The following is a 144,179-nucleotide window of genomic DNA, read 5'->3' on the forward strand; positions in this document are numbered from 1 at the left end:
AGGTTTTTATTTGTATAATTCAAATGAAATCTACAGTAGAGGTCAGTTGTCACGTAAAGTATATATCCAGAGTTCAGATAGGCTACTTGCATTGATGATTTCTTAGTAATAATATTACACTGGATGCAAATAATGGTATATAATTTCAGCAATACCACAAACGTTCCGTAAGGTTACAAATGGTTAAAACAAGTGAGTAAATATCATTCATAACCACAAGTATAGAAAAGTTTTCATAACTACAAACATTGAATTATTTAGGTAGTACAATACTGACCTATTAACATGCCATCTGGTGTATTGGGTCTGTGAAACGATTAAACACAGCAGATTGTATCAAAATGTATCATCACAGGAGCCAGGGAAATTTGCACATACGTTCCAGATGTTAAAGGATGCATCACAAATCACCTGAACATTAGTGAATGTTGGAACCCTTCAGGTTCACATACACATGGTGATGCAGTATTTTGAGTCCAATGTGAGTGCAATCGATGGCTCCTATTACTCTGGGAAATTCAGCAATGCCATAAAACCCTTTTAATATTCTGTAGCTGCTCCTGATTAAGTGATATACTGATATAATTGTTATCCCTCTTTATCACATCATCTGTGACCCTTTGAAATGACCCAGAGACATAGAAGAACAATGCTGCCAAGCCAACACTTTCATATGCATGGTACGGCACTGACACTTTTCGTAAGCAATTCAAAGTCCTTGACAATTGACAATTAGCTGCCCTATCAAGATGCAGTCGAGTTTTTAGATCGTCAGCTGGTAAATCTAAGAAATGAGCCTTGGTCCTGAACACCCTCTCTCTGTATTGTCAGCGTCACAGCCGGGGTCTGTCAATCAGGCTTGTACTCAAGCTGCTACTTTTGCTGCTACTGCTGCCATTCCCAGCAAAGCCATACTGTAGTTTGTTTATTCTATTTTTCTTTTAACATCAAAGAAAATTACATTAAATATTGTTTTAAGGTGAATTATATACTTTTTTCGTCAATTCAAACCCTCCTTTTCCAAGTCCAAATTAACTCCTGATAAATTATGACAATCAACACAGATTTCCTTTTAAATTCCCACACAAACAAAACAAATAGTCTCAAGGAACACTGCTCGTTAAGATATTAATGTTGTTTCATAAATCAACATCATTTCGGAAGTCAGATTAGCATGATTATTTAATAATGAAATAGGCATAACGACCACATGAAAATGCCAAAATCAATGTACACATATATTCATTTCTCATTGGTCAGTTTCCTTAATTGCTCTTGAACTGCATTGTTTAAATGACCTCAAAAGAAATGAAATCTTTGTTTTGTAAAACAAACAAAAAAGAATATTGCATTTACACTGATAAAGAATTTATCGATAAACAATATTAATCAGCTGTCTACAAATGTTTGTTTAGCCTTAATAGCCTATGTAAAGGCTAGCTATGTTTTAAGTTCTACAGTTATTTACTTATTTGGACACAAATTACATGAAATCATAACAAATGTTTAAATTTTTTTTTTCTGCACCATTAAATGTGAACTGCAATGTTGGTGACCATGCCATGACTGTGATATTTTCCAGAGTAGCATTTGGTCCAGTCTATTACTATATAGTAATTCAAAATTGTGTCAATATAAAGTATTAACCCCAGAAGCTGGCAGTGAAGACATTTTGCCATCCAAGGAAGAAATTTGCCACCTTGTGGTGACTCCTTGGTTTCTGGGACAGAGAACAAATGATTGTTGGTGTTTGATCTCACTCCTGACCTGCGAGGCAATTGTGAAAAGTGAACAGAGTACCCTGTACTGGATGGCCAGACAGTTCATTCCCAGGGTTAGGTGGAATTCAGCCATCTAGAAAGGGGACGGAGCTACGGTACACTAAATCAATGACCCAGACGTGATATGACGTGGCATCTGCGGATTGGAGGAACGGATGCGTTCGTTAACCAAGGGGACGTAGTGATATGATCTGTTCCTTTGTGAATGGTTAAAACTGATAATTAAAAGGAGAACTGTGCTGTGATAATTGTGAGTGTTTTGTTTTGTTGTTATTAAATACTGTTTGTTGTTATTTAGATGGTTAACATGATCCGAAGCTGTTGCCAAGGCCAGTACTAAACCCAGATCAACAACACTGCACTTTGTTTGCACTAAAGATCTGTATTCACTAGAAGCACTAGAGCACTCACTGTGGACTGGTGTTTGTGTTTGTGTATGTGTTACATGTGGGTGAACCGAAATGGGACTGTTATTATTTCGGGGCCAACCCGCAGATTACAAATAAGCAATACACGCCACTGTATTGCTTCATTACCATTGTTAATAATTACTGCTGTTTAGCATCAGGCCATTGGATTTAAAAACAATAAAACATTGCACATGGATTATCGTTGTCTGTCTATTTATTAGTCACTGCTGCATTACCTTCACCTGCACACAGTTAACCACTTTGCCACATTTCCAAGAAAAGCATTAGAAATTGTACTTTAGTATGTCTTCATTTGAATGCAACTGGCTTTACACAAACTGATATTGAGGACTAAAATATGTTAGTTTATATCATCCTCCCTTGTTATTTAAACTTGAGATGTGAGTAAAAGTTTATTTCATGCTTTTAGTTTGTATAAATGAAATATTTTGACAATATAGAAATGCCATCATGTCTGTCTTTGTGGACCTTTGATGCACAGGAATACAATTAAATACTCAATGCACTGTGTGTGTGTGTGTGTGTGTGTGTGTGTGTGTGTGTGTGTGTGTGTGTGTGTGTGTGTGTGTGGGGGGGGGGGTGGTGGTGTTGCATGCATGATTGTCTCCATATGCTGGTCTCTTGCATCAATCAATCAGTGTTGATTTCCAGATGCTCAAAGGTGGTTACTGGATTGGCAACCTCTCATGAAAGGTTGTGCCATTACAGGTCTTATTCATTAATGTATTAATATATAATTCCTCTTACACCAACTGCAGAGGTACTAATTTTGATTACATGAGAGTAGCTGTTATTTCTTGTTAATTTTGCATTCGGCTTTCATCAAGATAATAGTGATGGGGACCAACAAAGACATAGCTTGTACATATGAGCCTTCAGCACTTTTCCTGCAAGTAATGTGGATTTCCTATTGACCCGGTGTTGATAAATGAAGTGTAATGCTAGCTCCAGGGATCAACCTATTTGCAGTCTCCCTGGCGCATCAGCACACACAACAGTGGCTCTGCTGGCTGCCTCACAATGGCAACTCTCTGGAATGGGCTGGGTGGAGCATTTCGCAGGGGTCATCTTCAGTGTTTAGTCAACTAGTCCGTGACACCTCAGGGAGGTTCAAAAGTGACAATGGCAACCCAGCACCGCTCCCCTCCATACCCCACCCAACCCAGCCCATTTTACTGATCATAGCCACCTGCTCCTTTTCATTCATCTTCTAATTTGTGTAATGTACATTTTCATTGATGTATTAACTTCTGTAATGTACATTTTCAATACGACTGATTGATGGATTAACTTCTCTAATGTACATTTTCAATACGACTGATTGCATTCCACAACACTGAGTTCTGACTAGCCCTCCATTTCAATAACATCAGAGAATTATTTAAGAATGTCTGTGTGACTGGGATAGCTGAGTGGTGATGTCAGGACAGAAGCAGGAACAAAAGACAGGCAAGGTATTGCAATGCAAAAAGGTGGTATCGTTTATTCAAACAAAAATAAATAAAGTATTTAAACAAAACACACTGCTCACAGAGCGAAAATAAAAGTTTAAACAAAACAAAATCACAAATACACACACTGAACACACAGGTCAGCCTGGGCAGATCGCTTTCACTGATCCTATGTATTTTTTTAGTTTTCGTTTTTAAACCAGTCTCGCTCTGGTTCCTCCTCCTAACACCCACCCAGAGTGCAGAGAGCTGCAGGCTTTTATTTACTATGGCCAAGGAGTTAACTATTAATTATCTCATTATCCCTCGGCCACAATCGGCACAAGTTTTTTAATTAGCAACTGGCAAAGGATGGGCTGCCAACCTCTTCTTTGCCAGAACACATTTAAAACAAATAAAAAATGTACGGCTTTTGTCGTCATATGTAAATACAATTTTAAATACAAATAAACAATAACCACGACTTTCACTGTCATTTAAATGCATAACAAATCATAATACTTATAACAACAACAATAATAATAATAATAATAATAATAATAATAATAATAATAATAATAATAATAATAATAATAATAAAAACAAATACACTTTATAGGAGCAGGGCTTTGCCCTGCCCCCTTCTCCTGTACAGGGCTCCTAGCCCTGTTAAAGTCTGTGTTGATTAATTTAATTTTATTTTTATCTTTGAATTGTAAATGATTCATACAGTAGTTTTATTTAACAAATAATGGTTTTGAATACTTACATCCAATATTCCAACTCTGCTAACAACCACAATTAAAGCACCTCCTCATCTAAAATCCACAGCTCTTCTCGAAATTTGCCCAATACATTTCTTTAGCAATAACAAATCTTCAGTTCATAATATCAGTAAAAGCCATTCCAGTTCACCTCTTATCATGAATTTACTGCAGTGGTTAAAATGTATTTCAGTAGAAATAATTTTCTAATCCAAGATCGTCATCTATCAGGCATTTATAATAATTCCAGTCTGGTCTATACAGCTCTGCCAACTACAGAAGTGAGAGCCCAGTTCAACCAGTTAATTTTCAGATGAACCCAACTATCAGCAGATTGCTCAATACAGCACAAGCATACATGGTTGCAGCACTCTCTCCTTCCATCAAGTCTTACTCCACTGGCTGGACCACCTATTTTACATTCTACTCTCAAAGCAGGATTAATCTGATCCCATTCAACCAGGACTGGATAATGGCTTTTATAGTACAGACTACAATCAGGAATTTTATCTGTCAGGAATACAATATCAATTTCGCTTGATGCCAATTACCTCCCCAACTCTCCTATTAATACCAGCTGTCCGTCTCTAAGAGCTCTCTGACTGCTTCTCCTTCTTGTCTGCCTATCTCTATCTCAGATTCCCACTTTATCCTGCCCACTTCCTGCACATTTTCAAAATGGATCAGATCCAGCAAGGTCAATTCATTCAGCTATCAAAAAGGTACTCTCCTCTATGCCCGTATGTTTCCATGCAGAAATATATCGCAGAACGCAAGCCTATTTTAAATTCTGACCCACTGTTCATCGATTCAAGCCGGACTGTTATATTCAGACATTGGTTCACATCTTGTTTGTCCACATTGGTTTCCAGAGCAGAAGTCCCCCTACAATGCTATACTCCTCATTCATTCAGAATGGGGGCAGCCACATCAGCAGCAAGTGCAAAGATTAACCAGCATCTAATTCAAAATATGGGGTGCTGGTCCTCATCAGCAGTCGAATCATATGTACGTTCTTCCCCATCTGGGATATCTTTTGCACAACAGTCTATTGCTAGTATGTCCAGAGTGGGGACTACCCTTCCGCCGGGACCACCAAAGGTTTTCCCCTTAAAAAGAACATTTTCTTTACTTTTTTCCACTGAGCGGAGGGTCTTCACATAGTAGGGAGCCAGTTACCAACCTTCTTGGTTTTGTTAATGTTTTCTTTTGTTTCTTTTAGTTTTTATATGCAGTTGGTGGTTCTTTTGTTTGTCTGCACTTTTAGGAATCTTTAGCGAGGAGCCGGGGGTCCATCCTTTTAGGGGGTTAGAGAGTCGCACTTCCCTGACGTTTGTGCAACCTAAGCTTCCTTTACCTACCGAGGGAGGTTCTCTCAGTGAGTCAGAGGGGAGCCCCCACCAAACCCAGCCTTTAGCATCTCATGCACTATCGCTCCCCTTGCAAGCCAAGGATTGAATATTATTCTAGCTAACCTCGCAGAAGGCACTCTCCCCTTACAACTCAAAGCAATATTCTTGTTTCAGGCTCTCTGGGTGTGCATCTCCGCCCCAGCTTTGGAAGTATATAATGCAACTCATCGAGGGCACCTCTCAACAATCCAGTGTTCACTTTCTTTCTTCCTTTCAGGTTCTCAAGCCTTTATTTATGTGCATGGGATCTCCTCTGTGTGTCTGTTCCCCCAAGAGTTGGAGACCCCCCTTTTATTTAAGGCCTTAGCAAACAGCAGGCCCTATCTTATATGTGTTCAGTTTTTACTAACTATATATCCCTGAGGTGTGCCGAGCACCCAGCCCTTGGAATTAGCAGCATCACGACGCAGTCCTCTCATAATCTGCAGTGGTGACCTCACCCCGACTTGGACCTCGTCCTGCTGAGAGTTCCGAGAAGTCAGGCGACATCTCAACAGGTTGCCTGGCTCCCACTGTATGTACTGTATAAAGCTACAAGAACTAAGGCTGTACCACGAATAATAACAGTGCATGTTACATAACATTTAATGGCTTAACACTTTTTGCTCATGTTGAAATCCAGCTATCCCAATGAAGGGATGTCTGAGAAAGTGGAGGAATCATGTACATTTATAGCCACAGCGGGGATTTTTATACTAAGTAACCTCCTTTTACTATGGGACAGATTTCCGTTAGATAATTTCTACCTTTAAGTAAAAGGAAAGGAATGCCTTATGGAGGTACTAAAATGCAGGGGTAGCAATTTACATGACCTAGAATCAACAAATTATGGCCATTGCATGGTTCATTAATGGAGGGATTCAATGTGTGTGCTTTTCTCTGTAATCACTGTTAATATAGCTAGATTTAGGGCAATAGAATGAAATACCTTGTAACAGGGGAGATCTGTGCTTACTGTCTGGTGCATGCGTGGTACTGCAGGACGAGGGCAGCAGCCTCGTAAGATCCGTCTGTCAGTCACGGCAATGACACGGAGAGGTGGGGGAAGAGGGTGTGTGGGCTTTCCCTTTCTGAGTGGCTGAGAGGCGGGCCTTGGAGGATTGCTCGGCCCATAAGTACTGCTCTTGGTTGTGCATTTGGGTGGCTGTGACCGGGAATACACAGAGACTCTGGCCGAGAAGGCTGGTGTAAACATAGACCAGACAGGAACGTCAGTGTTGGAGTGAGCGACCAAAATAGGCAAGCATGGCTGAGGAAGACAGCTGGCCAAGAGAAAGAAGGCCATAGAAAATAAAGTATTACGTACCCGAGGGGACGTGTGTAGATATGGGGAACTCTGGCCACCCCAGTGTATAAAGAGTAGTCAAGCGTAGGACGAAGACACAAGCTGACAGGCATAATGGCAGTGGGGGCACTGTATAAGCAGAACTTTTGTTTTGTAGCTTTAATGATGTTTTATTTTCCCCTTTTCTTTCACCTTTTGTTTTCATTATTCTTTTGAGCACATGTGAATGCGCCAGCACTGAACTGTCTACCAGAATTGGTATTCCTGTGGACCTGTCTACCATCACTGGTATTCAGGCCACACACAATAGTGCAGGCTAAAATAAATCACTGCAAAAGAAAAATAAATAAATGGAACTGGGCACCTGTGAGGTGTTTGCAAATACACTTTTCTGTCTCCCAAGTCAGTGAATACCCACACTCTTCCTCATACCCGTATACACAATTACTGTCTTTTATTACATTGATAAATTCTACTTCTTGATGCCCTTTTAATATTAAACAGTACATATGATTTTATCCATTGCTTACTGAATCTGTGTGGTTGTTTAGTGCTTACATCAAGGCATCAGTACTATAACACAGAAAGCAATTGCTGAGTGAGCAACGTAAGGCATCCTTTTGTTTTCATTTTTTTTTCACTTAGAGCAGCCATAAGTTGCAGTGTTTAACAATCTCCTTGTCACAAACTAACAATGTCAATCTTACAGTCACACACATATTCATCAGCACATTGCATTGTCGTGTGGGGCATGTCTTTAGTTATGTAGGTGTGTGACAGACCCAGAAGCAAAATGGTAAGTTTAAAGTGGTATTTTATTTATATATCACAAAAACAAAAAAACACATTACTCACAACAGTCTCCAACACACTCTCCTCAAGCAGTGCACCTTCCTCCCTTAAATATTAGTAACGTGACAATTAATCAATAAACACCCCCACATTCCACACATGAACATTAACACACACAAACACACACACACACACACACACACACACACACACACACACAACAAATGTCAGTAAGTAATATAATATATATATATATATATATATATATATATATATATATATATATATATATATATATAGTGCCTTGCAAAAGTATTCAGACCCCTGACCAATTCTCTCATATTACTGAATTACAAATGGTACATTGAAATTTCGTTCTGTTCGATATTTTATTTTAAAACACTTAAACTCAAAATCAATTATTGTAAGGTGACATTGGTTTTATGTTGGGAAATATTTTTAAGAAAAATAAAAAACTGAAATATCTTGCTTTCATAAGTATTCAACCCCCACACATTAATATTTGGTAGAGCCACCTTTCGCTGCAATAACAGCTTTAAGCCTTTTGCGGTAAGTATGTACCAGCTTTGAACACAGTGTCGGAGTGATTTTAGCCCATTCTTCTTGGCAGATTTGCTCCAGATTATTCAAGTTGGTTGGACGACTCTTGTGTACCGCAATTTTCAAATAGTGCTACAGATTCTCAATGGAATTGAGATCAGGACTTTGACTGGGCCACTGTAGGACTTTCACCTTTTTGTTCTTGAGCCATTCCAATTTTGCTTTGGCCTTGTGCTTGGGATCATTGTCCTGCTGAAAGGTGAATTTCCTCCCAAGCTTCAGTTTTTTAGCGAACTGAAGCAGATTCTCTTGCAGTATTTTCCTGTATTTTGCTCCATCAATTCTTCCTTCAATTGTAACAAGATACCCAGTCCCTGCTGATGAGAAGCATCTCCACAGCATGATGCTGCCACCACCGTACAACACCATACCGTACACCGACAGGCTAAAAGAATTGAATCTGTTCAGTCTTGAACAAAGAAGACTACGTGGCGAACAAATTCAAGCATTAAAAATTCTAAAAGGTATTGACAGTGTCGACCCAAGGGACTTTTTCAGCCTGAAAAAAGAAACAAGGCCCATGGGTCACAAATGGAGTTTAGACAAAGGGGCATTCAGAACAGAAAATAGGAGGCACTTTTTTACACAGAGACTTGTGAGGGTCTGGAATCAACTCCCCAGTAAGCTTGTTGAAGCTGACACCCTGGGATCCTTCAAGAAGCTGCTTGATGAGATTCTGGGATCAATAAGCTACTAACAACCAAACGAGCAAGATGGGACGAATGGCCTCCTCTCGTTTGTAAACTTTCTTATGTTCTTATTTCACTGTAGGGATGGTGTGTCTTGAGGCGTGGGCAGTGTTAGGTTTGCGCCACACATAGCGCTTTGAGTTTTGGCCAAAAAGCTCTATCTGGTCTCATCTGACCACAAAACCTTTTCCCACATCGCAGCTGGGTCACTCTCATGCTTTCTGGCAAACTCCAGACGTGCTTTCAGATGATACTTTTTGAGTAACAGCTTCTTTCTTGCCACCCTCCCATACAGGCCAGTGTTATGCAGAGCTCTTGATATGGTTGACTGGTGCACCATTACTCCACTCCCAGCCACTGAACTCTGTAGCTCCTTCAAAGTGATTGTTGGCCTCTCTGTGGCTTCTCTCACAAGTCTCCTTCTTGTTTGAGCGCTGAGTTTTGAGGGACGGCCTTTTCTTCGCAGTGCCTGGGTTGTGTGATGCAGCTTCCACTTCCTGATTATTGATCCAACTGTGCTCACTGGGATATCTAAACACTTGGATATTATTTTGTACCCTTTCCCTAATCTATGCATTTGTATTACTTTATCTCTAACTTCTGTAGAATGCTCTTTGGTCTTCATTTTCCTTCAGATTCACAGCCTTACCAATGATCCTTCTACAGTGGGGTTTTTATCCAGAAAATGTGACAGCAACTTTAATGATTCACAACTGGAGGCCAATGGTAAGGTAATTGTGTCCTCGTTAGGGCAATTTCTTTCATCGGTGCAAACTGGGAGCTTCCACAGCACAGGGGTTGAATACTTATGCAAACAAGATATTTCAGTTTTTTATTTTTCTTAAAAATATTTCCCAACATGAAACCAATATCACCTTACAATAATTGATTCTGAGTTTCAGTGTTTAAAAATAAAATATCAAACAGAACGGAATTTTGTAATATGAGAGAATTGATCAGGGGTCTGAATACTTTTGCAAGCCACTGTGTGTGTGTGTGTGTGTGTATATATATATATTGTCACCTTTTTGCTCGCCACACAGGCTCTCACGGGTTCTTCTCCCTTCTGAATCACGACCCAACACACAGGATTCTACTGAAACAGCGCTCACGCGCACTTTTAATAAACACCAAATGAAATAAACACAAAACAAACACCTAGCTCCTATTTGGAGCACTCACTAAACATAAACAGGAACCTAACTATCACGCAGGATGGCTAAACCGTTTACCTGCCACAAACATTCAAAAACACCCTTACACAATACCTCAATACGACTGCTCACTCGCACAGTCAGGCTATTCTCTCAGCAGCAGCCTGGAACAGACTGGCTGCCTCTCTTAAATACCCTGCACCTGGCTCTAATTTACAATTACCACCAGGTGCAGGGGATTACTAAACAATAAAACAATTACCCAATTAAACCCCATAACACCCAAATGTGCATTCTCACAAGGTTTTTAGCAGGGAAGGATCTTAACCCTTCAAGATGTCAAGAATCTTAGTTCTTCAAGATGTCTGGGCCAACCTACCTTCCGAGTTCCTTCAAAAACTGTGTGCAAGTGTACCTAGAAGAATTGATGCTGTTTTCTAAGGCAAAGGGTGGTCACACCAAATATTGATTTGATGTAGATTTTTCTTCTGTTCACTCACTTTGCTAATTTTGTTAATTGATAAATATAATCTATTAACATGCCTATTTTTGAAAGCATTCTTACTTTACAGCATTTTTTCACACCTGCCTAAAACTTTTGCACAGTACTTTATATGGACGTTGGAAGAACACATGGTGCACTCGTTAAGTAAGGTGCTCACACCGGTATATCATCACCATGAAGCTTCACCAGGGCAAGTTGTGGACGTAGAAATTACACATGAACCAACACAACTAGTTTCAATTTTTACTTTGTTTCATGCATACTATCTGAATAACATGTATACAGAATTAATTTATTATATAAATAAAACTTGAATTTACTTTGAGAATTTTATTTTCACATTTTTAAACTGGGTAGATATATGTGGTGTATGTAGTATGAATATGCTAATACTCTACATGTTAGTAAGATCTTCAAACTACGAAAGCTTTGCTTATACAGAGTTGTGAAAATGTTGTTATGTACTGTATATAACAGCTTCTGGCACTTATTGGGTCATACAATTATTTGGAATGTACATAATATTTTAATCACTGCTCATAGTACATACAGTTAAATTGCATGAGTGATATATTACAGTACTGTTTATATCACTGGAAGTTAGTCCAGGTATGACAATGTGATTAAAACAGCTTTGGAAAACAATTTCCCAGGAGTATTTTCACCTTTGAAAGGACCATAAAAACAAGGCTTGTTGTTTTGTTTCAGCAAATTCCATATTAGTTATGTAACTACGAAGGTTTACACTGTGGTGCTCCAGATTGTTGAAATGTTTTCTTTTACTGGGATACTGTTAGTATTAGGGAATACAATTGTTGTCAGTTTACAGGAGTATACATTACCAGGGATTTCGCATGCAGAGCTTGGGTCAAACTCAGTCTTGACATTACTGCAAATATACAATAAATACAGTCTATACACAAAGAACTGTTCAAAAGTTTAGGATGGGAAGCATTAAAAAAAGGTTAGTCGAACTCCCTATAATGAAGAGTATTGTAAAGATGGCAAAATAATTTACAAAAAACATTTCTGCTGTGGTGTAAATGAACATCTTGACTGGGAGTTATTTGCAAAAATCACATTTTGTGCACACAACAGAACAAAATTCAGATCTGTTTCTTTTTTGAGACAGCTTACCTTTACATTTACCTTGCTTATCTATACAGTTGTAGTCAAAAGTTTACATACCCCAGTGGAAATTTATAATTTCTAGAAATTACTCAAAAACAAAGAATTATAGGAAAAATCTTTTGTAGCAAAAGTTTTGCTATTGTAGATGAGGAAAGAAAGTTACAAGAAATAGATGTTTAAGCAATGTATTTGCAAAACTCCAAAAATGCTAATTCAAAAGCATTCATACCCTTTGATGCTATGATAGTATTGTCTACAAGGTGGTAGAAATTTCAATATGAAAATGCAAAACCTAATTCTAGAAAAGTCTAGAAAATGCTAGATTGTAAGTGAACATTCTTAGAGTATAAAAAGTGTTAGGCATAGGATGATTGCTGTCATTATCAATAAGTCAATATGGGAAAAAGTGAAGAGCTATCTGAAGACCTTAGGCAGAACATTATTTGTTGTCCTAAAGCTGGAGAAGTATACAATAAGATTTCTAAGCATTTGAGCATCCCAATTTCAACTATTGTTTCTATTATCAAGAAATCCAAGACTCAGTACTGTCACAATGCTCCATTGGTCTGGAAGAAAGAAGGTTCTTTTACCAAGAACAAGTAGAAGAATTGTGTGGAAGGTTAATAACAATCCAAGATTGACTGCCAAAGATATTCAAAGTGCATTGGCTGCAAGTGAGACTGGGGTTTCCATTTCAACCAGAGGTCGGGTATTGCATGGTGAAGGTCTCAATGGTTGCAGGCCAAGGAAAAAGCCTATGAAAACATCACAAGGATAATCGCTTGAAAACGAATTTGAATGATGGATATGTTCTGAGTTCTGATAAAGACAATTTGTGGAGTGATGAAACAAAAATCGAGCTATTTGGTCACACTGATAGTCACTATGTTTGAAGAAAGTCTGGTGAGGCGTACAAAGAAAAGAACACCATATCTACTGTCAAGCATGGAGGTGGTAATATCCTTCTATGGGGCTGTTTGTCCTCTAATGGCACAAGAAATTTAATTTTAAATTTAGTTCTATTACATGGTAAAATGGATTCCATAGCATAGCAAAATATATTTGCCAATCATCTGAAACCCTCCACTGCAAAACTTGATTTAAAGCATAACTGGACATTCTAACAAAACATTGATCCAAAGCACACATCAAAATCTACTTCACAATGGTTAAAAACGGTTGTGCAGAGAGCTTAATAATAATAATAATAATAATAATATAATAAATAATAATAATAATAATAATAATATAATGTGTAGAATGGCTTTCATCAGTGTTTCAAGCACTTAACAGGAGTCTTTCACAATGACTTTGATTGTATTACAAAGGCCAGGCTATTTCACAATGACTTTGATTGTATTACAAAGGCCAGGCTAAATTGTTGGCTATATTTTATTGATTTTACTATGCAGTTAACAAAGCTGCTCTGGCGTTTTAAGGAGTAAGTGCTTATTAACTTATTAACTTATTCATTTTTATCATTCTGCATCTGAAACACTGTATGGGTATTTAATTCAAATATTTAGTAACACTTAAGAACGGACATGTGCGAGAACTAGCTATTAATTTCATTTTCCTTGTCAGGGTATGAATACTTTTAAATTAGCATTTTTGGAGTTTTGCAAAAACAATATTGCTGAAATAAATAACTGTATATCTATTTCTTGTAACTTTTTGTCCTCATCCACAAAAGCAAAACTTTTGCTACAAAAGATTTTTCCTATAATTATTTGTTTTTGAGAAATGTACATTTCCATTGGGGTATGTAAACGTTTTACTACTATATATATATATATATATATATATATATATATATATATATATATATATATATATATATATATATATACAAATACAGCATATATAATCCCGGGCTATCATATGGAACTTGAAAGTTGCACTACGTGAATGAAACAAGCAACGTGATTGGTCGAGCAAGGTTCCAGCTGTCCGTTTATTGGATGGCTACAGACAGTTGGAGCCTCATCACATATTTTAAATCACATGCGCTGTTTAACAAAGTTTAAAGTATTGGACGGTAGGCATCTTGATACATGAAGTACAATTAAATGAACTGGAAGATAGCAACAACAACAACAAAAAAATAAATAAAATAAATAAATAAATAAATAAATAAAAAAAATGCTGTCTTTATGCACACTCACCCCTACTTTGTCACTTCAGATAATGTATTTCCAGCGGTTTGTAAATGCTAAAGAAAACCCAATTTATTTGACTGAAGGACATTTAATAAAAAAAACACTAATAATTTTTTGCCTTAAACAAAAACTTATCAAATCAAATCGACTGTTTTACCTGGATTATAAATGTAAAAGACCCTTTAGGGTGTCCGTATATGTGCCTCACAGTACCCCAAGATGTCTGCATATTCAAAATACACTAAATTACTAAATGGCTTTTTTTTTTTTTTTTTTTTTTTTTTTGCATTCATATTGGAATTGTTTATGGTTATTTAATGCTGTTTACATAATAAATATTTAGTTAATACATTTCACATTTCACAATTTTTTATTGTACGCTATGTGGCAACATCCAAGCAGACATTGTTCAAACATGTAAACACATATTTACAAACATTTTACTCCAAGCAAACAAAATATCACAAATAAGTTAGGCATTTACTGTATTTGCAAACATTATTTAAACATTCAATAACAAGTCTTAGTTGAAATAATATTTTGTGTGAAACTTCTATGCATGAAATCTAAGAAAATTGTAGGTCTTTGTGATAGGGTACGCCCGCCCCTATGTTTATTTGAATTTTTGTATTCTTATTGTTATTATTTAAATGTTTTTTGTATTATTGTTGGTGTGATTTTGCAGAATGTGGTTGTCTTCAAATTGATTAGTTGTTTGCCAATTTGAGGATGGCCACATGTACAGAAAGAGGAGCAGCTGAGCGCTCCAGGAGGAAAAGAAAGGAGAATGAATGAGAACAGAGAAGAAAAAACTTACATTAACAACTGCGACTCATGCTGGATTTATACCAGCACGATATTTGTTGGTTTATTGTGCTTGTTTATTTTGGCCACTGTGCTGTTTTGTTTGTGTTCGGTTTGTTTTATTTATTTAATAAAAAAAAAGCGCACATTTGCATCTCATCCCGCAGTACTGAGCCTATTTTCTGGTTCGGTGACATCCCACCCAATCATCTGTGACAGTCCTTTCCATGAACTGTGATTATTAACAAAAAAAAAACTCTCATAAAGTGTTAAAGTTGTTACTGGAAAATTGAATCTTAAATATGATGTGCTATCACGGTAGAAACAGCAGCAGAAAACATTATTAGTTACTATAACCCTGGTGAAAAGAATAACAACCATTACCAAAAGGGAAGAGCTTCTCTGACCCATCAATCACTGAGCATACATAAAAAAGCTGCCCCATCAGGGCCCTGTGAGGAGGAAGTCCCTCCCACCTCCTGCTGAAGAGGGTCATCCTCACAATAGCATATCACCATTTTTGAAATTTAAGGTAAGCTGGGGACACGACCTCGAAGGGTATTGATTGTCATTCTTTTCAGGGAACTAGGGTTATGATAATAACCTGACATTCCCTTTCAAGTGGAATGACATCCATTACTGAATGGGAAACTATACCAAAGCTGTCGTGGCTCCAGATTACTGACAGTACAGCCTCACGGCGATAGCCTCATAGCCCTCATGACGCCTAAGGGCATGTCACCTGCAACACCCTAGAGCCCAGAGAGGGCCTTTCTCGGTTTGCAATATCAAGGCGATAAAAACGTGCAAATGTCTGACTACCTGTCCATGTAGCAGCATTGCAAAGCTAATCCAAGGAGGCACCATGAAAGACAGCCCAAGAAGTCGCTTGGCCCCTGGTAGAATGGGCTATAATGTCCCCAGGCATGGGGGAGTCAGTCTGTTCATACGCCAAGTGTATGGCATCTGCCACCCAGTGTGCTAGACGTTGCTTCAACAAGGCTTGACCTCTATAGTGGGATCCATAGCAGCCAAACAGCTGTTTGGGATGTCTCCAGGATGTTGTCTTATCCAGATAACAGCACAGAGCCCGGACCGGGCAAAGCGCGTGCTGTCTACGGTCCTCCTCTGACTCATGCGGGGGAGGTCTGAAAGCTTCCAAAACCACTGGTTGGAATGAGGAAACCACCTCTGGCAAAAAGGCTGGGTTCGTTCTTAATGTTTCCCGCGAGTCAATACCAGTGAAAGCCGTACATGTGTCATCGATGGACAGTGCATGAAGCTCACTTACTCTTCTGGCAGACATAATGGATAATAAAAACACCACTTTGAGGGAAACAAGGCACAGCTCTGTTGAGGCCATAGGATCAAATGGGGGACCCGTAAGGACCCCCAGCACCAGCTCCAGATCCCACTTAGGGACCACGCTTTTCATCGGAGGACGGAGCCTCCGTGCCCCTTTAAGAAATTGCACTGCCAGGAAGTGTGCCACTTGAAAGGGAATGTCAGGTTATTTCTATAACCCTGGTTCCCTGAAAAGAATGACAACCATTATCCTTTGAGGTCATGTCCCCAGCTGACCTTCGATTTCAAAAACGGCGATATGCTACTGTGAGGACGACCTTCTTCAGCAGGAGGTAGGAAGGACTTCCTCCTCACAGCAGGGCCCTGATAGGGCAGCATTTTTATATATGCTCAGTGATTGATGGGTCAGAGAGGCTCTTCCCATTCGGGTATGGTTGTCATTCCACTTGAAAGGGAAGAGAGATAAAAGCAAACATTCAGAGTTGCATAAACTGTCATGTTGCAATCAGGTGTGCATTACTGCTGTTATGTCACAATGGAAGGAAAGGAATGCTCATTTCCAGTGAAGCATCAAGTGCATACATGTTAGAATGCAAAAGCTGAAGTATGAAAATGTTTACAAGGCAGTTTTTCTATCAAGGGAGATAATGAGAGGTATTACATGTTCTTGATATATAATCTGCCTTTCGAGGAAGAACTGCCATTCATGAAGGTTTGTAAAGCCTAATTACATTTTTTTTTTCCTGTGTGAATTGTTATAAAGAACCGACACATTAATATAAACATTCAAATTGAAGCAAGGTTATGGTGATGAAAGAAGTTACTAAGTGACATGGACAGTGGAATTTAATGAAGGTTAGAGTAAATAAACTTGAATTTTAAAATGAAAATGCATAGTCATTAGATGAGGAGGTAGTTAAATGGACATGATATAAAACAGTGAAAAATAAAATCTAAATATGAAAAAAAACAAATATTAAATATGACATAAAATAAATGTTTAATGCAATGTCCTGCTGTACATAAAATAAAATAAATTATTTTTGCAGTGCTAAACTTGTATCGCTTTCCATTGCTTTGCAGAAACCATTCTTAGTTTTCATGTGCAAGTGCAGATATTTATTTTTTTGTTCTGAATTTACGGTAGCATACTGGTAGTCATTTTAAAGTTTCCTATGCTTTTCCCACGCTTATACTACACATTTACTGTGTTTTCCCATTGATAACCACAGCTTTTACAATACATATGTTTGTTTAGCCATGCTTCCCTATGTTTTACCATGCTTTCTCTTTTATTGTTCTATACTTTACATCACTTTTACCACAGTCTACCACAGTAAACATTTAAATGGGTTGTTGCCCTTACATTTTAATAATAGTGTCGTTTAAAACTCACGAACAATTAGGCAGCAGTATATTCTAGTTTTACATTATGTATTTACATGCAGGATGTTTATCAGGTGTGGCTTACTGTGGCAGTAATAACTTTCCATGTCACCCCTCTGGTATATAGAACCTCATGATTTGTAATTCTCTACTACTGGCATGTGTTGGATTACAGTGTTTGTAGCTGAACTGACTAAAGCCCCTAGTGAACATTCAAGGACGCAGATCTAGGTGTAACATATTACACGTGTAAACAGTTGTATAATATACTATGACATTTTAGGATTTTTATTCAAACTTGCTCTAGTATTTTTAGGAATCTTTTTAAATTTTGCATATACAACTTTAAATTGCAGTGGCTTAGAAGACATCAACATACGACTGTATAAATGATTAACCAATGCAAGATTTGCATCAAACAGTACGTTTTTGGTTAAACCTTTTATATTAATTTACATTAATTTATATAAATTTACTGTTAAAACATAAAAAATGTAATGAGATGTGAGAGCACAATTCCAACATTTGATCTTTTCCATGTCTATTCTATTGATCTAAACTGTTGAGGATCTCAATACAGCCGTCATTTAATTCATTATGTATTTTTACACAGAGAAATCAGAGGTTTTAAAGGGGTGGCATGGTGAGGGTTGTGAGCCGAAGCCACAAATGAAAATTAATGTTGGCTTATTTTTAAGTAAGGACTCAAATATGAAGACAATGTAGTTCTGGCTTTCTTATCAGCTTATTCGGTGAACAGTGCAGTGTCTTTTTCACTGGAATAAAACTTGATGGTATTTATCAACATCATAATCAGTATTTTAAAATAATACTGGTGTATTTTATTGGTCAAATATTTGAAAGCACATTAGTGTGTATGTTAGGTTCCCTAGTCGAAATACAACCCCATTGTTAAATTCAGAAATTGAAATTTGTGCATCGCAACGGTTGACTAACAATACTAAGTCTCTAGGCTCACAATGGGATCCCATCAGTTTCTATTTAAAATAGTTATAATAAAACAACACCTAAATGAATAAGGCTCAATGTCATAAAGTTTTGTTTGTGGGACACAATTGCAAGTTACACCATGTTTAAATAAAACTGCAGCTATCACAAAACTAGTAAAAAGAATTTGGTTAATTTAAGAAAACTAAATTGTTTCTAATTGTTTCTTCCTAGTTCTAACATGGTTTCAATAATGCACTTTCTTTTTTATCCATCAGAAAAATCCTGTTCTACGTAACCAGAATTTGTGAACATATATTACAGAGAACACTGGCAGTTAAGCTGTAAGACACACAGTTTAGAGTGAATTGGTATAGATTATCCATTTCTTGTAAGCAGTGAAAAAGCCGTAATTAATAACTGTCTTTTTATATGCATTAGGAATTTAGAAATCATTGATACCTGTCTCCTTTGGCTTTGCATAGTTAGCTCAATGTCTTCTCTTGGATGGTTGACTTCTATTGCTGGTGTACATCCTCATGCCAAAGGATTTTATAGAGAACCCAGTAAAAAATATTAAAAAACAAGAAGGCTAATGGGAAGCCAGCACGGGATATAGTGTCAATCTTTTTTGCCCGATCAATGAACAGTTTTCTCATTTCCTCTTGGGTTTTTGCTGCTGGTATAGTGGTGGAGTTGTTGGGCACCTTTGGGATGACTCCATCTTTTCCTTGAAGACACTGACCCACTCCATAGGCTGCAAAATTGAGACGACTTTCCCTCACATCTTCCTCCTTCAGAAAAAAATATAACAAAAACAAAACACAAGTTTTGAACTTTTTTTATGATTGTTAAAACTGGGGGGTTGTATTTCTACATGTCTTTAAGGTCAAACGTATATGTATACGTATGTGTGTGTGTATGTGTGTGTGTACAACATATCGAAACGTTGGACAGCTGGGGACCATATCAAGGCTGATCCTCAGAGCCAGCATTGCATGATAATATAAATATTTTATATATATAAATATTTTATTTTTATAAACAGTATATAGTTTATATACTGTTAATTAGAATTAATGTAGATTTAAAGATATATGTAAAAGTGATGTCACATATAGAACACCATTACATCATGTAAGAATAAATCATGGATTTGAATATAAACAATAACAAGTAGTTGTGATGCCGTCAAACACCTATAAATACCTCCAATGTTTTAATTCAAACACAGGCTCCCTTGAGAAAGATATGTACAACATATTGAAACGTTGGGCAGCTGGCTCTTTGAGCTACATATATATATATATATATATATATATATATATATATATATATATATATATATATATATATATATATATATATATATATTCATTACATTTTTTTTGCAATTGTATTTAATCATTTCTAAGATGTTTTTCCTTTTTTTATTGTTCCAGCTGTTTTTAATTAACAAAACTGTTAGTTTATATACATTTTTAATTTTTTGCTGGCATTTACCAGTTCCTGTAGAAGTTCATAAACTGAATACTACAAAGAATGAAAGTGACCTCCATCCTGACTGTAAAGCAGTCTTTACAAACTGGCAGCTGCAAAACATTTCTCTCATTCAGATCGAGAGGAAGACTAGGTTGGATATTAAATATACTGTCTGCATGAAGGAAAAGCATAATAAACTGAGGATTATTTATAACTGGGTTTATTATACTGCTGGAAATGTCAAAGACCTAATTTAAATAGCTGAGGAATAGCTTTTAATAACCAAGTATTAAATTAAATCACCATATATAAACGTAGAGTAACATACATAAAAAAGTATAAGTGTAGTAAAAGCAAGATAAAACAAAGCAAGGGAATTAGCAAAGCTAAACCACAGAGAATCATAAAAGTATGTTAAAGGGAACAAAAACCTTGCTAAATCATGGCAAACTGCAAAATCAACCGATGCAATACTGTACATTCACCACGATACACTTGTATAAGGGTTATTACTAATGTGATTTCTGCCTGTGATTAATAAATGAATAGAATTATACACAATATAATCTGAATCTGTAGTATGTGACATCTTCATTAATTAAACACAGTTGTAACATATGCTATTGCCAAATGTAATTGTGAAATTTAGCATAAAACAAAACAAGTTCCAGTAGCGAATATCAAACGCTGACATTCTGGTCTCGTTGAAGATAGTACATAAAGGAGATACCAATGTCATTTTTTTAAGCTTGATAATTTCCCAATGTTAATTTATACATCAAAGAAGACAAAAAGATATTACTTAAAAATGCCAAAGAAACAATATATTTGGTATTCTGGCTTAACAACCACATAGGAAACTAAACAGAGACAACACCCAAAAAGTTAAAACTGTGCATCTACATTTTCTGTCTAAATTGAATGTATGTATCTGGCAATTTTCTTATTAAGATATTTGTAATTATTTGCATGTTTAGGCCACATTTACTTCCTTTTCAGTTGTATACAATGGCTTTTGCAATGTTGAGTGACTACCCTTAATTGTTCAATAAATATTTTGAATAGATAATGACTAGAAATGCAAAATATTTTATGAAGCAATATGTCCTACCTGTACTGTGGTAAATGTTCAAGGATGGTAATGAACTACATTCAATGTGGTACAAGTTACCATTGCAGAAACCCATTTTGGGAATTATGTAATATGAAGTATAAACTTATGTATTGTAGGTTTCCAATGGTTACAGAGGACACCACAGAACAAACCATTAAGAGGGAATAACACAGCCAAAAAGGGATGACAACAACTAAGACAAATAGCCAGGTCCTTGACGGAAAAGCACATTGTGACATAAAGGACATTAGCTACTGGTAGGTATTTTACCCTGAAATTTGAATTGTAGATTTGAGCCAAAGTTCGGTATATAGGTTCAGCACTTCTCAAACCATTGCTACGCCACAATGATTCTATGTTTTCATTAAGCACACCCTCAACATTCTTTCATCAAAAAGCAGAGGAAGACCAAAAATATTTTATTGCTGTTAGAAACTAGACCAAGAATGTATAATGTACCCAAAACTGTCCTACCCCCAGCTAAAAATGCTAATTGAAATGGGCCCAACATGTATCATAATATATTAATTATACCATTATTTCACCATACTTTAAGGATTTTGTAGATGGAGCAATCGCTAATACAACTAAGGAAACTACTGCAGAACTGAATGAAATAACAGAGGGACTTGTTTGTTAAAGACACTGTAGGCTAACGATTATGTTCTGTAAAGCTTATTCTAGGGTAATTTATCACTTTGTGCACTACACTTAAAAATGTGCACAGATTGCTTAAATTTACACAAAGACCGAGCTCTTGTTTCCTTGGGGAAAGCTAGGAAATTATGACATTTTAAGACCTGTTAAACCATTTGTGTATCTCAAACACAACTGAGAAACGTGTTCATAGTAAAATTGATTTAATTAACTTTTTTCTGTGAAACAACTAAATGGGTTTTTAAGTCTTACTTTTTCATTTCAAAGCAGAAGTGACTTTTATTAATGTAAATACAGTTATGCATAACGATTGTAATAAAATGTGTCCAGCATAAAATACTTTATTTTTCACTATAGCTTTAATAAAGATTAGTCACTTATCATTAACATTAACATTGTTTGTACGTTCTGCTTGTAAATGAAAAATGAAGGCTTGGCAAATTTAAAAGCCCATTTAGTTGTTTCACAGAAAGAAAAGAAAAAGTAAATTAAATCAATTTAATTATTAACATATTTCTCAGTTGTGATTGAGATACACTGATGGCTTAACAGACATCAATTTAATACTCAAAAACACATTAATGGTATAAGTTGCATAATATATAACTATTCAATTTGAATCTTTGGCAGTGACAGCTTGTTACTTTCACTCTGACTCCATTCCATTCCTCCAACAGTACTTACTATTTTCTGTTCATTTTAAAATATACCTTCTTAATTTATGCTTCTTTCAAATGCAAGGTAATAATACTACAACTACTACTATGACTACTACTGGAGTAGTCCTCTACATTGGACAGTCATGGGCTTTTAAATAGGACTACAACGACTACGAATACTACTACAACTGCTACTAATAGTAATAGTAATAATAATAATAATAATAATAATAATAATAATAATAATAATAATATGTCCTACTAAGTTAAATAAATAAACCCTAGCCTCTTCAGAGCAGAGATACTTCAAGATCAATGCCTGAAGTATTTTTCTTATGTTATTTTTGGTCATTATTGTTCTTCACTTCAAAATAAACTAGACTTTTCAATGAAAACATGACATTGTTACAGCGTGAATCTTATAACACTGTTAAACACCACATCATTTTGTTTTCTCTTGCTCTTTTCTTTTTTACTTATTTACTTATTTTACCTTGTTCTTCTTTCTTTTGCGGCGGAATCTGAGCAGCTCCTTATGCTGCCTGGACACAAAGTTCACGGCAGCATATTCCAACAATGCCGAAAATACAAAGAGCAAGCAAACTGCCATCCATATGTCAATAGCTTTGACATAAGATACCTGCCAAGAAAAAAAAAAAGTATGACAAAAATATATTCATCAATCAGTCCTTTAATTCAATGTTTTCCAGTTGACAGTTGGGTCAGACATAATATGGCTTATTGAACACTGCCACTCTCGAAATTGCTTTCTTAATAACCACGGCATTTGTTACATTAGACAACAGCTTTTCAATGGCTAACAAGTATTGACATTTCAAAGTTATTGCTTTTTTCTTGTTATTTATAGTTTATGTAGACAAGGCTTGCACACTATGGCTACAGCTAGGCTTAAAACGTCTGTGAGAAACACACCAGGACTTGGATGGTTGGGAGCACAAAAGTAGTAGAGCTGATTAACTGGGGTGGAAGAAAAGGACGCAGGGTTGAGACAAGACAATGTTTGATAATGTTGTGGGAAGAAACCCATAGGGCTTTGTTGGCAAATGTATAACTCTGGCATCAATCGCAGAAATTGCAGTATTCAAGTCAGGTCGTGTTTTATTTGGATACAAATTCTGAATTCAAAACTGGATTAAACACAGGTGGGTGGCAACTCCTAAAAATAATCCCAGAACAAGACTTTGAGACTCTGACACATCATTGTACCTGAAGAAACCCTCATGTTTCCACAATAATTGCCTCATGTCCTATACAAAAACAATTCCATTCGAAATAAACCAACCATCATCAAGCAGAGGAAATAGAAATGGTTTGGTACACCATCAGATAAATCTGAAAGTCAGAAATCTGGACAGGCGTTGAGATACAAAATGTACATGTAAAGTACTGTCGAGTTCTGTGAAACCAAAACAGTGTGTCTTACCATGAACTTGCTGTGTAGCTTTCCAATGGTTCCTCTTTGGTACAATCTGTGTTATATGTGCTTTGCTTTCCCGTTCATGGTTCATACATGTTAGCTATTATTAAACTGTGAGTTAAAAACACCTTCTTCAACAATCATCAGCAGCAGCCAAGACGCATGACTTCAAATGCTTTTAAAGTTAGGATAAGACTTAGAAATACACTATATGCAGGGGTTAAGTTGAATTGCCTTTTTACTGTTATTGATATTGCTAATACAAAAAAAAAAAAAAAAAAGTACATTTATGCTAGCCACATTGCCAGTTCAGAATTTTGATCATGGCTTTGAATCTGAGGTTTGTCACAATTTTGTATGGAACCCGTCAGACAGATATTTTAATCTCCAGAGACTCATTCTAGTTAAAAGCGAACCATAAAATTTCAGCAGAACCACATTCTAGCATTTAAATTAAAAACAAGTGTGTTATGTCCTACCTTTGGGAGAGATGTCCGTGACCCTGAACTCTGTGTAGTCATGGTCAGCACTGTTGTAATACCTAAAGCCACTCTAGCAGGGGCTGCATCCATGTTGATCCAAAATGACACCCAAGAAAGAATCACAATAAGGAGACTAGGGATGTACATCTGAATAAGGTAGTAACCCATCTGCCTCTCCAGATGAAATCTCACTTCTATGCATGTAAACTTTCCTGGTTGATCAAAAACAGAAATTCATAAATATCAAGGCTGCATTCATGCATATAAAGGTAAAGATGCATTACCATAAACTTATGTAGATGATCCAGTATGTACAAAGATCTGAAGAAGCTGTTTGTTAACCTCCACCTGCTAAAAAGGTTTGGTGCTTGCTACAAGTGATCTGAAGTTCACAATTTAACCATAGTTAAGACAGTACAAAACTGCTGTAACTTGTTGAAATTAACATATTGATAAATAGAACAAGTTCAAGTTTGTAATTGTTAACAACAATATTTGCTCTTCTATAAATTAATTAAAAACTTCTTGTTACAAAGATCACAAAATTACATTTGGAAACTGAAATCAGTGATATGCAGTCTAGCTAATCTCAGATGTAGCATGCTATCCCATATGTACAGTTAAAAAGACTCTTTAAGGAATCCACTTGGAAGCAAATTGATTGGACTGGAAAGACAGGTTGAAACAGATGCTCCAAAGCTAACCACATGCCTATTTGGATGATTGCCACAACATGAAACATGTGTCCTCTAGCACCTTTGTTTTTATAGTAAAGGTCATATATGCCATGAGTACACTCTACTGAAACGTGTAGCATTTGTTATGTTTGGTCGGCACAAAAATCACTTAGAAAATGTCTGGGTCTATTTTAATCATCTACACAATGCCAGGTTTGAACACTTCAGCCTTATTACCAGCTGTGTTATGGCCATCTTTTAGCATATCTGCATTTGTTTTGCAACATCTATAAGGAGGGTCAATAAATCATCCGGGAAAGCAGGTATTTAGATCTGCTAGTGTTCAGATCATTAAAATGAAAGACCTTTAATCTTAAAAACAGGGTGTGATGTCAGTTTGGCTGTGAAAAATGATTGAGGTAGTGCAAGACCATGGCACTGGAGGAACATATTATACATGTTATCATTTGGGCTCCCAGATCACAAAAGGAAACACAATAGTTAAATAAAATGGTAATGGCAATACATAATGGAATCTGTTATACTAACGATTTGCTTCTACATATAACTCATGTTGCAGGGTCTTTGTTCTCACATTTAATTCTATCAGTCCTTTGTACAACCCTATGCCATGGCCCATTTGGGTCAATAATATTTTGAGGTTCATCCATGAATGGTAGAACTATATCCTTCTGTCAGTCTCTTTTATCTGGCCTTCAAAGTTTGACAAGATTCAATATGACCAGTTTAATCAGCTGCACTGACAAGCCTAAAGCATATAATGCCCTCCTGAATTATGAGGCTACATGAAGACCTAGGCAATAAAAGAAATTGGCCCAGTATGTGAGGAGACACAGAGGGCATACGACTGGCTGGTTTGAAGCTTCTATATAACAGCAAAGAAAGCTGCAGCAAAACAAACTAACAAAAAAAAACCCATACGCATAAGAGTTTTATATTCACGACTGATAGTCCTTTATTGATTGTCCAGAGGGACAATTGTCTAGCTTTGCTTTGTAGTACAGCCTTCATACCAACAGAGCTGCTACCACAGCCAGACAGCAATGGTTGGAAGATGACTTATGATTGTTTACAACCTGTGCTGATGAGTCAGTTCTTGAATTTCTTCAACACAGCTCAAGGGTAATGCAGAATAAACTAAGGTGTGTGAATAACACATCTAACATCAGTGACAGTGCATCAAGGACCACCAGATTTAATCTGCGTCTTTACTTTTCCTAATTCCTTGAGCAAGACTAATAGTCGAAACATTTATCATTGAATTAACAAAAAAAAAAAAAACATATGTTAAAATGTTATGTATATATATATATTTTTTTCATGTCTGTTAATTTACTGTTATTGAAAGGTAAGGTGAAATGGTTCTGTCTACCATCACTCACTGAGACAACAGGCACCACATAAGCTTCTCCTAGCTCTGTGTGTCACTTTGATCAAATTGTGTGGTTGTTTTATAAGGTGAACTCCAGCTGAGAGCACCAACCACACTAATCCATGTTTGAACTCAAATCTTCAGAGGTCAGAAGGCATACAAGGCAAACGGATTAGTCTTCCTTTCCACATTGACATTGACTAATAAGATTTAGCACATTTTTTGTGGTGCTTGTATAAGAGTAGACAGCTTTTAATCACCTATGTAAGGGTACCCCACCAATAATCTGCATTTAAATATATGTCATGAGGATTCACACCCAGAGAGTAGTCCAATGTTATATATTGTCAAATGCATCTAGAACAGATCAAAAAGGAGAAAATCATTATTTTACTACTGTTAAACTACTAACCCTTAAACATGTTCCAGGACATGAAGCAATAGTCTTACCTGTATTGTAATGTTTAGTACAGTATCGTAAATCTGACTCGTCTTTCAGAATAAACTGTGGCAGCGTAAGCCCTTCGGCAACCTGAACTGGCCCGTTGTCTTGCCATTCAAAAATAAGATCATTCATTGTGTATCCAACTGTAGGGAAATAAAACAGCAAAATTATTGAACAAACAGAGGGCCACATTTGGATCACAGTTCATCTGCACAACATAAACACTAATACCAAATATAAATCATTCTCAGTAGGACCCTAAAAAGAGGTAAGTGCCAGGTCTTAGTTTGTTTGGTTAAAATGTGTTGTAGTTAAAAAGAACAGTATACCAGACTTGAAAATTTAACAAAGGATCTACTGAGCTCAACTGCATCAATGTGCAATGGGCTGTGTTGTGTGATGCACTGCCCCTATCGGTGACATGAGATGGGCTTAAAAAGCTCTATAACTATGAATGCATCATGGTTAACATTCTTGCTTGCGGTGTGTGGGGTTGCTGGTTCGCTCCTAGCCTCCACCCTGGAATGCAAATGACATACAAAAATGTAAATTGTATACTGTTAAGAGCCAGTGGTGCTGAACTCAATGAAATCTCAGTGGCTTGATATATATGAGACTCCTGATTCTCTCCCCATTGTCAAGAGAATATGACATACCACTGTACAGTACATGTATATGGTCACAAGACTTTGGCAGCAAAGATCTCATTAGTGACATAATTCAAGCACATCTCACTTATTCTTGGAAGTAAACCAAGCCAGTGAAAGGGGTTAAAAAAAATTATTTATCGTAATCTTTATATTATAAAAAATGTGAAACTGTTTTGTGTAAAGTACCTACTGTATCAAAACTATATGTATAGCATAAGCAGAATGCATAAATTCAATTGCTAGTTATTTAATATTGAAAAGGTTACTTTATTCAGCCAGCCTGTGGCAGGGCAGAAGCCCTGGGTGGAAACAGGGTGTGGATTGTATAAATAAAGATTAATGTGGCTGGGGTCTTGATTGAATAATTGATGATCAAGCCCCAGCCACATGTTATATGAAGGAATACAGATTCTTTGTTTAGTTGGAGGAGTTTGGAGAGAGTGTTTGGAGAACCTTTAGTGAAGGCCACGGCCCAGCCTCAAGGTGAATAGAGTTTGTGGTTTGTTTAATCCTTTATTTTGGTCTGTGTACCGTGTTTATTTGTTCCCGTCTTTTGGTGTTGTTTGTTAATAAGCATGTACAACAGCGCTTTAACTGCAGCTCTCTGTCTCTGAGTCTCCCTCCTGCTGATTAACAGCCTTGGCTGTGATGCTATAATGTATTGACATTATAATACTGCCATGAAGGTGGTGTCACCTAAGTAGTTTCTTCCTCGATGTATAATGTTACATTTGTATACTCCCTGAAATAAAACATTGTATTCGCCTTTGCACTTGTTTCAAAATGGGACTCACAGTTTCTGTATAACATTTCATTGGTTCATTTTTGTTAAAACCTACCCATAATGAGTTACTTGAAATAGACTATTATCTATCTTTAAAGAGCAGCAGTTTTATACTAAGTCAGACCACATGTTCTCGCCTTAATTACTGTAGAAACCAAGGTCATTTCCAACTGTAGCACATAATAAAATGACAAGAGACTGAGAAATGAAGATAAATTATCTCTTGAAGCATTAGAGTGCCAGAGAAAATATCCCCTGGGCAGTAAGTGAACTGGCAAAAGTATATGTGTGCAGCAGTATTAAGATCTGACACTAGCGATTATTACAAATTAAAGCTGATAACTATATAGGGATTAACTCTTTTATTAGTAGCCTGATTGTTCTTGCTGTACATTTGGAATATGGTACTGAAGCTGTCTGGTGTGCACTGGTGTTCCTAACATTAACTTGAGGATTGTCAGGGTTAGGCAACACAATGCATAGACTGTGACTGGTGCTCAAAAGTTAAACTGTACAAGCCCAAATCTTACCCACTGTCCAAAGTAACCAGGCTTGTTTGGGCCTGCAGTTACACACCCAAAGTATTAGACTACTGTACAGGTCACCTCCCAGCCCCCCCTTTATTTAGTTAATAAAAAACTCAAATGGTTTCTGATAAGGTAATAACACTTATAACAAAAACCACATGAGCAAAATATCAAGGTCAAAAACATTGACAACTTCAAATGCAGTCTGATAAGCATACACAAAGACAGAACAGTAAATGTCTGAAATATTGCTATTTAATATTCTTTATCAATACATTCTTTGTTATATATAATGCTATACATGGTCATTTTCTTTTCTGTTTGTTTTACAAAACAAATATTTAATTTGTTTTGAAGTAAATTAAACAGCTCACCACCCAACATTCACATAACAACCTAATTATTATTAGTCATAGTCATAGACATAGTAGTGTTGTTATTCTTGCTGCAAACTTTAAATTAGCAGCAGATTATAACCTGCTTCAATATTTGATGTAGTTGTTGTACATTTATCTGTAGAAATACTGCATTAAAATTGCTTTTTGCTTTTTAAAATGACATAGGTAGTTTTTCCATGATAGTATGTTATTGTATTATAGAGAAAATAAAGGTATGGCTATATTTTCTGTGGTAAAAGCAGACATTAACTGAACTTTATACAAGTACAAGCTTGGTCTCTTGCACTTTGTGGTAATTCTGTATTACAATGCATCAAGTAAACTATTAGTATTACATCATATGTTGATAATATCAACACCTGCAAAACCAGCTTTCTGTTAAACCCAAATATCTTTTACTTTTTTTTTTTTTTTTACAATGGGTATGCTTAAAATTTAATTCCTCCTGCAAAGCTATAATTTAATTTATATTAGCCATGCTTATTTTGTACAGAGAAAGGTGATGGGACACAAAAAGAAAGAGTAGTGTGCCACTAGCGTTATAAGTTGGTTGGCCGTGGTATATTGTCAGTGTTATAAGTGGTATCGCAATGGTAAATATCATGTTTACCATAAATTAGTTAATGTACAGTAATAGTAAAACTATTATTTTAGTTTGACTTGTTTTTTTGAAGCTAAAAAAATTCTGGCTTCAATGCCTGTGAATTTCTAGCTTACTCTAATATATACATGTGGCAAAGTGCCCGCCCCTGTGTGTATTTTGAGTTGTATGTTGTGTGTTAATCTTGGTGTGTAGTCATTGGTACATGGGATATAAATGGGTCTGTGTAGCACAAGTGTTTAAAATGTATATTTGTATTTAGGCACGAGGATTGCACAGCACTTCACGTGCAAGCAAAATGTAATAATATGTGAGCATGGGGAATTGCACTTTATTAATTCACGCGCAGTTGTACCGCAACTCCAATTGAAATATTGATCAGCAATCGAGTCTCGCTACAGCTGCATAAAAGCAGCATGTTTTCACTCCCATGGGGTAGTGTGTTCGGTGAGTGGAGAATGGGATTGGAGAAGGAGGTAATAATAATTGTAATAATAACAATAGTAGTTAAAAATATCAGCTCACCGTGTTTGTTTACTGTATAGTCCGTTTTGTTTGTCTTTTTGTTTTGGCGAATGTGCCGTGTCCTGTGTGTTTTTGTTTGTCTTGCAACCTTTTATTTTCTGTCTGTCTGTTCATTATTAAATGCTGAGCGAGACCATTCACTCAGCTTCACCAAACTCCACCTCTCTTTGTTTATTTCCTGGTTCCTGTTTCTAGTCTGTCGTCCCCCACTCCAGCCATCTTTGTGACAATACACCATTGGTATTGCCTAACATTTCCACAAAACTAAAGATGAACTTTATAGTACTGTACATCTAACAGCATATAGTATTTACCCAACATTTGATAACATAAAAACAACAACTGAGAAATGCTCTTGTATGATCTTCGCATGCTGAAATTGCACTAACCTCAATGTCATTGTGAAAAATTCACATGCATCGAAGACAAACTTTTTTTGTGCTACAAAAAAAAAAAAAATTAAATGTTGTTTAACTAAAATAGTAGTTTTTAACCGCTAGTATTACTGTATGTTATTATGGTAAACATGATACTTACCATTGCAATACCAATTATAACACTGACAGGAATATACCACGACCAACTAAGTTACTAAAGATTCAACTTGTGCTTTCTAAACCACTTCAACTTCTCCAGAAACAAACAGTCAGAGACTGTGTTGGGGTATCTGGGGGAGTGGCCACAATCATTACTTCCATTGTGTTGTGGGCTTTTTGAGTTTTTTTATTTGTATTTGTGGTTTTTTATTTTCATTTCTGTTTATCAAGTTGTATTTGTGTTTGGAACTTCAGGGCCACCATACAAAAAACAACAAAACACGTGAGGAATAACTATAAGAACATATTAGATATCCTCAATTTCCATATATTTAACAATCCAGTAGTTTTCAGGAGAACTAATATTCATACCTATACTGAGCTGTTCCTACTGAAAATGTTGTCGAGCAGTACTGTATACTGAGAACTGTAGTTGGTTGTCAGGTCTTTCATAGGAAATTACTCTTCTACTTTATATACGCTGTTCTGGCCCCAGTTCTAAACTAACCCTTTGACCCAATTGTCTCCAGGACCAATTTCCAGTTAAAAAATGTGCACTCACCAAATCAATACAATCATATAATCATATGTGCCAATGGAGGTTTCATGTATTTGAACTCACATCTACTGGCTTTTCTTCTACACTAGAAAGATGTATTAAAATTGACCACAGCAAACAATATGTTTACAGGCGCAAAAGTGTGAGGAAGCAAAATGGACACCCTTGGGAATAATTCTTGTACTACCCTTTCTCAGACCTGTAATGTGAAGCTAATCTTAAGGGTGAGAAACACATCTGGTTCTCCAAACCTATGTGTAAAAAAGAATAACCCTGTTCTCAGTTCTTCATTACTTATGAAAGTTGTAAAAGTTAAATGTCAACTTATTGTCTAAAGAAAGCCCTTGTCATATCCAATAGAAAGTCAAAGACATGTACTACCCACAATGCACCACAACCTCACAGAACAGCACTTCAAACATGTTATTGAGGAGAACTCCCAAAACATCCCTGGTTTTGTGCTGAGTATATTGGCCCACAACCTTAGCATACAATATTTAGGCGTCTGCTGTTTGAACTTGTGATGGTGTCTTATTTTGTCCTTGAGAAACCAATATATTTTTTATTACAAAAACAAGTTCAGGAAAACAACAGGAGGCAATATCTTTAAGGGCCTTTCACATTTTTATAGTGAAAATAACACCAATATTTTTTAAACAATATGTTATGATATGTATGTTATGATAATTCAGGTTGCCTTGTAGGAGGTGGCTTATTTTACATGGGAGAAAAAGCAAAATCAAACATACAGCATGCAAACTCCTTCAGGTAAGGTAAAATTGTTCATAATGAAAAGTTGGCTATACAAAACTCTGAAGGTTAAATTATGGTACTGTACTAGCTCTTTACCATTTTGCATTACACTTCATCAGACAATTCTTTAGAAGAAAATAATGATACCATTACGTTCTTTACCATAAATGACACCTGAATAAGTTCCAATCAGCCTCAGCAGTAGAAGCCATACTTCGTAATACTGTACAGAATGATTTTTAATGACACTATGGAGGAGCTTAAAATGATATTTTAAAATGTACTACTTACAACTTTCCAACTGCATTATGCAAGTCTGCACATCCATTGGGAAATTTTTAAGATTCATTGGGCAGGAAAGTGTTAATGTCAATCTAAAAAAAAAAAAAAAAAAAAAATGTTATATTGGCCTAATAAATACAGCAGTAATCAATACAAGTGAACAATACAAGAAGCTCACTGCTGCAACCCCCGAACTAACTCGGGAGAGACAAAGACGACAACTCTTGTCCACGGAAATGAGTACCATCAGCCGTCCGCTTTTTTTTCACTCTGCACCGTGCAGCCATATCCAGAACTTACAGCGCCAGAGCACCATACAGTTCTGAAATGTATAGGGGTTACTGGAGTGTGGTAAGCCAAGGACTCCCCAGCTGACCTAACCCCTACCCTGCCTGGGTGGTGGTTGTCCAATTGTACACCGCCCCCTGGGAACTCCCATCCATGGTTGGCAGTGGCTTAGCTTGGATTCCATCCAGCAATCTCCAAGCTATAGGGCGCAGTGCTTTTACCACATGCCCCACTGTACAACTATTGTTTGTTTTTTTGTAAACTTGCACTTGCACCTACCTGTGGACACCCATGCAAATCAGGGTTCTCAAATATTGTAATGAGATGTACGAAAGCTGCTGATAATTGCGACACTTACAATTGCATCAATTTTTTAAGAATTATTGAAAGCATGTTTTAAACAGTCGCAATTGTTGCTGGCATTTCCCAGTCCGCCTTTTCTCTTGCATTGACAGTTGCTTTTTTGAGGCTAACAGTCAAATGCCTATTTTTCCCTAAAATCTGGGAGCAATAGACTGCACACATGTGCTGCTAACCCCTCCAGCTCATTCTGAGCATCTGTATAGCAAGGAAACGTACCTTTTCCATTAATGTGCAGGTGGTTTGTAATTGTGAACAATTTAAAACTGCACCACTGACTAACTTAAATAAAAACAGACAGTATACATTTGGCTTATAGGCTACTCATGAAAATACGAATGAGTGGTATAATGCAAAATTTGTTGCTGGTCCCTTGAAATTCGTATTAACGAGAACTGACTGTCCTTCTGTACATATCATAACTTGTCAGTACGGCACCATGATCTATTTTGTTTTAATTGTCTAGGTTGCCTTGTTAATAATAATAATAATAATAATAATAATAATAATAATAATAATAATAATAATAAAATTATTTAGTTTCAATTTTAAATAATCTTTTATTCGCATTACACCAATGTGTGCAATGCAGATTCATGATTTATTTTGTTTTGTCATACCGGTAGCCTAGGCTAAAGTAAAATGTGTTAGGTGTTCATTTGATTTTACTACTGCACTGTTCAGAAGTACTGTTGGATAGTAAATATGGCTTTATATACTGTAAAGCCATAAATATTTGCAAGCCTTTTATTAGGAGTTTTTTGCATATGAAAAAAAAAAAACCTAAACATTTTTTGCCACAGATATCTTAGTGCTGTATTTATAAGAAAGCAATACACTAGTACCAGTGCAACAGGTTGCCAACATATCTGGAGCAAAATAACTTTCATGGGTATGATTCACCAAATATCTTGGCCACAGATATTTATGGCTTTACTGTATTTTGTTTATATATAGCTGATACAGCATAAGTAGTGTTCCGCGTTTTCGTTTTTTTTTCTTTTAAGAACAATTCCGGGAATTTTTCAGAGTTTATTTTACATGTATTAAAATAGGGATAAAATCGGCACAAAGTAGTTTTTAATTAAAACATTGGGCAAAAAATCTCAGAAAAAAAAAAACATTTACATGTGGAATAAGATGAGAAGCAGTTCTGGTTTCTGATTAGGTTTAATGTCCCTGGCATGTATGTTGAAGTAGAATCTGTGCAAGTGGAAGCCACATTTTCCCAACTTAGCTGGTACTTTGCGAATGTTTGGGCAGTCCCTGTGCTGACGGAAATAGTATCTACAGAAGGTATGAACATGACACCAGCACAAAACAAGCCAGGTTTATTCACCTTCAAATCATAAAAGAAAATTGACAACTAAAGCATCACCATTTTCTGTCAAATATTTACAATTAAGATTGTCGGTGTTAGGCTGGGTTTTACTACAGACACAAAGTTACCAATACATATCTCTCTGCAATAAACATTGGCTGTCCAGCAAACCACAGCACCCTGACAAACTCATTAACACAGTCATTCTGAGCTCTTTTTATTAAAGCGTGTGTAAAAGCAGCATGAATGGATTGCTTTTCTCTCTGTTCACTTTCTTGTTTTAGTTTAATGTGTCGCTTGCTTTTCAGTATATTCTTTTATTGTCAGCGCAAACATGTACCTCAATGCAACAGTATTTGCAGCGCTATTCATCCTCTGCCTTATCTGAACCACCTCTGCTATTTTTTGCTTTTTGCGTAGTTCAAAACATTTGTTTTCTTTTGAATATTCATAAACTGATTAACATTTTCTCTCCATTCCTCATCCATTAAATTATAATATTTTCGTGTCAGTATTTCAATTTAGTTTTTGATCAAGCTAGTAGTTACTACGCCCAGTAATTGCCACAATAATCTGACTTTAATTGGCCAACATAATCAGGTGATATCAATGTGTTTGTGAAGTGACAAAGAACTACATTTGAATGTTATTTGACAACTCTGACATCTAAACGTCTGCTGTATCCACCTAGGATGAAAACTAGGGCTGTTTATTACAATATCGGAATCAAAATAAAACAGCATTTTAATCAACATATCGTGCATTTCCTAGAAAATATTGAATAATAGATTGAATAAAATTGGGTATAAATCAGTAAAAACCGATGTTCAGTAAACTAAAAAAAATCCTGTAATTTTTCGGTAGACTTCGGAATAAACCGGAAACACGGAACACTAAGCATAAGTAAGTACATAACTAAACAACAACGTAGTATGTTTTTTAATTAGTTTTCTTTTAAGTCAGAAAATCGCTGTTCAACAGTTTTTTCATTCAGCCATTTTGTCTTCTTGTTGGAGTGGAGGTGGAGGGCGTTCCTTTGAAAAGGGCCGGGATTGACAGTGATGTGAACCAGTCACATAACAGATGGGGACTATTACCCGATGGTGTAAGGATGTTAGGGCAATAGTTCAATTTATTACCTATGATGAGGTTTTAACCAATTACAGGCCAGAACATACAACCACTGACTATATAAATACTAAGGCAAAATTTTAAATGTTTCACACTTGAATAACTTGTAAACATTTAAAAATATAAGCTACCAGTATTAACAATCATTACATCTATTGTGGTGACACACTGTACAATCCAAACTTCTAAACCCCCACCAGTAAAATCTGTATTTACAGCTACATTTATCTAACTTTTATCCACCTTTATCCTTACCTTATTGAGTAAAGAACATTTCCATTTTTAAATATTCTTAAAAGTTTGTTATCTGTGGTAACTTCATGAAAATGAGCTCCTTTCTCATTTGCAAAAAACAAATCAGGTTTCCAGATAGAATCTAACATAGAGGGATCCAAATCTAGAGAGTCATCAGGATATTCGCTATAAGCCAACCGGGGGTCATTCCACTGCTGACGAAGAAAGATGTTTACTCTGTAATCCTGTGGGAAACAAAGAGCATAAAATTCTTAAATCTCCCTTAGTAAAACACTATAGAAATCATATTATTGTACATTGTTTGCTTTGGACATGTCTGCTTCAAAGAACTGGTATTATTGACACACAAGATCAAAAGGCAACAGGAAAGAACGAGAGACCTGTGAATTGAGGTTTTTCACATATAAATAGTTGGTTCCAACCAACTTAATAAGTAAGTTGGTGTGTAAATTCATTTTATCTGGCTTTTTCCATCCAGTGTAAGCCTCACAACTGGTCCTCAGGGCTAGAGTTAATGTCAGATTGGTTAAATTTGTTGTCAGTGAAACGCAAACTGAATAGTTATTGGTGACAGGCTGTTGACATAGTGAATGCTGCACATTTTAAAGGTTTAATATAATGTGTTTTATAATCATACATTATTGGCATGGTACTTAAATATTGAAGGCTGAGATGGCAGATTAAATACACTTTTTATTACAGTGGTAAAATATGTATGTTCAGTGGTCATTGCAATTACTCAGATACTGTCTGTATTTCAATGTTTTTACCTGTGGTCAGGAGCTGCGCTTCAGGTCTATTTACCTGCCATATTTATCTGTCACTAGCCTAGATCAGCATCTTTATAGAAGTAAAAGCCAGTGTCATCTAATGATCTGCAACTTTTGATCAAGTTTCCCTTTGCTTTTCCAGAAATACACTGCTGTGCACTGGAGGGTGCTGATTCTTACAGATAAGAAGATAATACGGCTGATCTTGCATATACTGTCAATAACAGGCAACTGGAACTGAAGAGCAGCTCCTTAACTCAAATACCCTGTCTTATTCTGGTCAAGTGGCCGCTGTACTTTTATGAAATGTGGCATCTGAAACAGAAAGTTGATGACATGGTTTTTTGCACAAGATAGTCAAAAGCAGGACTGAAACGTTGAAACTATTACTAAAGAAACAGGTATTATAACTGAAAAAAAAAAAAAAACTGACAAATAAATAATAAATAAACAAATAAATCGTAAAGACATATTTAACAGGTTACACAAATAACCAAACTCCACCTCCCCCCTTCTGGAAAATTTCCCCAATAAAACTACAATTCTCATTCTACACAAAATGGCCACCACTCTACACATTATAATTACCAGACTGTCCTGTGCAAGTGCATGGCAGGTAAGATGGCCACCTTATGCACAACACACAACCTGAAAATATTTCTTTTGAGTTTATATAAAAGGTAAGTTATATATATAAGTTATATAAAAATTGCATTCCCTCATTTAGACATTTCGATTCATGGTAATGATTTTTTAACAATAAAATGTTTTAAAATGTAACTTTAAAACAAACTGTAACCATGTGTGCACCCATTCATAGAACTGCTCCAGCAGTTAAAACCTTACAAACCATTTATGACTATGCCTTAAGCCACACATAGACATTGTAATTGTCTGTGTATTTCTTTTTTAGTTCCTAACACAAAGGAGTCCCCACATGCCAACACACGTATATACATTATTTATTTATTTATTTATTTTTACACTTCTTTAGTGTAACTGCAATAATCATTCAATGATTGCCAAAATCATATAAAAACAAGGTAGCGTAAAAAACAAAAAGGTCTACAACATAAGACTGACATACTAAAGATAGCTGTGTGGTATGCTTCATTGTCTTTTAGCTGAACAAACACATGTGCCGTATCACTACAGTCACAAATTTACATTTTGTCAGTTTTTTTACTGTTCTTTGCAACTGCATTTGAGCCAAGTACAACTGGCTCATTATTTTATTACTCAAGAATTGTAAAATATATATATTGTAACAAAGGGGCTGGCGGTGGAACTGTGTTATTGTGTGCAGGACTTGGTTGCACAACCCCGCAGCTGTATTGTTTGTGTACGTGGAAACAATGTTTCGCAGTTTGACGTCCTATTTTCCACTCTGTGACTATATATGCAACTCTGTACCAGGGCTTAGAGCTCTGCTCGGGCCTAAATTTAAAACCCGATCCGAACCCGACGCGACCCGAGCAAACAAATACAAACCCAACCCGAGCCCGAGACCTTTGAAATATTTGCATACCCAACCCGACCTGACCATCTCCACAAATACCATAATTCCAAACATATACTATTGAAATACTATTGTACCTTCCGTGTAGAGTCATTCCCGATTTCTAGTTGAAACATAAAGAAAAAAAATCACTCAATTAATCATATCTAATTTACCTCTTTTCCTAATAATCCAATACTGCATGATTTAAAAGAAGACAACAACAGGCTTTTTCAAAAGTTTGCTACCATAAATAGCCACACATTAAGATGATCTTGCAAATTTGCATAATCATTTTAGACAAAATAAGTCATATACGACTGACTTGGCCCAGCTACAGGATGAATTTTCAGTGTGCCACTGCAGAGATGAATTTCCCATATTTTTGCTGTCATATTTCAGTAACATTTTGCAAGATTTGCATTGTACAAAGCCACATGATAAAGTGTGGGGTTGGTGCAGCCGGACGTCTATCAGCAAGCCACAGAGAAACTGCACATCTGCTTGATTCTATAGAATCCAGTTTCCACCATGGGACTACAATGTAGTGCTGCATCGGGACCGTCTCGTTACATACTGGGGGAGGAGCACTAACAACCTGGTGGACTAACCAATTCCTGGGACATCGGTATCGGCAGCAGCACCGCTCAGCCAGCAGCCCACTTGATCTGGACTTGGCCACAGCGTAACCAGCCCGCATCCGCAGCCAGCGGTTGGGGGAACCATAGCTACTGCCTCTCCCCACCGACCACACCACCACAGATGCCCGCCTTGCCACCTCCAGGACTATGTGACCTTCTCAAGGACAAGAAAGACTAAGGGAGGGTGGGCTGTGTAACAAAGGGGCTGGCGGCGGGACTGTGCTATTGCGTTTGCATTCTGCAGACCTATGTGCAGGACTGTGTTGCACGACCCCGCGTGCGTGCAAATGTTTCTCTGTTTGCATTCCTATTCCCCACACTGTAACTATACATACAACTCTGAACCAGCGGCCACCCTGCCAAGCACGGAACAGGCACCTCATGGATCGTTGGACAAAATAGGTTGCTGCTTTGGAAGATGCCTGTGTCAACGTTTCTTTCTTTCTTCTTCACTGAGTTATTAGAATATTTTGGCAGATTTATAACTTTTTGTAAGAGTAACGAAACCAGGAATGTGAGTAAGAAAACGCAAAAATGCATACTTCATGAGTAGCAATTTGAAAATATTAGGGTGGAGCAAAATAATATGGAATAAACCAAAATATCTGATAACAATATGATTTGCAATATGATTTGAAGAGCCGTGTTTGCATATATGTCAAGGGCTTCATAACAAAACATATATTTAAACTGAAAGTAGCCAAGTACCCTTCAGATACCAAGATGATCTTAAGTTTGTAGCCTCTGTCTAGATTAATTTGAAAATGTAATTGTGAAAGGCAGCAGCCCTTATGAATTCAGCATCCAGAATTGTTAATATGGATATTATGTATTATGCATTTGGTTTCCATTGTGTCTTGCAGGCTTTGTCAATGACTAATGCAGATTGCTTGACATACTATGCATCATTATTCTTTATTTCAACTGAGCAAAACCCTGTCTGCCTGTTAGGATGAGAAATATGGTATTTTAAACATACTACATGACTGAATATGCCCAAGGAACCAGACTTCACAGAAGGTGCCCAGCAAAGTTTGAACAAATGATTTCTTCATCTTTTAATCGCATATATGCTCCCTTAACGGTACGAATAAAGATTCACAATACATTTGTAAATAAACGACACACAGTACTAATTCTCAAGAAAGGCAGCTTGCCACAGGGAAGTTTGATCTAAAATAGTTTAAATCCAACACAGCATATTCACTTCACTTTTGATCTGTATACTATAATGAATGCTGTGTTCTCTGTAATTTCGGGATTTGGTGTGGTTATTTTGGGCCATCAATGTGAGGGTCTTTTTGTATTACAAATCTGCCTCAACAAGATTCATATGGAGATAGATCATAATTCAACCACTATCCAAGAAAGCTCATGAAGTTAAAACAAATTACTGAAGTCATAAAAACTTTTTTTTTTTTAATTAAATGCCACCAACAATATCAACTTGACATTATTGAAAAACAAAGCATCCCCAAACATTACCCCCAAGCATCCTTAAAATGTTTTTTTTTCTTCTTCTTCTTCTTCTTCTTCTTCTTCTTCTTCTTCTTCTTCTTCTTCTTCTTCTTTTCTTCTTCTTCTTCTTCTTCTTCTTCTTCTTCTTCTTCTTCTTCTTCAAAACAAAAAATAGTTTAACCAGAAACAGAGAGAATACTGTAGGAAACTATTGGTGTGTGATTGGTAAGTACACTGATATAAGTTGTCTCTCTACATAGAAATGAAAGGGATTTTATAGATACTTAGATATGCATTATTTATGTATTTCACAATCTGAAAGTATTGCACTCAAAGGCTATGAAGACAAAACCAGTACAGTGGTGTGCATTACACATCTCTCATCTGTATACACCTGTCATTTGAAGGGGAAACAAGGCTGCTGTGTTCAGCCGAGACCATCTGCCAAAAAAAGATTCAGTGCAAAATCCAAGGATTAAGGTGAACAATTGTATTTATAAATACTCATGGAAAGGAGAAACATTGCAATGGAAGCTGCACTAATAAAAACTGTTGTGGCTCTGGCAGTAAAATTTGTAAGATGAATAAATACATTTACAGAAACATAAAACAAGGAAAAATCATCTTTACTTTTTGTTCAGTGTTTTGAATGTTGTTTTTCTGATTTTTCAAGGTGTCAAAAACTAAACTACTTTCCCAGGTAAAGCCTATAGGTGCTAATGTGAAAGAATGAGACTAAAGACAATATATATATATATATATATATATTATATATATATATATATATATATATATATATATATAGTACTGTGCAAAAGTTTTAGGCAGGTGTGAAAAAATGCTGTAAAGAATGCTTTCAAAAATACACATGTTAATAGTTTATATTTATCAATTAACAAAATGCAAAGTGAGTGAACAGAAGAAAAATCTACATCAAATCCAGATTTGGTTTGACCACCCTTTGCCTTCAAAACAGCATCAATTCATTCACCATGATGTGCTTTTGAAGAACCTTATTCCGGATTTGCTTTGAATGTTCCTTCGTCTTCATGATGTAGTTTTTGTTAGGAATGTACTAACCAACAGTGGGACCTCCCAGAGACAGGTGTATTTAACCTGAAATTATGTAAAACACCTTAATTGCACACAGGTGGACTCCATTCAACTAATTATGTGACTTGTAAAGACAATTGGTTGCACCAGAGCTTATTTAGGTGTGTCATTTTATTTTCTGTTTTATATTTGTAATTATTTTAGAACAATTTGTAGATTTTATTTTTCACTTTGCATTATGGACTTTGTTTGTGTTGATCAGAGGCAAAAATTAAACCCATTCTGTTTTTATGTTGTAACACAATAAAATGTGAAAAAGTCCAAGGGGGGTGAATACTTTTGAGAGCCACTGTATATACACACACAGACAGACACACACTGATGTACAAAAGGAACGCAACACTCAGGTCTAATAGATTTACTCAAATATTTTAAACATATATATCAAACAATATCTCAGAAAATGTGAACAAAAATACAGATCAAAGAATCATGAATCAAGTTTTCAGAATGAAACATGACACACTGTGAAAACGAAAACATTACAAAAGTTAGTATTGTGTATGACCTACCCGAGCATTAACACAATCCTGGCAGCGTTGATGCATAGACCTGATCAGCCTCTGGCTAGACTGCTGTGGGATGTTTCGCCACTCTTCCTGTGCAGCTGCAGCCAGCTGGCAAAGGCTGGCTGGTCACAGTTGTCTCCTGTGGATGGCACTGGCGATTTGATCCCACAGATGTTCCATTGGACTCAGGTCAGGCTGGCCACAGCTAGACCTCGACATTGTTTTCTTGAAGTCGTGCAATAGTAATCCTAGCACTGTGTGGTCTTGCATTGTCAACACGTCCGGATTCCGGATTGGCTTGCAGGAACATAAAAACTGTTGCCTGCACCAAAGACTTTCTTGTGTTAAAAGAGATTCCTCCCCACATCATCACACTTCCACCTCCCCACCAGTTGGCTTGAACAATGCAACAGTCAGCTATATAGTACGCTACACAGTGTATGTTTTCTGTTGCTCTTCAAACGCAAATATTTTTACTTGACATGTCTAGTTTGGCCACTATGGTGTCCCAGGTGTCTTGCTTCTTTACCATGTCCTTTTAATCTGGACGGGACGTATCATACAGTACAGATAACGTCACACAACAACACTTCAGTTGATTGGTCTAGATGGAAATTTGCCTTGCAGTATTATCACAAAATTTCTCTGGTTTCTATCCTGCTTGGTTTTCTGCCATGCTGCTTTTCCGATCCACACTCAGTATAATTGCACCCATTCAAAATTCAGCTGCGGAGTACTGATTCTGTGGAAGTGGCAAGCCAACTTCCAGCAACAAATTGCAAGGGACCTACAGAAAACGCGGATAGAAGGACTCTTTTTAAGAGACAATCAACAACTGGAAGAGGTTAATTTATACCCACCTTACCTATCTGGTTGTGAGAGGCAAAAGAGGATTTGAGCTCCGCAGAGTGACTACTTATTCCCTCGGCAGGCAGGACTAAGGACGTCACTCTACAGAGGGGCCTGTTGGCAGCTTTGATATAAAATGCTCAGTGAATACTTGACCTGTGGCAAGCATATCCCAAAAGTATTGGTTGGTGGTTGTCTTCGACTTGAAAAGGAAGGGAAGCCAGATTAGAAAAAAAAAATAAATCAGCTAATACCGTTTAAACGTATGATATACATTAATTATTAAACAGAATAAACAAATAATCCATAAGATTGTTTAATTTTATTTTTGAATGGCCCAACCACAGCCTAATACATTTACTGTTAAGTTGCTGAGCTCACTGATACAGTTTGATACTTTTAAAAAAAATATTTAAATACAGTAGCAACAACTGATAAGAACATAAGAACATAAGAAAGTTTACAAACGAGAGGAGGCCATTCGGCCCATCTTGCTCGTTTGGTTGTTAGTAGCTTATTGATCCCAAAATCTCATCAAGCAGCTTCTTGAAGGATCCCAGGGTGTCAGCTTCAACAACATTACTGGGGAGTTGATTCCAGACCCTCACAATTCTCTGTGTAAAAAAGTGTCTCCTATTTTCTGTTCTGAATGCCCCTTTTTCTAAACTCCATTTGTGACCCCTGGTCCTTGTTTCTTTTTTCAGGCTGAAAAAGTCCCTTGGGTCGACACTGTCAATACCTTTTAGAATTTTGAATGCTTGAATTAGGTCGCCACGTAGTCTTCTTTGTTCAAGACTGAACAGATTCAATTCTTTTAGCCTGTCTGCATATGACATGCCTTTTAAGCCCGGAATAATTCTGGTCGCTCTTCTTTGCACTCTTTCTAGAGCAGCAATATCTTTTTTATAGCGAGGTGACCAGAACTGAACACAATATTCAAGATGAGGTCTTACTAGTGCATTGTACAGTTTTAACAATACTTCCCTTGATTTAAATTCAACACTTTTCACAATGTATCCGAGCATCTTGTTAGCCTTTTTTATAGCTTCCCCACATTGTCTAGATGAAGACATTTCTGAGTCAGTCAGTGATTTGACAATTTACCTTTTCCAACTTGGACAAAAAATGATGGCTTAAAACTAGTTTTTTTTTGTATTAAAAATGTATTCTGTACGTAATTATTACATATATATATATATAATATATATATAATATATATATATTATATAATATATATAATGCCGTGATTGACGTAATACATATAATATATAGATATTTTGACCCTTAAAATACTAACAACATTTCTCCCAAATTCCAAATAAAAATATTGTCACTTAGAGCATTTATTTGTTTATCATCACCGATCCTCCACCACATTTCACAGTATGTGTGAGACACTGTGGCTTGTAGGCCTCTCCAGGTCTCCGTCTAACCATTAGATGACCAGGTGTTGGGCAAAACTGAAAATTGGACTCATCTGGGGGTGCTTCAGCAAGGCTGGAATCGGGCAGATTTGTCTTTGTGAAGGGCGCATGAATCAAGCCAAGTACAAGGTTGTCCTGGAAGAAAACTTGTTTCCTTCTGCTCTGACAATGTTCCCCAACTCTGAGGATTGGTTTTTCCAGCAGGACAATGCTCCATGCCACACAGCCAGGTCAATCAAGGTGTGGATGGAGGACCACCAGATCAAGACCCTGTCATGGCCAGCCCAATCTCCAGACCTGAACCCCATTGAAAACCTCTGGAATGTGATCAAGAGGAAGATGGATGGTCACAAGCCATCCAACAAAGCCGAGCTGCTTGAATTTTTGCGCCAGGAGTAGCATAAAGTCACCCAACATCAATGTGAAAGACTGGTGGAGAGCATGCCAAGACGCATGAAAGCTGTGCTTGAAAATCAGGGTTATTCCACCAAATATTGATTTCTGAACTCTTCCTAAGTTAAAACATTAGTATTGTGTTGTTTAAAAATGAATCTGAACTTATTTTCTTTGCATTATTCGAGGTCTGACAGCTCTGCATCTTTTTTGTTATTTTGACCAGTTGTCATTTTCTGCAAATAAATGCTCTAAATGACAATATTTTTATTTGGAATTTGGGAGAAATGTTGTCAGTAGTTTATAGAATAAAACAAAAATGTTCATTTTACCCAAACACATACCTATAAATAGTAAAACCATAGAAACTGATAATTTTGCAGTGGTCTCTTAATTTTTATCTAGATATATATAGAGTATATATATATATATCTTATATATATATTATATCATTATATATAATATATATATATAATATATAGAGAGAGAGAGAGAGAGAGAGAGAGAGAGAGAGAGAGAGAGAGAGAGAGAGAGAGTAGCAGAATAGGTTAATGCAGGCAGGCACATCACACAGGGCAATCCATGCACAGGCAGACGGCAGGCGTGAATCCATGACCACTCACACTAGAGCATAGCGCTGATACCACCATACAGAAGAGCCGGCTCCTTTGCAAGAAGCATATATCGGGTTTATGTCCCTGCATGTAATTATGTCACCTACCACCCCTGCTGCTGCCTATCCCCCTGCATGCTACAATATGTATTAAGTATTTATTCATTGGCTCTCAGATTGCCTCAATTTAATATGCAGACTGCTGCTTGGTTATTTGCACATATAGTTGGTTTAACAAGTTCAGTCTTCAACTCTACACTGATATTCTACCCTAATATTACATTATTACAGACATTTCATATTTAATGTAATTTACCAAAAATAGTAAAAAAATAAAAATAAATAAAACATTTTTTTTTTTTTTTTTTTTTTTTTAAGGATTTGGGGTTTGGCTCCAAATATGAAAATATGTTGAAGCTCATCTATCAGAGCTCAGAACTACATTCTAACTACCTCTTGAATCAAAAGCAGATCCTAAACTTCTTGACCTTAACTCTGCATACAGTAGTTGAGTAATTGTAATAACAACTCAGAATTCTTTCAACACCCAAGGAATTGGTTTAAAAAACAAAACTGATTTTTGAATTGAATTTTGAATTTTTGTTCCTTAAATAGCTGGGGGGAGGGGGGTATAGTATATACATAAACGTTTGCTTGGTTTACATTCTAAAAGCAACCTGACTTGAAAAAGTACACCCAGAAATATAATGCCAGTATTTCTTTGCAGTTTATCAAGTCAAAGTCCATACCATAATACAACTTGCAATACTGCTGTTGTATTTATGTTTTTTTTTTTTAATACAATGTATAAGATCTTCATCTTACTACTTATCTAATTCTCATGTAATAGAATCAATAAAATAAATACATAAGACAGCTTTAAAATATGAATCAAATTTGAATATACATACCATGGTTGTTTCTGCAATTGAACCGAAGCTGTTAATAAATATGTTGCAAGTCACATTCACAGGCGGACCTGAAAAATATATCTCCAAGTTACACAGTGCTCTACCAACACAATAAAGACAATGTGAATATTTATCATCAGTATTTTTGTTTTGTCCTCATAGATTTTTAAACATAACTTTTGATTATTTCATAGAACAATGCAAGTTTGATAAGAAAGTCTAAATAAGTCTAATTTGTTTTTTAAAGAACATTTATAAGTTTACAACACATCCAGTTGGCATATGAGATATTTACTTATTCCAGGCCACTTTGAAAAGTTCGACTCACATTTCATCTGCCCTTTTCAAGCATTTCAACAAAGCTCTGCCCTTTAAAACATAATTAAAGAAACCTTTAAACTAATGCAAGTAGCCTGGTCTACCAGTAGAATATATATTAAATTGGAGATCGATCAGACTTTGATCCACTTATGAAAAAAGTCATCTAGCGTATAACATAGTTGTTTATTCATAATTAGTCCACTAAGATGCAAAAATCTCATCCAGAGGGACAACCAGATCACAGCAAAGGATTAAAAAAAAAAAAGAAAACATGAAAAAAATTGGTAAGCAAGCAAGGGAATTATGATTTAAAAGCAATCATGCACAATAATATTTTTAAATGGCCTTTCCTCACCCAAGATGGAAAATAATGTCACTGTGCCCCAGTATCTTCTGTACTTCACATTCTTTAACATTTAGACATTGTTTTAAGCTGATGTACCTTTAAAGTTTGGTCTGATTCTTGCATCATATCCTGATGTCCTTCCCATAAGCTTGTCCAGGAAATCGGATGGTGACATTGGAATGTTGCGATTCCGGGCTCCTTCGGGTTCCTTTGATGCTACCAAGCTGGAAGCAAACAAAAAAAAAAAAATGTATATCTTTACTATTCCCAGTATGTTATTATCACTGGTATGGGTGTGGGTTGTGAGTTCAGATTTATACATGTATGAATGTTAAAATTACCGCTATGGTAACAGTATCCTGGGAGACAGTCAGCATGGTTTTAGGAAAGGGAGATCATGTCTATCTAACCTGCTTGATTTTTTTGAGGATGCAACATCGACAATGGATAATTGCAAAGCATATGACATGGTTTATTTAGATTTCCAGAAAGTGTTTGACAAAGTCCCGCATAAAAGATGAATTCTCAAACTGAACACAGTAGGGATTCAAAGAAACGCATGTACATGGATTAGGGAGTGGTTAACATGTAGAAAACAAAAAGTATTGATTAGAGGAGAAACCTCAAAATGGAGCGAGGTAACCAGTGGTGTACCACAGGGATCAGTATTAGGTCATCTGCTATTCCTAATCTACATGAATGACTTAGATTCTGGTACAGTAAGCAAACTTGTTAAATTTGCAGACAACACAAAAATAGGAGGAGTGGCACACACTGTTGCAGCAGCAAAGATCATTCAAAATGATCTAGACAAGATTCAGAACTGGGCAGACACATGGCAAATGACATTTAATAAAGAAAAGTTTAAGGTACTGCATGCAGGCAATACAAATTATAATATGTATTAGAAATATCATATGGGAGATACTGAAATTGAAGAAGGAATCCCCTGCTCACTTCCAGTTTGACAAACACATACCTGAATTCACAAACAAACACAAATATGAATACTAATAGCATGGGCACGAATACAGATGCAGACACAGATTTTGTTATATATATATATATATATATATATATATATATATATATATATATATATATATAAACAAAAGGCATAATACCACAGTAGTGACATCAAAAAGTGGTAATTCCTCCAGAGGAAAATATACTTGAACTTTGACCCATTCGACTCCTCGAGACCATCACTTTCAATTCTAACACAAAATTTCAATCAAGACCCACAGTACAGAAATGTTCATTAATGATCAACAAATTAAAATACGTTAAAAAAAAAGAAAGAAAAAAATGTAAAGCTGTGTGGCCAAGTGCCCACTCCTGTGTGTATTTATATGTTCTTTGTTGCATGTGGAGTGTTAATGTTTATAGGTATTGCTGCACGGGATAAAAATGGGCTTGTGTATCACAAGTGATTTCAAATATATAGTTGTATTTAGGCACAAGGATTGCACAAACACGTCACGTGCATTTAAAGTATGTAATAGTATGTGAGCACGGGGATTGCACAAATTAGTTCACATGCTGGGATTCAAGTGAATAATTAATTAGTAATTGAATCTTGGCACAGCACGTATATAGATGCACGTGGACACTCTAAGTCTCATTCGTCAGGAAAGAAAGTCGCCAATATCTGGTGAACAGGAGTAAAGTAATAGCTACTTCGTGAAGGACGACCAGCGGGTCCTGCGACACAAACAAACCAAAACCCCAGTGTTTGTCCTTTTGTGATGGTTGTGTCATGAAACAAGGGGTATGTTCCATAATTGTCTTAAGTATTCAGGCTAATCAGAGGTTAGCAAGATTCGATTAACCCGATAATTGAAGTCAGGCTATCTCCGTTCCTCGACGGCGAATACAGGCTAAAAGTGTCTCGTTAACTCGATTCCGACTTAAGAAATCCGGGTAATTGCGCGTGCTCTTGCTACCTCAAAGGGAGAATCGCAGAGCACTGAAACAATGATCTTCACAAAAGATGACATTGAAAGAGGGAGCAACTTTTTTTCAGCCTGACTGAGCAAGAGCTTATAATGGAAAGTTTTGAGGAATATAAAAGCATTATCACAACTAAATGCAACACTGCTGCTGCTGCCAAGTCCAGAGAGGAAGCATGGAAAAAAACTGCAGATAAGCTAAATGCTTAAGTTTTTTTTTTTTTTAATTTGTGGAGCACTGCACATGCGACAATGATGTCGCAGGATCTGTCACAGATCATCTGAGAATAATTGAGGTCAAGTCATGGATGATGTACAGTATTATCCAAAGTCTGACACCTACTGTCTAGCACTGGCATTGTATAATTGCCATTAAAATGTTGGATTATTTGCATCAGTTGCTGAATTGTAGCTAATTTTTAATTTCATGTAAGTGATAACATCATAAGTACTTGTACATTAATGCTGTGAAAGGATTTCCTGTTCACAAAATCTGCCTCATTTGGTCCTGAGGGTGCCTTGATGGGGATCTGACTGCAGTCCACACCAAGACACTCTGCATAATAATGTAGCCTACTTAATAAACGATAACTGGGATTACCTATTCATTAAATTGCATATAACCTAGTAAATTACCTGCGACTGCATAGAAGCCCTCTTTGATGGCGTTTCCCCTTGTATGTCCCGGAAATGTGACGAACATATTAAGAAATCTCTTTAGGGCGAGGTAGACCCTTCAGACTGCACGGCATGCAGGGGCTTTGCCGATATAGCAAAAAAGTGCAGCCCTATGCATATAGTCTGTGTTACTGTCAACACACGGCTGCGGCGGGTGGTAATGTACGGCTCAAGTAGATTTATTAGGTAAATGATACCTTGACGACCGAATCTATAGCGCTCAAATACAAAACATCTGAATGATGCAAAGGATCTTGGCGATCTCTCAATACTCTTTCCCTACGAAAAGCTAATCTAATTAAAATTGCTCCTTGATCTATGGGATCTCTAAGGAAGGGCGTTGCCATTTTAGAGGGGTGTGTCAAGTGCTTTCATTGGGTAGAAGTACAAGTTTTTATACACAGATCCGGCTAACTTTAAGTTAGCCTGCGCTGGAGCAGGTTTAAGATTAAGGATGTGTTGCTATGGTAACTTAGTCGGCTAGACTTTAAACTTGCTTCGAGGAACGGAAAAAGCCAGACTTCTGTCAAGTTATCCTGAGAGTTATCCGGCTAACTCAGTTAGCCAGCTACGAGGAATAGGGCCCAGGACGGACCTGTGTCATATTGTATTGTGAGGGTTTTGTTTCTGCTTGCTTGTTGTCATTGTTAGACAGCTAACACAATCCGGAGCTGTAGCCAAGGGCCAGCGCAAAACATTGCACTGTGTATCACAATTAATTGTATTTGTACCACGAGCACTACAGCACGCACTATTGGACTGGTGACTGTGTTTGTACATCGTGGTGTTTTATAGCGTGTTATTTTTTGTGGGACTGTAACATTGCTGTGTACTGCCAGATCATTATTCTTTTCTGCCTGGTCATCAGACCATCTGGATTACAAATTAATAAACAAACCATTTCACCCGTACTTTGTTGTCTGTTTGTTTCAATTGGATTACTACACCTGTTATTCACCTACAGATCACTTACCAATTTCCCACACATTGTGTCAGAACCGGGACGACAGTGTCAGGCCAAGAATACTGCAGGTGAATTTTTTGTTTTTTTTCAAGAGGAGTGTTTTTTCTTGGGAAAAAAATAGGAAAGAATGGCAGAAGGCAGCAGCTGCACCAAGAGAGGAACAGCAGCCCGGGTGTTATTGCTGCACTGAGCCGGGGCATTCCAGCACGAACTGTGCCTGGTACCCTCTCTGACAGCCACCCGAGCTATGCCCCATCTGTGGAGGTGAGCAGTACATGACCCGCTGCCCTGTCCATCAGGAGAGGGAGGAGCAGGGGTCACCTCGGTCTCCACCACCAGCAGGGGAAGTTTGACTTCTGCTCTCACCACCACAACAGCAAGAGCGGCCAGTGAACCAGTTCCACTGGGGCACCAGGGACGGAAAAGAGGATTATCGCTGGAGGGACTGCGCCGAGGTGCTACCGAGCTAGTGTGGGCAATGTGAGGAAGGGGAACACGACTGGTCAGGACGCCCCTAAGCCAGTTCGATAGCGCCCAGACAGGGGGAGCACGAGCATCCAGTGCCCAGACGGGGCATGCATGAGCATCCAAAGCCCAAGGGGAGCTGATCATACCTCCACTGCAAGAGAAAGACTACCCGCTGTTCCCCCCTTCGCTGCCAGGGGAAGGCTGCTTGCCACTCCCACCTCCACCACAAAAGGGAGAGCAGCAGGAGTTACCTCTGCCTCCACTGCAAGAGAGAGAGAGCAGCAGGAGCTACCTCTGCTTCCACTGCCTCCACCACCTGGAGGAGAGCAGCAGGAGCTGCCTGCTTCCACAGCAAGAGAGAGTGAGCAGCAGGAGCTACCTCTGCTTCCACAGCCTCCACCACCAAGAAGAGAGCAGCAGAAACTGCCTCTGCCTCCACTACAAGAGGGAGACTGCCTGCAGCTTCCACCTCCACCACAAGAGAAAGGACCAGGACATGATGCTGGCATTCCTGAGCAGCCACTGCATAGGCTGCTGAGGGGAGCACAGGAGAAAACAGCCCCACTGCAGCCACTGCCAGAGTGGTCAACACCAGCACCACTTCCTGACTCAATCCACAGGGGGAGAAGTGGCGCTCCTGCTGCCGCTTCCTGGGCCAGGGGCTCCCCTCCTAAAGTCACCGCCCAGGGATGCCTTCACATTACCGCCTGGGGATGCCTGCTATGCACCGCCCAAGGATGCCTGCTCCACATCGCCTGGGGTTGCCTGCTGCTCCGCATCACCTGGGGTTACCTGATCCTCCGCATCGCCTGGGGAGACCAGCTCGCTATTGCCAGGAGATACCTACCATGTAGGTAGTTTGCTGCTGACCTCCAGGGATTTGCTGGGGTTGGAGGAGCCAGCCTTAGAGCTGCTAGCACATCTGCTGACAATCTCGCCAATGGCAGCATTGGCAGTGTGTGTATTTATTTGTTCTGTGTTGTGTGTGGAGTGTTAACGTTGGTGTATAGATATTGCTGCATGGGATATAAATGGGTCTGTGTATCACAAGTAATTTAAAATATATAGTTGTATTTAGCAACGGGGATTGCACTTCACGTGTATTTAATGTATGTCATAGTAGGTGAGCACTGGGATTATACAAATGAGTTCACATGCTGGGATTCAAGTGAATAATTAATTAGTAATTGAATCCCGGCACAACAGTATATATAGATGCACGTTTCAGTCACTCAGGGTTGGGTGTTCAGGGAGAAAGAACAGGAGAGAGAAGGAGAAAAGAAAAACAATTGCTATGTTGCTCTTTTTTTGCTCTTTAGTCAGTTACAGGAAAACTATTCTAATCTCAGGTTTCTATGACAGTTTATAAATTACTCGTTCTTTGGTCGCATAATTTATGATATCACAGAATCCTGTAACTCACTGAAGCCCATCTATTATATATATATATATATATATATATATATATATATATATATATATATATATATATATATAAAACACTGCTTAATTTCTTTTCTTTCTACACAGCTGAAGAAAGGTTTTTTGTCCAAAAAGTCCTAAAATAAAATATTTTTTAATCCTTTAAACCTTTTGTGTATTTGTGTACTTCCAATAAAAACCTTTTCATTTTTGTGCAGTGCAGTTGCAGTACACCTCCTTTTAAACCTATGTATAAATCAATGGCCTTGTTGCAACCATCTTAGATCCAACCTTGAGCTCAGTCTGGCAATTTGCAGCCACTCTTGTTTCCTACCCTTACCGGTGTTAATGAAGAGACTACCGGCTGTTTGATCAAGTCAGGTGCAAGCAGATCACTGGTGTGCTGAGTGGGACTATAGGCGGTTGCGAAGAGGCCATAAACAGGGTTCAAAATTAATCTGCGTTGAAGCATAGAACTGTACACGACGAATGATCATGCAGTATCCTCTATATATTCAGCCATGTAGTCAAAATAATATACTTTCATTTCAAGCCTGCGGTCATAGCGTTCACTTTACCCCTTTAAGTTAACTGAATTTCCAGAGTTAATTCAGCTTTTTAATAAAAAAGAAGAAAAAAATAACATGTAGCATGCATCACTAGCAATAAGGCATAAAGTCTTCAGGGTATAGTTGAGAATGACAGAAAGTATAACATGGCGAGACATGTGTCAGAGTTGCTGAAGCATTTACAGGGATACTCTGACTGAACAGCTAAGTGAGATTAACAGAAAGCAACAGCACACAGTCAAGCAGGAGCTGGCAGATGAAATCTAATAGGTTATAACAGTCCACAATCCCTAGCCTTCATCATTAAAAGATCATTAAGCTACCGCAATGAAAAAGTGCTGTAGTAACTTTGTTTTTAAATACAGAAATACTTGACACGATTTATGTAAAAAAAACCACAATTTCTTAACTTTCAAAAAAATGCTTAAAATAACACAGAAAAAATGTAAACTAAAAAAGACAGAAAGATGAAACTGGATGCACAATTTCATTTCTTTAAGCTTTTATGAAATTATCTTCAAGTATTGGCCATTGATTTTAAAACAGGCAGCAATAATGGTCTGTCTTAATAAAGTGTAGCAAATGAAAACACACATTTAAATAGAACTGTAGCAAGTCTAATATATATATTACTATATATATATAATATATATATATAATATATATATATTGATATATATATAATATAAACAACATTTTGTCGTTTTTTTAACACATTTGTGGAACCAAAACACTTATATTTAAAAGATTTACGTGGATGCTCAAGCCTGGTGCTGTCGGTAGCCCGCAACAATAATAAAGCCCCTGGCAACAAATCCCCAGCTATGCTAATTTAATACATTGGGGTAAAAACAGGACATGTCTGGTAACCCTAATGTATCCTGTGAATTTGGTCTACATGACAGTGCACCATTCTACCACCTCCTAACAACACTGTATATGAAGCTGGTTCAGTAACTTCTTGAACAGTCGCTGGTATCCATTTTTGGCCATGACCAAAGTTTTGAGTGTACACAGAATCTCTTGTTGCAAAGCTCCATGCTTTTACATGCTTATTATGGTTTTCCTTGTGTTTCAATTGTTTTTGTTGTACCCCTGAGATCCCTGGATTCAGAGGATCAAGTGTGGATCTCAGTTTCAAACCCATTAACATCTCTTCCGGGCACAATCCTGAAGTAGACTGTGGTGTCATTCTATAGCTAAATCATGCACAAGATATTTTTGTTTCCAGGGTGTCTCCTGATAGTTTATTTACGCACTCTTTGAATGTCTACACGACCAGTTCAGCTAACCCATTCGAAGATGGCTGATACGGAGCAGATGTTACATTCCATCTCATCAACTCACTGAATTCTGTAATGACAAAGGGAGTTCCAATATCAGACACTACCATCTCACCATCTGAAAGTTTTTCTATGGTAGCCCTTGAGGTCGATGTGTGCATAGGATAAACATCAATCCATTTAGAATGTGCATCCACGATGACTAAAGAAATGGTCCAACATAATCAATATGTCACCTCCAAGGCTTTTCTGGCCACTCCTAGAGCTTTTCTATGCTCTTGACATGTTACACAAGACTGTACTTTTCTTTCAATCTCCTCATCCATTTTTGGCCACATGTAGCTTCTTGCCAGCCCTTTCATTCGTGTGATACCAGGATTAGATTAGTGTAATTGTTACATTACAGATTGATGACCTTGCTTTGGTAAAACAACACAGGCTCCTCACAACACACATCCATACTGTACACTGAGCTCCTGTTTTCTTGAAAGGAACAGTGTGAATTCAGTTTCTGTAATAAAATTAGGCCACCCCCTAATAACATACTCATGGATTTGAGAACAATGGATCCTTTCCTGTCCAGGACCTAACCTGTGCAGCTGTAAGGTGTCCATGTGATCCAGCAGTAGTACTATGTCCTCTTGGGTATCCTTTATGGGTCCCTCAGGCAGTGGAAGACAACTTAAAAAGAATCAGCATTTCTGTGGTCTTTACCTGCTTTATACACTATAATATATTCATAAGCTCTGAGTGTTATTGCCCACCTCTGAATCATTGATGAGGCCATCTGTGGTACTGATTTCATTTAATTAAAGAGAGAAATCAATGGCTTGTGGTCAATACAGATGGTGAAGTGCCTTCCATGGATATAGCTGTGAAATCTCTGCACTCCAAAAATTATAGCCAGTTCCTCCTTGTTTAACTGTGAATAATTTCCCTCAGCAGCTGTAAGAGTTCTGGAAACAAATCAAATAGGTTTGTCCAATCCATCTGTCATGTGGTGTGAAAGGATAACACCTACTTCATAGGTTAAAGCATCATAAGAGAGAATGAGGTGTTTATCTCCATCATAATGAACTAAAACGTCTGATAATTGCACTGATTTTTTAGAAGCCTCAAAAGCCATCTTGCTCTGACCCTCAATGCCACTTCACATCCTTCCACAAAAGTTAATGTAAGGGCATCCAGAGGGTTGATAAGTTTATGTAAGGGCATCAAGAGGGTAAATAAGTTGGGAAGAAACTTGTTGTAGTAGTTTAACCGTCCTAAGTATGCCTTTAATTCTAACACGTTATCTGACAAGGAGTCTCATGAATTGCCTGTACCTTCTCTTTTTCCTGTAACATCTACTTTGACCCAAGAACACCACTTCTTTTCAAGGGAAAGTATACTTCTTTTCAGACAAAGTCCTGCTTTTTAAGCCTTTTCAACACTTATATCAAGCTCTGTATATGCTCCCCTTCTGCCAGGCCAGTCACCAGGATGTCATCCAGATACACTGCCACATGCGGGATCCCTTGCAGTAAACCCTTCCATTGTCCATTGAAGAAATAGCAGGTGCTGATGAGATGCTGAAAGGCAAACGGTTATATCTGAATAAACCCTTGTGGGTATTAACAGTGACTTATTTCTCGGAGTCCTCATCCAGTACAATTTGTTGGTAGGCATGGCTCATGTCCAATTTCGTGAACCTCTCTCCACCTGCAAGGACTGAAAACAAATCATCAATTCTGGGAACTGGATACTGTTCCAGACATGCCACTCAGATAACAGTTACTTTATAGTCTCCACATATTCTCACTGAGCCATCGGGCTTCAGTACAAGCACTATGGGTGCAGCGTAGTCTGAACTCTGGTTCAATGATCTCTTTCAGAAGACGGTTCAGCTCAGCCTCTACATTTGGTTTCACAGCATATGGAACTGATTTTGGCTTAAAGAACAGTGGGGTTGTGCTTCACTGCAAAGTACCCAGTTCTTCTTTGAACACTGTTTCATGTATAGCTAGCACATCCTGCAGTGTTTGATTTCATAACTGTGACATTTGATTGATTGGTCTCCAATCCATAGTCAGTTCAGCTATCCAGCCTCTGCCAGGTAGGTTGGGTCCTGAACCAGTCACGACTTCTAGTGGCAATTCTTTGGTATGTCACTGTTACTTGGGCCACTAAAAGTATGTCCACAGTTTCTCCTGTATAGGTCCTCAGGTTAATCGTACATGTCTGAAGTTCAGGAACTTATTTATTGTTCCACAATTCTGTTTGCTATTGCTATGTTTACTATTAATGTCCAGCATAAGAGTGATAGGTGCTTGTGGCAAAGATGATGTGTGTGGTGATGTCATGCCAGGAAGTAGAGAGGATTGGTGAGTGAATTGCACTGGTTTATTAAAAATAAAAGGTTTAAACAGAAAACAAAAACACTTTGACAAAACAAAACAATGCATTGGCCAAAATAAATAGATAAACAAAACACTGACCCAAACAAGTACTGGGCTGAGGTGGTTTAGCACCAGTAGCAATTATTATTATTATCAATCTTCTCTCTCCTCTCGCTCTCACTCTCACTCTCTCCCATTCTCTCCACACTGAGTGAAACGTCCATCTATATACAGTTGTGCTGGGATTCAATTACTAATTTATTATTCACTTGAATCCCAGCACGTGAACTAATTTGTGCAATTTTGGACTGATTGTGCAATCCCTGTGCCTAAATAAAACTATATATTTTAACAACACTCATGCTAAATATCCCACATTATATCCCGTGCAGCAATATCTATACACCAACATTAACACACCACACGCAACATATAAACATAAAATAGTGTCACAGTGCTGCTTTTGGAATGTTTGGTTGCTTCATACTACACATAGTGTGTGCCTCATATTCATCAGCATCCTCATGCGGGTGTATTGCTGCCTTCCTCTTCCTGGAGTTGGCCATTCCTGCGGTTCTTTGGTCTTACTCCTGCAGGCTTTCTTAATGTGGCCTTTCATTCAGCAATTATGGCACTTTTCATTCTGAAATCTGCATTTTTGTGGGAAATGTTTACCTCCAAATAGGTAGCAATCTCTGATTCTTAGCTTTTCCTGCTGTTTTCTGTTTCTAAACATTTTGTTTACCTTCACAGCAACTAACATTGGAGGCTTCTTTAGACTACCCCTGTAAATCTTATACATTTCTACTAAGATTCAATGGCTTGAGCAACCATCAGTGCATTCTCAAATGTTAAATCTGCTTCAGACAATAACCTTTATGCCACAAACCAGCCTCTCAGCATTTGCGTCAGTGTGTCTCCATAGTTACAGTCCTGCACCAATTTCCTTATCTCTGCAACATGTTCTCCAACAGTCTCATCGGATTTTTTGTTCTTCAAATGAAATTTGAATCACTGCACTATTTCACTCGGTTTCAGTTTTAAAATTATTTTTCAACATGTTTACCAGCTCTTCAAACATCTTATCACTAGGTTTCTCAGGGCTCAGTACATTTCTCATCAAACTGTAGGTCTGTGAACCCACTCCACTTAATAAAATAGCTTTCTTGTTATCAGTGTCAGCAATGCTATTAGCAGTAAAGAAATGCGTCAGTCTCTCACAGTATTCTTCCCAGGTTTGGGTCAACGGTCCCCAGTGTGACAGCCATTTTCCCTTAAATTGCTTTGTCATTGTGTATTTACAGCTCTGTTTGCTAACTTTTATTTTATATCCACTCTAATGACTTGGTGTTATTTACTGGTTCTACCTGGAACTAAATGTTTCTTATTCAAGTTTGTATCTTCGTCGCCATATGTTATATATTGACCGAGTAATCCACGCAGGTTTGCTGATAATGAATAACTTATTTTGAACAATGATAATACAGTGCAGCCATCTTATGAGATGCAGGAACACATACTGACACTCTATCAAGAGGAACCACATTAAGGGGCTATCCAAAACTACCATACCAACTGCTCTATACACTACCATCTAGTGGTTACTTTCACCTTGTTATATGACTCGGAAGACACTGATAAGGAGCATTACCCAGAAGCAGCTCAGAGATAAAATTCTGCAAATTTACCAAAATATGTTATTACATTTACATTTTTGTAAATATGAAAAGTTAATTGTGAAAATCTATTCTTAAAGGTCAGTTCAGTTTTAAAAAATCTTGTCTTCCGCTTAGACTTGAAATCCTATAATAAATATTAATATACAGTGAATATGATTTAGACGCTGTCCTGGGCCTAATGATATAAAAACATTTTCTCAAGCTCAACATTGTTTGCAATCTATTTTATTGTGTGATAGTGTTGTCAGCAAGCTAATAGAAAAAGCAAACTGGTCTATAAGAACATAAGAAAATTTACAAACAACAGGAGGCCATTTGGCCCATCTTGCTCTTGTTTGTTAGTAGCTTGTTGATCCCAGAAGCTCATCAAGCAGCTTCTTGAAGGATACCAGGGTGTCAGTTTTTCAATAACATTACTGAGGAGTTGGTTCCAGACCCTCACGATTCTCTGTGTAAAAAAGTGCCTCCTATTTTCTGTTCTAAATGCCCTTTTATCTAATCTAAACTTGAGACCCCTGGTCTTTGTTTATTTTTTCACATCGAAAAAGTTCCTTGGGTCGACATTGTCAATATCTTTTAGAATTTTGAATGCTTGAATCAGGTTGCCACGTAATCTTCTTTGTTCAAGACTAAATAGATTCAATTCTTTTAGCCTGTTTGCATATGACATGACTTTTAAAGCCGGAATAATTCTGGTCGCTCTTCTTTGCACTCTTTCTAGATCAGCAATATCCTTTTTGTAGCGAAGTGACCTGAACTGAACACAATATTCTAGATGAGGTCTTACTAATGCATTGTCAAGTTTTAACATTGCTATATAATATTTTAACTATATATCCAAGCATCTTGTCCACTTTGGCTATTTAAGCAAAAATGTTCCATGACATGATAAGTGAGAAAAAAATGCATACATTATTTATTGTCTATTTAGAATTCAAAAAAGTTTCTGGGCACATTTATAAAACATATATTTTTTAAATTAGCGGAATATACAGGCTGGCCTGTGCAACAGCTTTGCACCAGATGTTTGCAGACAAAATAATGCTCACAGTTATAATATAATATTTAGTTATACTATATAGTAGAACCTGGTATTGGTGATAGAGTCATCTGCAATTTCTTTGTATCAGATGGTAGAGACAGCACATTAAGATTTATAACGGTTAAGTAGTGTAGCCTCTAATACAAACAGTGAAAAAAAAATGTAAAAAAACTGCAAACAATTTTTTTTTGTCACCATGGACAGAAAAAAATACAAAATACAATACAAAAACAGCAAAGAAAACTTCTGCAGATATTCAAATAATTAAACAAACAATTGAACTATCATCAGTAATTTCTCCAGTGGAGCTCAACCCAATCTTGCCCAGTTTTACACAGTGGGTGCAGTAAAGAGAGCAAGCCATTCCAACCTAATTGCCTCAAATGCATCATATTATATATATATATATATATATATATATATATATATATATATATATATATATATATATATATATATATATATATATATATTTGCACCAAAAAAACCTTTACCTTGAATGTACTTATTACTATGTAGCAATTAAGGCTGTGTGTCTGGACAAATTGTAACACAGCATAATCATAGACAGTAGGCAATGCCTAAAACTGCTCACATGGGTTTACCATAGGATGACAAGCTATATGAGCAAATAAGACCCCCAGGCTTCTACAAGCTAAAGGCATGTCTTTGGGAAAAGGTAATGCTCAGTTTCCATCTGAAAGCCAGGTTTTTGATCACCTTCATCCTTGCTCTCCTGCTATTGTGTTTCACTAGAGTGGCATTACTTGATTTTCAGCACAAATACACTCTTCAGAACAGTGTTGAAATGAATAACCCAGGCACACCCCTCAAGTAAGAACTTGAGTAGTGTAATCTGCATGTTCCCCAAATGTGTGAAAACCACTAGCCACACTACATATATGCAATTAAGTGTAATTCTGCTGTGTGTCTCCAGTTTTTTACTGCCTGACCATGTCATCCCTTCACAGGAATGTAAGTCTCCCCTCTTGATACTACTGTTATAAAATGGCAGTTAAATTTCAGTTACATTCTATTTTTTTGTACCAGTACAGGTTGTCAGATTAAATTTTCATTTTTCTCAAACCCTGCCATTGTCCTGGTCCTCATTGGTTACTATGTCAAAAAACACTCCTACCACCAAATGACCTATAAACAGAGAAACCTCACAAAATGTATTTTAGGGGAATGAATCTCAGTCTCTGTATGATCACAATATGATATGTCAATCTGAAACTTTGTGAAATGTTAGCATTTTTATGATAAATGGAAACTTTAATGGGAATTTTCAGGTTTCAGGAGACATTTCCTTAAATTTCTCATTTATAAAAGATACATTTCCAGATGAGGACCAATACAAAAATAACACGCTTTTTTTAATGCTACATGTCTGCAAAATTTTAAATGAAAACTGTTCTGTAAACTACTGCATAACAATAAGAGTGCATACAGCCGTTTTACAGGACTATGAAACTACAGTACCTCTTACAAGTGGAGTAATATGAAGTACACCAAAGAAATTTTACAAATCTAAGCTGAGAACTGTTAGCTGAAAGCGCTTGATGCTCTGACGAAGTGTCAGGGAACAGAAATCAAGCACCTCTGTTGAAGCAGGAGGGAGTTTTAGTTTAGACAAAGTCAGGATACAAAAGGCTCATGATTGTGTAGAAAAATATATAGACAAGATACCTACATGGCAGGAGACATCAACAGTAAGTAATATGCTTGTTGTAACACTACTGGGTGTTCAGTATCGCTAATATGCTTTGGACGGCATTTTAAAGAAAATGCAAATACAGTTCTAAAACATCTAAAACATGAAACTACTCAGAATATCTATTTACCAGTTTCATATTTTTTAAAAAATTTTAATCCTCTCATAGAATTGGCCTGTTTGTTCCCTTCCCCTTGATTCAGAATGATATTAATTAATTGTATGTGTTCTAGTTTACTAAAATGAACAGGTGAGAGTCAAAACCCTTTGAGAAAAAGCTTTGATGTGTGTTAATTAAAACAAAACATGACAAATGTCAAAATTCTTAGAAGCGGTAAGGTAATCAATCTATGCATATGGGTTGGGCAAACAGTTAGAAACATCTGCCATACCACTGACTAAGGGAATACTTATGAACATAATACATCTGCAAGGTGTGTTTAAGCTGTACTGAAGGAATACATAACAGTTAGAATACAGGTCAGGAATGTATGCTAGGACAGCCCATTTACATTAAAGTGTATTCCACAGATGGAAGGTGTTTACAAATCTCTCTCAAACATCTAGTCCATGTTTATTTCTGTCTGTAAAGATATGCCAAATTTGTAGCAGGGAGGTCGCTATTTTAAGGATTTAAACAGTTACTTTGTTCAGACTTGCCACCAATTAGATTAAATGAATAGACCATGTTATTTCAAAATCTAAGTTTAACTTCATGATTGGCTTTTGTTGTGATGACTGGAATACAGTCAATGCTAGCAGTTGTTGAATATGTAATTGTGGTTTTCAAGTAATATCAGTCAATTATTAGTTTTCTGATATCTATAATAAGATATCGATTTGATTTTGACCGTCACATACACTTTCGTCAAATTGTATACAGAACTCAAGAGTTTCTCAATAGTCAACACTGGTCACGAGGACATTTCAAAGGACTTTGTTTTAAAATAAGTAAAATTCCACTTAGATGTACTCTAGTTGGTTTTGTTGCTACAGTATTATATTTTCATCAGAATAAGTACTTTAATTCAGAATGATATGATATGAAAAGAGACGTCACGTGAACTGTAATACAGTACATACTATAGATAGTAGTAGATGTTAAAGTGACTCTATATAATGCACAGTTCACAGCCTGCCCCTGTAAAGCGCTTTGTGATGGTGGGTGGTCCACTATGAAAGGCCTATATAAAAATAAAGGTGATTATTATTATTATTATTATTATTATTATTATTATTATTATTATTATTATTATTATTATTATTATTATTATATATAATGAGGATTGATTTGTTTCTTAATACAAGGAGAGTAAAACACGACTGACATGCATCTGAGTGTTATGTATCCGAGTGCTGTAATACATAGGAGGGTATATTATATTGTACACTAGTGCAGCAGAATAATATAGGAAGAATGTGCCAACATTTTTTGAGGGCTAAGCATATCCAATGCTAAAAGAAAAGAGAAACAACAATCTCATCCATTCCTGCAAGCAAACATTTTTATAGTGTACAGTACCCAATCTGTTTTCACGTTTCTCTTGCATACCATTTTTGATCTAAACATTTTCATAATGCACTTTCAATAGTGCAGCCCAAAACATAGTGGGTGTGGTAAATTGCATTATGAAAAATATAAAATTCCTGAATATTCAGCAGGCACACAAAGGAAATTAACAATACAAAACAGATTAATCTGAAATCCTTACTTCATTTTTTAAGCAATTGCAGTAAAAGTATAAGCATAGGAAAACCACTTTTAATTGTTTGGATTGAACATTAAAACACGCATCAACCAAAGCCAGTCCACATAGAATCAGACCTTGACTCAAATATTGTACTGTGTTTTATGTATTTCCAACAAAGCTGTACAAAGCTGTAATGAAACCATGTAGGGACTGTCTTTGTACATTAGGGTGAGGCAAGTTACCAGTAACCAGTTTCCTTGGTGTTTCCTTGGCAATTAAAACAAATAAAAATAAATGCACACTAAAGTTTGAAAGTTGCGAGAGAGCTGAAGAGTGTAACTCTTCCAACTCATCCAACTGAGATGGAGAAATTGAAGTTGGATAAGAGCTATTTTGATTATATTCTATTTATAATACTTTGTAAGCCAAAATGTCAAAATATCTTTATCCAAAACATATCTCCAGGCCACATATTCCCACAGGCATCCCCAGTTGTGTAGCATTGTATACGATGCCTACCTATAACAGCCTCACATTTTTTTTGTCAAATTAATCAGTGAGCATGTAGTAAAAGCTAATGCATCATCCAAAAAAAACCTGTCTCCTGTACAACAGCACCTGTCTCCTGTACAACATTCAACTTGTCAGCCTTTCTGTTGACTCAAGATTCTGTCATTCCCTGATTATTTTACACCTAGCCCCAGGCACTTCCAGCTTCCCTCTCTTTCTTTTCAAAGAAAATGTACACAAAACCTTATGTCTGAACTTGAACCAACAAAACAGAACAGGTATCAATGTTCACTAATATTAAACCATATTCAGGCTTGGGCAAAATACTTAGGTAAATGTATTTTCAATACAAAAACACAAAATACACACTGTCGATGGAGGGAAAAGGAACAGTGACGATCCGCATTGGGGGGCAGTTGCTATAGCACCCCGTGTGGATTGCCCCAGTCTAGGACTCTTGCATTCTTGGACTGGATATCCTCCATCACATGGGCCCAGGTGGACTTACGGGCGGGGGTGTTGCGTCTTCCTGGATGTCCAGCCCTTACCCTGGCTGGACCTAGAACATTGGGACCATTGGCCAACGTAGCGCAGCACCGAAACGCCCCCCCCCCCCCCCCCCCCCCCCAACTGTCAACTGAGGCTGGTCCCTGTCTCAGCTCCAGTGGCGCGCAGTAAGAGGAAGCAGCCGCCCCGGGGGAAGGGTTCCCCGATTTCTCCACTTCACCAGGAGTCCACCAACTGCACCCTGGCTCTGCTGATGATGGGTAGGGAGCTGCGGACCCCGGCTACGTTGGTGTTCGGCTGGCCACCCGACTCGGAGGTACTTCCCTCTGGACCTGAGTATGCCCGGAGGCTCCAGGACCAGATGAACACTGCCTACGACTTTGCCCGAGTGCAACTCCAGGCGGCGGGTTGCCACCAGAAGTGGAACTACGACACTCGGGAGAAGGGGAGGCAGTTCCAGGCAGGGGAACTAGTTTGGGTGTTCTAGCCTCAACGAAAGTGGGGTCGTTGCCTAAAACTGGACAGTGCCTGGATGGGGCCCTGTCGGGTGTTGGTGTCTCTGGGAGAGGTAATCTACCGGGTCCAGATTCTTCGCGGTGGCCGGAGGGTGCTGCTCCATCGCGACCGGCTTGCTCCTTGCCGTGGACCGGCCAGCAATGTTCAGGGGACCGTGGACGTGCCTGCTGGTCAACCCTGCGGCCAGCCTGCTGGAGCCACCCCATCAGCGGATGCTCCCAGTACGACAGCTACCTTGCAAGGAGCTTTTACACCTAGGCCACAGAGAGTGAGAACCAGACCCCGCCATTTCCTAGATTTAGGAGCCTCTCGGGACGATAAGGACTAGAGGGGTGGCTGTGTAACAGCGGGTGCCACCCACTTCTCCTAGCAGGGACGTTCCAGGATTGCTTAGAAGGTTCAGGTTTTTTTTTTTTTATTAATTAAAAAAAAAAAAAAAGATTGCAGCGCACATCTTAACCTAGGCTATACCGTATAATGAATGGATAGTTTATCTGGCCTTTATTGTCTACTTTGACTGGATCATCATTAATCAGAGGGTTGCATACAGTACTCATAGCGATCCCGCCCTCTGTCAGACTGGTATACAGAACAGGTTAAAGAAGCACTGAACACGAGAAATAATATATCAGATATCAAAGTGGATATTACAATGACAATGATGCAGCCAATTTGCTTGAAACCATTAAAAATAGACCAGACATTTCCATCATTGGATTTAAAAATGTGGAATTGATTATAAGATCAGAAACCCAGAGAGAGTGGAAACTGCCTGCTATTGTAGTAGGACTGTTCTTTTTTATGTTAAGCATTTTTGTGTTCTTTTTTAGAAGGGTTTAATTAAGTAACAGACAAAATTGTTTGTGTCAGACTGTCTGTAACAAAATGGTTGATTGCTATTGTCAATAAGTTCTTGATACGACTTTTAAAACAGGCATCATGCAGGTATCGCAAAGTCCAAAAACAAAACAAAGCATTAAAACATTTTGCTCCGTATAAAACTGAGCTGATTTTACCAGTTTTTGCTAGCCTATTAACCAGTTTGAAATGATTTTGAAGCAAATAAAAGCATTTTCATTTCTGCTTTATTGTTAGAGTTCACACGTGGCGATACTGCTCTACAATTACTGCATGGTAGTACTGTGATTGTTCCACTGTGTTATGTTGTGAACCATAGTTTTAAAACTGAGAGACAGTAAATGCTTATCTCAGAGAAACTGGAGAGGAACAGGAAATTAAAACAAGGCAAAGGCAATCATCAAATAAAGCTGAAGCACTAACGGATAACAACATAGAATGTCTGTACAGCACTGCTGAACCTTGTCTTCTTTAATACTAGCATCACAAGGGTATCCATGGGTTACAAAAAAATAATAGATGGGCCTCTTCAGTGAGTTACAGGAAAACAATTCCATCTCGGGTTTCTGTGATAATTTATAAATTACTCTACCTTTGGTCTCGTAATTTATGACATCACAGAAACCCGAAATGGAATTATTTTCCTGTAACTCACTGGAGCCCATCTATTATTTATATATACCCCCTTGCACGCTACAATATTTTTCTTACTGAAAGGCTAGATTTTCTAGATATTGCTTTCTCTCCTTAAAGCAAAATACCTGCTCATAAAGGATGGTATCATTTTCTTTTAGCATTTCTAGCATTACCCATGTAGTTATCTTTTTATAATTCTACCCATCTACTTCGATGTGAATGCAATCAGAATTATTTTTATTAAAGAACATGATGAAGTTTAACTCACATTACCTTTTTTATTATTTGAATAAAATGAAAAATACAAATTTGGCAAAAGGCATATCTTTATTTTAAACTTTACTTTCATGCCCTTTGGATGATCCTTTTTCTACATGTTTTTTTTTTAAAACATTGAACACAATTATACATAAAACTGAATAATAATAATAATAATAATAATAATAATAATAATAATAATAATAATAATAATAATAATAATAATAATAACACAACTACAATAATAATAGCAATAAACTACTGTATATAACATACATTTTTCTTAACTTATGTGCTGACAAGTTGTCAGTTTTCTTTGGGCTGATTTTAAATCCAATAGTCTACATTTTCCAGATGCAAACCAAAGGGGAGCTTTTACCAATCTTCCTGGCACCAGTTTTAAAACAGGAACGCGTGCTAGTTCTTACCAACAGCACCACGTCGGTAAAATACATAAATCACCAGGGAGGCACAAAGTCGTGGGAACTGTGCCTCCTGGCCTTAAGGATCTGGAATTAGTGCAGGGCACGGGACATCAACATACAGACAGCTTATCTGACCATACTCGACATGAGCCTGGCAGACCATCTGAGCAGAGAGAGGTTGCCTCACGAATGGCAAACTGGCCACAGGTTTTACAATAGATTTTGCACTGGGTCAACCACAGGTAGACCTATTCGCCACAGCAGAAAATACCCAACTGCCACTGTTCTGCTCCAGGTTCCAACAAGAAGCAGCCATGGCAGTAGATGATCTGTCCATCCCATGGTCAACTGGTTTAATGTACGCATAGCCTTCCCTGCCATTAATTCCAGCTGTGCTCAGAAAAGAGACTGGGCCAGTCTCATCCTAGTAGCTCCCTAATGGGTAGAAGAGATTCTGGTTCTTGGAAATACTAGAGATAGCAGAAGGCAGGCAATACTCTTTCTGGTGACCTGTGATCTGCTGTCTCAGAACAGAGGGAGGATGCTGTACAAGCAGCTGCTTGGAAATTGAACAATGGCAGTTATTAGATCAGGGTCTCTCTGAACAAGAAGCCAACATCTACTGTCTTAAAAAAAAAAAAAACATCTACTTTTCAAGCCTATACATGTAAATGGAGGGAATTGGTGCAACTCCAAATCTTTGTACACCACAAACATAAATCTACCAACATTGTTGTCCTACTTGTGCCACCTATTCCATAAAGGTCTTGCGCTCTCCTCCATCAAAGTACACATCGCTGCAATAGCGAGCATTTTACCTGGATGGGAGGATCACCCGGTATGTTTTCACCCTCAGTGTCCAGGTACTTCAGGGGGGTTAACGTAAACGTATCCTTCCACAATGGAATCTCAGTCTAGTACTGAATACACTCATGGGGCCACCGTTTGAACCCATGGCAACATGCGACCAAAAATTCCTCACATGGAAAACAGCATCCTTGGTAGCAATAACATCAGCAAGAAGGGTAAGTGAAATACAGGCACTGGTCATTGATGCACGCTATTTCCAGATCTTCAGGGACACGTCTGTAGACCTAAACCTCAATTTCTGTCAAAAGTTGTAACACAGTTCCATCTAGATCAAATCATAACTCTTCCTGATTTTTTCCCAAAACCGCATGAATCAAAATCAGATTCCAGACAGCACTTAATTGATGTCAGAAGAGCACTTACTTTCTAAAGTCATAGAACCATCAAAAAAAGACCATCAGACAGTTCTTGTAGCTTTCAATTCACAAAAACCAAGGTAAACCTGTCTCCAAACAGACAATCTTCAGGTGGATTACATCTTGTATTGTTTTGTTATAACCTGGACAAGTATCCGGTTCCAGGACCTGTAAAAGCACACTCAGTAAGAGAGGCAGTTACTACATGGGCACATTTAAAATCTGTCCCATGTCAAGACATTTGCAATGCAGCCATGTGGACCTCCTCTGAGACCGTTATAAAACACTACAACTTAAATGTGTCATCTTCTCAACCAACTTTTGCTCACTCAGTATTACCTGTGGCTTCGGGCACTACTATCAGACCTACCACCCCACTTTCTACTTCCTGTGGTAGAGTTCACGCAGTGTGTGAAGTTCATCATACAAGGTAAGAAGACGAAGATTACCTGTAATATGGTTTCTTTGTAGAATGATGAACTCCACACACTTATATCCCACCCTCCTTCCCCCTTTTCTTGGTTTCACTTTAGGTAGTTGGTTTGGAAATTTGGACATAGACACTTCAGGATGGGCAGGCTTTATAAAGGAGGGACATTACTTGGCGCCAAAAAAAGGATTATATAAAGGATCTCTGAGAAAGAGATCAGCTTTTCTCCTGACCCAAGTGACATGGAGACTAGGAGTTCACTCTCTTTGTGGAGTTCATCATTCTACGAAGAAACAATATTACAGGTAATCTTTGTCTTTCTTTTGAATATTCATAAACTGATTTACTTTATTTCCCATTCCTCCATATAATATTTTCGTGTGTTTTAATTTAGTTTTTGATCAAGCTAGTAGTTACTATGCCTAGCAATTGCCACAATAATCAGGTGATAATGTGTTTGTTAAGTTGTGACGTGACAGAGAACCACGTTTGAATGTTATTTGATCCTCTGACATCTAAACGTACCTGCTGTATCCTAGGATACAGTGCAGAGCTGCTTATTACAATGTCAGAATCAAAATAAAACAACATTTTAACCAAAACATTGTGTATTTCCTAGAAAATAGTGCTGGGAAAATATTGAATAATAGACATAAATCAGGTATAAATCAGTTTTAAAAAAATCCTGTAATTTTTCAGTAAAATTCAGAATAAACTGGAAAACATGGTACACTACTTCTAACCATATATATATATATATATATATATATATATATATATATATATATACACACACACACACACACACACACACACACACACACACACACACACACAGAGCTGATGACATATTTTTCTTCTGTTTTGCCAGTGGTGCCATTTGCTGTCCTATGAGGAATCTACCAATTTTACAGTCTCTTTGAATAAAGCAGTAGCTCTACTTAACAACATGTAATACATTCTCTTGGCATATTTCAATACAACACTTGAATCTATGTGCAATCTGCACCTAATATTGATGAATCAATTGAAACCTTTTTGTGAACACTAGTATGTCTCCAGAAAGCACAACCTTCTGAACCTTAGGTATCCATGTTACCTAAATGTTTCATGTTTCCCTTAAACAATTCTCTTTGACTCATTTTTTATATTAACCTTTCCTAATGTGGTTTAACACTAATGCTGGTAAGCATTAGATTTTGCAGCCAGATCCATAGAAAATCAGCAGAATGTTTTACAATTGAATTTCTGGCTGGCTTTTTAAATGAATAAAAATAAATATATATTGGTAGTGTAAAGGTCTCCACACACTGGATGTGATGTGATTTAGTCCTGCAATAAAATGATACTTTCACTGCGACACTATCTTTCACACCAGTGGCGACAGGCACGCATGATATACAGCTAATAAAAATGTTGAATACATAATAGCTTTTCAGAATACTTTTTTTCAGTAAAAGTACACATCAGCTGCATCCACTTCTCTGGAAATGGACTGCCAGATGTTCGCTCTCATTGACGTGTCTGAATAATGTCTGTGTCCTTTATTGTACAGCTCCAGTTATTTTGATACTGCAAGAATTATCTTTTCTTCTGGCATTGTTTACAGAAGGCATGCAAGGGAAGCTGTTCCTCATTGGTCAAGTCCCTAGCTGCCGTGCGACACAATCACACAAATAAACACCAATCCTATTTTTTTCGCATCGCTGCAGTGTTGCTTTAGTGTCAGCCATTGCATTGCAGGCAGTGTGAATGGCTCGTATAAAAAATACAACACATTTGCTGGTCGTATCTCGTCCAGGGTGTAGCGGCCTTAAGTCTGAATTATTTTTGTTAACCAAACTAAGTCAGTTTTTTATAGTTTTACTCAGGATATAAAAGACCTCTGAATGTATGTTTTTGCTTGAAAATAAAAAGCTAATATTTCTTTTCTTCTTGCAAATCTTTAAAAATATATATTTTTTCTGATATGAAAAGCTACTCACAGTGCCATTTTGTAATGAATATAAAACACCTACCTATGTACAGTGCCTATAGGAAGTATTCACTCCCATTGGGTGTTTTCACAGTTTGTTGTGTTACAACCTGAAATATTGATGCATTTAAATGGGATTGTTTTTTTCCTTTGATTTACACAACCTACTCAACACTTTGAAGAGGCAAGTGAATTTTTATTACAAAAACTGAAATGTCTTGGTTAGATAAGTATTCCACCCCCTAAGTCAATATCTGGTAGAATGACCTTTGGCAGCAGTTACAGCTGTGACTCTTTTGGGGTAAATCTCCTACCAGGTTTGCACATCTGGATCGTGCAATATTCGCCCATTCTTCTTGGCAAAATTGTTCAAGCTCTTCAAGTTGGATGGGGATCATTGGTGCACCGCGATCTTCAGGTCTTGCCACAGATTCTCAACTGATTCAAGTCTGGGCTTTTACTGGGCCACACATTCACTTTCTTGTTTTTAAGTCACTCCAACATAGCTTTGGCTGTGTGCTTGGGGTCATTGTCCTGCTGAAAGGTGAATCTCCGTCCCAGTTTAGGTCTTTTGCAGATTGAAGCAGGTTTTCCTCAAAGATTTGCTTGTGTTTACCTCCATCCATTTTGCCCTTTATCCTGACAAGCTTCCCAGTCCCTGCCGATGAAAGGCATCCCCATAGAATGATGCTGCCACCACCTTGCTTCACAGTAGGAATGTTACCTGGGTGATGTGCTGTGTTGGGTTTGCACCAGACATAACGCTTTGCATTTAGGCTAAATAGTTCCATTTTTGTTTCATCGGACCATAGAATCTTTTGCCACATCTTTTCAGTTTCAGTTTTGAATGCACTACCCAACTGTGGGACCTTACAGAGACAGGTTTATTTAATCTGAAATCATGTGGACCACTTTTATTGCACACAGAACTTATTGTGTGAATTAATGAAAAAAAAATCCCTTTTAAATGCATCAAGATTTCAGGTTGTAACACAACAAACTATGATAACGTCCAAGGGGGGTGAATACTTCCTATAGGCACTGTATTACCGAAATGATCAGCAGATGTCACTCTTTTATTATTCTCTAGTTATACACTAGCATCTAGAGAGCAATTGGCTTTCTGCAGATACAATTGGGTAATTCTGTAAGCTACACTGAATTTTGCAACTATTTTCCAACACAATTTGAATACTTTTTGATTACATCTAAATTTCCAATGTTTATCAATAACAAAACACCAACCTCGATGTTCTTTATTTCACAAGATGAAGCAAAAGTGAATGAAGTGAGTGCACTTCTAGTTGTAATCCCTGATCCTTGATTCTGTAAACACTGTCTACCAATAGGCTAGTTTCAGAAAGTGTAGATATATAATTTGATAATAGTGGATGGAATTCTAGAAACTTCTGGATAACAAATCCAGGCTCAGTCCTATCCACTAGACAGATATGGAGACAGTCTATTAATTTTTTTCTTTTTCAGAAGTTTTACACAAATACTGCCTAAACGTGTACATGGGCAAAATCCAGATTTGTAACAAATCCAAAATAATAGAAATCCAGTTTGAACTAGGGACAGTTATTCTATTTAATTTGTGAAAATGTGGGCAAACTGTGATCCAATTAGATATGCATGTTCAATGTGATGTTCTACTTAATGCAGATTAAATAAACAGTACTGAGCATACACAGTCTGACACAGCTGTGCCTTCACAACAGATGTGTACTTGTTTTACAAGTCGTGGCGATGAACCTGGAAATTCTCATTCAAATTATCTGTGAGTTTTCTCAGATCCTACAGTACATCTAGACATACAGTTAGTTATAATTATGTTTTATGGGAGACAACTCAAACTAACGTTCAATTCAATCAAATGAGAGTTTGCTAATAAAACCACTATCACAACAATTACACAATCTTTGGCTGTGATTGATACTATCCACTCCTACTAACATGGATATCCTTATGATAGAATGCAAGGAATGGAACGGCTCTATGCAATGCAATGGGGGTGTCTCGGTGCTGTTTCCAGAAGTTTTATAGAACAAGTCAGTGTTTCTATTATAAAACTTGTATGGCACAACATTAAATGATAAACATCTCAGTGATTTTAAGCTCCTCTGTGCTCAGATTTTATTTACCGGTAGGAGAAACCTCATTATTTCCCTATGTTGTCACCGGATGCCAGCAGATTTAACTGCAACCATAGACTGATGCATAATGTGATAAGACACAATAAATACCACTGTAAAAAGGTACCTGATATTCCAATCAGATCTAGTGTTTTTTTGTTTGTTTGTTTTAATACACAAATGCAGGTCTGAACTCATTTCATATTTCCACTATCGGCACCAAACTTTTACATTTTTTTAAATAATAATAAATCTGTTTTTTAATACAGTAATGCATCTTTTTTTTATCTTATATATTCAAGTTTGATGGATTTACCTTTTGGGCATTATTCGATCTGACTGAAAATAAAAGTAATGAAATGAAGTGCCAGCAAAGTAATCAATACATCTCTTTAGTAAAACTATCTCATTATGATATTAATGGAGAGGCTAGAAAAGGTTAAGCATATAGGTTACTTCAAGTTTCATTTTGCCATAGGCATTTTGAAAATAGAAAATGGACTAAGACAGACAGACATTGAGAGGGGGAAGAGGGGAGAGGAGGCTGAGGGTGTAATAAATCACAGATCATGTGACAGTCACATCAACAAGCTCCTGCCCAGAGGTCATACAGTATGCCCTATCATGTAGTTTATTACACTCCAGACATTCTCCGTTTTAATTACATTTAAATGCATATGTTTGTTGATATATCTTAAATCTAATAGCTCTATCAGTTGCTTGGCTCCAGCATGGACGATATTCACCAGTGAATACCAAGACATGACAGAAAATTCTGATTAAGGAAATGGGATTTGGTTATTTTTAACAACACTACGTTGGTTCACTTCACACATACCAAAAATGAAGATTGGGTTGTCATCTGTAATCTGAATGGTCTCTCTTCATGTTTTAAAATGTTATTGGAGAAATAGCTTATTGCACCAGCTGACTATATCCAGTTGGGCGATGCAGCCTCACATTTATATGGTGTGATTGTATATATTTAATAGAAATGAATAAGTGCATTTTAATTATTCACACCACAAATTAAATAGGGACATTTATTATTATTTTTATTTAGGAGGCAGACTTATTTAAGTAACTACCTGAATGATAAAATATACAATATATATATATATAGATATATATAAATATATATATATATATATGATAATATATATATTTTTTTTTCGGGGTTTTTTGATTTCCCCCGGTATATATATATATATATATATATATATATATATATATATTATTAAATAACTTTTTGTGCAAAATCTTGGTTTATATACTAGTCAGGCAAGGTTAGTTACGTTGCACTGAGGACTCTTTTTTTTCTTCTATAGAGAATGTAGAGATGGATTGCTGAAAAGTGGTGCCGTTTTAAAAAGCCCCAAAAAAACTAAAAAAACATACAAAAAAAAAAAAAAAAAAAACATTTAAATGTTGCATGTTCAGGCTTTAGTTCCATGTAATGATCACATCCAGTAGATTCAATGAGCAGATCCCAGATATATTTACCTTGCCTTGCTTTTTATGCAGTTTGCATGTGTATGAGAGAGAGAGAGAGAGAGAGAGAGAGAGAGAGAGAGAGAGAGAGAGAGAGAGAGAGAGAGAGAGAGAGAGAGAGAGAGAGAGAGAGAGCTATACTCCCATTGAAGAGCCATTTAATCTGCTGATTCTTTTAATACTGGATTAAATAGATTTTTGAAACAATATACACTCTCCTTTTTAACCTGCAGCTTTTAAAATGTGCCAGCTCTATATCACCACAGTATTCCACCACTGAATTTATTCATTTATGTATGTATTTATTACTTACATTTTTTTTCCTGTTTCTTAAGAAGGCATATGCAAGAGTTAAATGCAGTTGCTTTTAAAAAGATTATTATTATTATTATTATTATTATTATTATATTATTATTATTATTATTATTATCAGAGTTGGCAAAGAGTTAATTAAACTAATCTGACCCATCGATTTCTGCAACACCTATTACTGTAATATTCATATTTCTGTATGCATTTTAACGGTGTGTCTCCTGTAACCTACTGTATAAAGTGCACTAATTATGAAACGGGTTTATATCAATGCAATACCTGCTGTTCACTCTTAATGAATGATAGTGATGAAAAACACCTGCTACAGTACAGTTTCCACATATGAACCAATGTTTGCGCACCCGATAGTTATTCAACAGATCCCGATAATATATGTTCTCGCGTGTTTTGCAAGTAATTTGAAATTATGCTGCTGGGGTTCTCATTGGTCTTTCTTAAACGTTGCGTTCATTTATTTGATCAGCAAAGAAATTAACTTTAAAAAAAATGCAAACACTGTACCACAAAACACACGATTAAACCTCTAACGGCGAAATCCATGTTGATTTAATACAGGTTGATTTGAGATTGGAAAATAAACGTTGAAAAATGACACAAAGTTTGCTTGCAATATTAAGTGCAAGCTATTCCCCCCATGGCAGTTGTTTTGACATGTAAAGAATGCAATCACAGGACACAATGTGTAGTTTTTAAAGCATAGCTGTTTTTGTAGAATCTTAAACTATTACCTATGTATCACATAATTGTTGTTGCTTACCTGAGTAGAACTGCTGCTTCCCACACGAAGAATCCACAAAGGCGCACACAATATGTTTTTTTCCGAGTCATTTTCAACAGTTCAGTTGTGAACACATATTATAACCAAAATGGAAAAAGCGGCAGTAGTTCGAGGCGCCTGGACTTCAGTACCACGGACAGCACTGGAACCCTCTTTTTCTATTCTATTCCTAATCCAAAAGAGGCACACAAACTGTTTATGTACAAATCTGAAATATCAGTTTGTTGAGCTCCATATACGGATTAAAATTTAGCACCCCATTTGTTCAGAAGACATAACACAAAAACGACCTGCATTGCAATGCAAGCAGCTGGATGGAAAAAAAAAAAAAACACGTTGGAGCAGCAGCGCTGCTCTTGACACATTCAACATTCACCTAAACATTCCTGAGACTTGTGGACAAATTGTAAACCCGCCTACAAGAGAAGACATGACTGACATAAAATCTCACCACTGGTGCAAGAACAGAAACGTGAAAACTTGTTCTGTACAGAGAAAGCATGACAATTTTTTTGACATTTTTTTTTTTTTTTTTTTTTTTTGTCTGAAGAATTTAAGAACATGGACATTTTTAAATTGTGAGTAATGTGCACATACACAGGGAGTGGTGAAAAAAGTCACAGCGAGGCTTTATGTTTGATGTTCATTCATTTTAGAAAAGGCACAGCGAACGTTATTGTTTTGCATGCTTGAACAATGACGGAAACCTATGGACTATACCTGTTACAGAGCTTCTGTTATGTTTTTACATTGTCTTCTATTATAACTTCAAATTAAAACCTCATCATGTTGTGTTTAGCCCATTGCTATTCAGAATAAACCCCTTTTCAGAATCTTTAACTCTGTATATATGCTTAAGTATTGTACATTCTGATCACGTCTTTTGATCTGAAATACAATCTATTACTCATCTATTTTTTGGTGTAAAATTATCTAGATGTCTTAGCTCAGCACCTGGTACTGTACATGTTGTGGTTATTCTATACTGTAGCTTTCTCTAACTGTAACAATATTTTTCTCATGCTACATTTTTTAATGGGCCATGGACATGGTCTGTTTTTTTGTAATATGCAGAATATGTCTCCACTTACAGTGAGTGTGACTGGAAAAACACACTATTTTGAAATTGCTGCTTGCAAGAGACAATGCTCATTTATAAGCTCAATTCAATTCTCTTTGCAATATCCCCTTCCTGGTCTGATAATAAGAATCCATTTGCTTTTTTCATTTTACCGAATTGATTTTCCTGTTTTATGGTTGATGTGTATCAGAGCAATTAGAATACTCGATAGCTTGAGTTTACAATGTCATTTAACAAGAATAAAGCATTTCACTTTAAAATATAAACATTTTTCAAAAATAAGAGGAGGTCATTTGTTTCACAAACTGAAGAGTCCTGAGAGGGAACATTTTGTGATTATATGTGTGAATTATTGATGTCAAGTGGCAGTATTTACATATTACTAGTCAAATGACATCGGTATGTGACCTAAGACACAGAAGTGAACACCTGACCCAAATGATTATACTTTTTTTTTTTTTTTTTTTTAATCTTGTTTCTGGATTATTGAAAATGTTAAATGACACATTGAGCAAATTCTACTTCATTTTAGCTAACCCATTTTGACAGCTTCTTGAGTTAAATTAATTACATTTTGTTGAAAAGTAATAAACTCCAAATGTTTCGATTTTTTAAAAAAAAAGCACTAAAATGTGTGTATTAATTACTCTGTCTATCTACAAGAGAATTCATGCATGACAAAAGTCTATAATGATAAAAGATAAATTAGTCAATTATATTTTGTTCTTTATGACTTGATATCAATATTCTTGTTTACCGTATACAACCTCCCAGTTTATTAAAGAAGTGTTGGTCCTGTGGAAAGACAAGGTTCAGTAGCTGATCTTTTCATCAAATGCCAAACTAGGCCCAGATGATTAAATAACTTCGGCTGTTTGATTTCTATTCTAAAGCACTGTGTTTACAAGTCACCAAAACTGCCATTCATTTTAAATCAGTATTCTTTCCACATGCTGACAGTTAATTGGTAGAAGGTTTTGACTTCACAATCACTGATTCAAGGCTGCAATTGAAAAAGAACAGTGGTTTCCACTCAGCAGCAAGTGATATTAACTGCTGTAGTAAATCATTTAAAGTGTTTATTGCCCCTTTTAACCTTGAACCATTCCTATTATCTTGTACACTGTTGCTGTGCTGTATATGGAGAAATGGCTTTACCGGTATGTGTATTTATTAACTACATTTTAAAAGTTTAAGAAGGCTGTTACCCAATAAGACCATGTTAAAGGGAATATGAACTCAGTGTTATTGTTTCCTTGTAAAGTTATCAATATAACAAAAGCAAAGGAAGAACGCAGCTCTACAGCTATAAAAGTGCATTAGAAGAAACAGGGCTTCCTACAGGATCTGCTTTCCGATAAAGTAGAGAGAAAAAAGGAAAAGACTAACCTATTGGAAGATGTAGAAGGAATTCTATTAGAGTGTGACATTAACAATTCTAGCAGACAATAGCAATCCATTGCTTACAGTTGTGTAACTCATTTAGATATTGTAGAATTATATCTGACTGTCAGTTTCCAGAAATACAATGCATTGGAAAAAATATAACCGATTTAAAACAAATATTAAAAAAAAACTATATAGTGGGTATTAGTTGGGGAACAGTTACTTTTACTAAATTAACATAAAATCAATCATATCTGTGTATTGAGAACTGAAACAATCCAATGATCTTCAATGACAACTTTTACTGTGGTATACTTATTCATATCTAAACATATTGTGAATTCAAACAAGACTGCAACTTTTAGGAGAATTGAAGGTCATCTACAAGGGTTTATGAGTAACAGAATTGCACCATAGCCATAACAGTGAGATTTTTAACATGCCATGGTATGAAGCAATATACACTGGTAATCCACCATTGTGCTATATTACACTTCCTGCCAATGTGTTACCACGTCACTGTGAAAGATTATATCCAAATCCACTGTTTTACCATTTCTGCCATGGTGTGGATGGTGCATGGGTCTAGGGTTTATTTGGAGGTAATATATGTATCCTTGTTGTATTTTTAGAACTATCATTACCTTGTAGTTGAAATATTTAAATCTGCATCTGGATCCAGCATGGTACAGTACTGTACAGCTATGGCCTAACATTTTGCATCATCCTATATAATTAAATAATGTTGCTTCATAAAGTCGAGTGCAACTTGTTGAATAATGTTAGATTAACATTTTGAATTACTACATATGACTTTCTAGTTTCCCATATACGTAACGAAAAACTGGCATTTCAAGATTTATCATGAAATACTGTACTACTATTATGGCTTCCTGTACACTTTTATGATATCACTTTATAGTTTCTTTATTTATATAATGTTAAATAAAATATATAAATTATACAGTTCTAGGTAATGCCATAGCTGTACTGTAGGCTAATCTTTCTTCAGAATCAGCCAGATACATAGTTGAGGTGTGTTTGCCTTAGCATGCGGTTCTTTTTTTACTATCATTAGGTGCATTCTATTACAAATACTAAAAGGAACTAAATAAATTCAACAACAAATGTTTCAACTAGAAGTAATTATATTGCCTTCAATATATAGATACTAGGTATGATTTGTCCTCTTAACTGAAAAGATGTAGAAGACTTTCCTAAAAAAATGCTTTAGAGAAAAGAAAAGAAAAAATACTATATTTAGCATACAGTGACTGACAATGATGTCCCAGATGGCTACATCAGATCCTGGCTACCAAATTATTGTATTGATTCTGTTTCTGCATCTCCTTCATGCTTATACTTGCAGTAAACAAATCTTTAGAGATCAGATCACAAAAACAAGTATATTAAATAAAACACCCCTAGGCGAAACAACTAGATGAAGAGGCATGCAATGATTTCAGATTACACTGTTCTGAGCTATTGATTTCCTATCATACAAAAATACAGCCCAATAAAGATAAAAGGAATTGTATCAGCCAGGCATACAGACAAATACTGGTAAATGCATTTCCTTCAAATTATCCCTATGCAGTGTAAATAGCTTTGAAATAAACAATTGAAATGAAGCTATTCATTTCAATCCAATGTATTTTTTTTTTAAATGTGTGCATCTGATTTACTCTTACAGCTAAAAAAAAAAAAAAAAAAAAAAAGTTTTAAATCCTAAATTTCTGCACTACCAAATAACTTACACCAAATAAAGACAACAAATTAACATAGTTCATTATTAAATACCGGTATGTATTGAATTAATGTTTGATTCCAGATTTTGATGTTTCTGGCCTATTTCATAATCAAGATAAATAGGCAGTACTTGGTATCTTGTTATATATGTGCCAAAACATCAAAACAGCAATGTATTTATTAGTGCATTTTATTAGTGCCACATATTTATTCAATAGTATACAAGGAGAAGGTTGACTGCTGTCACATTTTACACAAATGTCTTGGAGCATTAGTGGTGTCAGTATCCCGCCTCCTAAAATTTAAAATCTCATGGAACTTTTTCTGTGATTGTCGGCATGAGTAACTGAATGACAGGCAAGCTATCATCTCTCAGGTTTAATCCTTGCAAATTTCAGAATCACTGAGGAGCATTAGGTAAAAATAACACCAGCGATATACAGTAGATGGGAAAAAAATTATTATTATTTTTTTTTTTTTTTTACTTTTTTACTTTTAGCACATGCGTACATAGCAATGTTATAGTGAAATAATCTGTCTAACAAGTAAATGCATGCTATATTTGTATTTGGGCCAAGGCATAGTAGTTAAAGATCCAGTATCATAATTTAACCTTTATAGTATTGTACATGTATTCTTTTTTTTAATTATAAGAGACCCCCCCCCCACCCTCATAGTGGTCATCTGAGTGAATCCTTTGTGTATTTTCAATTTAGGTCCCAGAAATAAAATTCCAGCTATCAACAAATCAACTTAAAATAACACTGACTTGTTTTAAAAAGACTAGGAAACAAGATGTACTTGCTCTATCCAATAGAAGTAACACGTAATTCAAATATGCCACCAGAAGAGGAGACCAAAACTCAGGTTAGCTTTTTTTTGTTCAAATGATTAGTAACAATATAAGTTCTGAGAATCATGTTTGTGATAAAGATTTGCAAATTATTTCTTAAAAGAGATGTGATGTCAAGACCTGTGGTCCTAACCACAGATGAGAATAAAAGCATATCTATAGATAAAATGAAATGTAAAAGATAATGTCTTGAATCTTGTGTACACATACTCCTGAGAACAAATATTATAAAGCAGTCATTTTAATACAGTTGACTAGGGTAGATACTAACACCTACTTTATATTACATAGATACATGTTTAGATTGGTATGCTTGCTATAAATCCTATCAAACAGATCCAGAATAAAACACTGCCACACTCTAATTAGATAATTAGATTGGTTGAAATAAAGATCGATTTCGTATTCATATACTATCTGCTAGGATTTTGAAAGCCCCTTGCTTTCCCAGTGTATTATGGCTCAACCTTTAAATAATGTATTTCTGACATCACAAACAAAAATAACATGAATTAGAGGTCCAAAAATAGTTGTTTTTTTTTTTTGTTGTTTTTTTTTTAACAGTTTCCATTTAGAAACATTGATCCTACATATTTTTTATGCTGCAGTATGACCTAGAATTCATCCATTACTATCAAACACGAAATACTTCAGAGGAATAACGTTTTGAAATTCTAATCAACATGTTTGTCATTGAATGTATTAAGTATCTTTTAGTTTTTTGTACTCCCCTTGACTGCTTCAATTTATTGCAACACCCATGCCTTTTTGAATAGGTATTGTAGTAAAATGCTCTGTATTTGATTAATAATAGGGCCTCATTTACGAAAGGGCACTGAATTTGGAATTACCATGCACGTAAAGCTGTGCACCTGACATGTGTGATAAATCTAAATTTGCTGCCCCACTTACTAACAGAGAAGGCATTAATTTGCATGCACAGTATTTGGATAGTTTACATACCATACCGGGCACACTACATGTATTGTGAGTGATAATTTAATGTGCACAATAATGTCAGAGATATATAACCACAGTGATATCAGAAGTCCCAGCAGTCCAGGTATATATTTTGGTCAGTAGCTTATTGTGAAGGTAGAGGTGGCTTACACTGACTGAAAGTGAGCGATCAGCAGACACAGCCCTCAGCAGCAGGACAGGCAGAGGCAACGTAAAGTGAAACAGCACTGCTTACCTTTTTTTATTTTAACATGGATTCCTTGCCTGATGTAAAAACAAAATAGAAAAAAGCCTTTTTCCTTTCTCCCTTAAAAAATATACAATAAAAGTCACGTTGTGCAATGGCATATTTTGCTTTTTGTTCTGTTTACTTGAGAAAGATTGACTGATGAGATGTAGCCTCAATTCTCTTCCTTGTCGGCATTGTCACCCTGCAGAGCAGGCTCCATGGATCAGGGTAACAGTGCTGTGAGTACAATCAATAGCACCCATCATATTGGGGAAGCCAGCAACCTGCTAGAAGCACACTTTCATGTCCTTTAAACCTGTCCTCTGTGTGGGAAATTTAATATAATTCCCTGTGAGACATGTTTTATTATACTCATGAGTAGCTACATCATTTAATGTCAGGGAGTATGTGAATCAAACTAAACATGGATGTGCAGTTAAAGCAGTGACAACTGCTATTTTTATTTAACTCCTTTGTGTGTTAATGGATCTTTTTTGCACTCTTTTCTTATCTCTTTCTCTCTCACTCTCTCTCATACTGTACTCCCATCTCAACTTTCCTCAATTGTCGCGAAGCACTCCTTTTGATAGATGCTGACTCCGCCCACTCATCACCCATTGGCCCATCGGTATCCCATCGCATTCACACACAGACACACACATTATCTGACAGACAGGCAGGCTACTCAAGGAAAGAGGCAGAGTGACACAACAGCACACAAACATCACATCAACACAGCAAATTCCCAACCCCGTGAGAGGGGTATTGCTGCAGACCGCAGACTCACACAGTGTAGCTCTCACAGGCAGCTCACACAGGGTAGTTCTGCACTCGTAATAGATGTTCTCATTATATGCTTCAGCCCAATCACATGATAAGGGTGATGAATTTATGTACTAAAACTAAGTTTATTTCATAACAATAACCTAACACTAAACCTAAGGTTCGTGGGGTATTGGCCATGGATCACCAGTTAATTCTAACAAGGTAATCGTTATGTTCAGGGTTCTCCCCCTCCCACACTCTGCTTATGGTCACATCATTGGGATGCTGAAGGTTGTGTCAAAGTGGTTAGCAGTGTGCAGGTGCAGGTGATCAATAAACAGACAGACAATTATAATCCAGGTGCAATGTTGTTTTAATGTTTTTTAAATCAAATGGCCTGATGGCAAAACAACAGGCCATTGGTAATGAAACAATAATAATAATAATATAGTCAATAATAACAGTCCTGTTTTTAGTTGACCCACACCTAACACATACACAAACACAAACACCAGCCCATAGTGTGTGCTCTAGTACCATTTTCAGAAACTCTGATACAAAATAACTATTCTAGTGTTTGCCTTGGCGTGGGAGTCCGCTGCATAAGACATCTAAAATCGTAAAAGTGCTTGTGAACATTTGAAGTTGACAAAGATTGAAATATATTCAGTCTTTTATTAAGCTAGCAGTGCCAGAGTTTACAATGGAATATCCCTGACATGACCAGATGAAGAATGCACATAGTGGTGGAGGAATTGCTGTTTGAGTGGAATACCTAAATAGTTAATGACTTGTTCTTTGCAAAGACATTTATTTTGTTCCCTAAAGTGGAGACAAAACACAAGAGAAGACAGACCCCGGAACCTGGAGTCTTAGGCCAACAGGAAAGCCAACAGCCTGTTATGTTATGTATTAACATGTAGTGTTTATTTTTTTATGAACTAGAGAATAAGCCAACCTTAAAGTAAAATTAATGTTTTGTTTGAGATTGAATGTAAGAAAAGTATTATTGCTTTCAGGTTATGCTTTGAGTTAATGAACACTATAGTAATTGTTTGTTTTATGTGATTATTCAAATTGATGTCGGTTTTACAATGCAATTATCATTCTGCGTTAAAGCTAGAATCCAAATTTACTTATTTTGATAATAGTTAATTGTCTTTATCTTGCAAGAGTGAGAATTGCCTTCTTAACCAAAACACATTATGTATTTATTATATATATATTTATATTATATATTATATATATATATATATATATATATATATATATATATATATCTATATATATATATATATATATATATATATATCAGACCCCTGACCAATTCTCTCATATTACCGAATTACAAATAGTACATTGAAATTTCGTTCTGTTTGATATTTTATTTTTAAACACTGAAACTCAGAATCAATTATTGTAAGGTGACATTGGTTTTAAGAAAAATAAAAAACTGAAATAACTTCCTTGCATAAGTATTCAACCCCTGTGCTGTGGAAGCTCCCAGTTTGCACCGATGAAAGAAATTGCCCTAACGAGGACACAATCACCTTACCATTGGCCTCCACCTGTGAACCATTAAAGTTGCTGTCACATTTTCTGGATAAAAACCCCACTGTTGAAGGATCATTGGTAAGGCTGTGAATCTGAAGGAAAATGAAGACCAAAGAGCATTCTACAGAAGTTAGAGATAAAGTAATACAAATGCATAGATTAGGGAAAGGGTACAAAATAATATCCAAGTGTTTGGATATCCCAGTGAGCACAGTTGGATCAATAATCAGGAAGTGGAAGCTGCATCACACCACCCAGGCACTGCGAAGAAAAGGCCGTCCCTCAAAACTCAGAGCTCAAACAAGAAGGAGACTTGTGAAAGAAGCCACAGAGAGGCCAACAATCACTTTGAAGGAGCTACAGAGTTCAGTGGCTGGGAGTGGAGTAATGGTGCACCAGTCAACCATATCAAGAGCTCTGCATAATACTGGCCTGTATGGGAGGGTGGCAAGAAAGAAGTCGTTACTCAAAAAGTACCATCTGAAAGCACGTCTGGAGTTTGCCAGAAAGCATGAGAGTGACCCAGCTGCGATGTGGGAAAAGGTTTTGTGGTCAGATAAGACCAAGATAGAGCATTTTGGCCAAAACTCAAAGCGTTATGTGTGGCGCAAACCTAAAACTGCCCATGCCTCAAGACACACCATCCCTACAGTGAAGTATGGTGGTGGCAGCATCATGCTGTGGGGATGCTTCTCATCAGCAGGGACTGGGCATCGTGTTACACGATTCTTGCCTCCTCCTGGCGGTGGAGGCAAGAGCAACGGGTAGTCTCCCCCTGGCAGCAAAGACGGGAGCAGCAAGTACTCCCCCTGGTGTCGAAGACGGGAGCAGCGAGTACTCCCCCAGGTGTCAAAGATGGGAGCAGTGGGTAGTCTCCCCTTGGGTGGTGGAGGCAGGAGCAGCAGGTAGTCTCCCCCTAGCGATGGAGGCGGGAGCAGCAGGTAGTCTCCCTCTATCACTGGATGCTGGTGCAGCTCTCGCTTGGACACTGGGGACTGGTGCGGCTCTCCCTCGGTTGCTAGGGACAGGTGCGACTCTGCTCTGGGCCCTGGCATGGACGTGCCTACTGCCTGTGGAGGTGGGATAGGTGTGGCTCCTCCCAATGGGACTGGAGATGGTGGGACCCATCCCAAATCTGCAGCCAGGTAATCGAAACACCATTGATGCGATGTTTAGGAGGGACACCGGGTGATGTTGCTGCTCCACGGTTTCCCATTGCTCCACATCTCTGGCCCACAGCAGGTTGATTGCCATTTGGAGGGCCTCCTGGAAGTTCCCTCAAGGGTGTTGGACACTCGTGCTCTGGCACTGCTGCACAGAATTTAATAATTAATAAAAGGTTGAAACAAAACAGAAACACTTTATAAAACAAAACGGCATGATGGCCAATAAACAGACAAAACTGGGGATAATATTACCGGACAGGTCCAACCCAGACCCAAAGATGGCTCTGGTCCAACACCCCATCCCCGGTTACAACCTATCACCAGCCCTCATCCTACAATAGCCCAATGAGAAGTTAACCCAAGCAGGCAACAAAGAGCAGGGAAGTACTGTACGAGTGTTCACATAATATATTGAGTGGTTAAGTTATTAAATGCCTATATATTTTACTTGATCTTTTATTTAAATAAAGTTTCTCATACCAGCTTTTTGAAAAAAATCCTTTTTTGTATTGTTCAAGTTTGCTGAAGGAAAGTGGATAAATTGATTCATCTTTAATATAATGGCAGCGGAGACAGTGTGTATCACTCAGCTGGTGGTTGATTGATCAACCCCAATTATGTCTCCGACTACTTGTTGATAGCTGCCTGTTGCAAAAAATCTTAACATTAAACAGACTTTTAACAGCATTGTAAGGCATAGCTGAGCTCCGTCGTCTGCCCAACTAGCAGATCAACCATGTTTGTTAATTTAATTATGGTAGCAGGAGTTTACCTGTACCGTTTTCTTACTTCTTCCTTGCCGAAAACCTCAAGAGGTTTTTTGCCAATCTTTAAAAACCTGACCTATACGTACGTGTCTGACGGTTTCAAATAAAATGAATTTCTTTTAGTTCCTCCATTTTTCAAAAGTGGGATCAAGTTCTGATCCGGCTCTAAATTTACAGTATAATCGTAAATCTCGAAAAACTAAATCTAAACTTAAATCTAAATCTTTTGTAGTCATTTTTGTATTACTTTAGTATAAATACATGTTAATTTGGATTCATATGTTGTTTTTTTCTGACTTTATGTGAACGAAAAGACACAAAAGCACTCGTTTTCTCATTGGAAATAGTGATATTTTGAAATATCACTGTCCTAGTCACAAAAGCAAAGTTTGTGGGGAATAATAGCCATTTTCTATACTTTTGAGGCATAAGCAATTAGGAAATAACACTTACTACCCAGGATCAAAAATTGTGTTACATAGTGTAATAATAATAATAATAATAATAATAATAAATAATAATAATAATAATAATAATAATAATATAAAGTTCACTGACTGAATTAGGTAACAGAATTTGTCTTTATTTCATCCTAAATAATACCTCTTGCAGTTATTTCAATAAGTAATTTTCTCAAACAATAGTAAACAACACTTTTAAACATCATACCCATGTGTCTTAATACCGTCCAAACATGAATAGGGTAGTATTCATTCTTCAACTTCAACAAACACTGTAACACAGAATGCCAAAAGTCAATCCATTGATCCACTGTTCACATTTAAATATAACTGGGTATGTATTGTGAGACATTCAACTAGGGCCAGATTAACTGGCGAACCACTGTGGTTTCTGTAAAGTAGCTGTCTAGTGCTTCATACCAATCTCTTCTTATTGTTTTGTTTTTAAAACATGTTATTTGTCTTTGTGTATATCGTATTTCACCTTGATAAAAGAAAGAAGTGTCATTTTCTGTAAGGCAATCTAGTTCAGTCGCATCAAAAATGATAGACTCAGTCCAGAAATAAATACTAGTCCTGAGAAACAATATCAGTCATCTTGTGTAACTCATACAGAGCCTACATACATGATACAATATGTCTTACTCCTAAAAACAGAAGTGACCCAATAGTATGCACGGATTAGTAGAGAATAACAATTAGCTATGACATGTTTAATCACAATTCAATCAATTATTCTCCAGATGTATGCAACACTGTAAGTGTGACATACTGGGTGGCTGGATGAATGGACAGACAGAGGCCCCCATTTGTCTCCAGAATCTGATACTCCCAAAAATGTATGCTAAGTACAGTGATGTTAAGTACAGTGATGTTGGAAATTTTGGCAAGCTGTAGCAGCACAAGTGTCAGCTACAGATCAGTTTTATGGAGCAGTTTCAATTAAAAATACTGTATTAGTTCATTATCTCACTATACTTTATAACTTTAAACACCATAGTAACCATGACCCTATGTACACACTGTAAGGAATTATAAGCTAGTTTTACATCTAGTCTTAAGGAGATGCCAAAGGTCACGATCAAGGTCATTGAATAGAGCATACATGGGTTCCTAAATGTGTTATATAGTAGCCATAACCCTATGTGCATTGTCAGGAGTAATAAGCTACTTTTACATTTGACATTGGAGAGGTCAAAGGTCATAAGCAAGGTCATTTTTGGATACACATACAGTTTCCTATATGTGTTCCATAGTAACCATGACCCTATCTGCACTTGTTATAAACCAGTTTTGCACTTGATTTTAAGGAGAGGTCAAAGGGCATGGTCAAGGCAATTTTTGAATAGAGCATATACTGGTTCTTATATGTGTTCCATAGTAACCATTAGCCTATCTGCACTCTGTAAGGAGTTATAAGCCAGTTTTACATTTGACCAAAAGTTTTCAAAGAAATGCATCAGGTGGCCATATTGGTTTACACACAAACACAATTTTTGAAAAAGTCAATTGTATTGACACAGAGATGATGCTTGTCAACTTTGGAGTTAATCAAATAAACCATTTTTCAACTGAAGCGGTTTCAAATTTAAGGAGAACATGTAGGTCTGGCGGCCATATTGTTTAACAAAAGAGTACCATTTTGCACTATTTGAATTCCATTTTCCCCAGGATGATGCCTACCAAGTTCAGAGTTAGTTGGTTAAACGGTTTTCAAACAGAAGCAGTTTGATGTTTGGGGCACGTTTCTGTGAATTTGCTGCAGCTATTTTGATATTAAAATTTATCGCAGCAACTTCTGCTTCGCAAACTTGAAGCTAGTTTGGTTGTTGATGGAATATGCCAAGTTTCAGATCAAATGCTTCACCTGTTCCCAAGAAGATTTTGAAAGGTTTTTCAAAAGAATGTTGGAGCTGAATATTTTAGCATCTGAATTGTATTCAACCCGGGATGATAACTGCCAGGTTTGATGTTGATTAGTTACACTGCGTTTGAGCAGGTGAAGTTTGAAGTCTTGGGAAGAATTTGGGAATAATAATTAAAAAATAATATTCTTTGCAATAACAATAGGTTCCCCAGCCATTCTGACAGGGGAAAAATGTCAGAAAAAAACACACTTAACATGTGGAATATGATGAGTAGCAGTTCTGGTTTCTGATTCATAATGTCCCTGGCATGCACGATGAAGCAGAATCTGTACAAGTTGAAGGCTACATTTCTCAAGGTAGCTGGTACTGCGAACATTTGGGCAATCAATGTGCTGATGGAAATAGTATCTGCAGAAGGTATGAACATGACATCAGCACAAAACAATCCAGGTTTATTCACCTTGAAATTATATTTAAAAAAAAAAGAAAATAGATGATTAAAGCATCACCATTTTCTGTCAAATATTTACAATTAAGATGGCGTTAGACAATGTTTTACTACAGACAGTACTGTCACACAAAGTCACCAATAAATACCTCTCTGCAATAAACAGTGGCTGTCCAGCACAGCACAGCGCTCTGACAAACTCATTAACACAGTCATTCTGCACTCTCTTTTTTATTAAAGCGTGTGTAAAAGCAGCATCAATGGATTGTTTGCCTCTCAGTTCACTTTCTTGTTTTAATTTAATGTGTCGCTTATTTTTCAGTATGTTCTTTTATTATCAGAGCGAACATGTACCTCAATGCAACAGTATTTGCAGCACTATGCATCCTCTGCCTCATCTTATCCACTTCTGCCATTTTTGCTTTTTGCATACTTCGAAACATTTGTTTTCTTTTGAATATATATAAACTGATTTACGTTTTCTCTCCATTCCTCATCCAGTAAAAATATTATATTTTCGTGCAAGTATTTCAACGTAGTTTTTGAATAATAGACAAAAATCGGGTATAAATCAATAAAAACCGATGTCCAGTTAAAAGAAAAATCCAGTAATTTTTTGCTACAATTCAAAATAAACCGGAAACGAGGAACACTAGGTATGAACCATACATTCATTATTTTGAGGTTTGGAATCCCCTATAAAGAATAACATGGACATTCAGAGAAGCATGTTTACTAAATTGCCTATAACCACTGATGTAGAAGTACTTCACACACTAGGGAGAGTAGGAATTTTAGATATTATAGAGATTTGGGGTTTTCTAATAATGTTTTGATACTTTAACAGTACATCAGCCTACATGTCAACAAAATCACTACTTAGTCCCAGTATATAATGTAATCTAATAAGTCCTGTTAAATACTCACAAAGAGCTTTTGATTATTTGTTGATCTTATTTTAAATTAATTGTTCATTATGTATTTCCTTTTTTGAAACTCTGATTTTGCAGTTTCTACTTCAGTGGCAGTTACATTAGTGTTAATTGGTTCTGCAGTCTGGTCTAATTTGGATCAGCTGCTGGAGTGTCTGGGAGAGAGAGTGGAGCTGACAGGAGGGAAAGAGACAGAGAATGGGATAAGAGAGGCTCAGCAGGGGCTGAAACTTAAGGCAGCCAATTGATATTACAGAGGATTTAAAGACCCTGCATAGCCTGGATCTACTCGCTTGTTGCTAAGTGTGAGATACGCACCCCCACAATACGCGTATTCTCATATTGAAATCTCTGCGGTGTAGCTGGCTGTGGGTGGGGATTATCACTCTGCGGACTCCGGAATGCAAATATGGCTTGAAAAAAGACACGCCTCTGAATGACCAAGTAAAGGTTCCCAGAATTTGTACTTGACTAGCCTTTCCTCACACAACTAACAGTATTTAACATGTGAACTATAACTTGAGCTATAACATTTGTTTTAAAGTCTATCCAAACAAATAATACTTCGCTGAAAGTATGCTGAATAAGTGAAAGTAGGATAAATACACAAATCAACTTTCCAACTCTTCTCCCCACGCTCAGGCATGCATTCCTATTTATTTATTTCTCAACCGCACCCTCCATCTGCCCCCACCAATACTGGGCATGCCATTTTGACCCCCTCTCCCGCCAGCATTCTGGAGGTGCAAATGCATGTCCAGGATTGGTGAGCTCGGACAGACAGGCAACCAACACTCTCCCCTCCACAGCAAAACAGTACAACATGTGAAACAAACACAAAGGACAACAAACAGGACAGTCACCAAGTCCCTTTTGCAACACAGATGCCTGGAATGAACGTGAATTTTGCTAGTTCCGAAAAACAAATGCCAAAGTCAATAGAGTTTAAAACATTTAAAACAGAGGTAAACATGTGCATTGCTATAAAAGAAATCAACAGACAACACAGAAGTTTATTATTATTATTATTATTATTATTATTATTATTATTATTATTATTATTATTATTATTAACAAGTGTCTCACACACCGTTTGTGTTTTAATCATAATTGTGGTTGTCTTCAACTGTGTTTACTACTCATGGCCGCTAGGCTGAAGCGCCTACACGTCCCTTACTCTTGCTTTCAGGCCAAATGGTTTATGCATGGTGTCTGCTCCAGATGCGTGCACGTTTTTTTCATTCTCGTTCCAGAATGCGAATAGCAGCTCTGACACCGTGTAAACCCTTCTTCATGCACGTAAATACCAATACGAGGCAGGTAAGTGAGAACATGCCCCTAAAATATTAAGGAAAGCAGGCATTGTTTGAACACAACTGTATTTTTTATTTTTATTTTAGTCACTTCAATAGTACATGCTATGCAAACAAATAATGCCATATAACCTACAGGTGGTCACCTTTTTAACTTTCCTCATACGTACACAGGGTATCTACTTTTCTTCTGCAAAGACAAGGTAACCAAAGCCATGCATTTTATTTACCAATGAAACAGACATGGCAACAAGTGTATCTTGAACAATTTTCAAGAGTTGACCAACCAGTGGCCTAGACAGTTCAATGGCATATTACTTTCCTCAGGTTTGAATTAGTTATAATATACAACATGGAGGTAGAAAAGGTCACAATGATTAGCTTGAGTTACCATGATCAACAATGATATTGTGTTATGCATGAGTACAGGCCAAAACATGACATTTCTGAAAACCCTTATTCTTCTAAATCAACAAATAGGTTTGAAGTTAATTCCAGAATCAAATACTGACAGGATATTCATTTTGTAAAATACAATGTTCTCGGTAGAAATCAGACTAATCCTATTATATCTATAATTCTTCCATTTTGGACTGACAATTCCACTGCATTGTCAGTCATTGGATATTAAAGGTCAATAATGCATTTGTATTAAACACATTCAAAACTATTTTACCAGTTATTTCACTGACCTTACCTTTTATGAATAGCCTTTTGCAGTCTGAAGAAAATATTAGTAACAACATGTTAGTGATGACTGTCTGAGCTGCAGTAACCTTTACATGGATAAAAAATGGCTTGACTGCAGGCACTTGGAGCTTTAAATTAATTTTGAACTACAGTATATCATAGATCTTTTTGACAGTTGACATATCCAAATAGAAACCTCCACACTTATTGCCCAGAGTGAAATCAAGTACTCTTTGTAATGACCAGGTAAGGGTGTGCTACGTGTTTGGGTTTCAGTACAGTTTCAGAGTTGCTGAATTATTTGTACAGCTTAGATTCAGGTTCAGTTCAGGCTACAGGCACTGTCAAAACCAAGTCTCTTGGTCTAATGTAGTACAGGTTTGTTACAGCTCTGGTGGAAGAGAATTCCAAGATTGAATTGCTAAGAACATCCTGACCCACTACATTTTGAAAAATATAGGGACTGCAGGCAATCACAAGAAAATACTTCTATCAAGGGGTTATGTGACATTATGAACCAGAAGAATGAAGCACTATATATATATATATATATATATATCTATATAATATCTATTTAGCCACTGTATAAATATGGACCGATATATAATTTTAGACCTTGTATGGAACGTATATATATTATATATATTTATGTAAACCAGGTTGCGCATGGGCAGAAAATCTGGAACAGGGTACCTGCAGTGAAAAATACCTGAGTACCTGGATCACTTTTATTAATGTCTTAAGTGCATGACACATATTTAAATAATATATGTATAAATACATTTAGTCTCTTCAGATCTGTAGACTTGTGTTATCTTTTCATTACGTTAAGTACTGTCGCAATAGCTACCGTAAATTGAGCCAGCTGGGTTTTTACAGAAGTTGCAGAAGAGACGTGTGTCTGTTTGGTTAACAATGAAGTCTCATTCCTGATCATCACTAAACTCTGTCTTGTGCATACATAACAAGCAAAGCATTGAGTGGAATTTCTTTACCAAGCAGGAGGAAATGGAATTTGCCAAGGAAATATTTCATTCAAAGGAGGAAGCATACTTACTTAATGTGATCCACATTATTTTATTTTTATTACATTTTTTTGCTTATTTATTTTTAAATGAAGGCTATTTATTTGATCTTTTTGGTAAGAAACTGTATCTTCTCAATAACTGTAAATAAAGCATTCCGTATAAAGCCACACAATTATTATTAAGGGATCACAGAGTTATTACTGACTTAAACAAACAGGATGTTTGTTATGTTGCTTTGTTTACGATTTAGTTCCTGAGAAGAATAGTTGCCTCAGTTATTATTATTGAGATGTACTTGACGCTCGCTGTGTTATTGTTTTCTGTAAAATACTGATATCCTGTCAGTTAAGAAAAGGCTTAATACAAAAGCTTGTTTCCACCAGCCAGAGACCTGCACTTACAACTGTACTGTCATATATATATATATTATATATATATATATATATATATATATATATATATATATATATATATATATATATATATATATGTTGAATGTGTGATATTATAAATTTTACAGTAAAATACATAAGAAACTTGGCTTATTTTTATTTTTTATTTCATGGGCCATAGAGCAATTATAGTCATAATCTATGTTATTATCTAAATTCAGGGATTTTAAAGATCTCAAAAAATATTGCTTAAAAATCTAATCAATGTTCTAGTATATTCCCTTATCTTTTTAGAAAGGGTGTCATGTCTTCTGTTACAAAGAATTGGATGACACACATGTACAATTGTATTTCTCTCCTAATGATGGTCAGTATTCAGGACATAACATTGGAATAGTTTACATGTGTGTTTACTCTTACTCGAGACATTCCTCTCTTGTGAAATAATCAAGGACTTGGTACCTTTTTGCGTTTCCATGTGAAGCCTTTCATTTTCCTGGGAACGACCCACTTTCCCATGAACGGTATGCAAATAAATTAGCCATGCGTAAGGCCTAGTTCGAGTCTCATGCAGTTTAGCAGTACGTTCCCAAAAATATTGTTTCCATGTGTAGAAATCCATGTGACATCATGTTTGACATATATGGTTAATAAAGCTCTGATTTTCTGATGGATCGCGCATGCCTTTTTATTACTTTGTTTTAGTGTTCTCGCCCACACTGCTTTTCACTCATCATCTGTGAGGGGTTATATCTTTATTAATAACAAACTGGGCCAAATCCGAGTGGTGGTTGAATAGACGTTTGGGCTATTGAAAGGTAGGTGGCAGATACTACTGAAGCGTACTGAAGTGAGCCACAAGGTTGTTCAGCAAATTATTTTAAAAAAGCCAGGCAAACCTTCTCCCTTAATCATTGGAAATAGCTTGTCTGTCTCATCTAAAATCTCTGCCACTAATAAACAGTACAGTGGTGAGGAAACTCTTGGGCTTTAAACAAAATAAATAACCACTTCAGGCTAAATCATAAATCAATGTGTGCACAGAATCAAGAGTCTATTCTTAAGAAATAAAATTAGCATAGTAGAGTACTAGTGCAAATCTGGGTCTTTGAGTGTAAATGTATTATTAATCTTCAATCTACCACTGAATTAAATTAGACCAAATTCCCTAGGAATGCCAGCACCAGTAGATAGTGTTTACTTATGCTGCCCCTTGTGTTATGGAGATTACTGATTTGTTGTTTTAGTGTTGTTACATTTACTCTTTGCAGCTGTTCACAACAATAGATTCAAAATTAATGTCTAGAAACATATATAGAGAGAATACAATCTTATGGCTTTACTAAAACCAATATATTTTATTTATTTCCATCCATCACCAAAAAATAGAAAACTTCCAAAACTAAATCAGCATGTGCTTTTAAATCAGCTTGTTTGTATACTTTCCTATTTGATATTTTACATGTCTATAATGTTAACTGCTGTGACATTCTGGCAGCAAGTTTTAATTTTCACTCACAGAATGTCCAAGTCACATGAAAATACTGCATTTAAAGATCACTGTTAACAGAAACAAATCATTCCGAATTTACATTAATCAGCTTTGCCATCACAATTCTCATTAAGAGAACAGCACATGGCTTCTGATTGTAAGCTTGCCAGTCCATGTATTTCTCACTGCATATGACTGTTGCCTGCTCATCTGTAAGTATTGTTTGCTTAAGAGTGTCGCTGTTAAAAACTAATGTTTAATAGGCAATAGTGCAAAAGACAACTCCAAAATACACTGCTTTTAATTCATAATGAATCAACATTAGCACGCTTCTGGGAGTCTGGAACCAGCTCCAATAATGTTGTTGAAGCTGACACCCTGGGATCCTTCAAGAAGCTGCTTGATGAGATTCTGGGATCAATAAGCTACTAACAACCAAACAGGCCTCTCATTTGTAAACTTTCTTATGTTTTTATGAACCTTTACATGTTTAAAGTTTATTTGTGTAAAGCAAATGTGTGCTTTCTAAAGCAGTAGTATATGTATGAGATCTAAGACAGTAGTGCTTCTGCCTCAGAGCCAGACCCAGAACAATACTTCAGCAGAAATCCAATACATTAAGCATTGAACAATAGATATTATGTATATTATTATGAAAGATTGGACATTTTTATGTAAAAGTATTTTGGCACTTGTAATACTGTATATTTTGGTCTATAAAAATCGCAGGGTGTTGTCATATGGTAAAGCTGAATTTTAGGTAATACTAATAAACTGATGTAGAATAATTGATGTGCATGGCTGTTAGATCAACAGACTGATCCAATGGGTTCCTAATGTTATTTTCATCATTATTTTTATAATAATGCTATAACAATGGTATCTGGCCTTTATATAAACTGTTCTCTTATAGAAAATGAAGCGTTCAACAATATTTTTCACTGGTACAAGCTAATCAACTCTTCACAAGGGAAGTAATCTACAGAGTTGCTCTTGGCCACCAATGCCAGGTGATGGAGGACCACCGACCCCCAGAAGGGAGATACAGCTGCAAAGGAAGCAGAGGGGAGGTGGAGGAGAAAGGTTTGCAGAACAAGTAGTGGAAGGAATAGGATTAGCGTAGCTGAGCCTCGCCTTGCCCTGAAACTATGGCAAGCTTCTGTTATACAATGTACTGTACAAGGTTGTTTTGCATTTGTAACATCGCAAATGTGCAGACACTTTTGATTATTTAGAGATTTTGTCAATTGAAATTGATGTCTTATTGACAGCACTGCACTTGAAACATCTATAAACCAAATTAACTTTTAAAAACAGTGTAAAAAATGAAATATCTCCAACAAAGAGAAAATAGGACAAGTGATTGTCATTATAGCTATAAAAGAGGTAAAAATTGATTTTAAACTTTAGTTAGCACTTAAGAACTGAACCTTCTTACTACAGACATATAAAAACAATACATGAAATTGTATCTTTATTAGTGTTACATAATCTTAAAACAGAACTGCATCAGTTCAAATATATTTCTTAGTTCAATACCTACAATACAATTATAGACAGTGCCCAATTGACCAGTAATATTTTCTTCTATCCTACAAACACAAGCACTTAAGACTACAATGTAAAATGCTGTGATGAATATCTTTGTTAGTGTAACAGGGTCGCGGCAAGACAGAGACTGAGAAGCCAGGAAACTGCACAACAAGCGCTAAAGCACACTTTAATATAGAAAAAATAACACAAAAGTACAAACAAAAAGCTAAATAAAGGTTTAAACAAACATACAAAAACTGTTCAAGCCCTTTAAAGACAATACAGAGTCACAGAAACAACACAGGTTCACTCGTCAAACTTCTCTCCCCTAGTGGAGCCCTGGGCTTTCCTTTTATGGGATGTGGCTAGAGCCCAATTAATCAATAACACTATGTAACACAATTTTTGTTCCTGGGTAGTAAGTGTTATTTCCTAATTGCTTATGCCTCAAAAGTATAGAAAATTGCTATTATTCCCCACAAACTTTGCTTTTGTGACCAGGACAGTGATATTTCAAAATATCACTATTTCCAATGGGAAAACGGGCAAATGTGTGTCTTTCGTTCACATAAAGTCAGAAAAAAACAACATATGAATCCAAATTAACATGTATTTATACTAAAGTAATACAAAAATGACTACAAAAGATTTAGAATTGAGTAGTTTTTCGAGATTTACGATTATACTGTATTTACATTTTTGTACTAATTTAGTATAAATACATGTTAATTTGGATTCATATGTTGTTTTTTACTGACTTTATGTGAACGAAAAGACACACATTTGCCCGTTTTCCCATTGGAAATAGTGATATTTTGAAATATCACTGTCCTGGTCACAAAAGCAAAGTTTGTGGGGAATAATAGCAATTTTCTATACTTTTGAGGCATAAGCAATTAGGAAATAACACTTACTACCCAGGAACAAAAAAAAAATAATAATTTTTACACTGTGTAATTAGCGATTATCTAATTAAGGCTCCAGCCACACACGTTTTTGGCAGGGAAGAATTAACCCCATCCCTGCTAACCACCACAAAGCATCAATAAATATATTATCGCTAGTTAGACTATCACTAATTGCAGATGTAGGGCTCTATGTATCATTCATTTTTCTTTTGTATCTTGACTTTTCAAAGGTTTTTGTGGCTTTGTGGACCTACCCGCATGTATTAAAGTAATTTTCTCTGCTGCGGTAGTTTATTTACGACTGTTACTTTCGTATGCAAATTTGCAAATTTCATTATAATATTAAAGTTTCACACTTACCCTTGGCGTAGATTCAGCTAGCTGTTCGTATGTGAAACTTCCTATCCAAACTTTCCTTCTCAGCAATTAATTATGTGGTGCATAGACAACTGAAATACGACAAAAGTATTTTCTTGACACCTGTGTGCTGTGCCTCAACCAACGACAGGCACAAAATGAAACTTGCAGGGAATGTAGATCAGGGTCTAGACTACAATCTGTCAAAAACTGACAAAAATCCAAGGTTACAAGATTTGACCTGGGTGTGTTCAAAGGTCACAGACTTTCTGTGTCAATTATGGAGAAAGTTATGACCATGGAAAGGTTTTGATGGGGAGTCCAAAATGGGCCAGCTTTGATGAGCTGTATCTCATGAACCAGATGTCAATCAGGCCTACAATTCACACTGTAACCACTTCTCCCAAAGGAGTAATCAAAGGAGGTCGAGGTTTATGGCAATTGATTTAATATGGAATCACCCTTATGTTACTTGCCTCCCTGGGCCACAGGTGTTAAGATGACCTTGTAATACAGTTTAAAGGGCAGTATTACCATGTGGTTAAATTAGACTACAATTATGAATTTAATCTGACTGCATGTTAAGCCTTCCCAGCCAAAAGAGGAACAAAATGTTGGATTCTTGTAGAATCCCACAAGCAATTGGACATACAGTTTTCTCAGTAATAGTTGAAGGGTGTGTGTGTGTGTGTGTGTGTGTGTGTGTGTGTGTGTGTGTGTGTGTATGCACAGTATGTTAGTATGCATTCATTTATTGATTCCAAGAAATGATGTCACAACCTAAATGTTATGGCACCTTCCCTGAAAAACACTTAGATTTCTACCTGATGAACCTTTAAGAAGAAAGTGTTCCCATACTGTCCCAATACTGCATGCACATATGTACAGGCGTGGATATAAGAGCAGCTCTGTTATTATTTAACCAATGCACTCCATGCGGATCCACAGACAAAAGTGGGAACTCAGCATGACCAGCATTTGAACCAGAAAGATCCTGAATATATGACTCACCCTGCACTCCACATAGTAGTGCCTTTACTGGATGAGCCAAGGGGGCTTTTTAACACAAAACATTGAAAAAGAAGGGGAGGATGTAGAGTGCACTTTATTACCCGGAAAAAGTAGTCTTAGTTTATTATTTTTAGAATACAAATTTTAATAGTGAAAAAAAGGACAATCTCTCTAACTGTTCAGCATTAAGGGTTAAAACAAAATACTTTCTTAACATAGTTTACAAAAAAATGGAAATTTGAAAAGTAAAAGACATGTATTAACTAATGAACTGCAGGGTCATGTTTGGGTTTAGCAACTATTTTCTTGCTAGTTTTGAAGTATTGTAATTGTCGTATTTTTGACAGAAAACGTATCTTTGTCTTTGCATTTCAAAAAGGCTCAAAACGGCAAGTTGCATCATCGTCAAAATCTAACAATGAATCTACTTATTATTTAAGGTAACTACAAATTTAAGGTAACTACAAATTAATATACATTAACAATGAACGTTGATATGTTATACTGCACTCAGAATCTATGTACGGGGTAAACAGTCCATACTTGTACGTAATATTTTGTACCTCTATATGAATTTATCTGTAGGCAATAGGCATGGGATATGAGCTGTTTATGTTATGTAAGCATAAAAGCTCAACTCAGAAGCTGTGTGTGTGTGTGTGTGTGTGTAATACATCATGTCTATGAAAATAAACGAATAATTAAGGGATTTTAATTTACCACCTGTTTTCTGAATTTGCTGGGCATCAATCAAAGGCACATATAATGGTGCAAAAATCTTATATAATTTATATAAATTAGTTTTTTGAAGGTCATTACCATGGTAAAAAAATGCTTTTTGAATAGCTGCCATAGGGGCATATACATTAGTGTGGAAAAGTTAGTTGCAAGTTGAAGCTGAAACTACATGATGCCAACTCAAGTAAATGGAGTGACATTTAAATTAAATCAATTGGTACAATAGTCTCCAGCTAAGAGAGCACCCCTTGGGAAGCAACTGAAGTGTTCTTATAGCCGAAGTGTTCACCAGATACATTATGAATCAATCAATAAATACATACATAGGTATTAGTTGTCATGACACACATGCATCAACATATGAAATGAACTGAACTATAATAATAATATAAAGTAACAGACAAACTAACGTTAGTAGAACCTTGGTGTATTTCGGGAGGCTGGAGCTGGGGCTCCTCCTTTGTGTCACCCAGCTAAAATATCTATCAGTCACCCTATAATTACCTGTCATACACCCTATTTAAACTGTAGCCAGCTCTAATTCTCATCTTGCTTTTCAGTTTGCAGTTACCACTCAGACTTGCAGACCCAATCTTAAGACAAACCTTTGTTTTCAATCAGTTTAAATGACTACTCACCTGAGAGAGCTTTCTTTTTCATCTGACTCTGATGAAGTTTTTTTTTCTCCTTCTGGCTGTATTCCTTCAACAAATAATCCACTGAAAAAACTCTCAAAGAAATCCACCCACCCTGCTTCTCCTCCATCTGGCAATGTTGCTGAAGATTTTCATTAAGCCTCTGCCAGTCCTGCCTCTTTACCCTCTGCTCATCCAACGGTGCCTGCTCCCATTCCTCCTCACTGCTCTAAACTCATCAAACCTCAGGATGATTCTCCAGTGCAACTTTTTTTACAAGGACTGGCCCATTGACAAACTCCTGAAAGCTATTTTCAATAAAAGATTGCACATTGAAGCAGGGAGCGATCGGGCTGGTTTATTTTTTTTTCAAATTGCAATCCCATATCGGCTGAGACTGTTTTTCCCCCTCAAAAGTCACAGCAGAGATCCAAACTTCACACTTTGCCCTGTGCAAGCATAACTCACCTCTGACCCATTGACTACAAACCCTTAGTTTTCAATTTCATCAGATCCTTCCTCCAATTTGCATTATCAGATTTCTAACGGTATCAGGCAACTCATTCATCCTCTTTCCACCTCAATTTCTAGAGTATCTGATTGCCTGGATGCGCTAGTATCAGGATCACTCATTTGGAACCGGCAGCCATTGCTTTCTCACAAGTGGAAACAGCAGCAGTGCTCGTCTCTCATTGTGCTTCAGCCATGTCCACACCTGCTCTCGCGCTGCCAATCTTCACTCTAGCTACCATCGCTAGTTCAGGAACCTCATATGCTTCAGTAGTTCATCGGCACTCTCTCTCCTCAACTGAGATGCAATATTATTCAAGGTAAAATTATTGATGGTAAAGATGGTAATTTGGTCTCTATTCTTATTCCAACCTCAGGATTTCTGGATCACATGGTAGTATGACTGTGAAGATCTGTCTGTTGCTCTAAAATCTCAGGATCCTCGGCTGTGTAAAAAAACATACTCTTGGAGGATTTGTGCTTGCATTTTCTGTTTTTTACTATATCCTTTGTCAAGTTTATGCCCATGACGACAAGAACTGGAGTTATTTAACATTGTTGATCTCTCGGTCAGGTATGATGGTACCATTTTTTCATAAAGCTGTATCATAAAGCTTTTTCAGCCAAAACAGCTTCTCGGTTCTCACTGGACAATACACTGATTAACAGGTCCCAACCTGATCCTGATCTCTTTAATAGATTCTTCAGTGGTCTCTGTGCCAAATCTTGCAGAGTTTGTGCTTCCACCACCCATTCTACTTGTTTGTGTCCAAAAGCAGCCTCCTCTTCGCCTTCTCATCAGCATCAAATGATTGTTCCCCTGCTTCTTCCTCTTCTTTTTTTAGGAATCGTGTGTCTGCAGTTTCTCCTATTCATTAATGCTTGGTGACTTGTGTCTAATTCAGAATTTTTTGTAGCAAGAGAAACAGTGGCACATTTTGCCATTTGTTTACTTGCCATTTTGTAGCAATGGGGTGCACTTGTGGAAATCAGAATACAAAACAATTCAATGATATGATTGTGGTTCTGGAAAGATTTAATAAACTAATCAGTGTGCCTCAAGACACTGTCGATGACAAGTCACTTTTGAAAAGCCTGAATAAGCCATTTAAGTTTGATGAGTTTAAAAAACTGTATCCGTTGTGAACAAATCATTATTGGTGCCAAGAAAGCGTTCCTTTAAACAGAGTTCCTGTTCCTTTAGCTGGAGCATTTACAATGGGAAAAATTTGTATCACCAAAAGGGTGTTCCCTTAGGCAAAGTGTTCTTTAGGAGGTGTTCCTATATGTGGAGACTACTGTATAATAATGGGTGACTAACATTCATATTTAGAAACACCCTTCACTGTTAATGCTCAATGGTGGTTCATATTGAGAATGAACACTTACAGTTGGTGAGCACTATCACTAAAAGGTTTTCTGAATATGGTCATTAGATTCCCAAACAGACCTTGATACAGGTATCGCTCCCTGTTTCCTCTCTGTGGGAGATGTTTTTTCCCCTCATTTCTTTTTTCTATGGTTATGGCTCCAAGTGTGTCTCTACTTTGAGAACATCCTAAGTACATTGCTATTGTGATTAGAGCTGTATTCTGTGACTCTCTAGATCAAGTTCAATCGTGGGTGTCTTACAAGAAAAATACAATTGATTATAATGTTGTGTAACAGTTGAGTCAAAATTAATCCCATAAGAACGGGAGGCTTTTGCTACTAGCGCATTAGCCATCATACTGTATGTTTTGCTGACTAGATAAATCAATTATAACTATTTATCTACAGATGTACTAGAAGAGGGAATAATCCACTTTTTTAGCTAACATAGTTCTTAGTAAAACAACATGTTGTTGACACTATTTTGAATAAGCTAATAATTATATTGACTTTTGAATAGGATGACTAAAATTAACTTGTATGTACAGCATTAGCAGGCAATATGTAGATTGCTAGATGGTGCTATTTTTCACTGGTTTTGTGGTGTATGGTTGTATTTATCTCTTATCATCATTATCACGAATATTGGAGGTGGCCAAAATAATCTCCAAATTATTGGATACCAATTACTGAGACGATTGTTTAGATTGACATCACATGTTGCTTGTGAGTGGGCATTATGAGATAAAACAATCAATCGCCTATAAAAAAAACTAGGTGTGGGGGATAAAATAAAACAAAAAACAGTGTTATTGTATCAAACTCATGGATAGTAATGACAGCTTTAGTAGCAAGTGATTTTCAAACAATTTGTTAATAAAATAAATCTGTTAATGCTTTGAAATTGAGTCGATGAGGTCGTTTATGCATTTCTCATTAAAAAGCTTAATTGTCACAGCTTACGTACATCACTTCCTGTTTCAACGACTAGATAAGGGGAAGGTGTTAATCAAAATGCACGTTAAGCAGCCAAATGGAAATAAAAAATAATGGCAATATCTATTTTGTGTATTATTTGTAAACTTAATTTAAAATTGCACATTTTGTCATCCAGAATATACATTTATTTAGAACACTTCGTATATAACATGCTGATTTACTATTACTGGCATGTGGGTAAAAAATGGACAGCACGGATTAAAAAATAAATTAAACCTCACTAGTAATGTACCCTCATTTGTGGGAATCTTTTGCCACAGGTTACTAAATACAACTATTTTATGTGCATTTTCAATTTATTTATTTATTTTAAGTATAGATTTTAACAACTACAAATATCGAATTATCTAGGTAGTACAATACTGACCTACTAATATGCAATCTGGTGTATTGGGTCTCTGAAATGATTAAACACAGTGGATTGTGTCAAAATTAGTCATGACTGGAGTCTGTGAAATGTGCACATATGTTCCAGATGTTATAGGATATCACAAATCATCTGCGCGCTTAGTTAATGGAACCCCTTCCTCTTTACATATGTATGCATGGTGTTGCAGTGATTTGAGTGCAACGTCTGTGCAATTTATGACTCCCATTAATCTGGTAAACTCCCTTTTAATATGTTGTAGCTACTCCTGATTAAGTGGGATACTGATATAACCATTAACTCTTTTTATCAAGCCACCCGTGACCCTTTGAAATGACCCAGAGACATCGAAGGACAATGCTGCCAAGCCAACCCCTTCATATGCGGGGGCACGGACACTTTTTTGTAGGCAATTCAAGGTCCTCCCGCAGAGTCTGACAGAGGTTGACAATAGCTGCCCTATCCAAACTCAATCAAGTTTTTAGATCCTCATCTGGTAAATCTAAGAAATGAACCCCCGTCCTGTACACCCTCTCTCTGTATCGTCAGCGTCGCAGCCAGGGTCTGTCAATCAGGCTCGCACTCAAGCGTAAAATTACATTTGCTGCTACTGCGGCTACTCTCAGCAAAGCCATACTCCCAACAAAGATTTACTTTTTCTCAAAACAGAGAAGAACTGGGGATTCAGCTAGGGATTCCAGGTAGGTGGGAATCAGTTGAACCATCATCTGTAAGAGAAACATTTACCTTAAGTTTGCATCTTTTACCTTAAAAAAACAAAACAAAACAAAAAAAACATTAATTTCAGTTGCGATGAAGTAAGATGAGGATTCTTCAATTTGTTCCTGGAATTCGATACGTTTTGACCCATGAAATGTCTTTAATTTAACCAAACTGGCACTTGCTTACCCACTTCATTCCAAAATCTAGAAAAGCATAGTATGACGGTACAGTGACATCAAAATTCTAGAAAAAGAATGTTCCATTCAGGGTGTCAAAAGTTGTAAACATAACAATTGTTAATATAGAATATATAAACACAGGTTTAAAGTATGATTAATCCTAGTAAGTATTACTCTTTGCAGTAGCCCTTCACTTTTAGCATACCAGAGAAGCATGTTTTACACAAGGCTGTACGTTATACAAAGGAGGCAATATACTAGATTCACTTTACAGTATATTCTAAAGATTGTGGTCTACGAACTGAACAAAAAACAACAACTAAGTAACACATTGGATTGTTGTATGTACTCATATTCAATTTCTGGGACCTGTATATATTCCAAGAACAGTATTTAAGAACATAAGAAAGTTTACAAACAAGAGGCCATTCACCCCATCTTGCTTGTTTGGTTGTTAGTAGCATATTGATCCCAGAATCTCATCAGCAGCTTCTTGAAGGAATCCAGGGCATCTGCTTCAACAACATTACTGTGGAGTTGGTTCCAGACTCCCACAATTTGTAAAAAAAGTGCCTCATAATTTCTGTTCTGGATGCCCCTTTATCTAATCTTCATTTGTGACCCCTGGTCCTTGTTTCTTTTTCAGGTCGAAAAAGTTCATTGGGTCGACATTGTCAATACCTTTTAAAATTCTGAATGCTTGAATCAGGTCGCCGCATAGTCTTCTTTGTTCAAGACTGAATAGATTAAATTATTTTAGCCTGTTTGCATATGGCATGCCTTTTAAACCAGAAATAATTCTGGCCACTCTTCTTTGCACTCTTTCCAGATCAGCAATATCCTTTTTGTAGTGAGGTGACCAGAATTGAACATAATAGTCTAGATGAGGGCTTACTAATGCATTGTAAATTTTTAACATTACTTCCTTTGATTAAATTCAACACTTTGCCTTTTTTATAGCTTTCTCACATTGTCTAGATGAAGCATTTCTGAGTCAACATAAACTTCTAGATATTTTTCATAGATTCCTTCTTCAATTTCAGTATCTCCCTTATGATATTTTTATAATGGACTTTTTTATTGCTTGCATGCAGTACCTTACACTTTTCTATATTAAATGTTATTTGCCATGTGTCTGCACAGTTCTGAATGCTGTCTAGATCAGATGTTTGCCAATCCTTCTATTTGTGTATTGTCTGCACATTTAACAATTTTGCTTACTGTACCAGAATCTAAGTCATTAATGTAAATTAGGAAGAGCAGAGTACTCCACTGGTGACCCTGCTCCATTTTGAGATTCTCTTCTAATCAGTACTTTCTGTTTTCTACATGTTAACCTCTCCCTAATCCATGTGCATGTATTACCTTGAATCCCTACTGCTTTCAGCTTGACAATTAATCTTTTATACAGGACTTTGTCAAAAAGGTTTTGGAAATCTAAATAAACCATGTCATATGCTTTGCAATTATCCATTGTCGATGTTAGATCCAGGTTAGTTAGACACGATCTCCCTTTCCTAAAACCATGTTGACTGTCTCTCAGGAAATTGTTATCATATATGTAATTTTAGCATGCCCCTATTATTATGCCCTTTGAATTTGTGTCCATTATTCTGACCCATATTGATTCTGTGTTGTTTTTTGCTTTCAGATTTAACATCTGGGCTTCAAGACTATTGCCTGTCTTTCCTATACAGTGTATACCCACTAATATTATATTTGTCTCCTTCACTCTCGGATAACCAAGTTTATATAACACCTATCTGTGACAGAGAAAGAATGAATCTTGGTTATAAATCTCCCTCCCAACCTGTGAGGGTGCTGTGTAAAGGGAACAGATTGCCCTGGACTGGATGGTCTGACAATTAATTCCCGGGAAAGGTGGAAGTTGGCCATCTAGAAAGGGGGTGGAGCTACTGTATACCAAGTCAACGGCCCAAAAGGGAAGCGATGTGGCAACCGCGGATTGGAGAAGAAAGGTTGCACTCGCTAGCCAAGGGGGAATGACGTACCGTGAGTGTTTAGTGTTTTGTTTGTTTGTCGTGTCTAATCATACTTGTTTGTTCTTGTTAGACGGCTAACACGATCCGGAGCCATCACTTAAAGTCAGCACCAAACCGGGATAACACTTCACCACTGTGCATTAATAAATTGCATTTCACCACTTGCACATTAGCTGGACTTGTGATTGTGTGTCTTTGTGTGTGTTATATGTGTGTTTATTATTGCAGGACTGTAACCCATTGTTTGGAACAGTGCAATACACAGTATTGCCTGGGATTGTTCTTTGAGGTCGCCAGAATGGGATTACAAAGTAAACATCTGTTTGGATTGTGAACTTTGTTGTCTGTCTTGTTTCATAATCACATCACCCTATACACCTGCGCTCTGCAAACCACTTTTCCACACTATCACATTGTAGTTACTTGTTAGTTCAGTAGCTTCAAGTTCTAACATTTTGTTTTTGAGACTTCCAGCATTTAGATAAACACATTTAATGGCTATTTTACCTGAGTTGTTGCCCTTGTTTTGAAGTATTCTACTTTGTTTTTTGTTGATTTCTCCCCATTTCCTTTATAGTTTAAATGCTTCTGAACCTCCTTCTAAGAGTATATTGGTTCCCTTTTTATTTAAGTGCAGTCTGTCCCGCATATATAGATAGTGCTTATAGAATGTGGTTCAATGTTCAAGGAAGGTGAAGCCTTTTTGTGTGCACCACGATTTCAGCCATGCATTTAGATTATATATTTCCAGCTGTCTGACTGGTCCTTTGCAAGGTGCCGGCAATATCCCAGAAAATACCTTTTGGGCTTGTCTTTTAATTTCCTTCCTAGCTCTCTGAATTTTTTTTGCAAGGATCCTGGTCTTTCTCTTCCAATGTTATTTGTACCGATGTGGACGACTACTACCGGATCATCTCCTGTTCGTTCTAGGAGCTTGTCCACGTTCTCAGATAAAGGCTCCTGGAAGGCAGCACACTGTTGTTGTAAGGGAGTCCAGACTGCGCACTGAACTTGCTGTGTTTCTCAATATGGCGTCCCCTACAATCATGACCTCCCTTTTTTTTGCTGCCTGGCCAGCACTGTTTATGGGGTCCTGGATGTTGTTCCTTTCATTCTCTTGATGCTGGTTTTGATCATCTAAATTTTGAAGTGGGTCAAATTTTTTCATGTTTTAAATGGTCTGGTGTTTGTATTTGATGGCATTTCTTTTTTCCCTGTCTCTGCCTATCTGAACCCAGCTTGTTTTAACCCTCTATCTCCCTGATGGCTACTTGCTCGTTGAAGCAAGTCCTGGATCTTGCATATCAGCTGTATTTTTAGAGAGTAAAATTAAAAAAAAAATATGTAAGTAGATGGTTGTCAAATATTAATTACACAGACCTGGGTTTACCAAATGTGTGAATTAAACTAGCACACATATTTACTAAAAAACATTTCAAAGGAAATTCAGCATAATCCCAAACAAATAAATTGAAAATTGAAAAGACCCATTACAGCAAATTACTTATACAGTATAACACACCTATAAAGCACAAATATGACATGCTGGGTGAAACAGATGACCCTGACATCCATCTATACATCTATCTATATGTTAAATATCTACTGGAGAGGAGAGCTGTAGTGGAAAATTATTGACCTGAGGGAAGACTATTGTTACCGACAATACTGACAGGGGGGCTACAATACCCAAAGACACAGATGTTCGAGGATGTCAATAGTTATGCACAGTATGGGACATCACCATGTTAATTTTTAACTAATGCATCAGTTGTTTTTGACAGGTGTCTTTTAGTCAATCAGAATTGACCAAAAGTCCCCCCTCTTGTCCGGTCCCATGTTTGTAGTTTGTTGCAATTACAGAAATCCCACCTTCCCTGTCATGTGTGTATAGTTTTTAGTTGCTTTAAAGATTGTAGTTTGTTACCGTAAAATGGTAAATAAAACAAAAGGTATAAGGTTTTTGTTATATTTTTTAATGTCATTTTATTTGTAACACTAAAATGGAAAAAAAAAAAAAAACAGGGTTACAAAGAGTTTTGTTATATGTTTAATTTCAGAAAAAAAATGATTAAGCTTTTTACAAAAATAAAATAAGCTTGAAAATGTTAAAACAGTTTGTTATTTTTTTTTTTTATTGCTCCAGCTCATCCAGAACTCCGCTGCTCACCTGGTGTTCTCTCTGCCTCGCTTCTACCACCCTATTCCACTGCTCCGCTCACTCCACTGGCTCCCAATCACAATACGCATCCAGTTCAAGACTCTTGTACTCGCCTACCAATGTCTTGACCAGACTGCACCCAGATACCTCCAGACCCTCATCTCTCCCTACACCCCCACCCAACCTCTCCACTTCGTCTGCACTACGCTCTCTCTTCTACGCTCCCCTTCCTCCAGAGCCCGCTCTTTCTCCACCTTCGCACTGCAGTGGTGGAACGACCTTCCTACGGATGTCAGGACTGCACAGACCCTGACCACCTTCCGGGACCTTCTCAATACACTCTTCAGACAACACCTGGAAAACGCAACTCTTCCCTTCTGGACTATATAGCACTTTGAGTCCTGGTGGTTTGAATGTTTGATGTTTTTTAACATCAGGCTGCCTTTCTCTATCCCTGTAGTTTGCATGCTGAACGCATAAGTTTTCAGCTGCAGCTTTCTTCAGGAGTCAAGGTGCTTCAGCCCTGCTCCGGTAGCTGAACCTGGGGCGTGCCCATTCCCTCTTCCCCTCTCCCGACCCGCTCTCCTCTCACTTGGTTGCTTGTCTGTCGCTTTGAACTGAACTCCTGACCGCCATTTAGCCAGGCTATTTATAGTTTAAAAACGTCTAATTAATATGCTCCATGAGTAGTAATGTTACCTTTTTTATTTTGTATAAATATAGCATTGATTACATGGTGCTCTCCCCCATTTATACCGCTCTTCGGTTAGAACGCTCATATTGTGTATCCCCGAGACCCACGTTATAGCGAGGGAGCTATGATTTTTTATTATTGCGATGCACTTGTGCTATTCATTAATCATGGCTTGCCAAGGCGGAGTTCGGTTTCGACTGGATACTATAGGGATAGTTAAAAAATATCAGTGCTTTGTACAGAGTTTGTTGGTTGCTCATAAACTTAAAGTATGGATGGTTCTTCCTGACAAACAAGGATTTTGCAGTAAGTGTGTCTATTCTGTACACTATTTGCACACAGTAAGTGATGTTGGAGGCAAAGCAAATACATGACAGTAGTAATATTCCTTCTCCAGCATGCTGAATGCATAAGTTTTTTCCCACCAGCGGGAAAAAAACCCCCAAAAAAGTCCTGCCCAAGAATCTCTGGACAGCCAGCTTGTTATCCTTTTGATCAGATTAGTGTGCTTTCCTATACCTTTCAAAGACATTATATTATCACCCGAAAATATGACTCCTCTGTACTACTGCGTACCATTAACAGAGAGTTAAATGAGTCATTTACTCTCCACCATCCATGTTTTCATCATGTTTAACTGTAATTCCTCTTTTAAATTGACCATGAGCACTGTTTAATGTGTTTTGGTTTCTGAATTAAAAACAGAGAAACTGTTAATTTTTTAATTTGTAAAGGAGAGGTGAAATGTCATATGAAAATACAGGTAGTCTGTTTTTATTTGTTTATTTTTTTAAATATACATTTAAAAAATGCAGCTCAGATCTAAAACACTGTACAACTATTGTTTTTTCTTTTTGTTTGTTTTTTGTTTTTTTTTTGTAAAATCAGATTCCTTGGAGGCAAATGCAATGCAAATAGAATAATCTAGCTTGAAAAAATAAATCGAAATCCTTTTTTTTTTTTTTTCACTATTTGTGCATTTTTCCTGAGGGATATCAGACAACGTCCATTAAATAAACTGTCACCACACTACGACCACTAATGAACATTGATTTGAGTTTGTTTCAAGGACTCGGACCACGGCAACGTACATATTAAAGTGATTAATATGTTTTTTTCATATTATACTACTACCTACGTCATCACCTTTTTCATTGTGCAATTAGTGTCGCTTAATGTCAACAGCCGACACATTCATCACTAACAAGAGACAATAAGCTACATTCAAAGCAGACAATAATAGGCTACATTCAAAACAAAGATATGGACCATTCAGGAAAAAATGAGATTCACACCAATAACATAAGAATTTAAACAAACGTTTTTAAAAGAGCAAGAAAATGAAAATTCAAGAAAAACCTCACAAAGTCGTATTTCCTTTCGAATTGTATCTTGTCAGTCAAACAAAAAAAAGGGGTCAGCTTTGAATCAAGTTCCCTCCAAAGCATTCTTAGCAACACTGCACAGACCTGACTAACACCAGCGCATTGCAGTTTACAAAAACAAAATAAACTCTCAGCCAAACAAAACCAGCTTAAGAAAGAAGATAAGTAATGTAGAATATATAAAATAATAATATGGGTCAGAATATAGTACCACACAAAAATCTCTCTTGTTGGTTTTTAGGTAGTAAAGCAACTCATGCATTATGTCTCTAACATAACTCAAGACATATTACTGTGTGGTAATATAGTCTGACCCATATATTATTCAATTTATATATGGACAGGGGAAACTGCTTTGAAATTCAATGAACACAACTCAATATGGTCCACTAATATGTCATTTATCTGTGGACCCACAAATTACTGAATACGCTATATTGATCTCGGACCAGATGAAACAAGCTGTATATGTCTTATATTATATTTCCAGTTGCCAAAAGTAAAGAGCACATTTGATTGTAAATATGGCAAATGTCAATTACTCTCTCCTTTTGAGTTTAGTGTTATGATGTCTAAACAGGCTTAGATAGGATGCTTGAAAGGAGTGCATGAAACATTAAATTATCTTCAGATGAAAGAACTGCCTTTCAGAAACCACACCATGCACAATTAAAATACCACTATATATACCGGATGCTATTAAAATACCACTATATATACCCGGATGCTATATTTAATGCAGCAGCACTTCAAGTCTTTCCCTTAATTAGTTATAATTTTAAAGGTTTAGATATTTAGCTGCATTATGAACAGATATTGTATATACAGTGCTCCTTCATTATAAGGCTCTTGGTTATAATGCACCTAGGATATAACGCTCCTACAGCATGTCCCCCAATTCCCTATACTAGCGATTTATGCAATATTTCTACAGTAAATACAGTACAGGTGTTGTTCAAACTGTAAACAACTTCCGTTTCTGTCTCTCCATTTTGATACAGTATCTGAACTGAAGAAAAGCTGCACTGGCATTTTACAACACAGACATCTTATTCAGCATTTGTTTTACAACTAAATAAATAAATGTATTTAGATTTTTTTATTTTTTTTTTCCTACGAGAGAAGCTGCAGCTTTCTTCAGGAGTCAAGATGCTTCAGCCCTGCTCCGGCAGCTGAACCTGGGGCGAGCCCATTCCCTCTTCCCCTCTCCCGACTCGCTCTCCTCGCACGTGGTTTGCTTGTCTGTCGCTTTGAACTGAACTCCTGACCGTCGTTTAGCCAGGCTATTTATAGTTTAAAAACGTCTAATTAATATGATCCACGGGTAGTAATGTTACCTTTTTTTATTTTGTATAAAATATAGCGTTGATTACATGGTGCTCTCCCCCGTTTATAGCGCTCTTCGGTTAGAACGCTCATATTGTGTATCGCCGAGACCCATGTTATAGCGAGGGAGCTATGATTTTTTATTATTGCGATGCACTTGTGCTATTCATTAATCATGGCTTGCCAAGGCAGAGTTCGGTTTCGACTGGATACTATAGGGATAGTTAAAAAATACCAGTGCTTTGTACAGAGTTTGTTGGTTGCTCATAAACTTAAAGTATGGATGGTTCTGTATAAGGTTCTATGCTGGAGCGCTGAGATATCTATTCTTCTGGACAGCAATTCCTCACAAACAAGGATTTTGCAGTAAGTGTGTCTATTCTGTACACTGTATTTACACGCAAGAAGTGATGTTGGAGGGAAAACAAATACATGACAGTAGTAATATTCCCTCTCCAGTAAACAATGATAAACAATATGCAACAATAGATAAGATTGATCAGGTCTTTGCACCAAAATGCATTCCAATTGTAAATGACAAAACTGGTAAAAAGTGTATCATATTCATTTAAAATGTTTTCCACTTTCAAATAGAATGCATTTAGTTCCTGTGAAATGACATTTGACTAGTGCTCAGTGCTCAGTGTTCTCCATAACCCTTACACCAAGAAATATATCACTTTAATGCTACTGAATATGTTATGCTCGGACGTTTAACACTATGGATGATTTTCCTAAACCCTGCCTCAGATTTGCAGAATCACCCCTAAAGCATGCTTACACGTTGAACCATCAACCTCTTACCAGCACCAGCCCTAAACTAACCCTTCTTACCCCATGGCAGTCTCCCTTCTGTCACTAAAATGTGGGAGGCCATAACAAATCTATTTTGCTTAACATGCTGTTGTGGTTTTGAGATTTCTTCTAAAAACAGGACGGAGACATCTTCAACTAATTTCACAAATAGAAGGCCTACCAATAAACATCTAATTATTATAAAACACTTTCAACACAGAGATTAAATATCTGCATCAATCAAAATATCAGACAAAGAAACATATATTTACACTTTTTTGCGTTACACATTTATTTTAAAATTAAATGCCTGAAACCACTTCAAACTGTAAATCATTGTTACTCTTCTGTTAATTTACTGTAGTAGTAGGTCAATTTATATATATATATTATATTATAAATATATATATTATATGGATATATTATATATATATATCATAATTAGGAAATTAAAAGTTAGAATTAGGGTTAGAAACAAATTCTTTTCAATCTATGAAATTTAGTCGATTACAAAAAATTTCTGAATCTTGCTTGTATTCTACAGTGTTACTGTAAATTACAACACATTGATATTTTTATTAACATATTCCTGGTCATGAATCCGTTTTGACTAGTTCTTTTGTTTCATAAAACACTCAAAATTCTGAACTTTGGAAGCAGAGTTGGGAACCAATTAAATGTTTCTGATTGATCAGGTTGCGGATGTTGTGAATTCAGAAGACATGTTGATGGGTGTGAAACAAAAACAAAAACAAAAAAATGATCAAAACTGATTTATGACCATGGATATGTTTATAGAAATATAAAAACAAACACAATTATGCTGAAAAAGATTTTGCAGAAATAAATACAACAAAGCAGGAAACTAGGGGAAGTAATATGTTGTGTTTTAAACCCTACAGCCTGTTCAGTAACATTTTCCTTAAGGAAGCATCTGTCACTATGTTAACATGGCACAAGACAACATATTCAAATCATGTTTAAATTTTGTAATAAATTTGGAAATCATGTTGAGTCAAGAAATGTGATGTCTTATCTCAATTTAAGGACCTAGCAGGTAATCTATTTCCAATCCCTTTCATAACAGATCTTAATCATTTAAACCTAGTAATCTATGATAGATAATCTAACACAAGTAGGGGTACACTGTTCTGTACTATATGAAACAAGAATGGAAGTATGCGTATCATATCAAGTACAGTAGTCTTATGAGGAAAGCCTGTATGTTTTTCTAGTGTGCAAACTGAGCAACTAAAAGTCACGTTTACTGGTATCAATGAACTCAACCATCACAAGGCAACTGTAAGCAAGGAAGCTCAAACAGCTCAAGAAGGTGAGACTGTTTAAAAAACTTTTGGCACCCAGAGTGGAATGTTCTTTTTTTAGATGTTATTATACTGTCATCATGCTATCATTTTCTAGAAGTTGGGAATGTGCATTCCAAGCATGGAGTGCATTGAGGGGGTAGGCCAGTGCCCGTTTTGCTCGATTAACATCGTTCAAGGGACAATTCCCAGGGAAGATTCATCACCTTACTGGGAAAGAAATACACTTCCTTGTCTCCTGTAACTCCATTTCAAATCTCGTGTTAAGAAATGCTTATTACACAGTTTCAGAACAAAAACCCAAAGGCCAATGAAACTCGGTATAAATACATATAACTTAATAAAATAAATAAATAAAACAACCAACCAGGGAAGCTTCCCCATGATTGTCAATGGTACAGTGTCAGGAATTTAACATGAAGAGTCGTATGAAGAATCTTAACAGCATACACTTGAATAGTACTGTGTGTGTGTGTGTGTGTGTATATGTTGTATATATATATATATATATATATATATATATATATATATATATATATATATATATATATATATATAAAAAAACATATATTTTATATTTAATATATTAAAAATAAAGTACATGTTTGAGATATACACATCTTCACACAGTCCCTTGCAAAACCACTGACATCTCAGAAGTAAGCTAAACTCTCCATGCAGCTTAATCAAAAAAAAAAAAAAAGCCTTTGGTTGCTGTCCTTAGCATAAGCTTTGGAGTTAAGAATCATATGTCTTTGACCAGACATTTGATATTTGAACTAGAAATGCGTATTACAGTAAAACTACTGATGATTGTAATTCTGTATAATATGTTTTTCAGCAAATGAACTTAAATGGAATTGGCAGTAACGGTGATACAACTTTTACACAGCAAATTGGCAAATCTATTTTGTGCTACAGGGGAATAGTAAAGGAAACATTTAACAAATAATTCCAATAATTACATGTAACTCTCCTTGTATATGGTTTTAAAAATAACTGGTGTTAACACAAAAAATACTTATGGGATTCTGAACCAAGGCTTTTTGTAATGGTTTTCAGCAGTAGGACTTCTGGCTATGAACCTTACAGAGCTTAACCTTTTCAATGTGAAAACAAAACACACACACACACACACACTGGAAACCAAATAACATGAATGACATTAGGTTAAGAAAATAATTAATGTTTTAAGCCCTTACAATTTTTTTGCTTAGAACTGTATGTTGATATGATAATGATGTTTTTTTTTTACAAAAAGATCTAGGGCATGTGAATAAAACATTATGTTAAAAAGATATTGCAGAAAAAAATACACAGTAGACATCAGCAGTGAGTAATGTGTTTTGATGTGAACCCTGTTGCCTGTTCACTAACACTTTAAAGTACAATGCCCATTTTGAACAAAATTGTTTAGAATATGTATTCAGTGCAAACCAATGACATATTGCTTGGCGTTACTTGTGCAATTATAATAAAATGGAAGAGTGCTTTGTGTAAGTAATGTCTTTTTTAGGATAGGCCCTGAGGCTAGTGTTTAATCTTTTAAGTCATGTTTGATATGGTATTGTAGGTACTGTCTACCCAAAAATATTCAGTAAAATTAAAAAAAACAAAAAAACAAAAAACAAAGGTTACAATTAAAATAAGCTGTTAAACAGGACAAAGACAGTTGTTTTAGTGGAAATGTAATATTTCGACTTATATATATTATATATATATATATATATATATATATATATATATATATATATATATATATATATATATATATATATATATATATATATATATATATATATAGTAGAGTCCATGCCCCGACGAATTGAGGCTGTTCTGAAGGTAAAAGTGGGTGCAACTCAATATTAGGAAGGTGTTCCTAATGTTTTGTACACTGAATGTGTGTGTGTGTGTGTGTGTGTGTGTGTGTGTGTGCATATATATATATAAAACCAAAGAATAAATAATCAATGATCAGAAGAAAAACAGGAAGTGCAGAAAGTGAAGATGATTTCTCATGCCAGTAGTTTATGCACTTAATGCTTAGTGCGTTCACAGAGCATCCAAAGAAAACCCTGTTTCTCAGTGGTGAAATTTCCATTTTTTATATTCCTTATATTGCAAATGTACAATCACATTTAAATGAATAAACACACATACAGTTGTTTTGGTTTTCATTTTACATGCAGTTCAGCATTACCCCCCTCTAATTGTAAGATCTCTAGAGCTCCTTCCACACTGGCACTCCTACACGAGTCACAATCCCGCGTAGTGGGAAACCACATACTTGGGTCGTACCCAGGTTGACACGGGTTTGCATGACTGCCATTCATAAGACAACAAATTAGCAAACAGCCACACATGTCTGAACGTTTCACTTCCGCAAGGAACTTTTCTGTTTAGTTCTGTTTCTGTTAATTGCACAAAGAGGTAGATTGCAGCGGGGATGAAGAACAATTTGCTCTAATCAACATTCAATCCAGAGAAGCTTGGATGGAATTATCCATAACAACCTGCTTCCGGAGCACTGGGCATTGCATGCACATTATCTACTTGCTTCTGTCACCCAGGTCAACCTGTTTTATCAAAAGCAGCTTGAAATTGTGTAGCCAAACTGCATGGCACTTAGTCCTGACCCGAGTAGGTTCCAACCCAGGTTGAGCATGCCAGTGTGAAAAGGGCCAAAGTCAAAGACTATTCAACCTAATATTCATAGGGGGAGGAGGTGCAGCACAGAGAGAAGAGGCTTTGCAGTGACCAGCAGCAGTTATAGTTTTCAAATCCTGCCACTGATGAATATAACCATGTTACAGTTTCTGTCTAACACACGCTTTGTGGTTTAACTCTGTATTGCAGGGGTTGGGGCCACGGTCTACAGACTGCCCTCACTACTCAGTACCATCAAAACATAGTCTGCTGAACTGTGCCACATAATGAGTAAATACAAAAGGCTGGAAATAAAGCTCCACTGATTAGCTAAGAGCTAAAATTACAAAAAGAAGTTAAAAAGTGCATCCTCTCTTTTACTAAAATTCAAAATGTGATAATAAAATAAATAGTGATTGTTAAAATATTGTGGTTAGAGATTACTTACAAAATACCTTACGCCAATTCTGAATTACCACTGATCATTTCACTCTGATCATTACCCTAAGAATATTAATGTTTAACCAGGAATCAATCAATTTAGACAAACCACTATTTAGACATTTTTTCAACAAGTTACCAAACTTAGGATCTAACATTTTTGTTACCTAAAAAGTGACAGTACTACATACTTCTGACTAACAATTTTGTGGTATTCAGTAATTTTTAATAAGGAGGTGTCTCTATCTTCCCTATCAAAAATACCAGAGGACTAAATATATAGTTAAAGGGCAGCAATATTGAGATCTGCTTCTGATAGACAATTAAAATAAACCCCAAATCCCTAGCCCAGCATCACTCAATGTCACTGCAAACAATCACCCAACACAATTGCTTTTGCATGCAAGGCATTTGGAAATAATTTATGTCTAACATATACATTTACCAAGGCTGTAGCCAGTTATATATTCTCTATAGGAAATTAATTTATTAAAGAAAATAGGGACATTTATACTGTAGAACACATTTTTGCTGGGCTGGCCCATGTAGTTAGATTCACACTGGACTGCATTACCGTTGTTTTGTGAAAGCAGTTTGACAGGTCAAAATAACAGGTCATTTTCAGTGTTTCCATAAAATACTGCAGTTTGGATATTTATGAAATGTTCTTTACTCAAATACCATTTTAATTCCAAAAGCTTAAAGATTCACAGGGTCTGAACTATTTTAATACCAAATCAAGGACTCATTTTTATCCAATCAGGACAGGTTTATTAAAAACTATATGGAAATGTATTTGTTATGGTAGGCCTACAGGTAGTGTTTCTAATGCTATTTCAACAATATACATGGACAGCAATAGCTATTAATGCATTAAATATATGAAACTACATCCTGGGCTCCATGCCAAACTCTCTGAAAACAAGACCCATCAAAATTAATTTTCAGGATGCTAAAAATGGAACTGGATTCAGACATAAATAATATACAACTACACTGTAAAGTACTGTAATAAATAATATTCCTAATCCTCCAAAGTGAATAATACAATGTAAAAGTGATTTATTGTCTGATTATAGTATTTATGGTTAGACTTTTGCTTAATGCAAGCTGTTACCACAATTAAGTGCCACGAGGCATTCATACATAAACATAACTCTGTCCTTTGTGCTCTGGCATATCCTTCCCCCTCAAACCCATTTTGAAAAGGCTTGAATTACAGGAATTGAGACGTCCAAGCACTTCCAGACTTACTGCATGTAAGCAAAGCCTTGCAACAGGGTTTACAGTCATACTGAGATGGATGGAAACACTTGGCTTTCAGCCACCAAAGTCTTTATATCCCGATGTGACCAGATACTATGAAATCTCTTGTTGAGCTTATAAAATTGCTTTGTGTTGTGAAAGTTTCCAAAACAACATCCATAGTGAAACACTTACACAGCTATATAATGTCATAGTGATTTTATTATTTGTAGTAATTGACTGATGTTACTTTTTGGTCAGGTTCTAATCTCAATGGGACTGTAGCAGGATGGCGTCAGGAACGAGATTCCGAGCCAAACAGCTGCAGTGAAAGCGCTGTTGAGCACCTTTATTAAACAGACAAATACACCAGAACAAGCAAGCAGTGGCCACAATAAAAGATGTAAACAAAACAATGCTAAAATACACCCTGATGTCAGGATGGACAGTTACCTTCACTGACCAATACACTGCCCAGACCAGCCCAGCTTACACTCCCCTCCACACCAACCAACAAACAAAATATTTTTCCTTCATGATATACCATATGACTGGACCTTAATTAATCATCAGTTATTAAGTTAAGGCCCCAGTCACATTCCCACATGTATTCTGGCAGGGAGGATTTTAACCCCACCCCCCCCACCCCAATTTATATTAAGGGCTTTTGCCCTGACACAGGGACTCATTACAATAACAGTATAACTCTTATTGTTTTGCTATTGATATTTGTATTCCAAGTATTTTTATTTTTTTTTTCACTTCAGGTAAAGTCTATTTAACTTTGCTACAACATTCTATTTGATATAATTACTTTGTTTCCTCTTCCCATTTACTTTCTGTGTTACTGATAGTGAGGTTATCCTGTTGCAGCAGAGGGAAATACTCCACCTTTTATTTTCACTGAAACCTTTTTATAGCATGTGATTGCCTATAACTGCTCGCTCGCATTGAGACTCTGTGCCATGTTTCATCCTTAATGTGTTAACAGCTCAAGGACAATTGAAATAAATTACTTGTTAACAAGTGACCATTTATTTTAAATACACTTTAAATTAAAAAGTCCACTTTAACTTTACCAAGAGTTGAGAATTATTATTGAAAATATAGGTGAGTGATAGTTGTTTTAGAATTTGAAGAGTTTTCTTGACTTACCTACAGTATTGATTACCATACAAATTATTGACAAGTTTACAACTGACACTTAATTAACCTACTGGCCCATACAAATACTTGGATGATAATCCTTGATAATGTCCTATTCACTAATCATATAACAGTCAGGTCGGTTGTCATTTTATATACATTATGTCTAAATATTTTAACAAAGATTTCCTATTCAATGGTATGTTTTCTCAAATGTCAGTAATTTGTAATCATATTAAATTCTCAGAGGTGTACAGTAAGCTCCAGGAAACAGTCCAAGTGGCCCTGTGACTTGAAGTAATCAGATGGATCATTGTGCCTCGCTGAAGTATTGTAGTTTATTCTTTCATGGTGTTCTATTACAGAATATTCCGGAAGTGATTTGGATCAACAACAACTTTAATTATTGTTGCATCAATATCAATAAAATTACACCTGCCAAAAACATGAGAAATTAGTAAAAAGCAAGAAAAAAATCTATGTGTCTTGATGTAAAGTTTTTATAAACAAGCTTCTACATTTGATACCATGAGGCAGCCTGTGTTTGTGGATCTCGGCAAGCGCCCAGGAAAGGGTTCAGACAAAAGTGGGGAGTTTTGATAAACGTTTACAGTAATCATGAATTTAAATCAGAGTTCTGAGTGGGGTAAAATCAGGGAAACATTTAAATAGTGGTTGATGACATATTTTAAATATCTATATCTATATATATATATATATATATATATATATATATATATATATATATATATATATATATATATATAATATATAAAAAAATGTTGGAGCAGATATTCAATAAAAAAAAAATGTGGAGCTGTTGTGCTACTTTGAAAATCCCATTCATGATCTGAAATGGTTTGTGTACTACTGCATGTCCTTCAGATGGTTTTACTCATTTAACTCTGCTAATAAATTCACCTAAAAGAGAGTTTGCCATTTTAAAAGTTTGGCAACCAGTGTGACTGAAAAACAAGCATTGAGGGTTCATTAAAAAGGTCAGTTCCACAAGAGACACCCATGTTGAGAAGCTAAACAGGGTGTGAAAGAAATGTTGCCGGGTGGATATTAACTTGCGATATGGTTGGTAGAGAAAATAACAAAACTGAGTTTTCTTTAAAAGGTCAGCTTCTTATTATTTTTAGTTTTATTTATTTACGATAATAAAACTTGGTACATTTAAAAAAAAAAAAAAATTCAGATATGGGATAAGTTTCAATATATTACAACAAGTGTCTCTAGATTAAATAAGTGGTTGCTATCTAGGCAACTGCCCAAATTTGTGTAAAGCTAACACAATGTGCAAAACTACAATTAGGGTAAAGAAAAAAAAAAACAATAGTGGCCAATCTGGGGGAAACAAGCAAACACAAAATCAGGATAAATATACACTATCAAAACCAAACAGATAAAAGAAATACATAACTACACTATCAAAACCAAACACATAAACTAAATACACAGCTACATTATCAGAACCAATCAAAAACAAATTAAATTGCAACAAGAAACCACAAGCAGCATGCAACAACTGTGTTCCCTAATCTAATTCTAGCACAAAGTTAAAAAAAAATTCAAACATTTTTAAACAGTTAAAGCACATCCGAGGTATCCTCCCAAACAAACCTTTCCAATACAACAGGTGTTTTCAATTTATACAAATAAAAAACAGGGTGTGTCCACCAGAGAGAACCCTAACTTAACCCCTTTTCTGCCAAACTGGCCACAGAAATTTGCCTACCAAACTAAAAATAGAAGTAATGCCTCAAGCAAAATACTTCATTCCTACAGCTGAAAATAGTGTAGTTGACAGAAGAATGTAAAAATGTTATGTTTTGAAATTCTTTGTTTGCCTTTACTATTTCATGTTATTAGGAGCAAAAGATGAGAGGAGATATTTTCAAAGCTGTCTACTCATAATTGTTATTAGCACAACTTATTTCAGAACCTACAAATGTATCTGACCAGAAATAAACAATTTGGACATTTATTGTAATTCATGAGCATTTAAGTTGGTAATCATTTTCTAATTGTAACTGGCATTTGTTCCTTTCAGAAAAAAGTGCTTATTATTATTAATTGTTTATTTAGCAGATCCCTTTATCCAAGGCAACTTACAGAGACTAGGGTGTGTGAACTATGCATCAGCTGCAGAGTCACTTACAACAATGTCTCACCTGAAAGGAGGCTAAGTGACTTGCTCAGGGTCACACAATGAGTCACAATGAGTCAATGGTTGAGCAGGGACTTGAACCAGTCTGCAGTTTGATAGCTCCAAAAACAATGGCACTTATCAAGTTGTCAGTTTACATGTATATTGAAAAATAATTTTTCTAATCACATATTTAAATCAAAATGAATCCGAGATGCTTGGTGTAATATGACGCATTAGATTAGCGCTCTAGCTGATAATAGATTGCTAATGCAGGGCCTGTGCTGGGTTTTCAGGAATGTTGCTTGCTGTTGTATTCTTGTTGGTTGGTGTAGTGGCTGCTGTACTTTATTTAATTTCTCCTACCTGTACAGCAGGTCCTTAAGCCTTTTTGAAACCTCTTGTGAGAGCTGCTGTTTTCCAGCCTCAGATTTCATTTTCTGCAGCTGGTGCTTACGTTCTTGACTGTGCATATTCAATTAATTTAGATGGAATTTCCCCCTATATATTTTAGATTTTTACTTTAAATAATGTATTTTTTTATAGTATTTTGTTTATTTGTTGATATATTTATGCATTAAATATTAAAAAAATTAGTCATAACTTTATTTTAATTTAATCAAAACCAATGAAAACAATCCTAGATGTATTTCTGGATACATTTGTAAATCCTTCCCCAAATACTCCCACCCTTAACATTGGCTCCTTTTACTTAAATTATTTTCAAAATAAAGTTCTAGGCATTAGAAATCAGAATCTGTAGATTCTGTGTATTATGGAGGCTCTTCCATAATTGTACCAATTAGACCTGTCAAAGCTACTATGCAGACTTTTTTCTTTATTACAAGAACTGACAGAGCTAGTTGAGCATATAAGACCCACTGCACATGCTCTTGATCCCATTCCTACTAAACTATTAAAATATGTGTCACAGAGACGGCCAAAGTGGGTGGCGTCAGAACCAGGAAAAGGAATGAAATACACAGACAGGATGGATGAATTGAAATGATAATGGCGCCTGCTTGCGCCAGTTTATTGAAAAATAAACACTTTAAACAAACAGAAACAGGACACGGCACTCCACGCCAAAATAAATAGAAAATACACAAAAACGGACTATACAGACAAACACGGTGCACAGACAGACACACTAACAAACACGGTGAGCAGATAAATAAACAAGTATCGTGCTGGTCCCACCAGCACGCAATAGCAATTGTTTACAAATTATTTCTCCTCCTCTCTCTCCCGTTCTCCACTCACCGAACACCCCACCGCGAGTGAGTAAAACGTGCATCTATATATACTGTTGTGCTAGGATTCAATTACTAATTAATTATTCACTTGAATCCCAGCACGAGAATTAATTATGTGCAACCTCGTGCTCACATATTAACTACTTTAAATGTACGTGAAGTGATGTACAATCCCGTGCCTAAATACAAATATACATTTTAAACACTCTTGTTACACAGACCCATTTATATCTCGTGTACCAATTACTATACACCAACATTTAACAAACCACACGCAACATAACAGATAATATACACAGGGCGGGCACTTTGTCACAATATGTTATTTTGTGTTTTTAATACTCGCATTTTAAAAATTATAAATGGATCATGTTCCTCCTTTATAGTTACCTTAACACTTAAAGTAGCTGCAGTAAAGCCACTGCTCAAGAAAACTTGATAATAATTATAGGCTATTGCCCAATATAGCATATATTGTGATTGCACATAGCACTGAGACAGCCCTTGTTAGAGTATTAAATGACCTGTTGATAAGCTCGGACAGGCGTTCCCTCATTTTTAATTCTTCTAGATTTAAGTGCTGCTTTTGATACTGTGGAACATTCCATTTTATTGAATCGTCTCGAAAGCTCAGTTAGATTGGCAGAAGGTGTCTTATCTTGGTTCAAGTCTTATCTTTCCAATAGGTTTCAGTTCGTCTCTGCTGGGAAGGTGAAAGGCATGAACTTGTGTGTGGTGTTGCACAGGGCTGTATTTTAGGTCCTTTGTTATTTCCTTTACATATGTTACCTTTAGGTGACATTATCCACAGATGGAGATTAGCACCCAGGAACTATTGACCCCATATACTGCTAATCACAGTCTTAGATCACAGGATGCAGAACTTCTGATTATTCCTAGGGTGAAAAAAAATAGTTATGTGAGGAAGGGAAGCTGGGACTGTTACTGTTATTAAATCAAGATTTTTTTTTTTTTTTTTTACAAAATTGCCTTTTTATCTTCGTTTTCCTATTTTACAATCAAAACTGCATTTACTTTTGGTGCTTTTTTAAGTGCCAATTTAGTAATGCTTATTTTTTTTTTTAATAGATGTTTTTATTTTTTCTATTTTTACAAACTGACTTTTTCTCATAGTTTTTTTTTTTTTTTTTTTTATTTTACAAGTAAACGTATATATATATATATATATATATATATATATATATATATATATATATATATATATATATATATATAAGTTCCAATTTTATAAAATGTTTGTTTTAGACTTTTTTTAATTGTTCTATTTTTATAAACTAACTTTTTTAGAATGAATTTCTGGTTTATTATATTTTATATTAGACGGTTTTAAATTAATGGTTTAATTGTAAAAAATAAAAAATGTGTGTGGCGCGCTTTGGGATCCTTGGGATGAAAGGTGCTGTGGAAATGTAAATTGTTGTTGTTGTGAATGTAGATTGATTTTATTTGACACAGAATGAAAGTATAAACCGTTAGGTTATGGATGTAACCCCAGTTCCCTGAAAGAGAAGATGACCACCAATCAATACATTTGGGATATGCCTGCCACAGGTCAGGAATTTACTGAGCATTTTATGTCAGAGCTGGCAATAGGCCCCTCCAAGGAGTAACATCCTTGGTCCCACTTCCAGAGGGAACAAACAGTCACTCAACGGAGCTCACTTCCTCTTTTGCATCGAACCCACGGAAGCAACTGATGCAACCTTGCAAGGTTTGGTGGTCGTCTTCTCTTTCAGGGAACCGGGGTTACATCTGTAACCTAAAGTTCCCTTTCAATTAGAAGACACTATTGATCCCTGTTTAAACAGGGCTAGACACTTCTGAATGGTAGCCACACTGTCGTCTGACAGGTAGGCCCGCATTGTAAGGGAGTCCAGCCGGAGTCCCAGGTAAACCATATTTTACACCAGAATTAATTGGCTTTTGGCATCGCTGAGGGTGAGACCAGGTCTTGACAGATGCTCAGTCATGATTGCCATGTGGGCCCCTGCTCCTTCCTGTAACTGGGAACAGATCAACCAGTCGTCCAGGTAGTTCAACATCATGATCTCTTGCAGCCACAGCGGGCCTTTGTCCCAAGTAGTTCCAGTGACATTGTACTAGATAAGTGACATTGTGCTAGATATTGTAATGGCTTGGAACACTGAAGGACCAATCAGCATGCAGCATTCTAACGCTCCATTTTATAAATTAACGCAAAATGTAAAGGCACCCTATTGATTAGATCAAACATTTATGAACATTAATTATTTAAAATGTTGTATTGTACAGTATATTTTTTTAAACATTTGAATAAACATTCACAACTTGAAAATGTAACTTTTAATATTTTGTTATTGGAATATAAAAGGTTCACCTCCACCATTTAGAAACATCCTGTTGCATAAAACCACACTGCTATAATCACCTGCAGGAAGAGTGGTACAGCAGAGCTTCTGTCACTCCCATGCTTTACTTTAGGCCCAACTTTGCTAATGAGCAAAGATTTACAGATTATCTTGAAAAGCGGTACCTCCTTGAAAATTCCCCATCGCTATAAAATTCAAATGGATTTTCTCTAATTTGTCTTTGTGAAACTCTTTGCTGTAAATGTAATCCCACTTTCACAGTTAACCCTTAGCGGTCCATTTATTCAGTGCTTGTTAGGCACACCAGGTCCAATTTATTTTCACATGCACTGTTTATTTTACACTCACTGTTTATTTTTTTTTTTTTTTTCAGAGAAAAACAGGTTTAAAAGGCCCTGCATAGCAAAAGAGCATCAGTACTGCATCTCAACCAAGCCCCACCCTTTGTTCTTTGTATTTTTCACATACATCTTTATGCATATTGCATACTGATGAATCCTCTCCTGATCACTTGTTTTATCACCAAACTCCTCAATAATGAGATCCAAGTCATTATTTTATTTTTATAACAGCTCAAAAAGCTCTGCAAATGTCTGTGATATTCGTTAAGCACTGGATGAGGAAGCAGCTATCTCCTTTGTTTGTGTCCGTGTTATCTCTGTGGTGCAGGGGCTATGTGTATTGCTCAGTTACTCCCCTTTTTTTATTTGGATTCATTCGGCTCCTATCGGTCTCACTCGGCCAATGGAATGTTTTTTCGGCTTTTTTCAGAGAAAAAAAACAACTAGAGACCTGTGCTTGACGTCTTTTGATGATGTCGGACAGGGTCCGACATCGGACTGGAAAGGGTTAAACCTGGATTATATTTTAATCTTGGATTAGGAAATGTTTAACCTTTAGTTTGTTTTAAACAAAGATTAAATATAAAACCTGGTTTAAAGTTGTATGCAACATGATTCAAATGTAATCTTTGATTTAATCTGGGTTCGTCGTTAATCCACTTTGGTGCAATCGGCCCTCAATCGCTTATAGTCAGACACTGAAACTATAGAAATTTTATAGAACAAGAAGGTGTGCATTAAACTCACATAATGGCTCATCTGAGGTGTTAAAAGGCCCAAGGCAAGAAACTTATGAGCATAATGCCAGACCTTCAACATGATGGACCACTTCAAATGACGAGGACTATCTGTATAGACGGGATGGACTGCATTTAAATAACAAGGGAACTAGTCTACTCGGAGAAAAGATCCTCGAGCAGGTTCGGAAGCATTTAAACTAGAAAGGAAGGGGGGAGAAATCAACAAAAAAACAGAAGGGAGACCGCATCAAAACAAGAACAACAACTCAGGTAAGACAACCATTAAATGTATTTATCTAAATGCTAGAAGTATCAGAAACAAAATTCTAGAACTTGAAGCTACTGCACTAACAGGTAACTATGATGTGATAGGTGTTACAGAAACGTGGTTATCTGAGAGTGATGGGGACGAATATAATATTTGTGGGTATACACTGTATAGGAAAGACAGGCAGGACAGAAGAGGAGGAGGGGTAGCGCTATACATAAGAAACAGTCTTGAAGCCCAGGTGTTAAACCTGGACAAAGAAAATAAAACCGAATCAATATGGGTCAGAATAACAGACAAAAATTCAAAAGGCATAATAATAGGAGCATGCTATAGACCGCCAGATTCAGACGGTGAGCACAATAATCTGTTATACAATGATATTAGAAATGTGTATAGCAAAGGAGAAGCCATACTAATGGGGGATTTCAACTTCCCCCAAATAAAATGGGAAAACCCGGTGGGTAGCGCGAAGGATGAAATAGAAATGGTGGAAATGACAAATGACTGCTTCCTAACACAATTTGTGAAGGCACCCACTAGAGGGGAGGCATGCCTTGATTTAGTCTTTTCAAATAACGAAGATAGAATAACTAAAACAGAGGTCAGAGAACCACTGGCAAACTCAGACCACAACATGGTCTCATTTTAAGTGTTTTTTAAATCCCCAAAAGTAAAGACTAAAGCTAAGGTTTACAATTTTAGAAAAGCAAACTATGAAGGTATGAAACAGAGACTAACAGAAGTAGATTGGAGTAAAATAGAGAAAACACCCACAGAAGAAGGATGGTTGTTCTTCAAAAATGTAGTACTAGAGGCGCAAAACAATTACATCCCTGAAGTAGACAAATCTAAATGTAAAACTAAATTGCCAAAATGGTTTAATAGATCAATTAAAAAAAAAATATTCAGAGAAAAAAGGCACTTTACAGAGCATTAAAAAAGGACCAAAAAGAAAGTACGCAGAAAGAGTACACAGAACTGCAAACGCAAGTCAAAAAGGAAGTTAGAAAGGCCAAGAGAGAAATAGAAATGAACATTGCTAAGGGAGCTAAAACCAATTCCAAAATGTTTTTCCAATATTACAACAGCAAGAGAACATTCAAAGAGGAGATTAAATGTTTAAGAGATACAAATGGCAAAATCGTAGAGGAAGAAAAAAAAATAGCAAATATGTTAAATGATTACTTTTCACAAGTTTTTACAAAGGAAGATACTGACAACATGCCCCACATGTCATCCAGTTCCTATCCAGTTTTAAATAACTTTAGCATAACTGAGGCAGAAGTGTTAAAGGGACTAGGAGCTCTTAAAATAAACAAATCCCCTGGGCCGGATGAGATCCTCCCAGTAGTACTCAAAGAAATGAAAGAAGTAATTTACAAACCGCTAACCAAGATCATGCAGCAGTCTCTTGACACAGGGGTGGTACCGACAGACTGGAAAATTGCAAACGTAATACCGATCCACAAAAAGGGAAACAAAACTGAACCAGGTAACTACAGACCAGTAAGCCTGACTTCTATTATATGCAAACTTATGGAAACTATAATAAGATCCAAAATGGAAAATTACCTATATGGTAACAGGGTACTGGGAGACAGTCAACATGGTTTTAGGAAAGGGAGATCGTGCCTAACTAACTTGCTTGATTTTTTTGAGGATGCAACATCGATAATGGATAATTGCAAAGCATATGACATGGTTTATTTAGATTTCCAGAAAGCTTTTGACAAAGTCCCGCACAAAAGATTAATTCTCAAACTGAACGCAGTTGGGATTCAAGGAAACACATGTACATGGATTAGGGAGTGGTTAACATGTAGAAAACAGAAAGTACTGATTAGAGGAAAAACCTCAGAATGGAGTGTGGTAACCAGCGGTGTACCACAGGGATCAGTATTAGGTCCTCTGCTATTCCTCATCTACATTAATGATTTAGATTCTGGTATAGTAAGCAAACTTGTTAAATTTGCAGACGACACAAAAGTAGGAGGAGTGGCAAACACTGTTGCAGCAGCAAAGGTCATTCAAAATGATCTAGACAAGATTCAGAACTGGGCAGACACATGGCAAATGACATTTAATAGAGAAAAGTGTAAGGTACTGCACGCAGGAAATAAAAATGTACATTATAAATATCATATGGGAGATATTGAAATTGGAGAAGGAATCTATGAAAAAGACCTAGGAGTTTTTGTTGACTCAGAAATGTCTTCATCTAGACAATGTGGGGAAGCTATAAAAAAGGCCAACAAGATGCTCGGGTACATTGTGAAAAGTGTTGAATTTAAATCAAGGGAAGTAATGTTAAAACTGTACAATGCACTAGTAAGACCTCATCTTGAATATTGTGTGCAGTTCTAGTCACCTCGCTATAAAAAAGATATTGCTGCTCTAGAAAGAGTGCAAAGAAGAGCGACCAGAATTATTCCGGGCTTTAAAGGCATGTCATATGCAGACAGGCTAAAAGAATTGAATCTGTTCAGTCTTGAACAAAGAAGACTACGTGGCGACCTAATTCAAGCATTCAAAATTCTAAAAGGTATTGACAGTGTCGACCCAAGGGACTTTTTCAGCCTGAAAAAAGAAACAAGGACCAGGGGTCGCAAATGGAGTTTAGAAAAAGGGGCATTCAGAACAGAAAATAGGAGACACTTTTTTACACAGAGAATTGTGAGGGTCTGGAATCAACTCCCCAGTAATGTTGTTGAAGCTGACACCCTGGGATCCTTCAAGAAGCTGCTTGATGAGATTTTGGGATCAATAAGCTACTAACAACCAAACGAGCAAGATGGGCCGAATGGCCTCCTCTCGTTTGTAAACTTTCTTATGTTCTTATGTTCTAAATGGAAATGTGCATTGAATTGTAAATTATGGTAGAGATTTGAAACAGGTTTGACATTTTTATATATTATTTATTGAGGTGGTGTAAATGTCCTTGTCTTAATTACTGTATATTAAAAGAGTCCACACTAATATACAGTAGGTACTAACCAAACACGTATACCACATGATTAAGTCTACTACATTCAGATACATATTTTTGATAATACTGTATATAGTTAAGTATCAATATTAAAACAACATAGTTCAATTTAAAATCTGATACAAAGCAACTTCAAATTTCATTATATTTATAACCTTCAACATGGTCAGTATGCACCACCTCAGATGGAAAGTGCTAGGAAGGAAGAATCTAATTAAGTCCAACAGTCCCAGCATTGCTTAGACTAGGGGACTTCAGAGCTATACTACAAGATAAGTGATAGATATCTCCAGTTAACAACATCTGTATTATATGTTTGGAAGAAAATAACAAGTCTAACTTGTTAACAACTGTATCAAATAGGACTGAAATCTGTCAAATCAAGTAATGTGAAGATCCTTACTGAAGCAAAGAAAGTCATGCACCAGTGGTGTGTGCACTGTGTAGCCATGTACAAAATACAAAACCCAAGACAGTGAACTTCACAAATGAGAAAATCTTCTACCCATTGGAACCTGAGGTCGAAACTGCTTCCAAAACTACAGCATCAAACATTTTATAGCACTCGAGGATAAAAAGTAAGTAGTAGGGTTCTGAAAAATATAGCTTTACATGTCCGCATTTGTTGCTACAACTGTTTAAATAATGTACAATGTTGAAAACAGCTTTGAAACAGACTTTAAAGTTATAAGTGTAAAACAGTTGTCAGGATGTTAACAATTAAAAGAAAAATTACAGGTTACTTGTTCTAACAGTTGTAGAAACACATGGGGACGTAAAAAGTTATATTTTTCAGAATCCCGTTACTTACTCTTTAACATTATCCACAATCAAATCAAAAGTTAAATAAACATTTTGTGGTAAGTAAACAGTACAATATACCTGGTGTATGTAATTCTGAATTCCATCAAAAAATGCAACGGGGTTGTTTCACAAATATACAAGGAAGAAGCAGGTTGGTGCTTCCGGATTAGTATAGTTGATCCTGCATAAATTCATTTTCTAAAATGAACTGACACATACAAACATTTTAAAACATTTTTAATTTCTTTATTTTAAACTAATTATTCATTTGGACCAGGGAGGTTCGTAAAAAATGTTTTGGTAAAAGCATTACTGTAAAATTGTAAATATACCCACCGTCATATAAGAAACCTCCATAAATGATAACAATACAACCCCTGTACCTTTATCAAACACTGTAAATACAAGAATGAGATGGTTTTATACTGGGCAAGCACTTAGATGTCTAAAACACAATACTCTATTCATGGTGAATATTATATAGTATTATAACCCGCAGCACAATTTAGATTACAAATATGTTTATAGAATATGTTATTTACAATCTTTAGCACGGAATCATAACACATTTCTAAAGACACACATTTTTTTTTATTTTTTGTTTATTTCTGGCAGTATAAGGACATCTTAGAAGAACATGCAGGTTTTTTTTTTGTTTGTTTGTTTTGGTTTCCACATTGTAACATTTATATAATTTAACCATCTTATACTTCAGTCAAAAAACATTATTTATGCATGGGGCTATATATAGAGAGAGAGAGAATTGAGGGGATATTTATGAGACATCTGCATTGTATACACGTCTATATATGGATCTATATATATATATATATATATATATATATATATATATATATATATATATATAATATATATATATATATATATATATATAGATAGATAGATAGATAGATAGATAGATAGATAGATATAATCCAGGGCTAACAATAGAATGTGAAACAAGCAATGTGATTGGTCAAGCAAGGTTCCAAGGTTGGAGCCTTGTTACATATTCTAAATCACTGTGCTGAATCACAGAATCTAAAAGTACCGGGCGGTAGCCATCTTGCTTTTACAGTTACAGATGTACAGCTGTAACTATGAAACTGAGTACCATTTACCTGCAAAAAATCATGCCGATTTGGATGAAGAACAATTAAATGAACTGGGAAAAAAAAAAAAAAAAAACCCTGCTGTCTTTATTCTCAGTCACCCATACTTTGTCACTTAAATAATGTTTTTGTAGCGGTTTTGTAAACACGACAGAAAAACATAAAAATACATTTCTGCACATTAACCACCCCTCTCAGACACATACCCTGAAAAATTACTTAAATCCGAGATGTCGTTGTATTTATTTTTATTCCTCCCGTCTGTTTTGCTTAAACAGTGTGTCTGCACTGTCAGTGACTTGGGGGAAAAAAAAATTGCTTAGTGCTTTCTCAACTCCGCCCCTGTTGTATGTTTTCAATGTTAATATCCACAATATCAAAAATACAAATGTAGTTTTTTTTGCATGTTCGAAGAAAATTAATTTACTCAGCTTAATTTAGTGTGTAGTTCAAATTTATACATGGAACTATTTGCATAAGAACATTTAATAAAAAATGTAAAAAATAAACTAATAATTTTTTTCCTTAAACATGATTTGTGTTTCTTTTTATTCAAATACACTGTTTGACCTAGACCATAAATGCAATAAGGCTCTTCAGGGTGACCGTATAAGTTGAATATACAGACTTTTCAAGGGTTGGAGGCACAGAGCCATCCGTATATTCGATGTATGGAGGCCGGACAATCCGAATAACGATATATATATATATATATATATATATATATATATATATATATATATATATATATATATATATACACGTTGTACTGATTCACAATGTTTTATTCATGTCTTAACATGCAATTTATAAAAACTACCACCTGGTTATTTTACCAGCCAGTAGTGGGTTTAGATGTGATTTACTGTCACAGTTTGTTACAGAGACATTTTATCTAACCAATTGTCAGCGGTATACAAATGAGCCGTGTCCCCTACTTAAGAAGTCTATTGCATACACTGTCTGTTTACACCGTCACGTTACAGAACATGTCTGGAGACATGTAGGTTGTCTGAAATATCGAGATGTTAGTTTTAAAAATAATAATAATTGCACACACAGGTGCTGGACGTGAGTGAGAGGGTAGGATAGGTGCAGTATAGGCCTACGCTTTTTGATTAAAAAATCATATACTTTTTATATCGCTTCTATGCACATGTCTTCCTGAAAAAGAGCTGTAACCACCACAAATGTAATATGTTGTCACAGCTCATAATATTATACTTTTGGTTCAGAAAAAAGGAGCTAAGCAGCACAAAGTTTAGCATTCCCTGCTGTCTGTGTGTGTTATTCCCTCCCCGCTGTATTCCTCCATTTCTTGTGTACCTTGTGTGTATTCTCGTACCATGTGGCCCGCTGTTTGTTTGCCTTTACAGTATAATTGTAAATCTCAAAAAACTACTCACTTTTAAATCTTTTGTAGTCATCTTTGTATTACTTTCATATAAATACATGTTCATTTGGATTCATATGTTGTTTTTTTCTGACTTTATGTGAACGAAAAGACACACATTTGCCCATTTTCCCATTGGAAATAGTGATATTTTGAAATATCACTGTCCTTGTCACAAAAGCAAAGTTTGTGGGGAATAATGATTCCCTCACCATGATGCTCAGCTTAATATCAAATGTCCAGCTGTGACCGATCAAAAGAGATCACGGCTGGAATTTCATAGGTCCTTGATACCGAGCTGATTTGAATCAAGGAGGTCACAGGAGTCACTGATAGAGATCAAACCTGTCCAATTGATCTAAGAAGCATCCCTTTCAACAATAATCCAAGTTTATTTTCTTTCACAAACAAATATTATTATTATCCATTAAAGGAAACAATTATAGTTAAGAACATAATAAAGAATAAAGAATAAAGTATTAATGCATTGTAATTGTATGTATTTCTATCTTAGACTTACAGACATTCTCATCATGTACTAAATGTATTGATTTTAATAACAAACATTTAAAGAATGATGTTCTGGGCAGTATCTACATGATGGTTCAGATAACTATACTATGCTGTATACTCAAAAATAAAAGCTCTTCAACTACTTGCCTTTTAAAAACAGAACAGTGGTGTTTTGTGCATATATTTGTGCAAATGGACTGTCATTCCCTGATGTGATTAATTTGTTATGCAAATTAAGTACCTATAATGTATTTTGTAATATGTTAAGATGAATCTTCCTGTTACAATTGAGTTTTAGTGGTCATGGTCAACACACCCACTCTAACAGACTGATACAGATCACAAACTTGAAGCACATATGATCTCAAACTTGATTGGTCATTTTGGGGAATTGCTGTATCTTTAGACAAATTAAACACATTGCAGTAATGTGGAAGCAATACTGCCCTGGCCCTATGCTATATTGACAATCTGATGGCCGGTGGTTTCATTTTTATTTCAACATCTGCAAACATTTTGCAGGTTAACCACAGCACTACAACCACAACAAGACACAAACACAGTATCTCCAGAAACTGACAAGGTTAAACCCAACATATACAAAATCAATACGCTAGGACAGCAGTAACTAATCAAAGCTCAGCATCCTCTATTATTATTAACACTTGTAATGGAGCAAGTAACCTTGATGTGACACCCTCCCCCGCTAAAGGATTTAGACGTAATGGCTGCCTACCACAGCTTGGCATCTCCCTTCCCTGCCAAAAAAGTATTATAGTATACCATATCAGTACTATAATGTACTGTAGTAGTACTATGGTATAGTGTAGTAGTCATACTAAAGCAATTTCTAGCAGGGTTCAATATCCTCACTGAGATTAATACATTATATAAATACCTAAAGATAAACATAATACTGCCTGATTGGGGCTACACCTAATTAGTGTTGCTTATGTGGTAAGGGTCATGTCTGGACATGCTATTTTTTTTAGTAATATCATTATGTATTATTAAATAATGTGAGTAATTTGTGTAGATATTTTGATCATGATGTCCCTCAGGAAAGAAATGATACAAGCACCAATGGACTTAATTTAGTAAAATAACGAACATGAATGAATAAATAATCAGGTGTCAGGCATGTGTGACGAGTAAATAGAAATCACTGGACCTTAAAAGATCACACAACAGTAAAACCAAAATATAGATACAAACATAGATTAGATTTCCTTCCACAGAAGGTCATGGGAGTGAAATTATAAGATTTAGAGTACCTAAACATGCATCAAATATAATCTTCTCAGATTATAATTTTAGTCATGATTTACTATCTTTTCAATGTTTTTTCAACTCTATCGGTGTGCCCTCTTGCACAGGTTTGTGTTAGGTAGATACTGAATAGAATCTTTCCTTTTGATACTATGCTAGATAACGGTACATTCTGGATTATTATAAGTAAAACAAATTATTGGCCACTAAAATTTCTTATATAAGGAATGCTATGATGCAGCCAATTTAATTTATTTGTTGTACTGTTGTAATATAAAAAACAAAAAAACAAAAAATCTTGAAAAAAAGGACATTTAATTAAAAAACCTTAGACAAAGGTCAATTTATTGTGACAGTTTACACAATATACACATCATGTGATTGAGTGGTATCTTTATTAGTAATTTATCAACAGACAGCCCCAAGAGTGGAGACATCAATAACTATTTACATGACAACCAGTCCCAAATCTCATTGGGCTTTTTTGGAACAAAATGAAAATCACTCATTACAAATTAAAATGTGTTCCTGCTTTCTTTTTAGGTTGAATATTTAACAGCTCATAGATGTGATTGTGTGACTGAGGAAAGCAATGAAGATATTCATCTGAAGAAAATGATGTATTTTCCACCAAATTCCTTCTGCTTATAGGGTTATGAGGATCCCAATCAAATAAATACATAGACATATGGCGTTTTGTTCTCCTTCAGTTGCCAAATAGTAGTGTATAAAAGTATGTACTTCACACAATCACTGGAAATGAAGATAATAAATGTACAAAGAGCTGACATCAAGGCAAGGCGTGTGCAGATATTCTGAGCATTGGGGAAATTCCCCTTAACATTTAAGTTGATTGCCATTGATTGTTACACACTTGTATAGATGAGGTCAAATGAGAGACAAGCTGGATTTCTTCTTGTGAAATGAACACATTTTTAAAAGTCTTGTTTCAGTTTCATTTTAAAAACATGTTGGGAATTACTCAGATTTTACACACCTATAATCAATTCATTAAGGGGGTGATGTAAATATGCGTGCAAAGTAAATTTCAGGTGCAAAACCCCCACAATCCTGCTGTAAATCATGTTCAGAAGCCGTAAAGTTTTTACTGGACTCAAAAAAGAATGGTGTTCATCTGGCTTTCTGCACCCGCTATCAAATTTGCACTTTGCCATCATTAATCCATTAAAATTATATTGAAATGCATTCAAATTAAGAAAAGAGCCTGGAAATGGGTGGGATCGGGATACTAAGTGCAAACATTATAATGTGATGTAAGAATTTTGCCTTGCACTTAGGCAATTGCTGACCCTCCAAACACTTTAAACCTCTTCTGACAAGGTGAAACCATTGTAGAAAGAGAAACTAACAGCTTTATAAAAGCACACACCTGCAGAGACCTGTCACTGGCTTCAGGATGGCTGCTGTGGTACACTTCCTGATGCAGTGAAAGTTGGCTCTTGTTGAGGAGAAGCCAGAAAACTTTCAGAAGAGAAGGGCAAGACGAAGAAGACCCTGCGTATTCAATCCCAGGGTCACAGTTTAGTATGCTGGAGTATGCTGTGCTAAATCATTATCGGCACACTCCAGCCATGATTAACTTGTTTTGAGGCATGATGTGCTTTGACGCATGTTTTGACGTGTGTCAAGGGTGTTAACCTTGCTTTTGATTGGTCAGTTGCATTCCAATCGCGCGATGAAAAAAAAAAAATGGAAACGGGTTCTGTTTTAGCGACACAAAATGTTCTTAATGCAACGTCACTCGCATCACTTGCTGCTGGTGTGGATACTCCCATTTGACTGATGTGACTTCTAAAGCATTTAATCGCATCCAGTGTGGATACGGCATTAATTCTCCAAATGCGGCCACTAAATATACCAATGCGCTCATTGAGACCGTCATTATCATAATTGCGGATCACTAATTGTGCGCATTGAGTAATTTGCATTGCATAGGGTGCAGTGCAAAATAATTGCTTGGCAGCAATGCAATTTGAATTGTTATTTGCACTGCACCTATATTTACATCACCCCATAAAAACAAGTACTTCATAGCAGCATTCATGTAAATCAATTGATCCCATGGCCTGGGGAACATTGCTTTGTCAGCTGGCACTTGGACATTTGAGAGAAAATATAAGAGTATATGTTGCTTAGAAACTAGTCACGTTTACTGCACTGATGAGTATTGTTAGGACAATAATGGATTTTTCTTTTGCTTCACTTTAAACATCTAAAAATTATCACAATAACTGAGCCAATAATAATTAAATTTAACTTTGGTATATTTTCTTTAGAAACAAGAAAATGAGCACACTCAAATGCAAAAGGTACTACAATGCTTTATTTTGAACACACATATTTCAACTGCCTTTTAAAACAAAATACCATAGCAGGGGTAATAAAAACAAAAGAGGGACCGCTCCAGACCTTCCAACAACAACAAACCAACAACAATCTTTTAACATGCTGCTTATTTTTTACCTACTATTATAATATATTATTCTTATGCTCAGCATCATGAGACTTGTTGCAACCAGTCAAAGCACAGAACAAATCCAACCCCAACCATGTACTGCTAAAAGTGTAATTATAGGCATGAGTCCTGAATGAAACCTCTATCACTTGCTAATTTATATTCAATGTATGTTCTATGATTCAGTTTAAACACCTCACATATCAGTTTCGTTGATGTTCCCCACCTTTAGAAATACAGAAATAGGGTTTATTTTTTGATGATTTCTGTATTTTGTTGCCATACAGTGAAGATTAATTGCTCATTAAAATGTTTTATTGAAAAACAGTAAATTTATTATTACATTATAGCATCATAGTTTCAACACAAATGTACATTTCAAACTGAATTGAAAAACTACATAGATGTTTGCTACTTTTAACTTAGACGTTGTAAGGTTTATGAATTAAGGTAAACATGAAATTAACTACTTTGTTACAATATAAGAATGAGACCAGACCATGTTTCAGATTTTAACAATGTTTACTATTTATTAGTTCAAAATACCCACATTACATCCTGTATTCAACATTGCTGAGATACCTTATACACCACTAGTATTAAGAGAGATAGGCAATTGATAAGATTACCTGAATCCACAAAAGAGCCCTCAGACTGATTCACCATGTCACCTTGTGACTGGGAGCCTCCTGCTCACTGTCAACTGGGATCGCCTGCTCACCATTGCCTTGTAGTTCACTGCCAGAAATTCTGGGTCCGGAGCCCAAGAAAAGGGAGCCACCAGCTACAGAGCAAGAGGGAGAAGTGGAGCTCCCTTTGCCGCCAGGGGCGCCCCTCCGGTGTTCACCTCTGGGGTCCAGAGCTGTCCCTGTTGGAGGGTTTGTTGCTGTCGGAGGGTCCAGAGCTGTCCCTGTTGGAGGGTTTGTTGCTGTCGGAGGGTCCGGAGCTGTCCCTGTTGGAGGGTTTGTTGCTGTCGGAGGGTCCGGAGCTGTCCCTGTTGGAGGGTTTGTTGCTGTCCGAGGGTCCAGAGCTGTCCCTGTTGGAGGGTTTGTTGCTGTTGGAGGGTTTGTTGCTGTCCGAGGGTCTGGAGCTGTTCTTGTTGGAGGGTTTGTTGCTGTCGGAGGGTCCGGAGCTGTCGCTGTCAGACGCTCCAGAGCTGCCGCTGGTTGGGGGTCCGGGACCGTCATCGCCTGGGCTCTGCTGCTCACCGGCACCTAGGGTTTTATCGGACCTACCGATAGATATACTTTTAGGGTGGGGTATGCCGCCATGTCTCCATGGATACAGGAGATGGCCACCACGACACACCGCCCAGGAGAGCTGTCCTAATCAATTTGGTCACACCCTATGTCCACTAATGCGTGGGTTTTCACATTCCTTAAAACAACATTAATTAGACAAGGCCCCTCCTGACCATTTTCCCCACGCTTACCAGTTTCAGGTGCCCAATTGCATGCAGCCAATTCACACTCCATGGCAGCGGGGCATGACCAGATCATATGTCCTGGCTGGTTGCACCTAAAACAGATAGGAGGGACAGAGGGAGCAGAAATTAGAAATCTGTCCTGCTGCTGGTAGGGCAACGGGGCAGGGGCAGCACCTCTACCCCAGCTGGGGGCCAACCTTGGTCTCCATTGGGGGTAGGCAAGGGGGCCCAATGGGGTCAGCGTTCTCGGAGGTCTGGGTCCCGGGAACGAGGGTGGTGGTGGTGGTGGTGGTGGTGGTGGTGGTGTTGGAGGAGAGGGAAGGAGAGGTCGGCTACTGCGAAGGGCAGGGACCGACAGTATCCCGACCCGCACAGAAGTCAGGGAGTCTTCATAATCTTCGGCCAATTTGCAGAATTGTTCAATCACAATGGCTTCCCCCATCTGTTGGACGGTCTTCCTCCCGGCGGTCAGCCAATGTACCATGTGGTCGCACAACCGCTCTGCAACCACCCTGGGGCGTGTCTCCGGGGATCTCTGGTATTCTCTAAACCGCGCCCGGTGGGTCACCGCGGTTATGTTAAGGAGGCAGAGGATAGCCTGTTTGACCAGGTCGTAGTCGGTGGTGTGGTGGTCGCTCATGGCTTGGTAGGCTGCCTGAGCCTCCCCGATCAGGCAGGGTTCCAACTGGCTTGCCCAGAACTCCCTCGGCCAAGTCGCCGAGGTAGCCAGCCGTTCGAACGCCACCAAGTACGCCTCCGGGTCATCCTCCACCAACATCTTCATCGGCCGTGCTTTCAGGGCAACACCAGCGGTGTTGAAGTAGGGGCCATCGCTGCGGCAATGGCCAGCCCTACCCGTTCAATGAGCGCTGTGTAGCGATCCTCCCTCCTTCTCTCCTTTGCAACTCGCCTGCTTTCCAGTGCCTGCAGCAGCTTCGTCAGCGCGTTGCGGTCCATTCCGGATCTGACACCATGTGTGGCAAAGTGGCTGGTGAAGGGGAACAGGTGTAACGGTGATGCAGTGCACGAGTGACAGGCAGACAATTATAATCCAGTGAAAAGTGCTTTATTTATATTCCAGGTCTGGTGACTGTCAAATAATAAATCCCCGGCAATACACAACAATGTGTAAAGCACGGGGATAACAAAACAGGGCACAGTCCCGAACAAAAAACAAACACACGGACACCAGTCCTGGGTGAGTGCAGTTGTGCTGGTGGTCAGTGCAAACACAGGTAATGTGCTGTGCAGTGGTGCTCTGGATAGTGCTGACCCTTGGCGACAGCTCCGGAGGTGTGCTTAACTGTCTAGACGTCAAAACACAGACAATTAACAAGACAGACACCACAATACACAACACGTAATTTTTTTAACAATGAGAGCTCCTCTCTCCATCCTTCTCTCTCCAAACATTTACCCAAACAAAGGAAAAGGTCAGCGTTACCCTGGCCCCTATATGTAATCCCGCATGACATCTTGGTAAACGGTTGCAGCTGCCTTATTACTTGCAGCTGCCCCTTGTTTACCTTTCAGGTCTCGTTTCTTTCCAGGCTGACCAACTTCCCGGTCCCAGAAACGAACTGTCAGGCCAGCCCTTACAGATACTTCTCCTCCCGTTCTTTAGCACCCTCACAGGTCGGGAGGGAAATTTATCACCAGAACTCATTATCTTTCTGTCACAACCGCTAAGGGTTAATATTCATGTGCCTAATCAGAGGAGGGGCTCTCCCACCAGTTTTCTTTTCAGCCTGGAAAAGAGCAGACAGCTGAAAGATGGCTTGCATCCAGATGCCCTGCGACTCAGTTCTACAGTCAGCTGTACAAAGATCAGCTCTGTGAACAACAAGACACTGATCAGCTGCTCCAGAATCTACCCAGCTTCAGCGAGGTGGAACAGCACCACTTGGACGCACCAGTGACCTACCAGGAGCTGACCGCTGCTGTCACACAGCTCTCAAATGGCAAAGCTCCTGGGATAGACAGACTGCCTGTTGAATTTTATTGCTGCCCAAGAATGGAAATCTGTGCCTGCTCAAAAACTGGAGACCTGTATAGCTTTTATGTTCTGATTTGAATATAATTTCAAAGTGTTTGACAAACAGACTGAAAACAAGTATTGGAACTGTAATACACAATGACCAAACATGCCTGGACGTTCCATTTTTGGTAACTCATTTTTAATATGTGATTTTTTTATCTGTTGCAAATATTTATCATTTTAATGTAGGACTGGTCTTCTTGGACTAAGAAAAAGCTTTTCACAGGGTTGACAACATATTTTTAAAACCCTGGAATCCTTCGGGTTTGGCCCTATTTCTATTTCTTATATTCAGCTTTTATATTTAAATGTTTTTTTTTAGTATTTTAAAGATTAACTATCGGCTACATCAGCCTTTCCCAGTGTATTGGGGTATTAGACAGGGTTGCTCCCTGTGTGTCATGCTGAACACACTGGAGACACCAAATAAGGAGACACCTGGGACCAGAGCTGGAGACCCCTGGTTTAGAGTATGTGCAGCTACGTACTTCCTCCAAGACGGCTCACTTCCTGATTCTGCCCAACGTCGAGTCGACTCCTCTGTGGTGAAGTGTACTACCAACCTTACACAGCGCCCTTTGTGGACAGTAGGGAGATTTACAGCATCAATTCCTCTCTTGATCATAATGTCACACATACAACTGCCAGAGTCAGACCATTTAAATAACAGTATATACATAATAATAATAATAATAATAATAATAATAATAATAATAATAATAATAATAATAATAATAATAATAAAGCAATTTTAAAGTTACATTAAGAAAGCCATTTTATAAAAGTTGGCCAATGTTGTTTCTAGACATTTCCATAAAATATTTAGAAATGAGGCACACATAGCCATATTTCTGAAGGATAGTGACTTCAGGTGGGTTTAATTGCTCACAGGACACAAGGTGTTTCCCACAAACCACCTCTCCAAAAGCCTTCCAGGTAACTGACCATTTTAAAATATTCAAAATCCACTCTGATCCGGCTGACCACCAGCACTCTGAACTGCACCACGACACTGGTCAACCTGGATCCAGACAGTTAATTCTTACATGATTTTAAAATTGCCAGTTTTGCCTGGCCCATTATAGCATTAATTAAAACACACCTGTTTCTTATTTTAAAACTGTAGGAGACCCCAAAAATAAATAAATCATTATTTTCTCTGCCAACCTCTCTGAATGCCAGCCCAGCCACTCAACCAGCTGGGCAACAGTTAACCAGCGGGAGAGCTCGAGATCCATCAGATGAGCCAGTCTGGTCACTCCTGCCTTCACAAAGCTGGCACAGAGCACCATCGACTGAAAACAGGGAAGAGTGGATTGAAGAATAGGGGCTCCTCTAGCAAGGCCCAGCCTATCAGGGACACCTCATCTCTATCCACCCTCACTGCTCGCTTGGCAATAAAAATACTTTGATAAAAAGACGGGAGACATGTCTTGTCTAACCTAGAATTTTCAAATCAAAACAGGTGCTTGTCAAACCCCAGCCCCCCAACTCTGATGAAGAGGAGGAAGGAAGGCAACTTCCTCCAATGGGCCTCCTCCACAGGGTACAAGAGCCTTTGAACTGCCTGCAGTCTGAAGGTTGCCACCCTGCTGGCAATGCTGACCAGCCCCTGCTACCCCCCCCCCCCCCCCCAATTAGTGTGTAAATACAGAATTGCCAGTCTCAGACAGTGTCTCCCACCCCAAAAGAAATCCTCTGAATCTCCTCTTCCAATGCCCCGGGCAGGCCACCAAGTTGTTGATAACTAAGACACCCTCCCCCTGAAGCACAGCTGAGCCAACAGTCCTCGCAACGTCCCCCTCATCCTATCCACCAGGTCCCCCTAGCACTTTAATACCTGTACTGTCTCATCTCAACGCCTCAGGTAGAACAGGGGAGGGGTTCAAGCCAACTGCCTGACAGGAAGGTAGCACATCTTGCCCAATTGATGCACGCAAAAGATGCTCTCAAATGTGCTCAGACTCTGCTGTACGCCTGGATGGCTCTGTCATGGCACACAAACACATTTACATCATCTATATAGGCAGACACCTTAATTGTGACAGGGGACGGTGAGGTGGGCACTGCCCAACCAGCTAGCTTAACCCTCAGCAGGTGCAGCAGAGGCTGTATAGCCAGTGAGTACAGCATGCCACACAGGGAACAACCCTGTCTAATACCCCAATACACTGGGAAAGGCTGATGTAGCCGATTGTTAATCTTTAAAATACTAAAAAAAAACATTTAAATATAAAAGCTGAATATAAGAAATAGAAACAGGGCCAAACCCGAAGGATTCCAGGGTTTTAAAAATATGTGGTCAACCCTGTGAAATGCTTTTTCTTAGTCCAAGAAGACCAGTCCTACATTAAAATGATAAATGTTTGCAACAGATAAAAAAATCACATATTAAAAACGAGTTACCAAAAATGGAACGTCCAGGTATGCAGTATGTTTGGTCATTGTGTATTACAGTTCCAATACTTGTTTTCAGTCTGTTTGTCAAACACTTTGAAATTATATTCAAATCAGAACATAAAAGCTATACAGGTCTCCAGTTTTTGAGCAGGCAGATTTCCATTCTTGGGCAGCAATAAAATTCAGCGGGCAGTCTGTCTATCCCAGGAGCTTTGCCATTTGAGAGCTGTGTAACAGCAGCGGTCAGCTCCTGGTAGGTCACTGGTGCGTCCAAGTGGTGCTGTTCCACCTCGCTGAGGCTGGGCAGATCCTGGAGCAGCTGGTCAGTGTCTTGTTGTTCACAGAGCTGATCTTTGTACAGCTGACTGTAGAATTGAGTTGTAGGGCATCTGGATACAAGCCATCTTTTGGCTGACTGCTCTCCTTTTTTTCCAGGCTGAAAAGAAAACTGATGGGAGAGTTCCTCCTCTGATTAGGAGCATGAATATTAACCCTTAGCGGTTGTGACAGAAAGATAATGAGTTCTGGTGATAAATTTCCCTCCCGACCTGTGAGGGCGCTAAAGAACGGAAGAAGTATCTGGAAGGGCTGGCCTGACAGTTTGTTTCCGGGACAGGGCAGTCGGTCAGCCTGAAAAGAAGCGAGACTCTGTTGTAAGACCGTATTGACCTGAAAGTTAAACGAGGGGCAGCTGCAAGTAATAAGGCAGCTGCAACCGTTTACCTAGATGTCATGTGGAATTACATATAGGGGCCAGGGTAAAGCTGATCTTCTCCTTCATTTGGGTAAACATTTGGAGAGAGAAGGCTCGAGAGAGGAGCTCTTGTTGTGAAAGAAAATTAAGTGTTGTGTCTTGTTGTGTTTGTCATTGTAACTGTCTGTGTTTTTCACCACCAGACAGTTAAAGCACACCTCCAGAGCTGTCGCCAAGGGTCAGCACTGTCCGGAGCACTATTGCACACCACACTACCTGTGTTTGCACTGACCACCATCACGACTGCACTCACCCAGGACTGGTGACCGTGTGTTTGTTTTGTTCGGGACTGTGCCCTGTTTGTGTTATCCCCTTGCTTTACACATTGTTGTGTATTGCCGGGGATTGATTTATTTTACGGTTACCAAACCTGAAATAGAAATAAAACACGTTTTCACTGGATTACCATTGTCTGCCTGTCACTCCTGCACCGCATCACCGCTACACCTCTTCCCTTTACCAGCCACTTTGCCACAGCAGTCCATCTATTAAGCGCCTGTTAGGTGCATCAGATCAGATTTATTTTCATACATGCTGTTTATTTTTTTTGCATAGTAAAACAGGTTTAAAAGGCATTGTATATCAAAAGGACACTCCACACTGCATCTCCAGACAAGCCCCACCCATTGTTCACTGTATTTTTCATACACCTCTTTAAACTAGTACATACTGTTAAATCTTCTCCGGATCACTCATTTTATCACCAAACTCTTCAATAATGCTATCCAATTCATCTCTCAGCTCTTATCGGTCTCACTCAGCCATTGAAAGGTTTTCTTGACTTTTTCTGGAGGAAAAACAACTAGAGACCTGTGCTTGACATCTTTTTGATGATGTCGGACAGTGTCCGACAATCGGACTGGAAAGGGAAAATTGAAACGTTGGACCTGGTCTGACATAGGACCACAAAGGGTTAATAAACACACACACACACACACACACACACACACACACACACACACACACACACACACACACACACACACAGTTTTTCGCAGCCTACCCGTATTTCTAAAAGCCTCCCTTTTTCAATTTCATCAATGTCTAATAAAACTATTCCTAGGCTGGGCTTAAAAAGCACTGCCACCCCCGAGCTACTGCCGGAGCCGCTTCTGCTCTAAAAAGCTGCACTCTTTTTAAAGACTGTCTGCAGCCACTCAGGTTAAAAGAGATAAAAAAAGCACTTCTCCATGGCAATTAAAAGGATTACAACTGACAGAGCAAAACAAGTAATAATGAAAAAAATTCATATTAAAAATAGCCATTTTAAAGATTATGTTTTAAAACATTAGTGAATTTTCTTTGTATCACATTAATATTATTTTTTAAGCTGTACCTTTTTTTGCTGGTCGAATTCTTCCAAAGACGCCTTTCTTATCATAACATGCGTGGAGCTCACTGCTAGGCAGTTCTGCAGCTTCTTTTTATTATTATTTTATACAACTGTATATAATATTATTTTGTTCACCTTCAATTTCTTCAGAGATGCTGCCTTGTCTATTTGGCATTCGGCTGTGGCTGGGTCTCTTTACTCGTGACCCGATCACCTGTTTTATCTCCTCCGGTCTT

The 144,179-nt window shown here is 36.9% G+C and overlaps 1 protein-coding gene across 1 annotated transcript; it reads right to left on the reverse strand.

The window, feature by feature from the left end:
* Nucleotides 1-16,659: 16,659 nt before the first annotated feature.
* On the reverse strand, nucleotides 16,660-75,114 carry glra3 (glycine receptor, alpha 3). Its single transcript, XM_041223583.1, has 9 exons — nucleotides 74,658-75,114; nucleotides 46,857-46,984; nucleotides 46,094-46,161; nucleotides 35,915-36,138; nucleotides 32,569-32,651; nucleotides 26,950-27,087; nucleotides 24,427-24,641; nucleotides 23,003-23,149; nucleotides 16,660-19,391 (listed from the first exon to the last, which is right to left on the reverse strand). Exons 1-9 carry the CDS (start codon nucleotides 74,726-74,728, stop codon nucleotides 19,116-19,118), a joined length of 1,350 nt encoding a protein of 449 aa, XP_041079517.1. The 5' UTR covers nucleotides 74,729-75,114; the 3' UTR covers nucleotides 16,660-19,115.
* Between the last annotated feature and the right edge of the window lie 69,065 nt (nucleotides 75,115-144,179).

The sequence above is a fragment of the Polyodon spathula genome, chromosome 2 (genome assembly GCF_017654505.1).
Source record: "Polyodon spathula isolate WHYD16114869_AA chromosome 2, ASM1765450v1, whole genome shotgun sequence".
In the NCBI taxonomy this organism is placed as follows: domain Eukaryota; kingdom Metazoa; phylum Chordata; class Actinopteri; order Acipenseriformes; family Polyodontidae; genus Polyodon; species Polyodon spathula.

What these genes read in the sequence shown, in the direction of transcription:
- glra3 (XM_041223583.1), bottom strand. Translation starts at nt 74,728, where the DNA reads ATGACTCGGAAAAAAACATATTGTGTGCGCCTTTGTGGATTCTTCGTG. An exon ending in CAATTGCAGAAACAACCATG is followed by an intron (nt 36,139 to 46,093) that starts GTATGTATATTC and finishes TGTTTCCCACAG; the next exon opens with GATTACAGAGTAAACATCTT. An exon ending in CATAATGCAGTTGGAAAGTT is followed by an intron (nt 27,088 to 32,568) that starts GTAAGTAGTACA and finishes ATTTCCCTACAG; the next exon opens with TTGGATACACAATGAATGAT.